Source organism: Watersipora subatra, chromosome 8 (assembly GCF_963576615.1).
Source record: "Watersipora subatra chromosome 8, tzWatSuba1.1, whole genome shotgun sequence".
Lineage (NCBI taxonomy): Eukaryota > Metazoa > Bryozoa > Gymnolaemata > Cheilostomatida > Watersiporidae > Watersipora > Watersipora subatra.
This window is the reverse complement of record NC_088715.1, coordinates 18008814-18152992: the sequence shown is the minus strand read 5'-3', so window position 1 is coordinate 18152992 and position 144179 is coordinate 18008814. Positions and strand designations below refer to the sequence as shown.

General features: G+C 37.4%; 2 protein-coding genes, 2 long non-coding RNA genes and 1 pseudogene across 5 annotated transcripts; 3 read left to right on the top strand and 2 right to left on the bottom strand.

Moving 5' to 3' along the window:
* The first annotated feature begins 29171 nt into the window (after positions 1-29171).
* Positions 29172-30815, top strand: LOC137401658 (uncharacterized). Its single transcript, XR_010979367.1, has 4 exons — positions 29172-29673; positions 29949-30037; positions 30421-30518; positions 30682-30815. It is a non-coding gene; the product is annotated as an uncharacterized lncRNA (long non-coding RNA).
* Positions 30816-31093: 278 nt separating this feature from the next.
* Positions 31094-58250, top strand: LOC137401659 (uncharacterized). Its single transcript, XR_010979368.1, has 3 exons — positions 31094-31253; positions 31405-31554; positions 57874-58250. It is a non-coding gene; the product is annotated as an uncharacterized lncRNA (long non-coding RNA).
* Positions 39758-45570, bottom strand: LOC137401844 (uncharacterized; annotated as a pseudogene).
* A 692-nt stretch (positions 58251-58942) lies between the features above and the next one.
* LOC137402874 (histone acetyltransferase p300-like) lies at positions 58943-117609 on the bottom strand. The gene is made up of 32 exons (XM_068089381.1): positions 117326-117609; positions 115499-115788; positions 112151-112378; positions 109012-109111; positions 106889-107167; positions 103856-104452; positions 103338-103493; positions 102259-102343; positions 99158-99275; positions 96121-96229; positions 92794-92975; positions 91727-91969; positions 90025-90195; positions 89384-89547; positions 87617-87731; positions 87188-87356; positions 85444-85575; positions 85192-85313; positions 83220-83340; positions 82499-82659; positions 81639-81773; positions 74781-74933; positions 71812-71886; positions 68579-68793; positions 63771-63882; positions 62967-63106; positions 62676-62781; positions 62037-62295; positions 61589-61746; positions 61238-61334; positions 60648-60898; positions 58943-59698 (listed from the first exon to the last, which is right to left on the bottom strand). Exons 1-32 carry the CDS (start codon positions 117387-117389, stop codon positions 59447-59449), a joined length of 5559 nt encoding a protein of 1852 aa, XP_067945482.1. The 5' UTR covers positions 117390-117609; the 3' UTR covers positions 58943-59446.
* A 208-nt stretch (positions 117610-117817) lies between these two features.
* Positions 117818-141007, top strand: LOC137401582 (mitochondrial import inner membrane translocase subunit Tim16-like). 2 transcript variants are annotated; one of them, XM_068088009.1, is made up of 5 exons: positions 117818-117856; positions 129508-129591; positions 129774-129947; positions 133702-133824; positions 140085-141007. In XM_068088009.1, exons 2-5 carry the CDS (start codon positions 129589-129591, stop codon positions 140178-140180), a joined length of 396 nt encoding a protein of 131 aa, XP_067944110.1. In that variant the 5' UTR covers positions 117818-117856; positions 129508-129588; the 3' UTR covers positions 140181-141007. The 2 variants fall into 2 exon arrangements, with proteins under 2 accessions (XP_067944110.1, XP_067944111.1); XM_068088010.1 differs by lacking the exon at positions 117818-117856 and adding an exon at positions 117875-117983.
* Positions 141008-144179: the final 3172 nt, after the last annotated feature.

The following is a 144179-nucleotide window of genomic DNA, read 5'->3' as shown; positions in this document are numbered from 1 at the left end:
GAGGGCACCCGGCACTTCCTTTTTACCCATACATTGTTCAGCGCGTTGGGACCTTGCCTTTCTTTTTCTGACAAGACGTATTTATCTAGTCAAAATATTAGTCTGGGACACATACGAGCCAAGGGAATTTACAGACAAAAAATATTGTGCCACCCACCGACTCTGTTACTGAGTTCATTCCAATAACAAAAGCATTCACTTATGATAAAGCTGCAAAACACTTTTTGTACAACTGCACATCACAGGCATCACAAAAGTGTTTGTTCTTTTCTCCTTTTGTTGCTTCACAACTTTGGTTGTTAAGACAATATCTACATTTGGTATGTTGAACAGGTAAATAGGTGTGCCATAGTTTTCCCCTCTCAGATCACCTGCTTTTTTCTTTGCACCTTTTTATAAATTTTTGGCTTATCCTTTTTGTACCAAGACTTGTCAGCTCAGTGATAAAAACAGAAAGGTGTCTTGTGTCTGCAAATCATTGTGCAGTACCCAAGCATTTACCATCAATATATAACAAAATACTTCTCTCCACACTTCTGGGATTTCCTATCAAGCCCATATTTCTCAGCCATGAGATCAGCCTAGCTAACTCCTCATTAACTTCTCTTTCACCATGGTCTTCACTGAGATAATTATTAATTACAACCGCTTATTTAATGCCTAGCCATTTTTCCAAGCTTTAATATTTTTATGGTCATTTAATTAGATTTGTGGTTTGTGCACCGCAAAGAATACGAGTTAATATATAATAGCGTCGCAAGTTGTCTCCAACTGTCTGTAAGAAATGTGAAGGCTAATCGGACTGCGGGTTGAAAAATCATAAATGTGGGTATTATGCCAGAAATGAACTTCATGATCAATAAAGTCACAGTTCACACAGGCGCAATCAGTAAATAGTGATTTCATACATAAGAAAGTTAACTCAGTAACTGAATAGCCCAAATATCTTTGTTGAACAAACTTTTGCTGTGATAATTACCAAGTACAACTATATGTACATCTTTTGTGCCTCACCATTTCTCTCCAACAACTCTGTGGTCATTAGTTTGAAACGTTAGTTCATCAAGCTGAAGCTTGTCAGTTGTAAATGTTAGCATGTTTTCGCTGCCCAACTTACAAATGTCTGCAGCAGCAAATTGAATCTCAGATAGCAAGCATACCGAGATGGAAAAATATCAACATTAACCCAGTGTCCCTACTGTCGACATGACCTTTCTTTACATCACTTTCCCCTAACAGATCCCCACCATTTAAACCTCTCTCTCTTCATTGACATATATTCAGGACATACACAGCCAAATTTTGCATCACTTCACATCCAAACATTGATTTTTAATGGGTTTTAAAATAATGTATTGTTCGAGAAATAAAATTACTGTAAACTTGGTCATAGACTTATAAGTAAATTGATATGTGCTACCCTCTGGTTAAGATTTTCACTTGCTGCTAGCACATTGATGCTTATGGAGGAATCTCACTATACCAGAGTATGAGAGAGATTCATGTAATTTGTGTATGTGAGTTTTCGTGTTTAACTTTTTGTAATGTTTTTTTAATTAATTTTCTTTAACTTTTCAACGAACATTTTATGACCGCCCAAGTACTGAAATTGTGAAAGGTGAGTCGTGAAGTAGTAAGGAGTTACTTTATAGTAAGTCGTGTACAAAGTGTACACACAAGTTCAACAAGTAAGAACAGGAAAGAACGGAATTAAGTAGAAATTCAGCATACAGACACACCAAACTACAAAACAATGATGAATAGCTATGAGTGTGCAATGTTAGCTCACAATAGGGCAACAATTCTAATAGAAAAAAATAGCTAAGACTAGTTATAGCACATAATTATGACCATTTTTCAATAGCTAGAAATACTGATTTCTATATTAATGTCCCCTACAAAATATACATAGTTTTGTACCCTGTGGTACTCAGACCTAGAAATAATTCCACAACTTTTTCTGTTTGCTTTCAAGGCTATTCAGATGTCCTTTAACCATATTGCATGTCATTTTAAGAACCGAGTTAATTTTGGTGCATTTTTTGATGTGCCAAGTTTGCCACATTGTGTAATGGATACAACTAACCAGATATGCAAGATAAACTCAATTTATAATTTATAAATATTTTCCATATGAATACTTACTGAAAAAAGTTATATTAATACCATAAAATAATATAATAGCTTTTACAACAGTAATAATAATTTTCAATGCCTGAATACACAACCAAATAAAAGAAAACCAGCTCTCCTGTAAACGAGGATGTACATTACAATAATCACAATAAAGGGATAATCCAATAATAATGCTAAGTAATATATGCACATGTAATAAAAAATTATAGATGACATGCCCGTAAGAAAATCCTGTTTTTGTTTAGACAGACTCGTACGTTGCAGTTCTGGTACTGTACAGTGATCTTGCCGTCTATGCAATGCTTGCACCTTTCGCCAATTGACTCTGGCCAGTGCTCAAAACTCCCTTCGCACGTTAGCAAAAGGCTCAACTCTTGGACGCTTTGGGCTGACTACCTGGCTTGAGAATATGCTGACCATCCACCTCTTTTGACGGCTTTGACTTGCGTTACGTTGCTAGCCAGAATTGTCTGAAATTTCTGTCTAGTTAGCACTTCCTTTGCAGGCAGTTCCAATGCTTGGCACTAGTGATGATACAACAGCAAACGTTGACCTCACCAATCATGATATACTGTTAAAATACATGTAGGTAAGTGTGCCATCTCCCACATGTAGATTGCATTAGAAATCGATACTTGACCAAGTATGAGTTTAGCAGGTCAATCCCGCCCCTGCGACTTACAATTGCTAATCAAAGCTGGCGCGGCAATTGTTACCTGCTGCTTTTGTTTTTTTATCTCAGCGATTGGCCTCTCGAATGGATTCAAAAGCAGCCTTGGTGGATAAAAAAGTGACTGCACTGTTATCGTACCATCTGACCGCTGCCACATTGTGAACGTCTTCAACTCTGTAGTCAAAGGATCCGCTGCCTTTCTTCTTTAAAGCTTTCTTATCACTTGAAGGGCATCCTTTGAGCGGATTCTGTCTCACTGTACCTGTATCCAAAATTGTTCTTTTTTGAGGATTACAATTAGGGGCAGGCTGGTGAAGAAGCTATCTGCCACAACTTGGTAATTCTTTTCAGCTCCTAGTTTCAAAGTGAGTTTGAGAACTACTTCAGCACTTAGTCCAAGCTCAGTCTGTTGTCTGTCGCCTCTTTGATACACATCAAAATCATAAAGATGGTGATTCTCGCTCTGTCCCATAAATTATCTTAATTCCCCAAGGATATGGTTTCCCTTTAACGTACTGTCATATCGGGCTCCTTTTTCCATTATATGAGACCATCATCTCATCAATGGAGCTATCAGGTGAAACAGCTAGACATCATTGTTTGTTGGCCGAATCTTTCAAAGTTTATTCTTCTGCTTTCCTTTTTTTGACATGGCCATGTTATCAACAATGTGTAGTGAACAGAGTAAAGCTTCAAACCGATTTTGACTTATTATGTCACTGACTGCCACAGTATTGACGAATGCTGCTCATTTGCACCAGTTCGATGTGCAGCAACATTCCAACCACTTGCTCAGTCTCCTTGCTACTGATGTTGATTGACTTCCCATTTTCTGCACACTACAAGTTCTTGTATTCAGCAATAAATCTTTTTTCGATTTTCAAAGAACATTTTTTAAGTCAAGTACTGAAACCGTGAAAGGTGAATCGTGAAGTAGTGAGGGATTACTAGATAGCAATTTGCACAAAGTTCACAGAATCAAGTAAGAACAGGAAAGAGCATAATTAAGTTAGAAATTGAGCATACTGACACACCAAACTACAAAACAAGGATTAATAGCTATGAGCATGCAGTGTTAGCTCATAATAGTGTAGCAATTATAACAGAAAGAAATAGCTAAGAATGGCTATTTAAAATAACTATGGCCAGATACTAACGGCTAAAAATACCTAATTTAAATATTATTATCTACAAAATATATGTTGGCAAATATATATTAGCAAATGCTGTGCTAATTTGCTGTATGCTATGTTATTATTATACTAATAACTATGTAATACTATTACAATGCTATTCTTTATATATATATATCAATATTAGCATGTGCCTCTTAAAGTATGTTCTTATGACATTTTGCTAGTTGCTCAAACGACCAAACTTGAACGAGCGGTTGGCGTTTTCATTGTGATACATCACAGCTAGCCAAAGTCAGTTGAACAACAATTCAAACTGCTCTTAGGAAGACTTTACCATAGACCATTTTTGTTTATAAAATCTGAACTCACCTAGAATTCATTCCATCATAAGAGAACCCAACCATCTTAGGAGTAAAGTGGTTCAGCTGTTTGTGAAATGATTCCAGCTCTGCATTGTTCTGCATGTCTGCTTTCCAGAGGTCAGTAATCAGCCGCTTGGATAACTGTTCCCGACTGAGCCAGGCATACGCTTCGTTCCTCTAATATCTGTAACTCAACAGACAAATCTATACAAATTTTTTGTTCACGAATATTAGGTTACATGCCTGGTTTAATCCATAGCTTCTTCACTGGGAGGCTGGTCACACATGCATTGTTCATTTCTCATGTCGGGGAGTAGCTGACGCCATCGTGGTTCAAGGTCATCTGTATAGTTTATCGAATACCATAAATCGCTCAGGACGGCTTTCATCCAGCTGTAACATGGTCCTTAATTGCTTTGTTCAGCCAGAAGTTTAAAGGCAGCAGTTTTTACCTGGTTGTAGAGATTCTTTTTTAGCCCCGCAACAGTTGAGACAATATTTTATTTTGCAGTGCATAATTGCTGTTTCTGTCATAATTAAGTAGTTTTTATGCTCTATTATTAATCATTATTATTACCTTTCACGATGTGCCGTTCATCAAATAGTGACAAACAGCAGCCTACTCCTCTCGTGTGTTTTCCCACACTCAGGTGCCAGTCAGTTGTAATTGACTTTACTCTTAGGTCATGGGAAATTAGATCTGACTGACATCACTTAAAGCCTTCTAGCTCTTTTTACCAACTTTCAAACTACATATCATGAAAAAGGTGTTTTGTGTAATTGAAATAAATTAAAAGAAAGAATAAAAACAATTGTCTAGGTTTTCAAACTTTGTCAAACAACTTTTAAACTCATATTTCCTCATATCATGAGGAAAATGTTTTGTGCAGGTCTAATAAAAAATAAATAAAAGCTATGAAAGGGTTTAGTTGTAAATGTGAAATTCCATCTTTAACGAGTTGATGAATCTCTCTTTTAATTGCAATAGTATGGTATTGATCTGGTAATCAGAATTTCGAACGCATGCATGAGCTTTGAAACTAACTGAAGCAACAGTTAAACAAGGGTTTATTTGAACAGCCAAATTGTGATACAAAAAAACAATTATAAAATACGGGCTATTACAGGTCATTTTCACACGAGGTAGTTTGCAAATAAATTACTCTTTATCGCTTCGCGAATAGGCCAAGTTTCCTTGTCCGTAGTTAGGTCAGCGATTGTAGCTGGTTGCTGAAAGTGTTTCTGAGCCGCAGCAGATACAGGAGTTTTTAAATTTTCACAAATGTTGTAAAGCATGCAGTATGTTGTAATGAGCAGGGAACTACATTGTATGCATCATCTAACTGCTTGCTTAAGTATCTTCAACGCTTTTCAGTCTCCCAAATGCTATCTCAACACGCATGGACACTGCTGAGGTACACGTTAAAGCTTTTCTGCGCCATGCGTGAGATTTCTACCTGGGTAGCCTTTCACAATGTGTGCAGACACGGGCTAAGCCGCATCTCCTAAAATGTGTAACGGCATTTTTCAATATTTTAACGAACATTTTTTAACAGCCAAGTACTGAAACCATGAAAGGTGAGCCGTGAAGTAGCGAGGGATTAGGGAAAAGAGTAAAGCTTCAAACGGATTTCGACTCATTATGTCACTGACTGCCCTATACGATGACTCATTTTCCCAGTGAGAAGTAAGAAAATATAAGAAGATGTAAGAAGTCTGCATACCGATGAATGGGACATAATCTTCTGTGAAACGTTAAGTTTTTTTTCTATATTTGATGTTTGAACAACCTAATCCACTGCTTAGTATTTTTGGTTGTCCATATATGCACCTTGATTTTTCGTTTTTCCTACAAATCTCATGTTTTACCATGTCTCATCTAATGCCACCTTCATCAGAATCCTTCGCAGCAGTCATTTACCTCCCTTCTGAATATTCAACTTTAAACATAAATACCAGCTTTGTTTTATTTTAGTTGAAAATACAATAATTAAATTTAAAAGATAGTTTTTTCTGTTATTTAATTAAAACTTCCTACTACAACTATTTACATATTCCACTGGCCAGCTCAAGCTACCTTCCTCACTGCTGAAATAACTGTTGAATTGCTCTTTTACAGATTTTGTATCATGTGTATAATTAGGGCTAGATAAGCGAGTTAGATCTCCTAGCGCTGTCTGCTTAACTGTTCTCCAATCACCTGGGGCTAAATCGCCAGTGCTGTCGAAACTGTCTGCAAACCCTGCCAGTATGTATTTGACATTTTTAGTTGAGCTTAATTGTACAAACAAATGCAACCCTGCACAATATTGTCAACTGTCTTTTCAATTGGCCTGCGGAAAATTCGCCACCGAGCTGACATTATTCCAAGTTTTCAGTTGTTCATCACAGTGTAGAAAGACAGCTATTATAGACCTGTTCTTGGGTGAGATTCTGACCTGGATACGGTTTCATCACCCAGGGTTTCAGCGGGAATATAACATCACCTACTAGCGTGTAGGGTGGCACCGTTCCTATTCCCTGGCTTTGCTGGAGAGAAGGTTATGTTTTCCATCATTGAAAAGGATTACTGGCTGAAAATATTTGGATCCTTGTCTCTTCCGAAGCTGCCAATGTTCACATACGTGAAAAGATAGTTGGCATCACACATTGCCAGTAGAACAGTGCTGTGAAACTGTTTGTAATTGAAATATTGCAAACAACCAAATTTAAGACAGTCCTTCATTATAGGTTTCCCATCTATTGCTCTCAGGTCATTAGGAAAGTGCCATTTTTATGTAAACTGTTCTCCTATTGCTGCCCAGTCTTATTTGGTTTGGGAGTGAAAGTATTCTGTAAATGCCAGATATTGTTTATTGTCTATGCCATAATTAAATTTTGTGATTGCAGCTGAAATCAAACTGAAACTCAAAAAATGACTGCAAGTCATTTTCTCAGTTACCCTTTTTCTCAGTAGATAGGTAAGCGATGATAGCTGGCTGCTGAAAGTGTTTCAGAGTCGCAGCAGATACAGATGTTTTTAAACCCTCGCAAATGCTATCAAGAATGCAGCATGTTGTAATGAACAGGAAACTAGAGTGTACGCATCATCTAACCGCTTGCTTAAGCATCTCCAACGGCTTGTCAGTCTCCCAATTGCTATTTCAACACACATACGGGCACTGCTGAGGTACATATTAAAACTTTTCTGTGGCAGTGCGAGATTTCTACCTGGGTAGCCTTTCGCGATGTGTGCAGATATGGGTCAAAAGTTCCAATGATATGGTATAGCAGTGAAAGGCTTTTCACAAGGGGTAGTATGCGAACAAATGATTCTTTACTGCTTCGCTAATAGCCGTGCTTCTTTATCAGTAGTTAGGTCAGTAATGGTAGGTGGCTGTTGGAAGTGTTCCTGAGCTGCAGGAGATACAGGAGTTTTTTAACCCTCGCAAATGTTGGGAAGAACGCAGCATGTTTTAATGATCAGGGGAACTGCCGTGTAAACAACATCTAACTTACGCTTAAGCATCTCCAACGGCTTTTCAGTCTTCCATAAGCTATCTCAACACACATGCAGGCACTGCTGAGATACAGATTGAAGCTTTCCTGCGCTGGTGTAAGATTTCTATTTGAATAGTTTTTCATGATGTGTGCAGATATTAGGTAAGCTGGATCCCCTAAAGTGTGTAAAGGCACGGCAACATTTATCATAGAGTCATGTTTTGGGAGTCTAGCATCTAGAAAGCTTGCTAGAGCTGACTGGTGGAAAACAACCGCATCATGCGCTGAACCAGGCGTGTTGCAGTAGATATTCCTAAATTTAAAGTGTGGATCTACTTATTATGCCTGCAAAACTATCGATGGATACCGGTTGCAGCATGTGAAGTCTGAGTATCTGTCAAAAGGAGGAGTGCTGGCAATATGGGTCCTGTCAATGGCCCCAATATCTTGTGGGCAGCAATACTTCACCCTGTTATGAGCTAGTTGCAATGCTTCTTCATACACATACCACTTGATGCACTTCAACTTTTGCTTGGCCATTGCTTCACAGAAGCCGTAGGCCCTACATACATTTATGCACGTTAGCGTCGCTTTCTCCAAATGCTTCAGCTACAACTCGATACACTGTGCAAGATTCCAGTTTGTACAGGGCGATGCAAACTCTAAAATGAACAAAGACTTTTATGATTTTCAAAATATAATTGCATAATATTTTAGAAATGCGTATGTCCATAGTCTATAATGTAAAAATGGAAGATGCAACCCAGCCCTAAAGTAGCTTGCCTGTTTCTTTCCATTTTGCCTGTTGCTACACTAAATATCTAATACAGGATAAATTTTCAAAAGTTTGACAAGGCACAATTTTTAAAATAATCATTGTCATCTATCTATTTACATGTTAACTTACAACAACAAAGCTTATTACAACAACTGTGGTAACTTGATTGCGGTAATTTTAGTTTTGGTAATGCTATTAGCTACTTGGTAATGGTTTTGGTAATGGTTTAGCGGTAATGCTATTAGCTAAAGCTAATAGTTAAGGAAACTAGTAAATCAAACAGCATGAGATAGATCTGTATAAGTAACTATGCCAAAAATGAAACAAAACAATAGATTAATTAATGTTATCCCACGACCAAAAGAGCGGGAGCGAAGTTTGAGAGTTTATGATAAATGCATGTGCACATAACTTACGAAAATTATTCATCAACAATGAGACGAACCCTTGTTTTGAAATCTCATCAACAAATTTAACCATCGTTTTGTAGAGTCGTTAAAGTATAATAACGATACAAAACACATTTAAGCCTATTTAAATATGTTACCAAGTCTTTGTAAACCGTCGGCATTATCTTAAAACTTACCCATCTGATCGGATTATACACAAATAGACAGATTAATTTGGACGAAAATCGCCACAAATCTCCTTGTTATTTGGCCATCATTTTCATATAATCTTTCATCTGCTTAGATCGCTCCTCACGGAAGCGCTTCATGAAGTTTTTTTAAGTCACTACGGTCTTTTTTTATGTGAGGTGAATGGCTCACTATCACTTGTGTTAACAAATAGTGTCCTTGGTGGTCTGGCTCTGTTTGCTGGCCTGTTCCTATTCGCGTCTCCACTTGCTGATCTCTCTGGCTGTTCCTGATCATCTTGTTCACTAAAAAACACAATACCATGATAAAAAAGTAAAAAAGTTTTTAAGATCACAGTATTTTATTTCACAGGCTTTGTAGTCCAAGAGAACCATTTTGCTTTTCATGATTACAATGACTTTCAATGACTTACAATGATTTCCAGTAACGCTAAAAAGATCTAATGCATACAATGGTATACAAGCATTCTTCCAATTTTCTATACATTTATATGCGAGTTTTAAAACATTTTGTATTTATCAAAGCTGTCCACGATCATTTTAATACTTGACTAGTATTAACTAGTATATTAACTAGTATCTTGACTAGTATGAACCCTCACCTCCTTTCTATTGTCCATGGCTGTCAACTCTTTAGATACATCGTTCACTATCGGTCTATGTCCCATCACCTCAGGCAACTTGGTCAGGTATAATGGCAGTGGAGGTTTTAAGCCACTACCAATGTTTAATTGGTGAGAAATTAAGTTTGTAATCTTTTTGTCTTGTTGAACAAAATTAAGCATAAACATCTTTTTAGGCAAATCTTCAATTAAAAATACGAGATTTTTTATCGAAATAACATAGCATATTTACATAGCTGTTTATCGTAGTTTTTCGTGTTGAGATGAAATAGTAACATGCTCACAAAACAGAAAATTTTTTTTTCAAAAATATATCATTAATTGTATTCGTTTATACAGTGTATATGAAAAAATATCTTACATACATTGTAATATAATTGCACTCACATGTATGTAACGCGGTATTACATAAATTATTGAATATTTGCAATTATGTTCCAGCCAAATAAAATGCACATTAAAACAACTGCCTACTTTGCTACCATTCTGAGAGCTTGAGAAGATTCTATTTCATTTCACTGTAACTATTTATGTTAGCGTATCGTGAGACGAAGATTGTAAAAAGGCAACAGAAGACATTAGTCTATCTTATCTTTACTGCAAGCACCAACTTTTCCAACAACTAACTTTATTTAGATTTTGAACATGGCTGCATTCTGTAGGTATTCCTTTGTCACTTTGCATACATATTTATTATTTAAGCACAACAACAATGTGTGACCAAGAAAATTTTCTTGGGTTGTTGGCCAAAAAATATTTTCTTGCTGTTGGCATGATGATGTATTTTCTTGCTTCGATATAAATAATGCACGTGGCAATTGTTGTGCATCATTGTTAGCAGCTCTACCTCGACAAGCTTAGTGTAGCCAATTCTGAAAAATCAGAGGGCAGCACACACAAAACCTTCAGCAGGATGTATGTCTATTGGCATTGCTAACGTTATACAGCATACATTGTTTGAAAAGTCAATCTGCAATGACAAATTGTCTGGTGATTGACCGCTGGAACAATGATAGAAAGTAGGTTGTTTCAGTCATCGGACGAGTGTATCATGATAAATTGTGAAGTTGAATAATTTACTTTATTTGATATAAAAAGAAAATATTGCGCATAACTTAATTACTACCACGTCAGCACCAAAGCCATAGAAAGCTTTCAACTAGCACAAATGAGAACAGAATAACACAGTAGAAAGGGCCACATATACTGGAACATATAAGGAACAAAATTTTGTTATGCCTATTTAGATATTGCATGTATTATAAAGCCTCAGGAAGCATTTTTGCTGTCATTTCTTACTCCCTGTAAACTCCTCTTGGAGATCATGGATCTAAAATAAAAACAATCATAGCGTGTGTATTTACATCTCCTTGAACTTGTAAAGTACTGTGAATGCAGTATCCAAGTGGCATTATTTGTGACATTTTTTGACTTTGACATGAATATTATTTGTTAACTCATTTGAACCCGACTATTTTCCAGACGAATAGCCCTAAATACCGCTCATTTTTTTTAGAAAGTAGCCATAATTCAAATTACTACTACAAGAAACAGGCCTGAGATGATTTACCCATTAATCATATCCCTTTCATGTAGATCTGTGTCTCAAAGAAGGTAGTTTCAAAAAATTTCCGATTCTGAAAAAATTGTTATTTGCTGAAACAAAGTTGAACTTGCACCATAAAAGTTGCAAAATATAGAAAGTTTGACTAAAGTAACATATTTATTACATGCAATACACCGTAATGAATATTATTTATACATATACAGTTAGTCATAGTCAGTTAGTTACAAAACCAGGGCTGTGATGTATAGTGAATGGGTAGCTTCCTGTTGAAGTTTCGACACACCGCCAACATATGTTTGCAGGGAAAATTATTGTTTAGCCAGAAAAAATACTCACAACCATTTGCTTTTTGTATGCTTCATGCGACTGAAAAACTGCTCACACAAGTAGGTAGAGCCGAGGAGGCTGACCATTCAAAGAGCATGTTTATGTAGAGCTGGATGTGTGCCAGTTGAAAAGAAATCATGAAACAGCTCATGGCTTCATGAAACAGTTCATGGCTGAGATGATGCTGTTTGAGACATTCGTTAGCCTGCAAGTCAATGATCTCCATCTGTAACTCGGCTGCGATCCTGCTAGGGTTGACAGAAAATGGATCGGCAAATATCTTGATTTTTTTTTCAGTTTTTGCAAGCTGAAAAAATCTTTTGCAAATTCAGCTGATAGATCTTAGACGATGTTGGCCTATTGCTCATAATTGACCTCTATGCATTGGCCATTCTGCTGAGGCTCTGACAGAGTTTTGAAGTGAGCATAATTCTCTCAGAGTTGCTCTCACAGCTCAGGCTTTGTCCCGAATGCAGTGATGTATCTTCAGAGTTGATGTACAGTGGTGTGCATAAACTTGGAATCACCAGTTAAATCTTCAAATATGTATGTTTATATGCTGTTGTCTAAGAAATTCTTTGGAGTTAAGTGCCTCAACCCCATCAATATATATATCATTTGAAAGGGAAAATTCTGAAGAACAAGATGATGCCAAATATTCGAAAATATTCTCAGATTTTTATCGCTGGGGGTGGATCTACCGAAAGGCAGACTTATTGCAGGCTATGAATGTTGTTAGTGAAAATTGATAAAATAGGATACAAACAAACTCTTTTATACAAATTGGTGGCCCTGAAAAGGGCCGTTGGGTTATTGTTGGTCTTCAGAAGGACTGGTAAGGTGTCTTGAGCTGAGCATTAGTATTTTATTGGCCAGCCCTTGTTCTTGATCACCATCTGACACCGTCGAGGCATGCTGTTTACCAACTTTCTGAGCTCTTCAGGAGTGATGATTAATATAAATCACTCAGAAATGATTGTGTTAAATCAATCAATGCATTGTTTGAAAGCACATCTTCTGCTGATCAGATTGATATATAATATCTGGCATGGCATCATAATTGGCGGGAAAATAGAAAGCAAATGGAAGATCCATTCGATATAGAGTGAACAAAACAATGTGATTCCAAGTTTATGCACACCACTGTATGTCCTGTTTCTTTCTCTGTAGCTGAAGGCTCACTTCGGACATACGCTCTGTGATATCAGCTCGAAATGCCAAATCATTGATCCAGAATTGGTATCTGGTAGCAGACTGTAAAACCTTTACAGTGTTTTAGCGCTGCTGAGCCACCTGACTCCTCAATTTCCTCAAGCATAATTTCAAATTGTCAATTGTTGCATGCTCATGATCGAATAAGGTCAACAGTGGATACATCCAGACCCATAACATGTCTTGTCAGAGTTTGCGCTGCTAGGCTTTGCTGATGTATGAGACAATGTTACACCACAAGAGGAACATCCCAGCAGTGAGAGCTGACCAAAGAACTTGTTAGTCCAGTGTTTTTCCCTGCCATTGCAGGTGCTTCATCAGTACAAATGCCAGACATCTTTTCTAGTGGTAGGCTGAACTCGACAAGTTCTTTTAACTCATTCGCACCCAACTAATTTCTAGGCGATTATCCCCAGATACCGCTAATTTTTCAGGAAGTTGCCGTAATTCAAATTACTACTACAGGAGGCAGACTTGAGATAATTTACTCATTCAAATTTCACAAGAACCAGCCAAGTCTCTTCTTTCAAATTATATTATATTAATATAGACAACTCATATCTCTTTTATGTAAATTCGTGCCTCAAAGAACGTAGTTTCAGGAAATCTCCAATTTTGAAAAAATTGTCATTTGCTCAAACAAAGTTAGATTTGCACCATAGAAGTTGCAAAATATACAAAGTTTGACTGAAATTACTTATTTATTACACACAATTCATAGTTATGAGTATTATTGATACATATGCAGTTAGTCATGAACATGAAAATCATGAAACTCTAACTTTTCCTCACGAGTATCATCCTTCAAACAAAAGCATAGCAAATCTATATGCCATTATAACTCAAATAAAACGTCATGAAAATGTTTCAAATAATAAAAATATGTTCAACAACTCTGTTCTTGACTTTTCAGAATTCATAGACAGCTCTAAGAATCAATGTGATCCTATCGAAACTGAAGGATAACGTTAGTCTGACTGCGGCTGGCAGCCTGAAGATTGCATTTTTATTTGAGCATAACGATTCAATTTGGCAAAATTAAATGTTGATAAAAACTTTGAAACATTAAAAATGTTTTAATTTAATTTATGCAGTCTTTCAATGTCTTACCACTTCTGAATCTGCATATTTACTTCTGGAGTTGAAAAAAAATTATCGCGAGCGATAGAATTTCAAGTCCGCACAGTGATTTCCAGTTTTGGTAGATATTGAGATGGGTGTACTAATTTGGTTATAACTTTTGCCAGGGACGTCATAGAGGCATAATTTAAAGTTTCTCTGATTGGCCAGAAATTTTTCTTTCTAACTAATCAGAAACTATTTTTGATAATGCAAGGAGTCCATAGATTTCAGACGCGAGTTAACTCGCGTTGGGTTTTTAGCAACGTTATAAATAGGCGAGTTAACTCGCGCCTGGGTGCGAATGAGTTAATAGATTCTCATCGACATCTTTTCCAATTGTGCCATGAAGACTACTGATTGTTAGGAAGTCCTCAGTAACGTAGAACTCACTATCATCGCCTCGTATCATAATTGCAAGCTGAGTAGTGTCAGACAGATCTGTGCTCTCATCTAATGCTATGCTGAAATATACCAACCTCTTAATCTGGGCTCTCATTGTACTCTCAATGTCCTTACTCAGATTTTCACTTTTGTTGCAATGGTGTTTCTTGACAGAGAAACACTTTCTAGATTGCTCTTTTCATCAGGGCAGAATTCATCCACAAACACTGCCGGTGCCTTACAATAATGAAGCAAGGTTAAAATTAATGTAATTGATAGTTACTAAAATGTAATAGTTTTTATTTAATATTATAACATGCCTCTGTCTCTCAAGGTCTACAACTGTACGTCTATAGTTGTTTTATGCAACTGTTGTCTGCCATAAATTAAAAAAAATGCTTGCTTCTTTAGCAAATTCTCCATGTTGAAATGGTAGTTGTCGTTGACCAATTAGTTGAGCAATAGCGAGACTGCATTTTGTTGCTTTTTTTCGCTAATATCTGCAAATCTTGTAAAATGCTGCTGAGTATAATATTGTATAAGACCTGACTATAAGACCCGTACAAGAGCTGAGTTGTTTAATGCCGCCTTATGTTGTACTCTTTCAGCACAGCCGTTACTTGATTGCATATGACGCAGATTGCTTGGCTTTCCCCGTGATATTTGATAAAGTATTGCAATTTCCAACTGCTATTAAATACTCTTCCCTCGCGGTCAATCTTTCTGCGTGTGGCCATAATTGTAACTAAGCAATACTAAGCATTCCTTTGAACAAAACTCCATTGCATCCGCAACACTTGAGCTGATTGTCTGAGCCACAAAATTTATTCTTATCTTCTGCCTTTGCCACTGTATTTGTAAAGCTCTCAGTTTGTTCCTGAAGCGACGTCCTTGTTCTTCTTGCAACTTATTGAGCTCCGCGATAGGTTCCATAAAATTTTCTGTCCTCCCGGAGATGTGATCACTTAATCTGATGCCAGAGTATTTCTTTTAAGTTTTAGCAAATGACAAATGTCTAACAGAACATATACATGATGATTGTTGTCAACTAGGCGTGGGGACGAAGGTTGAGAGGAGCCATAGATGCTCCGAGTTCTTCGAGCGTGGTGAAATGGCAAGGTGGACCATCGCAAGTAAGCGAAACACAGTGTTCACCAACATTTAAAAAAAATCAGGCTTTGCTCCACAAAATTTGCCCATGCCATCAATTAGGAAGTACGCAATAGACAGTTTTCAGTTACTGTTCAGCGCCACAACCATGAAGACAAGAGCATCTCGAGCATTTGGTGTGTTATCATCCTCAACCCCCACTCCGATATCTACATCTCCATAGTATTTGTGTTCATCCCAATCAATGTGCTGCTTAATAGCCATTTTGTCAAGCCTCAAGTCACATGCATACTTCACTCTCTCCTCGTTTATTTGCTTCTTTCATTTCTAGAGCAGCAAAAGCTTCTTGTGTAAAACCTGGCTCTCCATTGATCCCGGTTTACCATTTTCTGATGACTAATGGATGTGGCAACGACAAGTCAAATGACTTTCTCACGTATCTATATGCTTTCGTACTGTAAAAATGCAAGGTCAGGGCCAATGCTCGCAATTCAGGTGAATAGGCATCACACCTAATCTTTCCGGTCAGTTTGGTTTTCACCATTCTTTCCATCAGGTCTGCTGGAACAGCTGAAAATGTCTTGGACAGCATATCTACGCCGTTCCAAGACAATAGGTTATTTTTCTCAAAAGTTGCCACAATCTCTTGAAGGGGCGACATCTTTTTCTTCACGCGGCAAGACTTCTGTTGTGTGGTTTTCAACCTTTTATCAAAGTTTGCAATACGGTTCATTGCTGCTGTCAACTTCCGCTTTACACCTCTTGGACTATGTTTTTTTGAGTAAGAGTGGTCTTCAAGTAAAAAAGCTGGTGGAGACTTTGGTGCAGGTCTGTCAGCGGTATCTGGGAAGCTGTTTGCTGAATCATCAAAGCTTTCTCTCGGTGTTTCCTTGGTTTGCATAAGTTATCAGTCATCGTAATCAGTCATGAGCGAAGGGTTGGCCCTAACAACCCGTTTATACTTGGCATAAGCCGCGCCTGTAAATCTATCTGGCAGAGTAAGTGCCAGTTGCTCGCTCGAGAAGCGATATGGTCTGATCTTTATTTCCCACCTCAATAAAACTATCCCAACTTTCCCCTGGACCATTAGAAAAATTGTCCATATCTTGGAAATTAGGAAGTACTATCGGTGCCAAAGGTGGCTGTACACGGACTATTGAAGGTGGCTGTGTAGGGACTACTGAAGGTGGTTGTAGTGGAGTTGCACTGGTTGGCAGCTGTGTACTGGCCATAGGAGGAAGAGAAGAAACACTTGCTTTACTGAGGGTTATGAACGGATTGCTCGGTGATGGAGAAACGGATTGCATCCTTGGTGTTCTGAACGCAGATGCTGTGCTTAGGTTTGGTGCACCCGACCTTAGTTCATGGTCCATCACCTCCATTTTTAAGTCTTCGGGACGAGTTTTCCAGAATTCAAGCATCTCCTTTCTCATGTTAGCTCTTGTTGTATCCTGCTTAAGTGTACTTGATTTAGTTTGAACATTGCGTTTACTTTGTGAGTTAAGTTTTTGTTGATCCATAACTGTCATGGGGTCAAAGTCATCATCAAACCCTTCTGCCATAATGCAAGAATAAAAATTGCTGTCTCAAAGAAAAGAATGTATTGATGTATTACTATAAAAATATGACGCTCTTAATACGGTGTAATAGTGATAACTTCACTATAGTTCTCCCAAAGTTTTAAACAGTGAGCCCACGAACACCAGGCAACACTAACAAACCCTAATGAAAACAGCGCAACGCAATAAGCGGATTCATTTTTCTTCTTCAGAAGTGCTTTCGAGTGTCGACTAAGAGGATTCCGGGATTCATCAAATCAAAAAGTCGATCGATAATTTTTACGAATTCCACTGTGGCATCTGATCCTCTACACTGGGAAAGCCTCAATTCCTTTGAACAAAACTCCATTGCATCCGCAACACTTGAGCTGATTGTCTGAGCCACAAAATTTATTCTTATCTTCTGCCTTTGCCATTGTATGTATAAAGCTCTCAGTTTGTTCCCGAAGCGACGTCCTTGTTCTTCTTGCAACTTATTGAGCTCTGCGATAGGTTCCATAAAATTTTCTGTCCTCCCGGAGATGTGATCACTTGACCTGATGCCAGAGTATTTCTTTTAAGTTTTAGCAAATGACAAATGTCTAACAGAACATATACATGATGATTGTTGTCAACTAGGCGTGGGGACGAAGGTTGAGAGGAGCCATAGATGCTCCGAGTTCTTCGAGCGTGGTGAAATGGTAGTTTTGGTAGATATTGAGATGGGTGTACTATTTTGGTTATAACTTTTGCCAGGGACGTCATAGAGGCATAATTTAAAGTTTTTCTGATTGGCCAGAAATTTTTCTTTCTAACTAATCAGAAACTATTTTTGATAATTTGAAAATAACGATGCAAGGAGTCCGTAGATTTCAGACGCGAGTTAACTCGCGTTGGGTTTTTAGCAACGTTATAAATAGGCGAGTTAACTCGCGCCTGGGTGCGAATGAGTTAATAGATTCTCATCGACATCTTTTCCAATTGTGCCATGAAGACTACTGATTGTTAGGAAGTCCTCAGTAACGTAGAACTCACTATCATCGCCTCGTATCATAATTGCAAACTGAGTAGTGTCAGACAGATCTGTGCTCTCATCTAATGCTATGCTGAAATATACAAACCTCTTAATCTGGGCTCTCATTGTACTCTCAATGTCCTTACTCAGATTTTCACTTTTGTTGCAATGGTGTTTCTTGACAGAGAAACACTCTAGATTGCTCTTTTCATCAGGGCAGAATTCATCCACAAACACTGCCGGTGCCTTACAATAATGAAGCAAGGTTAAAATTAATGTAATTGATAGTTACTAAAATGTAATAGTTTTTATTTAATATTATAACATGCCTCTGTCTCTCAAGGTCTACAACTGTACGTCTATAGTTGTTTTATGCAACTGTTGTCTGCCATAAATTAAAAAAAATGCTTGCTTCTTTAGCAAATTCTCCATGTTGAAATGGTAGTTGTCGTTGACCAATTAGTTGAGCAATAGCGAGACTGCATTTTGTTGCTTTTTTCGCTAATCTCTGCATATCTTGTAAAATGCTGCTGAGTATAAGTATTGTATAAGACCTGACTATAAGACCCGTACAAGAGCTGAGTTGTTTAATGCCGCCTTATGTTGTACTCTTTCAGCACAGCCGTTACTTGATTGCATATGACGCAGATTGCTTGGCTTTCCCCGTGATATTTGATAAAGTATTGCAATTTCCAACTGCTATTAAATACTCTTCCCTCGCGGTCAATCTTTCTGCGTGTGGCCATAATTGTAACTAAGCAATACTAAGCATTCCTTTGAACAAAACTCCATTGCATCCGCAACACTTGAGCTGATTGTCTGAGCCACAAAATTTATTCTTATCTTCTGCCTTTGCCACTGTATTTGTAAAGCTCTCAGTTTGTTCCCGAAGCGACGTCCTTGTTCTTCTTGCAACTTATTGAGCTCTGCGATAGGTTCCATAAAATTTTCTGTCCTCCCGGAGATGTGATCACTTGACCTGATGCCAGAGTATTTCTTTTAAGTTTTAGCAAATGACAAATGTCTAACAGAACATATACATGATGATTGTTGTCAACTAGGCGTGGGGACGAAGGTTGAGAGGAGCCATAGATGCTCCGAGTTCTTCGAGCGTGGTGAAATGGCAAGGTGGACCATCGCAAGTAAGCGAAGCACAGTGTTCACCAACATTTAAAAAAAAATCAGGCTTTGCTCCACCAAATTTGCCCATGCCATCAATTAGGAAGTACGCAATAGACAGTTTCCAGTTACTGTTCAGTGCCACAACCATGAAGACAAGAGCATCTCGAGCATTTGGTGTGTTATCATCCTCAACCCCCACTCCGATATCTACATCTCCATAGTATTTGTGTTCATCCCAATCAATGTGCTGCTTAATAGCCATTTTGTCAAGCCTCAAGTCACATGCATACTTCACTCTCTCCTCGTTCATTTGCTTCTTTCACTTCTAGAGCAGCAAAAGCTTCTTGTGTAAAACCTGGCTCTCCATTGATCCCGGTTTACCATTTTCTGATGACTAATGGATGTGGCAACGACAAGTCAAATGACTTTCTCACGTATCTATATGCTTTCGCACTGTAAAAATGCAAGGTCAGGGCCAATGCTCGCAATTCAGGTGAATAGGCATCACACCTAATCTTTCCGGTCAGTTTGGTTTTCACCATTCTTTCCATCAGGTCTGCTGGAACAGCTGAAAATGTCTTGGACAGCATATCTACGCCGTTCCAAGACAATAGGTTATTTTTCTCAAAAGTTGCCACAATCTCTTGAAGGGGCGACATCTTTTTCTTCAAGCGGCAAGACTTCTGTTGTGTGGTTTTCAACCTTTTATCAAAGTTTGCAATACGGTTCATTGCTGCTGTCAACTTCCGCTTTACACCTCTTGGACTATGTTTTTTTGAGTAAAAGTGGTCTTCAAGTAAAAAAGCTGGTGGAGACTTTGGTGCAGGTCTGTCAGCAGTATCTGGGAGGCTGTTTGCTGAATCATCAAAGCTTTCTCTCGGTGTTTCCTTGGTTTGCATAAGTTATCAGTCATCGTAATCAGTCATGAGCGAAGGGTTGGCCCTAACAACCCGTTTATACTTGGCATAAGCCGCACCTGTAAATCTATCTGGCAGAGTAAGTGCCAGTTGCTCGCTCGAGAAGCGATATGGTCTGATCTTGATTTTCCACCTCAATAAAACTATCCCAACTTTCCCCTGGACCATTAGAAAAATTGTCCATATCTTGGATATTAGGAAGTACTATCAGTGCCAAAGGTGGCTGTACACGGACTATTGAAGGTGGCTGTGTAGGGACTACTGAAGGTGGCTGTGTAGGGACTACTGAAGGTGGTTGTAGTGGAGTTGCACTGGTTGGCAGCTGTGTACTGGCCATAGGAGGAAGAGAAGAAACACTTGCTTTACTGAGGGTTATGAACGGATTGCTCGGTGATGGAGAAACGGATTGCATCCTTAGTGTTCTGAACGCAGATGCTGTGCTTAGGTTTGGTGCACCCGACCTTAGTTCATGGTCCATCACCTCCATTTTTAAGTCTTCGGGACGAGTTTTCCAGAATTCAAGCATCTCCTTTCTCATGTTAGCTCTTGTTGTATCCTGCTTAAGTGTACTTGATTTAGTTTGAACATTGCGTTTACTTTGTGAGTTAAGTTTTTGTTGATCCATAACTGTCATGGGGTCAAAGTCGTCATCAAACCCTTCTGCCATAATGCAAGAATAAAAATTGCTATCTCAAAGAAAAGAATGTATTGATGTATTACTATGAAAATATGACGCTCTTAATACGGTGTAATAGTGATAACTTCACTATAGTTCTCCCAAAGTTTTAAACAGTGAGCCCACGAACACCGGGCAACACTAACAAACCCTAATGAAAACAGCGCAACGCAATAAGCGGATTCATTTTTCTTCTTCAGAAGTGCTTTCGAGTGTCGACTAAGAGGATTCCGGGATTCATCAAATCAAAAAGTCGATCGATAATTTTTACGAATTCCACTGTGGCATCTGATCCTCTACACTGGGAAAGCTTCAATTCCTTTGAACAAAACTCCATTGCATCCGCAACACTTGAGCTGATTGTCTGAGCCGCAAAATTTATTCTTATCTTCTGCCTTTGCCACTGTATTTGTAAAGCTCTCAGTTTGTTCCCGAAGCGACGTCCTTGTTCTTCTTGCAACTTATTGAGCTCTGCGATAGGTTCCATAAAATTTTCTGTCCTCCCGGAGATGTGATCACTTGACCTGATGTCAGAGAATTTCTTTCAAGTTTTAGCAAATGACAAATGTCTAACAGAACATATACACGATGATTGTTGTCAACTAGGCGTGGGGACGAAGGTTGAGAGGAGCCATAGATGCTCCGAGTTCCTCGAGCGTGGTGAAATGGCAAGGTGGACCATCGCAAGTAAGCGAAACACGGTGTTCACCAACATTTAAAAAAAAATCAGGCTTTGCTCCACCAAATTGGCCCATGCCATCAATTAGGAAGTACGCAATAGACAGTTTCCAGTTACTGTTCAGCGCCACAACCATGAAGACAAGAGCATCTCGAGCATTTGGTGTGTTATCATCCTCAACCCCCACTCTGATATCTACATCTCCATAGTATTTGTGTTCATCCCAATCAATGTGCTGCTTAATAGCCATTTTGTCAAGCCTCAAGTCACATGCATACTTCACTCTCCTCGTTTATTTGCTTCTTTCACTTCTAGAGCAGCAAAAGCTTCTTGTGTAAGACCTGGCTCTCCATTGATCCCGGTTTACCATCTTCTGATGACTAATGGATGTGGCAACGACAAGTCAAATGACTTTCTCACGTATCTATATGCTTTCGCACTGTAAAAATGCAAGGTCAGGGCAAATGCTCGCAATTCAGGTTAATAGGCATCACACCTAATCTTTTCGGTCATTTTGGTTTTCACCATTCTTTCCATTAGGTCTGCTGGAACAGCAGAAAATGTCTTGGACAGCATATCTACGCCGTTCCAAGACAATAGGTTATTTTTCTCAAAAGTTGCCACAATCTTTTGAAGGGGCGACATCTTTTTCTTCAAGCGGCAAGACTTCTGTTGTGTGGTTTTCAACCTTTTATCAAAGTTTGCAATACGGTTCATTGCTGCTGTCAACTTCCGCTTTACACCTCTTGGACTATGTTTTTTTGAGTAAAAGTGGTCTTCAAGTAAAAAAGCTGGTGGAGACTTTGGTGCAGGTCTGTCAGCGGTATCTGGGAGGCTGTTTGCTGAATCATCAAAGCTTTCTCTCGGCGTTTCCTTGGTTTGCATAAGTTATGTATAAAAGGGTTAAATTTAAAAACAAACTTGAAAATATAGTTATTTAACATAGATCTGACCCTTCAGAGTGTGGTTGCGAATCAGGCGATTGCCAACAATATAATGTACAAAATGGTATAATTAGTTTCGCAACAATTGTTTAAATTTGTTTTTAATCAATTTATTTTTAATCGATCAATTTTTATACAATTGATTGATAAAGAATCAGTCGATTTTTAGTCAATTGATGTATACAATTAGAATTTGGGTGTAAATTTTTAAACAAAGCTCTAAAGCTCCGCAACTTGTGTAGAAACTCTTTTCAGGATTATTAACAAGTATAAATTAAGTCATTTTACCTTTACACATAAGTCCCTTTTTAATGGATTCTCGAAGTCCTTGAATAAAAATGTCTACGACAAACGTGTCGCGGTATGCTTCTGGTACATTGCCATACGCTGTATCAGCAAGTGAGGATAGTTCGGCATAATATTCACCAACGGTTCGACGACCTTGTTGGATAGAGTATAGACCACGTCCCTGGAGATTAATATGAACAGTGAAATAGTTGTCTAATCTAGCTCTAAGCTGTGTGTAATCAGTCATGAGCGAAGGGTTGGCCCTAACAACCCGTTTATACTTGGCATAAGCCGCACCTGTAAATCTATCTGGCAGAGTAAGTGCCAGTTGCTCGCTTGAGAAGCGATATGGTCTGATCTTTATTTCCCACCTCTCAATAAAACTATCCCAACTTTCCCCTGGACCATTAGAAAAATTGTCCATATCTTGGAAATTAGGAAGTACTATCGGTGCCAAAGGTGGCTGTGTAGGGACTACTGAAGGCGGCTGTGTAGGGACTACTGAAGGTGGTTGTAGTTGAGTTGCACTGGTTGGCAGCTGTGTACTGGCCATAGGAGGAAGAGAAGAAACACTTGCTTTACTGAGGGTTATGAACGAATTGCTCGGTGATGGAGAAACGGATTGCATCCTTGGTGTTCTGAACGCAGATGCTGTGCTTAGGTTTGGTGCACCCGACCTTAGTTCATGGTCCATCACCTCCATTTTTAAGTCTTCGGGAAGAGTTTTCCAGAATTCAAGCATCTCCTTTCTCATGTTAGCTCTTGTTGTATCCTGCTTAAGTGTACTTGATTTAGTTTGAACATTGCGTTTCCTTTGTGAGTTAAGTTTTTGTTGATCCATAACTGCCATGGGGTCAAAGTCATCATCAAACCCTTCTGCCATAATGCAAGAATAAAAATTGCTATCTCAAAGAAAAGAATGTATTGATGTATTACTATAAAAAAATGACGCTCTTAATACGGTGTAATAGTGATAACTTCACTATACATGTAGTTCTCCCAAAATTTTAAACAGTGAGCCCACGAACAACGGGCAACACTAACAAACCCTAATGAAAACAGCGCAACGCAATAAGCGGCACTACAAACACAGCTGGAACGACGCCAGCAAAGGGTGCTCCGATACACATAACACCAACGCGAGGTGATCAGCCAAGCGATTACAGGTGTGGGTAAAGAAAGTAGGGTTTACGGCAAGACTGCCACTAACGAGACCGATAACAATCAGTCAAAGAACATTACAGAGAGGAAACACCGCGTGTAAGAAAGTGAAAGAACAAGGAGCAATATTATAATAAGTGTAAAAAAAAAATTCAATAACCTCACAAAAAGAACAGGGCAAAATTATGTTTAATATCAGATTAGAAATCACATACTTAGTAAAACAAGCCAAACAGCGGTTAGCTGTAAAAAAACTTCATGACAAGTTCGAGTCCATGAATTAATAGTTTTCATTAATATTCATTATGAAGCTTTTTTTTGCCAACAGCCTTTCAATTATATTATAACCTGTACCGCGTTGAAGGAACAGGCACCTCCACCAAAATGATATGTTAGAATTCAGGAGTTTTCAATTATCCGTAACTGAAATCATTGTGTCTAAATTCTCTTCATACCACAATTAGTTGATAACTCGCTAAGCATGCGAGAGAAATAGCTGTTGGCTGTTATTATTATTATTACATAATATTATTAAGCAAAGCTTAATAATATTACGGCATGAATTCCGTAGCTATTACATTATGGCGTAATCGTGAATTGACAAAATATAGAATTAATTATGAAAGTATGTTATAATAGTAATTCACCTTTCTATTAGTGATCGTCCACTGCAGACTGGTCACTCCTTCTTGGACGTACGCAGCCTGCCGTGACAAGCACGGATTTTGGTAATAAAAGTAGGACAATCACTGTCTCGTTGAAGTAGTCTTCGCCGGTCGAGGGCTCATCCCAAAAAGAAAGAGGAATAGTTCAAAATCTCCCGGTCAGATGTAACATCTGAAGACCAACGAGTGTAAGAACTGTGACGTAGGGAGGTTATCAGTACTGCCCTTATTAAGAGAAATAACTCACGCTATACCAATGTGACGTAGGCCAGCTACGTAATATTATTGGTCGTACTAATCATGCCTAATACACTATTGCGAATGCCAACGTGGAACTACAAGATGGTGGATCCAAACCACACTGCAATTTCTTACGCAGTTCCCACTTAGATAATATAAAGGTCGAATTTCCCAGCAATGAGGATACAACTCCTTTTGGGTAGGCAAAAGCTGGCAAAACGAGATATAACACATTTACAAATTTTTGTTACATTTTGGGATTATGGCGTTAGGGGCAAACGGTGAAGTAGCGTTGTAACCCCCACCTAACATTCCCAAACCTGTCTACGATATTGTACCAGCAAAAGGTGCGAAACGACCGAGCGGTGAAATTTTTTGCTTTTTCAACCCATGAAATCGCCATTTCTTGCACATTTTCCAACGGAAATTCTGCAATTAACCACTGAAATCGAGCGATAGAGGAGTGGGAATAGCATACATGCCATGTTGATAAATTGTTAAATGATTTCTTCCTTTAGCCGTTGGGAATAAGATTACCTAATCAGGGAATTTTCCTAGCTAGGTGATCAAAGTTTGAGAATTTTTTTCAAATGTTAAACCTTGGCAAGTGCTGTATTATACGCGTAATCCTACATGGCCGCAATATTTAGCATGAGTTAGATGAAACTTACATAATAGCCAGCAAAGTAACAACAATTATATCACTATTTTTAAATAAAAATATTACGAGATCATGTAAAGAAATAGTTAATGCAAAGCGACCGAGCTTTAGAACATTTTGCATTTTAAACCCTCGAAAACTGTATTTTTAATTCCTCTATCCTGCCTAGTTGGGCACATAATCCTTATGAATTATGTGCCATTAGGCCCACCATCCTGAATAAGGCGAATCGTTTGCCCAGTCCTGTCAAAGCAAGTCTCTTCAAAATGATCAGAACAGAGTACAGAGCTGTTGATGGTAGTTCACAAATCTCGCTTCACTTTGACCATCCATAATGCAAGTCCAGACCAGCGGCTGAATGGGAATCTGCAACAAATGTACCCGGTAAATACATAGAGCCAGTTTAACTCTAGCGTAACAAGGCAAAATGTACTTTGCAGTCTAATAGTACAGCTACCCTCAACATCAGCCTGATGTTGAGGGTAGACTGCAGAGTAGATTTTGATTATCAGATTTGTTTCCAGGAAGAGTTTATTGTGAAAATGAAAGCAAGTTGCGATCACGAAAAAATGGCGATGTCTTTGGTTTTCCACATGATTTTGACTTTGGATTTGCTGAAAATATATCAGAAGTTTTTCCTAAATAACTGCCATGTAAACTAAACTGAAAGAAATTTTTAAGCACTGAATTTAAACATGATAAAGCGAAGTAAAAAGTATTTAAATATTTATTTTATTTTTTTTCCCATATTTTTTATGATAAATACACATTATTTAGAACTACTATAGTTGATACCACTACCGTGGCCATAATAACCTCGCACAAGTGTGATTGGCCATTGACTGATATTGACAGCAATGTGACTGATGTCGATCATGACAAACATAACAAGTAACATTAGAATCATAGAGTTCCTTGAAAGAAGTTTTCAAAGAAATAAGTAAACTTGAAAATCGTTTCACAACTGTGAGATGTAGATATATGGCAATGCGTGGACATTCGCTAAAACCAAGAAGTATTTCTGGTTGTTCAACTGGAAACATTTTACAAAATGGTGAACTAAACTATACATAATCGTACATAAAATATAATACATTGGACTACACAAAGGGTTACACGCGGGCATTTGGGATGTCCCATCATTTACGCATGTTCCACTTCATAACTCCGGAACTACTATTTTGCAAGCAGTAAATTTTATATTGTCTGGAAGCCAAGAAAGTATTGTATCAATTAATTCAAAGAATTTTATAATGGGAGCAAATGTGCATGTTTAGTGGCATCAAATAACTCTAATAAATGTAAAATTGTTATTTCTGGACACACCCATGTTGAACATAATCTTTGAGCATGAAATCTGCATTATTGAATTATTTAAATTATCTTGAGCACAGAGCATAAACTGGCATATTCTGGCGTTGTGTCGTTGGTGTCTTGTGTAAGCCAACGCGTGAGCCAAATCGAGCTTTGAACAAGATTTCTCTAATGTCTTTTATCACAAGCTGCCTTTCAAATTCATCTTTGATGGCTCTGCATTGCTCAGCTACCTCCTTTCCAAAATGACTACAGTCATCGTTGACTTCTGTGATTCTTGGAGCTTGTAACTGGTCCCACCTGTAATTCCACAGAGCTGCATGTAGACGCTGTACGATGTAATTATACAGGGTAGTATTTTATAAATATGCTGCAAGCACACATATGTCGTACTGCGTTATAGGCGTACTCATCTAGAAAAAAATTCAGTCTCAAACTTTTCTTTGACTTTCTCTTTCTTTGCTTTTTTCTTTGGTGGTAGTGTACAGACACACGATTCAGCATCACTGATGTGGCTCATTGACGTTGAGGGAGTAGATGGAGGCTCTACATGCCCTATGCTTTCTGTATGAAAGACTTCCAGTGTTGCAGATGGGAATAGTATCCACAGCTTCTAATGAGCTTTCTGATCTGAAATTATATAACATGATTCATTGCATATTTATATCTTGTCAATATGTCAGGAAATTTTAGTTGATATTAGATAGACTAATACTTTGGCTTTTAGTAAATGAATTTCTTTTTGCATCATCTCCATCGATGCAAAAAAATTAGTGTAAGACAGTAGGCTCTAGAGTACACAAGAGTGTGCACACAGTGTAGAGTGTGCGCACACCTTTAGCCCTCAGACTTCAAATGTGTACAGTTGCTAGCGCCCACTAACCAACACCTGGATAATGGGCACCTGCAACTCGCCGGCACAGCAACATAATTATGCGCATTACTTATTCGTGAGTATTTTTGAAATTTGCATGTATCACATTTTTATGTAAAAGCACATTAGATGTAGTCATTAAACAGCAATCCCAAACAGCAGTGTTTACTTACATCTCCTTGTTCCTTGAGAGTCTGCTGTCATGTGTCAGGTGTCTCATGTGTCACTAGAATGTGTAAGCACAAGTCAGAAAAATTTAGGCCAAGGAACCTGAAGCACCTGATTCTCAGCATGTCACCATCTTATTAACTCTATAATTTGCAGCTCAGCAGATCTATGACATACTTCTTTCATAATATCTATGACATACCAATATTTACTCTTTCGTTGGTAAAGTATTGCAGTGTTTCCACACAAGTGTTTTCACCCGTAACATTAATGGAAGAAATGGAAGTGGTGGTCAGGTTTGGCTCACCAATGGAGACAGGTAGGTCGGTCGTAGTGGAATGAGACTCGGATGCCGCAGTGGTAGGGTGAGTAGTCAAAGTAAAGGTAGGTGGAGAAGTTGAGGTGGTGGGTGGCGACGTTCGACAGTCCCACACCTCATGGAAACACCTGCAGTGGTGGGGGCAACCCTGTTTGGAATCGTGTTAGTAAATTTTTAGTAGTATATGTTAACTTTAATGAAATTTCACGATAGAAAAACGGCAGATTAATTAGGTTGCAGAAGTTCAAAACGTGGAAATTCTTTCTCCAATCTTATTTCTAGTCCGAGCCCATAATATTCTGATTCTATGGTGCAGTTGAGAACTTTTTGTTTTTTTATTATGATTTAACCTCACGTTTTAGCTAGGCTCATTAACTATCAAACTCCATTTTATCACCAGGTTACATGCATATATAATCGAAAAAAAAATACAAGTTCCAAACCATACTAATTGGAAAAAAGTATATATATATGTATACATATAGGCTGATATACACTGGTACTTGTATATATGCCCATTTCTGAGATTAGCACGTGTTGTTCTAACGCAATGTTTCCTAAATTATTATATCTTGACTATATTCATTGTAAACCATAAAATTAGAATTACTTAATGGGGCTCCAACCACGCGTTCTTAACATATTCATAACTTTATTATGTATTTTAATGGATAAGAAGTCTTACGATCTAAAACTCGAATAAGACGTTTCATACTTTTATAGAGTAACCCGTATGACTCATTTATCTGTTATATTGCTTTTTCCATTTCATTTTACTTTTGGTTTATAGGTTTCTAGTGCAGATTATTTATATATGTATATCATCGGTATATGGATTTGGGAAATTCAGTACTTAGATACTCATGAACCGCGACCACACCAGCAAGAAGGACACAGAAGAACAGTAGGACGTTTGACATGTTGAAATATTATACGGACAGGTATTAGCAAATGATATCGTAAAGCCGCGAAAAGATATCGCAAAACCACTCCCCTATAGTAGCCTACGACGATTTCCTCGAACACATTCGGTTTTACTAATACATGATATCCGGCTTGGATTTAGTTAAATGTCAGGAACTGACAATCTTAACTCTGGGTGAACTGTTATAGCTGGAATTGAATGTAAGATGAATTCTATATATATATATTGAACAATGGGTAGTTGCTGATTCTGACTCACACTATTCGTAGGAAGAGGAACCGTCAAAGTAAGTGATATATTGGTACTCAATTGTGCCTTAAAGGTATCAATTGCAGTCAGACACGAACAGGGATTTATGTCAGCAACAACGTCAATCTTAACCGTGTAATCTAGCTAAGATTAGAAAGCGGAGGGCAGTCTAGTATATCAATATTCTACAAACGACTTCATCAGTGTTATTGATCATCTTATCTACTGTTTCGTCTCAGGCTAGAACTTCCAGGTTTCAAGAAAGATCCAATAGGATTGATACACGCAGGCAGAGCGTCACTAACCAACCTGAGGTGGGAGATCTGGAGGACAGAAAGGTATTTCTTTGGAGTCCGGATTTCCAACCTGGTGGACGCACTGGGATCGAGATCAACTCAAGAACGCTACAACAGGTATTTGGAATTATTACATTGATTGCATTTATCAATAATCTTGATTGATTGAAATAGCTACGCTGGGTTTGATATAGTGTTGTTATAGTATTGTCTCAGTAGTTAAAAGCAGTAAAAGAAGCTATAACAGGGCTACTGAAGTCACCACTTCTCATCTTAATGGAACACACAACAACGACATACAAATACAATGGTTAGGGGTTGCAAGCCCCAAGAATGTTGCTTTGAACAGTTAGCAAATAGTGAATACTTACATTATTGGCTTCTGTCTTCAGGTCTGCTCAAAGAAGTTCAACAATGTTACGGAAACAGGAAACAATATGAAATTGATTGTGGGGAACAAGGCCATTGATGGAAAAGTATGGTAGGTGGATCAAGGACAAGGACATCCTTGAGTAGATCAATCCAATGGATTTTTATAAATTATTTATTATGAATGATATATTATATTAGTTACTTCAAATAAATACATCAGCATGTGTTAAAGTAACTAAATAGAAAAGTAAGAAAGTAAGTACATAGAAAAATATTATTTATTTTGTTTAAAAATATTAGCCCCATACGGATTCAAACTTACTGCAGACAATACAGACGACAAAACTGCTGGAAGTAATAGTCTAATGAAATGGCATAAAAATGAAATGATGAAATAATTATAAATTTGGATAATTTTATTGAGTTTGATGGATTTGATTATAATAATATTTCAATGTTATAAATAATATTTGTTACGCAATTATTTTCCAGGTATTGCCAGTAATGCACAAAGGAGAGATCAATCAGACATGGCTCAGTCCTTGCCAGCGTGAAGAGAGTTCCACAGTGTAAAAGCCAGAAGTTTAAAGGTACGCCCGATCGAAAATATACGACACAGGGAACAGGCTAAGTATTGACTTTCAAACTGATTTTCATGTTGAGAAGCTTCAATCTTAATCTTGCTGGAGAGGCATTATTTTTGTGTAATACCTGGTGAATATGTGGTTAAATTAACGATTGCTTGAATTTTAGATGTTGCTTCTGAGCACACAAGCAAGAAACTTTCCCTTATTTGTGAAAAAGTTGTTCTAAGTGTGTTACTAAGAGAGCCGCTGAAGTTTCCACATACGTGGAAACATACGCCATTGATGAGTCTTTTCAAAAAGCGCAAGGTGAGCTTTCATTCTGCTATGAGTTTATCCAAACTACTTTAGAAACAAACAATGATTGAAATGTATGAGACTGCAACAAAATCCCATTATCCTGAGTCTGTAACATCCCACGCTCAGAATTAGAACAATTACCTGTTTGAATTTTCATGAAGACCCATACAGACTTGCACTTTGGAGGAGGCTGTAACCCAACCACCCAGGGATCATAGCAAATATATGTTATCATTATGTATGTTATCATTTTGGTATAATGTTGGCAGACTTATGTTCCAAGAAGAAATACCGAAACGCTCCAAGGAATCATCAAGCATTTTATTCCACGAGGTAGCACTATCGTCTCTGATTTGTGGAGGGCCTATGATGGCCTCACCAGAGTGGGATACTAGCATCTAACAGTTAATCACTCTAGACATTTTGTAGAACCACGCACAGGTATTTAATTGATTATGGCATGGACCATTATTTTGAACTCTTTAATTGAATGGCATACAACATGCCTTCAAGGTTGACATAAGGCATCATGCATCAACATAAATGCCTCATTCAAATTTGTTGATGGTTTAAATTTGAGACCTTTTTTCAGGTACCCATACAAATCATATTGAGGTGGCATGAACACATGCAAAGAACTATGTTGACACCAAGAAACCAGCAACAACAAAAGATTTGCAGAAACAGTTGTACATCTACATGTGGAGGAAGGAGTGCTGGGACGATATTGAAAATTCGTTCGGTACGATATGATGGCGTAGCCAACTAATATGTCGAAATATTGGGTATGTTATTTGGAGTTTTCTTTTCTGCCAGAAAAAGCTGCCATGGGAGAACAACTCCATAATGAATCTATGTACCAGTATAATTCGTTGAAGAATCGGGTATTAAATCGAGTAGAGGGCTATCTATCGACAATCATTCACCAGCAGGCCTGTATTCACTGGTTGCAAGATGGGGCCGCTAGTGTTAGGCAACTAGTTATGAACACCTGGGGGTGTGGAGGGGGCTGTGTAAGCCCCCAACTGGTTTTTCTCATGTAGGGCCTCAGCCGGACCTCTCATGTGAAGTTTTAAAATGTTTTATCGGAAAGTATCAGCATTTTTCTATTTTTTGAGATTTGTTTTGTTTTAGGTGATGTGACTGCTTTTAGATTAAAATAAGCAAAACTTGACTGCGGTTAAAACGCTCAGAAAAAAGACATCTTTTTCTTTTGAGCGTTGTAACGAAGATCAATTTTGCCGATTTTATTTTAGGTTCATCCGGAAGTTTCCACGCTTTCGATGGGACATGGCCAAGCGGATGTTTGGTAAAACTTGACCTTTTGCAAATCTTTATAAATAAAAGTCATTAACAAGAATATTTTGCCGCTGATGATAATAATGACGCCTAATAACTACTAAAAGTTGATGTTAGTCTCTATGGCTTGGAATAAAGTGATATTCTACAGCGATAAAACCGTCTCCATAGCCGTTAGGCAAATAACTGTTCGAGTAAATGATGTTGAGGTCGAGTTATCTGAAGCAAGTTATCATTGCGTGGGAACAGACCAAACAAATCCGTTCGAGTTATCCTCGTGTTCGAGATGAACTGTTACATTTTATCCGAGGGTGGGTTATCCGAGTTTGACTGTACTTAGTCACGGAAAATTCCTAAAAAGTTGGGGCCGGCCAGCCGCTCCAGGGAATATGGGTCTGTTCACCATGGTATTATATTGAATTGAATGCCATTCATCAGAATTATATTCTATTGGACTCTGTAAGCGAAGACTGTGATACTAAAGCATTTAAATGGGTGGTTTTATTGACAACTGGTTAGATAATTGGAATGACTGGATTAAAGATGTGATGACGTCAAATTTGAGTTGATTTTAAAAGAAAGCATTTTTCTTCGTCTTTCAGTTGATATGTTGTGTTGGGCGATCTCATTGCCAAGATATTTGAAAATTAAAATCGGAATAATTAGATCGCGGTAAAAACGCTCAGGCCAAAAAACATGCCCAGACTTGCCCAAAGTGATGTAACGCGTGATACAACCTGTCTCTATCTGTCGTAATCACATCGGCTATTGCGATAAAAGTCTAGTGAAAGTTTATAGCAAAAGCTATAATAGTAAAAAAGCTTTTTACTATTAGCTTTTAGCTATAATAGCAAAAAGCTCTCGCTTGTGTATTTTACACGAAATTTTCCACGCGGACATGAGAGAAGTCGATCACCGTGTCTCTTCTAAACGTTCTAAGAATGTTTTCGGCAAACTATATTTCGGTGTCTTTTTTATTTCGACGTGTGCTATGAGCACACCGACGACCAAATTTTAACTCGGGCGAAACTTTTCTCAAATTCGTATGGTGAAATAAAATTCGTATAGCGAGGTGAAGATATCACAATGTTTGACTTCGTAAGGTGAAAAAATCGTATATCAGGGTAATCGTATCTCGAGGGTGCACTGTACAGTACATTGTATAGTCGACTGTCAACGTTATCGAGTCTTTATTGGTATCAATTAGTAGAAAGAAATTCACTGATCACATTTGATTAGCTGATTCAAGTACTAAACATATGGTCGAGCTATGCAAAAACGCCTGTCCATGCAGCTCTGATTGCAGTTCATAAATCGATCTATCAGACATGATTTCTGCACAGGTATCAACATGGCTATGATGCATTCAATGTTCTGCAAATCATATTTTGCATTATCTTCAAATGTATTATTTTATTATATAATTTTTACAAGCAAAACATTTTCATCTCATCATAAAGCTCTTATCAAAAATATCCACGCAAGTCGTGGCCACTCACATAGCTACAGCTCATACAATAAGACAAATTCATCTACTGCAGCAAACTCAAACAAAACATCATGGTTTATGCAGCACACATTCAAGTCTCTCTTTACCATTTATGGCAGTTTCCACACTGACAAAGTTTCTTCGGCTGGTGGGACCAATAAACATCATGCAATCAATAAAACAAATGCAATAAATATATGTCATTCATAGATATTTCATTCTAACTTGTATCTATTGAAAGCTTTCGTATTGGAAGTTAGATTGTGAGTGTAATTTCAAAAATGACTAAATGTTTAACAAAACCATAAGTATGCCAAGCCAACGATTCGAAGCTTTGGTTCTGGAAGTTGAAGATGTGCGTTGATCAATTGATTTTCTTCACTTTCTACAAGTGAGAAGTGAACATCTAAAGTCAAATCATACATCTAATTTACTAGCTAAAACTACCAAAGAAAATTTGAAGCAAATATAGATAGGTTAAACAATAAAAAATTATAAAACGATGATTGATGATAGCAAAAAGTTATTATTCTATTAATTAGTAAATGTATTCGTGAGTACTTAAAGTGTTACCTTTATTATACTCATCAATCTAAGCCATTGTATTGCTAGATGCTATGGACTAAAAAGAAGCCGTCAAGAACTCATTGTGCGTCCTTATCTCGCACGCGCACACAGGAAATTACATTATAACCTCAAACAGAGAAATATAATCTGAATTTAAACGCAACAGTATATCTATAGGAGACTCAAAGTAAAAGATAAATTTAACTCTATTTCCTATCTTCCTCTAGCACTTTAACCACCTGATGCTCAGAAAACTCGGACACCCCTTCGCAGTAACTTTACAGTAATTTTTACAATTGTGTTGTTCACCAATAAATCGTGTCGATCGAGTAATTCATTAAAGATGTGGTTGCGTCAAATTTGAGTTGATTTTAAAAGAAAGGATTTTTTCTCTATCAGTTGATATGTGAATTGTTGTGTTAGGCGATATCATTGCCAAGATATTTGAAGATTAAAATCGAAAAAATCTGATCGCCGTAAAAACGCTCAGGCCAAAAGAACATGCCCAGACTTGCCCAAAATGATGTCACGCGGTATTTATTTGTCAATATATCTCGTATTCACATCAGCTATTTGCGATAAAAGTCTAGTCCTACGTGGCTCTATTGGCATATATCTTATTTTGTATTTGCTCATGTTGGCTAAAATAAAATTTTAAATCCAGCTACAGATGCATTATTATGAATGTTTCAAATGCCTCAAATAACGAAAATTGAAAATTTGTCTTACTCACTTTCTCCAAATGCTGTGTAAACATTTGAGTACCGACTACCAATTCTAACGGTCTACGGTAATTCTGTCAAGCAAACTATGTAGTATAAGGTCTTTGTATCAGCACAGTTCCGCCGCTACCCACACTAACGATATACAGCCTCCCAAAAGCCCCGCCCACATTATGTTCGTCGCCTATCCTTGGGGCGGGGCTGTATACCATTGCCCACACCGAAAACTAGTTTCTTACTAGCCTAAGTAAAATAAGCAGCTGCGTCTTTGAAAAGAATATACACGGGGATAGAGAAGTCTGGGATGAGAAGTCTGCTGCAAACTGGATTTGAACTCACATTCTCCAGTTCTGTGGACATCCATATACCATATCCAATTCACTACAATATTCTGCAAATCATGTTTTGCATCATCTTCAACAATATAATTTTATTATGTAATTTTTACAAGCAAAAAGATTTTCATCTCGGCATAAAGCTTTTATTAAAAATATTCATCAAGTCGTGGCCACTCACATAGTTTTAGCTGATACAATAAGACAAATTCATCTAATGCAACAAACTCAAACAAAACCTCATGGTTTAGGCAGCACACATTCAAGTCTCTCTTTCCCCTTTATGGCAGTTTCCACACTGACAAAGCTGCTTCTGCTGGTGGGGCAACATAAACATCCTGTAATCAGTAAAACAAATGCAATAAATATATGACATTCATAGATATGTCATTCTAAAGCGTATCTACTAAAAGCTTTCAAATTGGGAGATTGATAGATTGCAAGTGTAATTTTAAAAACGAATAAACGTTTAACAAAGGCACATGTACGCCAAGCCAACGATTCGAAGCTTTGGTTCTGGAAGTTAAAGATTTGCATTGATCAACCGATTTTCTTCACTTTCTATAAGTGAAAAGTAAACATCTAAAGTCAAATCATAAATATAATTTACTAGATGAAACTGCCAGAGAAAATTTTAAGCAAATGTAGCTAGGTGAACCGATAAAAAAATATAAAACGATGATTAGTGATAGCAAAAGTTATAATTTTATTAATTAGTACATGTATTAATGAGTACTAAAATATTACCTTTAGTATATTCATCAATGTAAGCCATTGTATTGCTAGATGCTAAAGATTAAAAAGAAGCTGTCAAGAACTCACTGTACATACGTATCCCGAACTCGCAGAAAATTACATTTTAGCCTTAAACAGGGAAATATAATCTGAATGTAAACTCAACAGGAAACTCTATAGGAGACTCAAAGTAAAAGATAAATTTACTTCCATTCTCCGATCTTCCTCCGTAGAACTTTAATTACCTGATGCCAAGAAAACTCAGAGTCACCTTTGCAGCAATTTTTACAATTATGTTGTTCGCCCATAAAACGTGTCGATCGAATAATTCATTAAAATAACGATGTTAATTAATTTAGTAAAATATCGATGTCCATGCGATTTAATAATAGAGTAAAATCCCTAAAATTGAGATCACAGACAACACGTTTTACGAGTGATAACATTTATTACGGCCTATATAAAAATTTCGCGCTGATGATTGTCTAAGGAAGCGACCTCATATTTATTGCTCGTGGTTTCTTTTCAGATGTATTGCTTGTGACGTCATGAAAGAAGCACCCGCTGGAAAGTGAGCTTTTTAAAAGAGGGCCTCATTCAAACGCTTATCTCTGGACAGGGTTGGTCTACAAAGACAAAAATGGCATCAAATTGTAGCTAATGTTTTAGCCTTTTATGGGTCTTAATTTCATTAAATTGAATTTTTTGACGCAACCACATCTTTAAAGTACCGATGTTAATTAATTTAGTAAATATCGATGTCGATGCAATTTAATAATAGAGTAAAATCTCTAAATTTGAGATCACAGACAACGCGTTTTACGAGTGATAACATTTATTACGACCTATATAAAGATTTCGTGCTGATGATTGGCTAATGAAGCGATCCTATATTTATCGCTCGTTGACTCTTTTCAGATGTATCACTAGTTACGTCACGAATCAAGCTTCCGCTGGGATGTGAGCTTTTTAAAAGATGACCTCATTCAATTGCATATATTTCTGGACAGGGTTAGTCTACAAAGACAAAAATGACACCAAATTGTAGCTGATGTTTTAGCCTTTTATTGGTCTTAATTTCATTAAATCGAACTTTGTGACGCAACCACATCTTTAAGTAATTGTCAAGACTCAAGGTTTCACAGGTTGCAGGCAAGGAATACAGACTAGTCGACTTTCTGTGGCTTCAAACAACTTCAACGTTTGTTCACAATATTTCCCGAGCAACTGAACAGTCTTTCTGAAGAGCATGACGTGGCACACATGGACAGATACTTCTTTGCGAGTGTAGACAGATGTGGTAGTGACAGATTATGTGTTCTCCACCAATGCAATGGATTCATTTTTGCTGAGCATACTAGATACTACTTTGCCAGGTAGCAGGCCAGTTCACATGCACACTCAACACTTCCTTTTCTCTTTCCTCAGGGTGTAGTCGCCTCAACTGGCTACCCATCAGCAAACCATGGAGTGATTTCTTTGCTGGTGGCTCTGTTTGTTGATGTTCTGCTTGATCATCAGCACGGTCTTGCACCACCAGAATCTCCACTGGAATTCACACTGGCAAATGCCTCAGCACAAAGTTGTTCAGGAATTGCCTGAATAAAGTATAGAACAATCAATCAATTGGTGGAATCATTAATCTGAAATGGCTGGTTGACACTTTACACTTGTCTTAGGAACGAAGGAGCTCAACTATCAGTTATGTGCAGTACTTTACCTCTCTCAATCCATCTAGCAAATGACCATCCTGATATCTGGGGTTTGGAATGGTGGCCTTCCCCAGCAGCTGCATAACTTCCATGGTGGGATCCTGCCCATCATCCTCATAATCAAACTCTGTTACGACGTACGCTTTTACATTATCTCTGATGTTATTTGTGAGGGGAGTTGAAGTTTCAACTGGCTTTGCAATGGCGATCAAATGTTCCACAAGAGGAATCACTGCATATACTGTAGCGTCCTAGTCCCCACTCAGAGCGTCAGTCAGAGTCTCAAACGGTTTCAAAGCAGAGGCAAGAGACTCTAATACCAAAAACTGGTCTGCTACTGAAATACTGAAAAGTTTCTGGACATGTTGTCTTGATGCTCCTAACACCCGTCTGATTGGTCTTTCATTTTCTAGCACTTTCATTTTCCAGGCTCACCATCTTTAGTTTGGATCCCCATCAGGTCTTGCATTAGGTTATCAGATATTTTATAGGAACACCAAGCTCTTTCTGCGCTTCGGACAGTTCACGCTTCTTCTGGAAACTGCTACCAAAAACTGCAAAAAGGCCATGGCAGGCTTTTACAGCTTCATTGATTTCTTGCTACCCTGGATCAATGACTGCATTTTCGCTTCTTTTCGGAGGTTGGCAGACTTGATAGCATTGTCCAAGATGTGACCAGTGCAACCAATTGGAGGCTTCGCCAGTATTTTTGCTGCTACAACCATATTAGAAGCATTGTTTGTAGTAAGGCTGACCAGCTTGCTCTTGTCTAGGTTCCATTGTGTCAGCAGCTCTTCAGGTGTCTCTGCTATCTTTTGGCCAGTATGGCTCTCTGGTAGGTAGACAGTATTCAGGTTTTTAGTTACAAGGTCCCATTCAGGGGTTACATAGTGTACGGTGAGCGATAGATATGGTGTAAGTCCAATGCTTGACCATCCATCAGTTGTTAATGAAAAGTGGGTGATGTTAGCAAGCTGGTTACAAACACCAGTCTTTGTCTCAGAGTACAGACTCGGGATGAGTTTATCAGAGAACAGCTTTCTGCTTGGCATTTTAAACCTTCAAGACACGAATATAATTCATTATCAGTGAATGATTTTTCCACAAAAGTATGACAAAGGTTCTGTCAAATGTTAGACTGAAAGGCAACAAACAAGGTATATATTACTAACCTTGGATCCAAACACTCAATAAGATCCTTAAACCCCTGCTTCTCAACAGTGTACAGTGGCATACTGTCTATAAAATTCTTTGAACTTCAGAAGTTGTTTATCATGCGTGCGTGTATATTCGTATTTAGAGTACTTCCCAAAGTACAACGGTGGTTAGATCTTTGTTGACTGATTTTATTTCCAACCGACCGTGAAACCTGAAATGTTTTTAAAGACAAATTGATTCACAATCTTTAAGGCAAAATTGCTGTCTGAATCAGAAAATGTTACGTAAATTACATGATGTCAAATGTTATAACCAGAAATATTAGATAAAAGACAAGTAAACACAAAACATACCTCTGCCATACTCCAGAATAATTATTTAAGTTTCTTGTCCCTAATATCGTTAGAATAATGTTAGTTCGTCAATGGCACACACGCAACTGACTTGATCGAGCCAGGTGTCAGACAGTCTTTTGTGTAGTTGTTTCGAAATAATGTCTGATGACAGTTTATAGGTAAAATGAGTAAAAGATGATTATTGAACGACCACCATGGCAAGTTTAAAGGCCTGGAAAACTCATTAAATGTTTGGTGACTCGTGAGAAAAGGCAGCCGTTTTATTGTCTTTGTAAACAGGTCAATCAAGCTGTTCTACCGTCATTTTTTATTGCAAGCGATAATAAGTGCTGTACGTATAGATCCTATGAACTGGTTTATTTTTGTTGATTTCGCATTTTGCAAACTTCACACTCTCCCACCTAAATTTTTTTTAAAAATTTACTAGTTCTATCTGAAGTTAACAAATCTAAATCTAGTATAATGTAATTGTACTAAGTGTATTCGTGTATGCCTAAATTGATGTTTGATACTACTATGATAATATTTATGCAGGAAGAGAATAACCTACGTTTAGTTAAGAACACTGCAAGTTAGTACTTGGGGTTTACGCTGACCAATAGCAGTAGTTTCTGTATGGGTCTGTAAAGCATGTTAGGTTCCCCTTTCCGCTTGCCGGAACTCGTTATCTGTTCTGGGTTTGAGATTCTGACAGTAGCTGATCTGACCAACCCATCTCTACCTGTGTTCACGGAGTCGATGGCTCCCACCTTCCACTGACTACGTCAAGTGTTTTTATCAACAACTGCGACAACGTCTCCCACCTTAAGGTTTTGGCATGGATTTCTCCATTTCTGTCGGGTCTCTACCTTGGTCAGGTAGTCCTGCCAGTGGCGCCAGAATCCATCGGCGAAACGTTGCGTCTTTTTAAACATGTTTTTTTTTGCATACCTCGCCGTCTGGCACTTCACCTATCTCCGGATGTGTAGGTTCTGACACAGGCTTCATGTGATGATCAGATGATGCGAGGTTATAACTCCTTCATCGGGATTGTTCAGATTTGAACAGGTCAGTGGTTTCCCGTTGATTTTGCTGCAGATTTCGTACATGGTAGACCGTAGTCTGGCGGTGTCTATCCTTGCGGAAAACTTGCCTTTTATTTGGTTGAATACATTCCTAATCATTCTTATTCCCCGTTCCCATACGCCGCCCTGGTGGCTAGCACCGGGAGTGTTTGTCTTGAAGGTTATTCTCGATTGGAGCATAGTCTTAGAACCCATGAAATTGGTTCCGTTATCGGAAAATTTCTAACTACAGGCCCTCGTATGCTTTCAAGACACCTTAGCGCTTGTAGGAAACTCTCTGTGGATAAGTCACTTATGACTTCGATGTGGATCGCTCTGGAATACATACAGGTGAAGATGATACACCAGCGTTTCATCTCAATCCTGCCTTCTTTGACGAGGAAGTTTCCAAATGTATCTACCCCTACATGGGTGAATGGAGGGCTATGTTCCACTCTTTCTTTGGGTAAGGACCCCATCTGTTGATGCAAGGGGGCACCTCTTAGGCGTTTGCAGCCTACGCAGGATCTGAGTAATAATTTGATAAGGCCTTGTGCACCTATAATGTAGAAACCCGATTGTCTGATTGCAGACTGTGTAAAGATCCTCCCTTGATGGCGGACCTTCTCATGGAAGTTTCTGATCAGTACTGTGGTTAGGTGACTGCTCTTACGTATGATTGCGGGTCGAAGATCTTTGTCTGTGAGAATAGTTGAGCATTTTGCTCCGCTGCCTATCCTTAGGATTCCTAGGTCGTCTAAGTAGGGCGACAGCTGTCTGAGACAACTTCCCTTGCTTACCTTTCCGTGTGCTTGAATGTCCAGTATTTCTGAATGGAAGTACTTATGTTGATCAAGTCTGATGAGAAGAGCCTCTGCATCTTGGAAATGTTCTCTAGACATTTTTTCAAGTTTCCAGATTGGCTTCAGCTTGTCCTTGGATCGTTTAGCGACTGCGCGTAGTTGTGCTGTTGCCCTGATGAGATTGTCCCACTTTGAAAAGTTTTCGACTTTGATGGGGTAGGTAACCTGGTTCATATCCACCCTAATAGTTTTCCTCAGTTCTGGATCTGATTTAGGAACATTGAAGCGCGTAGGTTGATTGAGCAAGATGTCGTCAAGATTTTCTTTCCATAAGAAGTCTGGGCCTGAAAACCAGTGAGAGTTTGTCAGTTGATGTATGGTTGCGCCTCTGGAGGCCATATCAGCTGGATTGACTATTCCAGGAACGTGGTTCCATAATGCCGGCTTTGTTCTGGGCCTAATTTGGGTTGCTCGGTTTGCTACAAATGGAGAAAATCTTGATGTTTCATTTCTGATATAGCTCAGTATGATCATGCTGTCTGTCCAGAAGACCACTCCGTCTATTGGCATCCTCAGTCCCTCGTGCAGTTTCTCTTGGAGCTTGGTAGCTAGCACCGCACCTTGAAGCTCCATACGAGGTATGGTCGTTCGGTCCAGGGGGCCACTCTAACCTTTGAGAGGACAAGTGCGCAGTGGATGCGATCTGTGGTATCGATAAGACGGATGTATGAGCATGCGCCATAACCATCTTCACTCGCGTCCGCAAAGTGGTGAAGTTTGGCTCGTTTGATAGTTCCAATATCCTTTGGCTTTATGCAGCGATCAACTCTAACATCCTGAATAGTGGCGAGTTGTCGCATCCAGGCGTCCCATGACGAAGTAGTATCTAGATTGATCTGTTCATCCAAGTCGAGTCCTTTGCGACAGACATCTTGTAGCACATTCTTTCCCATTAGGGTAAAGGGTGAAACCAGACCAATTGGATCATATACCTGGGCTACGGTTGAGAGAATACCGCGTCTTGAGAGTGGTCTTGCATCGATATTGCTGGTGAAGCAGAGCTGGTCACTCTGTGGACACCAACTAACTCCAAGTGTTCTTTGTGTCGGCATGATGCTGTTAAATGAGATGGCTTCCGTCTCTTTCTCGGATTCTGGCAAATCGGCAAGAGCTGCGGGCTCATTACTGACGTACTTGTGTAGGCGAAGGTTGCCTTTAGAGCAAATTTCCCTCTCTGAATTCCCCAGGTCTTTGGCAGTTCTGATGTCATCCACGCTGAATATTCTTTCGTCCACGTAGAAGTTGTCCTTGAAGAATTCTGCTGCACTCTTAGATATTTCTACGTTGTATTCAGCCAGACTCCTCAGACCAAAGGTGGCTACTCCTGGCGAAGAGGTTGCGCCAAATATATGAACTCTCATGCGAAAGGCTTTCACCGTCGATAAGTCATCGCTATACCATACAAATCTTAGAAAGTTCCTATGGTTTTGACTTACCCGGAAATTATAAAACATGGATTCTACGTCACGCGTTACTGTGACCTTCCCTGTGTGAAATCTGCATAAGATACCAAGTAAGTCATTGAGCTGATCTGGGCCAGTGAGAAGGTGATGGTTGAGGCATGTGTTGGCGTATTTTGCACTCCCGTCGAAGACCACACGTAATTTCCTCTTCTTTGGATGAAGCACTCCAAAGTGTGGTATATATCAGCACTTACCATCTTCTCTTGCCATCTCCGAGACTGGGATTTCCTCCGCAAATCCCTTTTCGAATAGTGTGTTCATAAATTTTCGGTAGTCTGCTTCATATGCTGAGTCCTTCAAGAATTTTTTTTTAGCAGTCCGAGTCTCTGCTCTGGTTGATGCCTGTTGTTTGGCAGTATTGGCGTTGATAATGACTTGAATGGCAGAGGCATCACGTAGCTCCCGTCCGGATCTTGGTGAATTCCTTCGTCAAGGAATTTGAGAAATTGCATGTCTTGTTGTGACAGGGGCTTACCTCCAGGGTCTTCAAAGTCTTGTTCCACTATGGGAAAGAGTGTGGCATCCGTCTTAAAACTTGTTGCCAGTTTGGTTTTGAGTTTACCCCCGCATAGTGTCCATCCAAACATCGTCTTACAAGCTGATGTCTCCCCAGCTTCTCTTTTTGTCAGGAGTGGTGTGATGATTTCTGGACTGTCTTTACCTATCATCAGTCCGATCGGGATGTCCAGCTTTGGTGGGAGATGCCTTGCAAGGGACCTTAAATGTGGTATCTTGCGGCATTTCTCGTCTGTCGGTATGTTGTCGGGGGGGGGGGGGGGGGGGGGGGTGGGGGGGCACTTTATTTCTGGTCATTCAACTGCGTCAATTGTTGAAATTTCATCGGTTAGGTATCCTCTGGTTTGCAGTTTTTCATACCTCAATGTGGATGATCGGCTTATGGCGTTCATGGTTTCTAGGTTTAGGGTGTCGCGGATGCCACTTGCTCCAATCTCCGTTGTGGTTTGCTTGTCAATGAAGGTGATGTCAGACAGTGTATCGAGGAGAGCATACACTAGATTTTCATTGTTTCCAGTGGATACGTATACTGGTACCATCATACTGAAGCTAGATTGTCCGTAGACTTCAGTTGAATTACATGTCTTAGTCCTTGTTGGTTATTTGCCTTGGTTGCTGGTAGTAGGTTGTTGGCTGGCATTTCGTTGTGAGGCCGATTTTTCTGTAGGCTTCCAGTTGGGATCATGTAACATAGTCGGGTGCATTCTCTGGCATTTAGAACATGTCTGCTTGCGGTTACAGACGCTTGATCTGTTTACCATTCAGACAAGAGAAGCACAATCCCTTCTTGTGTACAAAGTCTTTTCTTTCCTTTAGTGATTTCTCGGCCAGTTTTCTGCAATCCCTTGTGTAGTGTTCTTTGTCGTTGCCATTGCAGAAGTAGCAAAATGGTTCTCTTCTTGTTCGTTTTGTTTTGTATGATGCAGCCCTTCTGTTTGTCCTCTCTTCATATCTGCCCTTACTTTTAGGCTGATCTTGCTTTTGATCCTTACTCTGTGATTGCATGATGTTGCTCATGTAGCAGTCCGCTTGCTCGAGAACAAACTCTGTGAAATCAGAAAATGACAAGTTTCCTGTCCTCGTTCGCTTAGCTCTACATACTCCTTGCCTCCAAGAGAACTTGGCACTGTCAGGTAGCTTTTGGCAAATGCGTTCATTGTATAGCTCAGTGTTGAGGATCTGTAGGCCTACTGTGGAGCTCATGCTTTTTCTGAATTGATCCAAAAAGTCGCCGAACTCTCTCATCTTCTTTCCGTCTCCGGAGTGTATGCTTGGCCAGTTTTCCAGTTTTTTCAACAGTATCCTTGCGATGCCGCCTTCCATACTGTATCGGTATCAGTTTTTCACGAGCTTCCTGATATGAGTTATCGCTACTGTATGTCAATAAACCGATTATGGCCTTTTTAGCCTGGCCTGCAACAAATTTCTTCAGGTATCGCAGGGCCTCCCTGTCTGTTAGTCTTTCCTCGGAAACGAAGGCATCCATATCCACCTCCAACTCTGCAAATTCGAGGGTATCGCCAGAAAAGATGCTCGGTTCAATGGACTTCGGTTTTGGCTTCGACACACTAGCTGTCAATGAGTTCATTTTGGTATTGAACGATTCTGCTAGGTTGTCGGTGAAGGCTTTGAGGATGTGGCGGGTGCCAATTCCAACTTGCGGTTCCTCAGTTTGTGGTTGCTCGGCTTGTGGTTGTTGAGCTTGTGATTGCTCGGCTTGTGGTTGTTGAGCTTGTGATTGCTCGACTTGTTGTTGAGCTTGTGATTGCTCGGCTTGTGGTTGTTGAGCTTGTGATTGTTCGGCTTGTGCTACCCTCAGGTTGATGCTATCGATTGCGCTTGGTGCTGATGATAATTCGTATCTGTCTGTGTTTGGAGTTCAAGATGCTGTAGCCCTGATACTTGGACTGCTCAAATGACTTACCCTTACTGATGATGATTCCATCCTTCTCAGGAGATTTTGTCTTTTCACTGTGTAAGCTCACATTTCTTCTTCCATTCTCCTTTTAGCATATTCGAGTGCCTTCTCTTCAGCTAGGATTTCCCTCTTTTCTTGGCACTGTTCCTAGATCTGGGTATTGAATGACTTGACATCCGCTAGAAATTCATTTAAGAGTTGTTTATGGGTGGGGTTTTTCTCATTTTTATTTGTTTCAATAATTTTATTATATAAATTGCCTATATCTTTGACTTTCAAGTCAAGGTTCCGAACAAAGGCATCAACAGCAGGTATATCAATGACATGGGTGGCATTTTCAACAGCTTGTGTGAACTTGTCTAGGAAGTCTATCATATTCTCAGACTGTCTACCTATTTCATTGATAAAATCACTGCCTAGTTGTAAAATAGTGCGCTCAGTCAGTTTTTGACTCCTTGTGAGCGCTCGTTGTGTTCTAGGGTTGTTTGATTCAGTTACCTCATCTAACTGTAGCTGCTCTTCCTCTACTCTACTTTCGCTCAAATCGGAATTTGAATTTACCTCAAGGCTTTCGCTTTCCATGGTGACCTATTTAAATCACCGATAATTGCTATTAATCTTGTTTAGGCCTTTTTGCCCGTATTGTTGCTACAATCTTAATATGAGTACAATGATGTAAACCACTAAAGCTGTTTGGCTAAATTGGCTCGATCGCGGTTCAGTTTTACGACACAGTTTGATTTTTAAACAAAATTATGATAACAACTGTTTGCCAAAAAAAAATCCAAAATGTGTGACAACTCTAAATTTGCTTTACTATAATAGTGTTTAACTATAGCGCACACTAGGTTCGAGCAAGGAAATGTCAGTTAGATTGAGTAAGCAAACCTTTCAACACAGTACGTATACTTAGCTGACTGATGCAATGTGGTGACTTCCTCGTTGCTGACTATCTGATATGCGGCTTGATGGCTAATGGGTATCGCTCTTGCTTGGCTTGTTATTTGCGAACAGTGACGAGCAATATTTGTTGTGTGGGTTAGTCTTTTTAAGCGACAGGCTTTCGACCTCGAAGTGTTATGATGTCTTGCGGTGCTGATGATTAACGTGAGTGAAGTATTGCGTAACCAAATCTATATCAACTGTCTGTTCCTTATCCTTGATTTGTTGACAGATGATGTCCGTATTTATAACGCAAACTCGGTTCGTCGATTGCCACCAGTTGTGTAGCAAGACTCAATCTTCAGACTTTGAGGCGTTTTGTTTGAGGCTCAGTATTGAATTCAATAACTTCCGTGGCTTTAGATGAGGGTTATCGTCCATAAATAGCACTTAAGCTCCGTACTTCGATAATTTCCGTGATAAGTTTCGATAAAGGTTATCATCCATAGAATAGTGCTTAGGCTCCGTAGAATTGTATGATGTGAACACCTCAGTATGTTGTTGTATGCTTAAGGTTTCACTATAAAGTTCTTTGAACTTTAGAAGTTATTTATTATGCGTGCGTGTATATTTGTATTTAGAGTACTTCCCAAAGTACAACGGTGGTTAGATCTTTGTTGACTGTGACTTTATTTCCAACCGACCGTGAAACCTGAAATGTTTTTAAAGACAAATTGATTCACAATCTTTAAGGCAAAATTGCTGTCTGAATCAGAAAATGTTACGTAAATTACATGATGTTAAATGTTATAACCAGAAATATTAGATAAAAGACAAGTAAACACAAAACATACCTCTGCCATACTCCAAAATATGTATTTAAGTTTTTTGTCCGTAATATCGTTAGAATAATGTTAGTTCGTCAATGGCACACACGCAACTGACTTGATCGAGCCAGGTGTCAGACAGTCTTTTGTGTAGTTGTTTCGAAATAATTTCTGATGACAGTTTAAAGAAGAAATGAGTAGATGATTATTGAACGACCACCATGGCAAGTGTAAAGGCCTGGAAAACCCATTAAATGTTTGGTGACTCATGAGAAAAGGCAGCCATTTTATTGTCTTTGTAAACAGGTCAATCAAGTTGTTCTACAGTCATTTTTATTGCAAGCGATAATAAGTGCTGTACGTATAGATCCTATGAACTGGTTTATTTTTGTTGATTTCGTATTTTGCAAACTTCAACCGTAACTGTTACGTACAACTTTTATCGTATTTCTTAGGTAAATCAGACACGCTGATTCCGATTTTGTACTCAAAATAAAGATTAGTCCACTAACTTTCATTCAGAGTAATGAAGGCTTTTTTACAGTGTTTTAATATCGGTCTCGAAAACAACACGATCGGCACAACAATCTCCGCCCATAAATACGTGACGCAACCTAGCTTTTTAGAAACAGAAGTTATGTAGGGATGTTTTGACCGATTTAGAATAATAGAGATGGGTGTTTTAAAATCCTTTAACATCTAAATTCAGCCTTAAAAATAATCTCAGTCGTTTCTGAAAGGTAGATAAGCTATTTAACATTGCATATTTAAAAAAAGCGCGACAACAACGCTAGCTTGTGATAAAACCGCGCTTTTTGAGCTCACTTTTCTCGGCGTCCAGCCCATTTAAACATCATGTAACAATATACGAGCAATTTTACATAGTTTATTTACCTTTCATCAAAGACTGAGATTATTTTACAGGCTGGATTTAGATAAAAATGAGTTTTAAGGCACCCATCTTTATTATTCTAAATCGGACTAACCATTCCCAACTTCCGCTCCTGAAAAAGCTAGGTTTCGTCACATATTTATGGGCGGAGCTTGTAATGCCAATTGTGTTGTTTTCGAAACAGATAGTGAAACGCTTTAAAAAAGCCTAAATGACTTTGAAGGTTAGTGGCCCAATCTTTATTTTGGGTACAAAATCAGAATCAGCGTGGCTGATTTACCTAGAAAATACAAAAAAAGTTGTTCGTGACAGTTATGGTTTCACACTGTCCTTATCGATACATCTGGTGATAGCATTTGTGATCCTCGCTTGAGTTTTATCTTCTGGCGCATATTGACACTTTTATCCCATGCCTACGAAAATAAATTGGAAAGGTCAATCAACTGGAAAACCTAGTAGCAAATACTTCAGCAAAATCATATGCAACTGACACAGCAAAGGAGAAAGAATTAGTGATCTCCTGTAGTTTTGTTTGTTGTGGTGCCTGTTTGTCAACGTGTGGGCTTTTACCAGCAGGTTGTTTTTAACCTGGTCATATTTCAGAGGGTGATGGTTCTTCAGGTGAGCGAATAAATTAGTTGTGTTGCAGTCGGAGCGCTTGATCTTTAATCCACAGTCATCACATGTTACCTGCATAAACAGTTAATAATGATCATCAATTAATTGAATTGTATATAAAACATATAGCCTATATATTGCAACAGTACATAAATAATAGTATATATACTATATATATACACACACACACATCATCAATTAATTGAATTGTATATAAAACATATAGCCTATATATTGCAACAGTACATAAATAGTACAATATATACTATGTATTTATATACACACACACACACATCATCATCAATTAATTGAATTGTGTATAAAACATATAGCCTATGTTATGTTTTTTAGTAGAGAAGCTTTCTTTGGTAATTGCTCTAAAGGTGTATTGTGTATAAAGACATGTTAGCAATAATAGCTCAACGTGACAAGAGAAAGTATGCAGCAAATCGTGCAGGTGTTAAAAGTAGGGCAAATGATGAGTCAGCAATTACTACTAGAAGAAAAACAGCAATTGACTTAATAGCAAACTAATTAACTAAATAGGAATATATGGCACTCCTCCCACACAAGTTATGAGTTTAAGATTGGTATCGCTCAGGCGCTTTCCTAACACGAAGAGGGTATCGTCTATTAGGTATTAAGGTACTGTCAGGCTGACAAGAAGACTTCGTATCCAGGTCAACTGGTGCAGGAGTAGCACTAGATATGCTAGTTTCTAAAAGGCGAATTTGAAGTTGGTTTGAATGTCTTTTCCAAAGTCCTTTATCAGTAGAAATCATAAAGATTGTAGAGCCCACTTTAGAAACGACTTGACCTGGAATCCATTTAGGGCCAGATGAATAGTTGCGAGCATACACCAAAGAATCTACTGCAAATTGTGATGCGTTTAAGGTGGTTGTGTTCTTAGATACATGAGCAGCCTTATTTTTTGGATTTAGTAGGGAGAGTAGGCATCTTGGTTGTCGCCCGTGTAACATTTCGGAAGGAGTTTTCCAGTTAAGGCTTGGGTGAGGGAGCATTCTGTAGGTGGCAAGCGCAAGGCGTACACTGTCCTTTTGTTGAATTCCTCCCACACAGTTTTTTTTCTACTGCTTTCTTAAATGTCTGTACAAAGCGTTCGGCTTCACCATTAGATGATGTATGGTAAGCAGGGGAGGTGATATGTTGAATAAAATGTTGGCTACAGAACTCCTCAAACTCTTTAGATGCAAATTGTGGGCCGTTGTCTGTGACAATTGTTTTTGGTAAGCCCTCCAAGCTAAATATATCTTTGAGAACATGAGTTGTTTGCTGAGTTGTAGTCTGCCCAATGTCCATCATGCCGACATAGGGAAACTTCGAGAATGCGTCAATGCACAAAAGCCACATCTTGCCTCTAAACGGCCCGGCGAAATCTAAGTGAATGCGACTCCAAGGCTCTTCTGATGCAGGCCATTAAGTGTAGTGTTGTGGAGGCGCAGGGGCCTGCTGTCTACAGATGTCACACGCGCCTGTCATTGCCTCAATTTCAGAATTAATTGACTCCCACCATACGTAACGCCTAGCCAGCTGCTTTATTTTCATCACTCCCCAGTGGGATGTGTGTAGAGTCTCTAGTGTTGCAGATTGTAGTGCCTTGGGTACAACAACTCTGCAATTGGCATCTCTCTGAATAAGCATCACGTCGTCTTGTATGGTGAGGGAGTCTCTGTGCTCCCAAAATTTGTGAAATTCTTTCCCTTTGGGATTGTTTATAGGCCATCCTTCGGAAATCCATTTGGAGACAGTTTGAAGTGTAGGATCCTGTTTAGTGTACTGCTGGATCAGCATAGGGTCTATCGGATGGGTTTCTACTTCTTCTCTCAGTACGTGTGATACTTCTTGACTTTCCAGCTCTTCAGCAGAATCAAACTGGCTGTCAGGACCAAGTGGTAGTCGAGACAATGCATCAGCATTAGAATGTCTAGGCGTGTGTTTGTACTTTATGTCATACTGGAAACCCATAAGAGTCAGGGCCCATCTTTGAAGACGTTGGGCAGTCATGGTGGGTATGTTCTTGCTTGGAGAGAAGATGCTTACTAAAGGCTCATGATCTGTTAGCAGAATAAACTTCCTTCCGTAGAGAAATTGACGGAACTTTGTGATACCATATATAATGGAGAGTGCTTCCCGCTCTATCTGGGAGTATCTTTTCTGAGAATCAGTGAGAGTCTTGGAAGCGTAGGCTATTGGTGTTTCATCATCACCATTAGTGTCCTGCATTGAGAGTACAGCACCCACTCCATAAGAAGATGCATCAGTTGCAAGCACTAATGTTCTAGTCTGGTCATAATGTGATAGGTGAGTGGCGCTAACAACATCATTCTTAAGTTGGATGAAGGCCTGCTGGCAAGAGTCACTCCAGACATATGGTACACTGTCTCTGAGTAAATAGTACAATGGTGCCGCTTTGTCTGCCATATTAGGAATAAATCGACTGTAGTAGGTTATTTTTTCAATGAATGCTTTCAACTGCTGGACATCTTGGGGCACAGGCAGCTGTTTAAGGGCAGCAATAGATGAAGCAGAAGGGCGTTTACCTTGCTTGTCAATAACATGGCCTAAGTACTCCACGGAGTTTTGGAAAAATTGACATTTGTCAAGCCTTACACGAAAACCATGTTCCTGCAGTTTTGCTAATACCCGTTTTAGGTTATCCCAATGTTCTTTCTCTGTGCTTCCAGCTATGATGAGATCATCGAGATAGGCAGCCACACCAGGAAGTTCTTGAGTCAGAGCATCCATACATCTCTGAAATTGTGCTGGGCTTGAGGCAACTCCAAAGCACATGGTCTCATATCTGTAGAGACCAAATGGTGTGTTTATGACACACAAGTTCTTGGAAGCATCATCTAGCTCTAGTTGTAGATATGCATCTGCAAGATCTAACTTTGAAAAATACACACCCCCTCGAAGTTTTTCCATTAGGTCATCGAGCTGTGGCAAAGGATGCTGATCTACAGATATACTTTGATTGAGTTGTTTGAAATCACCACAGATTCTTACTTTACCAGATGGTTTAGATACAACGACTATGGGGGCAGCCCAGTCACTGAAGTCGACACGCTTTAGAACACCTTTTGAGACTAAGCGGTCTAACTCATCTTTTGTCGCTTGTTGTTTTGAGTAAGGTATGACACGTGGTTTAGAAAAGGCAGGCTTAGCTCCTTTCAGATGAATGGAAACTTTATGTGATTTACAACGGCCTATACCTGATTTGAAAACGTCAGGAAACTGTTTTGAGATTGAGTTTATATTCGATTTGAGAGCTTGGTCAGTGTCAGTGTTTGAAATAGCGTGGGCAACAGAGGAAAGACCTTGCTGAGATAACCCAAACTCATCACTCCAGTCCAAGAAGGTTTGTGCCTTGGTCCGAGTCAACGACAAGTAAGCGCAAGTTTTTTTTTAGAGTTTGACCAACATGTACATCAACAAAGCATTGTCCTTTTACCTTGAGAGCGGTGTTGCCATAGGCACGAAGTGACGTTTCTGAGGGTTGGTAGGGCGAAAAACCTAGCTGTTGATACCCTTTTAGACCTACCATTGAACAAGTAGCGCCTGTGTCCCATTGAAACTTAGCCTGTCTGCCATTTACAGTGGCATTTATCCAAATTTGTTTGCCTTTGCGCTCGTAGGTGTCCGAGATTTGGAAAACACTGCTTGTTTCATCAACTACATTATTAGAGTTGTAGCCATTACTTGTATTAGTCTTGGATGATTTCATGCACACAGAACTGATATGTCCAAGGCCTTGGCAGAAGTTGCATTGCTTGTTGCGATGCGGACACTGTTTTCGGTCATGCTGTATGAAACACTGTGGGCAAGATTTGAGTTTAGACGTCTTACCTATTTCTGGCGTAGTCTTATCACTACTATGTCGTTGTGTATATTGCGCTTTGGGGTTAAGGTGTCTATGCTTGTATGACGATGCCATTTGATGAGTGGTTGGTTCCACTACTGTCTCACCTTTCAAGACTCTGTCAGTCTCTGATGTAGTAATAAAAGTGGAAGCTTTTTTAAGCACATCCTCAAGACTTGGATCCGTATCTAACAGGCATTGGCGTCTTATGTCAGCGTGAGGCGTCTCTTTTATTATGACGTCTCTAATCTGATCGTTGACATAACTTTCGCCACACCCTGTGTTTTTGCAAATAAAATTGCAGTTGCGGGCAATGCCTCGCAGATCAGCTGCCCAATCTGAGTACGACTGATTTGGCTTCATTCTGCAGTTATAAAATTCATATCTAGCTGCTTGTACGTGTTTCTTATCAGCAAAGTGTTCACTGAGCTTTATGGTAAGCTCATCAAACCCTTTTGTTGTTATGTCATCCTGCCCATACAGCTTTGTTAGTAACTCATAGGTTTCTGCACCAACCCATGACAACAAACATGCACGTTGCTGAGTACTGTCTGTTATGTTGTATACTGTAAAGTGTTGTCTAAGGCGTTGTAAATACTGTACCCAAGATTCTTTTTCTCTGCAGTAGTCATCAAACCTCGGTACGTTTACGGATGATGGCGCTGCAGTTGATTGCGCTGTTTGGTTCGTAGCAAGTTGTCCAAGAATCGCTGTAAACTGCTCCATCTGTGCCTTTTGTTGTGCTTGCATTGCTGCTATCAATTCTGTAATATTCTCTGCCATGGTTGTGCCTTTAATAACTTCAATAATCCCAGTTCCGACACCAACTGTTATGTTTTTTAGTAGAGAAGCTTTCTTTGGTAATTGCTCTAAAGGTGTATTGTGTATAAAGACATGTTAGCAATAATATCTCAACGTGACAAGAGAAAGTATGCAGCAAATCGTGCAGGTGTTAAAAGTAGGGCAAATGATGAGTCAGCAATTACTACTAGAAGAAAAACAGCAATTGACTTAATAGCAAACTAATTAACTAAATAGGAATATATGACAGCCTATATATTGCAACAGTACATAAATAATAGGATATATACTATATATATATATACACACACATCATCAATTAATTGAATTGTATATAAAACATATAGCCTATATATTGCAACAGTACATAAATAGTAGAATATATACTATGTATTTATATACACACACACACACACATCATCAATTAATTGAATTGTGTATAAAACATATAGCCTATATATTGCAACAGTACATAAAAAATAGGATATATACTATATATATATATATATATATATATACACACACACATCATCAATTAATTGAATTGTATATAAAACATATAGCCTATATATTGCAACAGTACATAGATAATAGGATATATGCTATGTATTTATATGCACACACACACATCATCATCAATTAATTGAATTGTGTATAAAACATATAGCCTATATATTGCAACAGTACATAAATAATAGGATATATACTATATATATATATATATATATATATATATATATATAGTATATATCTGTAAACACCCACCTGGTGAGGCCCAGACTTGGATATTGTACCCCCCCAATCACCTGGTTGGTTAATTTGAAACACACCCCCTAAACACTGGGAGCCCCCTAGGGGGTGCCCAGGTTCCACGTCTCACCAAACATCCAATAGGATTCAGAAGCTATAAAAATAATTTCCACTAGGCTTATAACATATGTATACACTATGTATCTAGGGGAACGCCTAATCAGGCCAATCAATGAAATAAATTGTTCAGCAAAATTTAGTAAATTTATTTTGGTCCCCCCTAAAGTAGCAAACTCACTGACACTGCCCCATGGTAAAATGTTATTTTGGGCCGGGCCTTTTGGGGGAGTATCAACCCTGGGTTCTATAATGGGCTTACACTGTAAGATATGAAGATATCTCATAGAAGATCAATTTATTCTCAATGGATCATCAGCTCAATGACTACCTGATTATGTCAGTGCTAGTGATTGATAGCCATTTAATTGACAATCATCTCCATATAGTAACATTGTGATAACATTTCCTGGAAAGCCACTCATTAACACAAGCTATGCAATGTTTAGGGATTTATTTATATTGTCAGTCATTGCTGACACGCATTGCTAAGAACTGTCTAAAATGAGCAATCTCTTCCTGTGTCTGCCTTCCAGGTTTATCCTCAAAACCAATGTTATGATACATCTGTCCATGAACTGGGGTCGTGTCATTTGTGTCTGAAAGATAAAACGCATATTTTGGCTATTGTTGGCGTCATATATACCAAGTTGAGTTTGGCAATGTCTATGTTTTGACATCAATTGTGCCATCAAAGTTTTAATATAAAACTAATATTTAAACGTAATAAATTTAATATTAATATAATTAATATATATATATATACACACATCATCAATTAATTGAATTGTGTATAAAACATATAGCCTATATATTGCAACAGTACATAAATAATAGGATATATACTATATATATATACACACACATCATCATCAATTAATTGAATTGTATATAAAACATAGCCTATATATTGCATCAGTACATAAATAATAGGATATACACTATATATACACACACACACATCATCAATTAATTGAATTGTATATAAAACATATAGCCTATATATTGCATCAGTACATAAATAATAGGATATATACTATATATATATATATACATCACCACAATAATTAATTAATATTAAAAATATGTTGTTGTAGTATGTATGATGATGTATATATATATAATATATATATGTAGTAATCTTAATTATTAAATTATTTATTGTGAGTGTATGTAGTATTAGGTAGTATATATGATGAGCAAACCAGACGGTGAGTAGCAATAGTTATTATTTACATAATGATGAGGAATCAATCCATCGAGGAAATAAAGAAAAGTCTATAATAATAAAATTTAATAATAATAAATAATAATAATGACGCCCTCTTTTTTGCTTACGACGAATACTAAACTATTGCTTATTCACCATGCAAAGCATTGATAGATTCAATCGAACCAGCAAATAGGGAACTCGCTCACCTAGTCGGTTGACATCATAAATATATAAACCTATATATAGGTGTATATATAGGTATATATATCTATGATTGACATAGACACACCCTCAATCTTGTTTTCTACTTTGGAGAAATGAGCCCAGACTGGGCTCTTCGTCTTCTTTGCTGTCGCCATGCTTGCAAGATGTCGGATTCAGTTGAAGTCCCGTGATATCTCGCCCATGAGAGGGACATGCATTTGGAAATTTTATTTGGAGTTTGGAAAGTGAGCCACACACATATACGCACCACCACACACACAAATTTGTGTATACTGAAATAAATATTTATATATCGACGATATCCGATATTTCGATATGGGCAGAAAACATTTGGTACGGTCGGTATCAGAAAGTGGTATCGACGGTATACCGAAATATCACAATATCGTCCCAGCACTAGGAGGAAGTGGGTAGCAGAGCCATGGCCAGGGGGGGCGTATTTGCCAGACTCCCAACAGATGTAAAGCATTATATATAGCATTATGCACATTGTATCCACAATGTTTGTGCTTTGCAAGTGCCTTGTATGTCCGTTGCGCATGCCTTGTATGCACGTTGTACCGACCTAAGATGCGCTATTACCCTATAGTTACCTACAATAACTGTACATATTGCATTCAGTGTATTTTAATGGCTATGATCTGCAATACAATGCAACATTATAATGTGTGTACCCAATGCAGTACGTACGGTAAAAAGTTCTTACCTTCAAGATGTATGTATAACATAAACTTTTAGTTCACTTCAAATAAGTTTAGCTTACTAAACCCACACTTGAAACTAAGTTTTAGTATGTCTTTTAACTATTTTACTGAATTTCAACTTTAAATCACGAAAATTTTATTCTTCACCAGTTTCTGTTTTCATTTTCTTATTTAGCATGTCTGGTTAGAACCTAATTCAACAAGAAAGGCCAAGCAATGCAGGGATTTAAAGCGGCCTCTCGCACACTTGACCATTTAATGGCCATCGAAAAAAAAGAAATTTTATTTATTATACAGGGCGTACATATCTTTGGAGTAATATAACTTGAGCTGGTACATGTAGCGAGCAGATAGGAGGCAAAGACGTATCAATGGTAATTATGTTACTGTAGACTTAAAAATAAATTTAATCAGGGTTGGCTTGGTTTAAACCAGCCCGAAAAAACGGTTTTTATGGTTTTTTCATTATTTTTTGTGTGAAAAACAATATTTTAAACTCCTAGTGGTTCATGTGCGGTAGAAATGCAATTATATGTAATTATCAGCTGTGGAAGTTTATTTAGGACACGTAGTACATTGATGGCAGAGCTCAAGTTGAAACTACATGAAATCCTAGCACAACAATGAATTAGTGAATTTCATTTTCAATTGCTTTTATCAAGTGATATGATGAGCTCTTTACTGATGAAATATAAAAGCCATGTGAAATATACTAGTCCAATCATCGTCTCTAATAATAAATGAATACTTTCTCAAGTCTAGCCAGTGAGAAAGGATTACTTATAATTAGAAATTAAAACAATAAAATCCTTTTGGGCAAAAGCTTTAAGTTTGCAAACTAATATTTCATTTATTGGTCACAAGCCAAAGTCGTTGGATTGTTAGAATTCAGTTTATCAAGTTTGTTGTGTTTTGAAAAGTTTTGAAAGGCAAAGGTTTTAAGGCAAAACGTAATAAGTGTGCTGTCGTAACGCGAGGTAACGTAGACAGGCTTAAAGCTCACATAACCAAATATCAAGCTGAAAACACCAATTTTGACAGTGATGCTAATATTCAGGTGATAGAAGTTGAGTCATCTACACTGCTCCAATCGCTAGCAATGCATCTGTATTATGCTCTGCTCTACACTACCACACGACTAATCACTGGGATTAAAGTTCCTACTTATACATAGAGCTGTATGTAAAATATTCCCTTTATGTGATAAGATTTCTGCTCTGTATTTCATGGACCATGTTTGATTTAAGACTCATACTGAAATTTCCATGTCTTCTCTCTTTTTCCCATAAAAACTCCCACAGTACCATCTTTAACAGATGATTCCACATATGTATGTTCAATACTCAATCATGCAGCTATAGTAAGTGATATTAATTAGACTTAAAATTGCAAAAACCTTGGTAAAATTATAAAAACCGGTTTAAACCATAAAAACCGGTTTAAACCAAAAAACCTGGTTTTTTTCAGTTTTTTTTTTATAAAAACCGTAGTTTTTCCCAACCCTGAATTTAATACGTAGGGGAGTGTGAGGTAAGATGGGACAATTTTTGGTTTTTTCACCTCTAGTTCATAGACCGTTCTGAAGAAACAACTAAATTTATAGGAACTCATGTGGATATATATTACCCACCAATTTTGTGAAATTGAAGATTGTAGACTTTTTTGAATTTTGTATACGACTGATATTTTAATGGGCTGTCTATTGTCCTAACATGTCCTGCGTGCAGGGTATGTGGGGACAGTAGACAAATCTTGTGAAAATAAGACTCACTTTAAATTTTGAGCAAGATAATATCTTTGAGTAATGTACACTGTGTATATAGCAATCACATGTGAAAGACTGACTCTATAGCTAAGAGTGCTTCTTTTATATTAAAACTTTGATGGCACAATTGATGTCAAAACATAGACATTGCCAAACTCAACTTGGTATATATGACGCCAACAATAGCCAAAATATGCGTTTTATCTTTCAGACACAAATGACACGACCCCAGTTCATGGACAGATGTATCATAACATTGGTTTTGAGGATAAACCTGGAAGGCAGACACAGGAAGAGATTGCTCATTTTAGACAGTTCTTAGCAATGCGTGTCAGCAATGACTGACAATATAAATAAATCCCTAAACATTGCATAGCTTGTGTTAATGAGTGGCTTTCCAGGAAATGTTATCACAATGTTACTATATGGAGATGATTGTCAATTAAATGGCTATCAATCACTAGCACTGACATAATCAGGTAGTCATTGAGCTGATGATCCATTGAGAATAAATTGATCTTCTATGAGATATCTTCATATCTTACAGTGTAAGCCCATTATAGAACCCAGGGTTGATACTCCCCCAAAAGGCCCGGCCCAAAATAACATTTTACCATGGGGCAGTGTCAGTGAGTTTGCTACTTTAGGGGGGACCAAAATAAATTTACTAAATTTTGCTGAACAATTTATTTCATTGATTGGCCTGATTAGGCGTTCCCCTAGATACATAGTGTATACATATGTTATAAGCCTAGTGGAAATTATTTTTATAGCTTCTGAATCCTATTGGATGTTTGGTGAGACGTGGAACCTGGGCACCCCCTAGGGGGCTCCCAGTGTTTAGGGGGTGTGTTTCAAATTAACCAACCAGGTGATTGGGGGGGTACAATATCCAAGTCTGGGCCTCACCAGGTGGGTGTTTTTTCAGAGTATCAACCCTGGGTTATAGAATTTCCAATAATTTACTAAGATGTAGTTAGTTTCGTGAATGCATTGTGGTTACTCATGAATGGTATTGATAGCTTTCAAAAACCAGTCAATAGTTCTTGTAGGCAATAAAACACTTGAAAAGACTATACACGGTACTTGTGATGAGAATGATGAGATCATCTTTTTAACAAAGGGAATTTCTGCAGGTACTCCTACATTTTTGACAGCTCTCTACAGGTAGATAGGAGCACTATGGCACCTACTAGCCACCAACATTAGTGGCTAGAGCTATGTAAGATTAAACAACATTAGAGCTATGTAAGTATTAAGATATGACAAGTGCAGACAAGTAAATCCAGCAGATGGTATATTTGGCGGGATTCTCAAATGAAAGAGAACATAACATTGAGCGAATTTAAGAAGGAGTTACTACTCCAAATGACACGCGCCAGTCTATGGTAAATGTTCGAATGACAAAATACAGAATAGAGAGCATTGGTTTGAGAAAATTAACAAAATATATAGAAACATTTAACAGAGCATTGCTATATTTAAATAGGTGGGCAGACCCAGAAGTCCACTAATAACTACTTTTCTAATATGACACTAATATACACCATGTCAAAGTCAGCGGTGCACGAATCAAAATAGCACACCTAAACTGTGAAAGGTAGTTATAATTACATAAGAAAAAGGTCATTTGTTTCAATTGCTATACAAAGGGTAGCTGCTTAGCTGTTGTCCATTGGTCAAATGTTGGCGTTCAAATAGGTGCAAGAGATAATTACAAAGAAGACGAATGGTAGTCATCCAATAATCAGCCATCTACATCTCTGCAATATCTTCAGAACCAACTACAAGTTGTCCACAAATCTTGACAGCTCCTCCTGAGCGTTCGGATCAGTATCGTGAGACGAGATGAATGCGCTGTCGCTAGGCCCGCTATTGTGCGGTGACAGTAACTGTTGCTGCATCAGGCTTGAAGCGGAAGGTGACTGGGAAGGCACCCTTGTAAGGAGACTCGTACTAGGAACAGTGTGTGGAGACAGGCCAGGAGCCGCTGCTTTCTTTTGTCTTTGAAACATCTGCATTAGAGCTGGGTTTTTCTAAAGATGTAAAAACATGTAATTAATTTTGTTGCAGAGGGTGAACTATAAAGGATGCCTTATATGCTGTGACATTCGTTTTGACAGTAATAGCTTTTTCAATTGCTCTGGGTTCAGCGCCAACTTACCTCATCTGGTATACGACACGAGACACAGTAGGGCACACAGTACACGAGGCTGAGTAAATGAAACGGGAGTAAGAGTTGGTACAAATACAGCGGGACAGATACACCGGTACAAATACAGCGGTACAGATACACCGGTACAAATACAGCGGTACAGATACACCGGTACAAATACAGCGGTACAAATGCAGCGGTACAGATACACTGGTACAAATACAGCGGTACAATTACAGCGGTACAATTACAGCGGTACAGATACACCAGTACGGAACAGTAAATTCCTCACCCTAGCCTATCAATAGGAGTTTTATGAGATGACCAACGTATTTAACATGCTACCTGATACTACATGTGTACACAGTTTATGGTGAAAATAGTGAAAAACACTTCAACAAGTTGTTTTTTAAACTTTAAATGGATCAAAATTATTTCCATTATTTCAAGGTGAAAAATAGTTACAATTTTCAAACAAATCACTTTTTGAACATCTTTTTTGGAATGGTCAAATACGGAGGTTCGAGTATAGCTGATAGAATGAAAAAAAGTCCTTTTTCGCAAATGTAGTTATCCTGATAGGATGCAAACCTTGATAGGATTCAAGTATAAATAAACGAAACTGTTATGTTATCAGTATTTAAATCAAATAGGTGTGACATTTAAAGACTATCTTTCAAACTTTTGTTAAACTCTGAAAAACACAAGATATAGAATAGAATTTGTTACTATTCCTCAGGGACGCAGTCATCTCACCGTCTGTGAAATGTACATTACATAGTGGGTCAACTAAAATTCCTATAGGAAAGGAAATGCTAGAGAACACCTACTTTAAGCAGCATAATTAGCTTCTGCTTTTCCTCAGGAGTTCGGTTCCCATTCTTCAGAGCTGCAATGATCTGCTGCACTTTTATTTTTGTAGCGTGTTTCGCTTCCTCTGATTGGGCTGTGGCGGTAGTTTGCGGCATCTGCGGCTGCATCAGTTGAGGCTGACTCTCAGCCTGTGGCTGCTGCCGTTTTTGAGGGTGAACAACCTGCACATTCTGCGTGCCTTGGTTCAGTATGATAGGCTGAGGCAAAACTAAAATGACAGAGGCGATATTTCTAGTCATGTCAACTAAGCAAAACTATGATGGGTGACAAAAGAAGCGGCAAATCATAGCAACTATTACAATTGTCGTCAACAGCTGTATTCATTGGTGGAAGTATGCTTTGGTCAGTGGGTCAGAGCTCAGAAAAATAGTAATATTTCGTGTATGGTTGTTGCAAATGTAGAAACTGTTTAGCTTTTGCCATATTCGATTGAGAAGATAATAGGCCTGTATGGAATGAAATTAAGGAACAGGAAGATCAAGAGACAAGGACAAAACAGCTTTGCCTAAAAGAACATGGAATAAGAAATCACCATCAGCATACTCACCAGAGTCTCCCATTGGCTGTTGTCGTTGGAGTGGATGCATCAATTGCTGTGATTGGTTGTGTGGCTGCATCTGCTGAACTCGCTGCTGATTAGTCAGCTACAAAACATACATTCCACTAATAAACGAGGAGCCAGTGTATCCTATCTAAAACATTTCAACTAATAATGAAACTGCAATAGTTATGGCAATAGAGAAAAATGCGTGTTAAGAGATGAGGAATTGAGAACGCTCCGCAGCGTGAACTCAGAAAATGTCACGTGAAAACCTATATTGACATACGACTAAGTTGCAGGACACAGGGTTGAGATGGTGATATTATCACTATTATTAGCAAAGGGTAGACAACTCACCACAACTCTCTGTTGCACGTTGAGCCTTTGGTGGAGAGGCTGAGAAAGCTGAGAGGCAGCACGCGGATAGGAACCTGCCACCTGTGGCGCCTGTGCTAGAAGACTCGTCGCAGCCGTGCTGTATGGCTGGACAGATTGAGATGCGGATCTTGCTATGGCTAGAAAAAACAAACAAAAACAAAACATTACAATCATTATCATATACCAAACTTATCAAATCTCTGAAAGCCTTTAGACACATACAACCATGAGCAAACAGTTTTCCTAGTTCAGCATTTTTACAAATCAACAAAGTTAGCCATTTCCAAACTAAGTCTGCAGATGTGAGTATGATACGCATGACAATATGGCTGCCAGACAAAAGCCTTGTAATAAAACATAGCAAACTCTAGCAAAAACATGGCAGCCATAAGTGGAGAGAAAGGTAGTGATAAACTGGCAAACGTACTGTTGTGAGCCGCGATTCCTTGTCCAACTATGCGTGTGGCAGGTGTGACAGTCATGCCGATGCCTCCAAGCTGCTGAGCGACGCGCCGCTTCAACTGTCGTTCCCCTTGAATTCGCTGATTTGCTTTCTGTAGCTCCAGCCTTGACTTGATGTTGGAACAGAATGGTACAGAGCACATGGCCTCCTTGCAGATTTTGGCGTGATAACAGCAGAGGGCAATCAACTGCTTGCATATTGGACAGCCACCAGTTGTCTTTCGCTGCAACCAAAAGATTTATCAATTAATAAATTGCAGCCAAGAGTATTGTTTCAGTAAATGTCGAAAAGATGGTTGAATACCAACATAAGCTCACTCCTTGTTAATCATTTGGTTTTATCAATAAGATTTTTCATATTAAATTGTATCAGTTTTAAGGTTGCTAATCATTTAATCAAGCATTTTAAGAAGAGTGACTCTATAAAACTTTGAGACTAGTTGATCTTAGTTTTTGTTCAGAAGATATGAGGGTAAACGACATTCCTATCAAAGGCTGTTTGTTTACATATATAGAAAATTGAACTCTCTACTAAGCAAATATTTTAGCTGTAATCGTGCGATAAGAAAACAAGCGTGAGAGTCTGGAAACTTGAAGGACATACCTTACACATCTTGGTGTGTGACACAACACGTTTCATCTTTTCACACACTGACTGCTTGCAATTGGCATCCTTACATTGTGATGCGTGCTGTAAGGAATCTATGCACCTACAAAGAGCGTTCACCGACATAAAATATTTTAAGCATGTCACATTTTCATATAAAGAAAGATTAGACTACAGATCGGCAGTTAGTACGATGCTATAAACAATGAAATAGACGACCTAAGCATATGACAATTTCAGTTTAACCACTGTAAATAGAAATATGGAATTGTTTATCCAAATACATACCTCTGTAGACTGAGCTTTCTTGCCTCATCGGGTGATAGCTTGGAATCAACTGACTCTCCACCCTCTATATCTAAGCCTAGCTTCTCCATCCTGTGGTCGTGGCCCAACTTATTATAACATGGCACGCAGAGGTCGTAGTCCTAGAGTAAAAATATAAATGTTTAGACAGAAATAAACACTTCGTTATTTTGTCAGCTTATAGTTGAATGGAAGCACTTTTGGAAATTAATAATGATTTAAACATCCTTGAGGCTGCCTGTTGATATGCATTACAAAAATAAGACAACTTCAATAAATGTTTGCAGTAGAGATTGCTTGATGATTGACCATGCTAGGAACCCCATGCTCAGATATCACTCAAGTCAAGCCTTTTCAATGGAAAAATATATTGTAAATGAAGGTAACTGAGCTAATCGTTATCAAAAAGCAAAAAAATTATGCTGTCTTGAGTTTTTGGTTAAACCTTTCGCACAGTATTTAGTGCCTATCGTTATGAATCTGAAAATATTTTGCATCTATAGATTAGCAAAACAGCGGTTTGAAGGCTTAGAAATTACACGATAAACAGCTGGTACTAGAAGTTTCTGGACAACCTTTATTTTGGTTATTTTGCTAAAAAGTTTTCAGTACCAAGAGACTCTTTCCTGTGCAGAATTAAAAATGGTCACTCCTTTGCTGTGCAGGATTAAAAGCATTGAATACAAAATAGACTTTCAAGATGAAAAAATTATAAATAGAGCAGTGAACAAATATCAAAGAGATCAAAATGTATAACTGAGCAAATTCGACAATGGTCATACTCACATCACAAGTAACGCAATGGAAACGGGTTTCAACTTGATTTTTACAGGAATTGCAAGTGTAGACAAATCCATCTTTGCTCGTCGTGTGTATCTCATGAAGGAATGCCATAGTACTACAACAGATGGTATTCAATACAACACAAAGGTATGATCATAATCCTTACAGTGATTGTATCTCCAGCATGGAGAACATCGTCAAAGTAATCAAAATAAACACAAGGATATTTTCAATTCTTCGTAATCGCCATTGAGAAATACTAGTGAAATTAGCAAGAAAACAATCGTATGTTTTTGACGTCGAAATTTTAAAAAATTTAGTAAAATTTATTCTAGAAATAATTATTTATAAAAAATTACAGAGCCTTAACTATGAACCGAAAATACTTTCGAGATCATGATTCATGATCGATTCATGATTAGCAATGAAGACTGCATAGTTGGGAAAAAGGCTACAAAGATTTATCAGAGGCAGTGAATATAAGCTACCGCTCATTAAAAATCTCCTCCAAGCACTCGGGGATGTCCTCCATGTTGCTCAGCTGATAGTAGAAGTCCTATGAGGAAATAATCTATGTAGCTTTTATAGTAAACCAACAAGGAACTTAGACACAGTGATGCATAGCAATAAGGACACAGAATTGAAAATCCTTTAAAATACACTCGCTCTAATAAGCTAGAAAATTGCACACAAAACAAAATGAAAAAAAAGACAAAGAAACTTCACAAACTCAGCAATGGGCTATTTCACAGCAACATATATTAAAAAACCATAAATTGTTGACTGTTCAGAAAACAAAAATTTTCTTCCAGTATTTTCATGTTTGGATTTTCCAGATTTTCAGAGCTGGAATTTCCATGTAAATACAACAGGAAGCATTCAAGCAAAAAGTTTCAGCTTATCAAATCACAACATAGCGTCGGAGCTGACCAATAAGCGTGCAAAAAGGAGACCTTTGGATAAGTGAGCTAAAAAGTTCACATTACTTCCTCGTCAATGGGATGAGAATCACACAAAATGAAAAGACTAGCATTACCGGCATTTGCAAAGGGCTCTCTAGAACAGCGCAGTAATGCTTCTAGAGTCTAAAGGTAAGCAACTCGCTAACTAGGGATTCATGAGAAGGCCTTACTATTTTTAAAGAAAGAACAGCAACGTTAAAACGATGCTTCAATATATTTGCGTTGAGCTAAGCATGGCCATTTTTATCATACCTAACTGCAATAGCTTTCAATAGGAAATTGCTTCAGGAATGCATTGCACTCCTCAATCAATTTCGGCATGTAAGATTCGAGACTGGTGATAATAAGACAATTCGACTTTTTCCAAGCTGTAGATAAAAAGGTGACCCACTTGGGACAACAAACGCTCTAGCAGCCTTTCATGTTACGACTCAATAATCTCATAATCACTGAAATATTTGTATTGACTCAAATACATGATTAAAAAATATTTTTTCAAAACATTTAATGTAAGAATGTCTTTGTGCCATGTCTTCAGTAAATTTTCTGCTGTAACAAGGCTTGTTAAATGATGTAGTAATCTGATTGCTGTTACAGATAAGAAATGGTTAACTAGTAGTGCAGAAGTGAACTAGTGAAGTGAACTAGTGCAGAAGTGATCTATTGCAAAATTTTTTTAGCTTTGCGTTGCTAGACTAAAATGCTTTGCATAGTTTCCACTGTCAATGCCCATCTATGAGACGTTATTTAAATACTAGACATCTTGCGTTTATATAGGAAAAGGAGATTAGGAGACAAGCTATTAATTCTGGCCACCTGAACAAAAAAAACATTCAAATTTTAATAAGAAAAAGTTTTCAATAGAAATGTTGATTATAACAACCCAATAGCAAAAGATAAAGACATATATTTACAGGATTGAACACACTGTTTAGTAAAGTCATAGTGCGACCCCTACACGACCCCTACACCGTATTCAGTAAAGAGAAAATAAAATCTTGTCTCACAATCATCTAAACAATTCAATTGAATTTGCAATGCAATGATTCCGAGTTTTATAGACCTTTTCAAGATTAATGATGTTTCCCTCAAAACAATACAAGGGAAGTTATTTTGTCATCCTCGTACTTACAACCCATCCTTGACCCGTAAATGTTCATGCAAAAGCAACAAGTTTAGCAGAAACAGCTGTAAGTAGAAGTAGAATGTTTGTGTAGCAACAACCCTACTGCTACAAGAGTGGTTCTGGGCTGGAACGCGCTGAACCTTTTTTACCTTTACGGGGGAGAGCTTAGCTGAGTATTAGGCCTATCAATTCGGACCCATCAACAGTGAGCATTTCTATCGACACGTTCCAATTTTACTGTTTCTATGATTTGAAAAGGAAGACACTCCAAACCCATTCGAAGCAAAAAACATAGTAATTGCTATGACAGCTGTGTAAAAGGAGACTACATTTGTGTGTGCATGTGCGCGCGTATCATCATGAATGCAGGCAATACACAACTACAGTAATAAAACTGACACAGATACTTCCACGCCTGATAAACACTTCAAGCACATCCTTTGATCAAAGCAAAATCAGAGATTCAAATGAAACCATTAACTCCACACAGGGCACTCAACATTTTGAAGCACCCTCAGAATGTCACACTTGACAGCTTGCCAAAGTTGCAAAACTTCCTCATCGCTATCAGCCTGAGGAAAACTGAGTTCCTTGTTTAGTGCACATGCACCTGACAACCAGCAGCGTGTGTGAATGTTAATGCTGCAACCACTATCAATACTTATATAATGTGGTCTATGTCAACTGGAGGTTACGAGTTTCCATCAGGCAGGCCCATGCTATTTGGCAAACAGAAAACATTCTATCTATCAGTGATGGTTATATAATAGCGCCTTGAGGCAGACTGCCAGTTTTTGCATAAGCACCTGGCTCAACAATGTGGCTTATCGAGGGTCAAAATTGATGTTTTTGCAAAGAGATGATTGGAAGGTGGTGTATGCCATGCACGAATGGTAGCACAAGCGAATATGTTAGTATTATCTTCAAAGGACTTCACACAAACTTGCAGTAATTTTGGACGATACCAGCATTGGCTGCATACTGGCCAAAGTGGCCACGCACCGACAATTATTTTCAATAATCCTTAAATTTGTTTTACTTTTACCCAAAAAAGAATCTTCTAAACTCTAAAGCTTAAGCAACCTACCAATGTTCAATACCAACAGAATCGGTGAACATGATAAGAAAGTAGTACAAACAAACAGCAACCTGCTGCATCCAACTATGTGAGAATCGATGCCACACTCAGGTGTACCAAACATACCACGGTACCTGTATATCTACCCCTTACTGGTATTTGTTTATTCCTATGCATACCTACAAACCTAGAGTGACCCTCTTTGTCAGTTTCAACCATATACAATCAACACGATAACAACACTAATTAGAGGATGACCCATGAGTGTACCAAATGCATTTGGTGTGCTGCAAACAATATGATATAGCAGCATATATACCTAAAGCCAGTTGCTGCAATGAAGCATTAACAGGCGCATGCTTATCCACTGTGAAAAAGCTTGTGTCATTTTAAGAGGCCCATGATTGAGTACTCCACACTGTGTAAGCCAACCACATACCCCCTCATTTACCACATACCCTGCACAGCCGCATTCACTTCAAATTAGTGCTGGGCACGAGTACTTCTTGGCCAACAGGTTTTGCGAGTACCAAGTTTGTTAATACGGGTTATATGTCTAAAATTTTTAAACATCAAATATATCTTAAAAGTATAAGTCTATTCAATTTATTTATTATTTTTTACTATTTTCTATCGACCGATATTCGCGCTCGCAGCGTTAACAGGCGGGATTGTTAATCAGTGCTTAGAGCGCAGAACAAGCAATAGACTGAGTTTTTGTCCACTCTACTCGACCGATTCGTGTACGAAAACCCGAACTCGCAAGTCAAAACCCGAACCGGCAAGATCGAAATGCTCAAAATTTTTATTACCCGAGACTCAAGAGAAGATAAACCCGCGAGTTCAACAAGTTTTACTACTTGTGCCCAGCACTACTTCAAATGCTGTTGAATGCAATACCAACAGGAAACAAGTGAGACTTAAGCCATGCACAAATATAATAGGTACCTCTATGAATAGGTATATCTATGTAATAGGTATCTCTATGAATAGGCATCTCTATGCTTGTCAAGCGATATGATCTAGAAGATTAGTGAGTCAACATTTTTGACTAACTTAAATTTTGATAGCGACAGACAGCGTCTACGCAGACAGCGTCTACGCAGACAGAGTCTACGCAGACAGAGTCTACGCAGACAGAGTCTACGCAGACAGAGTCTACGCAGACAGAGTCTACGCAGACAGAGTCTACGCAGACAGAGTCTACGCAGACAGAGTCTACGCAGACAGAGTCTACGCAGACAGAGTCTACGCAGACAGAGTCTACGCAGACAGAGTTTGGTATATTTTCTGAATTAAAATGACTGCCAAATAATTCCAATACATAACCGATGATGTAGACATTTTATTGAGGAAATACTTACTAAAGGAATGTCCCTGCCCAATCAACATTCTTGAAGATGCCAAAAATATAGTGAGATCTCCTTATGAACAAAAACCACTATGAATAGCCAAATGTTATTACAGCCTTCACCTGTGTGAATCTTGTTAGTGATGGAGTATAGATTAGATAATCATATGAGAAATCCCACATAAGAGTATTTGAACACAACTTCCAGAAGGCATCAATGAGAACACATATTAAGTGAGATTAAAGAACTTTGAGCGTGAACCAGGATTAGAACTATACACACAGCGTACACACCTGTAGGCAGCTCGTCGGAGACTGGAGAACTCCCAATGCTTCTCCCGACACATAGTCAAGAAGCTGTCACGAGCATCCATAAGGTCGGAACTGACAAGAGGATCTGGATCGACTATTTTATTCTCTTGCGTGAGCTCATTTCCTGTTGTGTATGGCTCATTCTTGAGTCGTATCACAAAGAACATTTCTCGCTGCTTTTCCAGGTTGCTCAAAAACTGTAAAAATACACATTACGTCAGCTGGACTAAAAGGAAGGGACAACTTCTTCTTCACTAAGAACTGGCTAGCGACGACGAGAGGCTAGAGCAGATGTGCGCTCTGTCCCTTCTAGTTCGCCATAAATTTGTTAACGAAATGCTTTAGTTTTAAAACTCTCAAAACGATAACTTTATTTACCTAATTATCTGTCTGGCAATATCATTAACGTTATTTTAATTTTATCATCTCGCAGGTGAAATCAAAACTGCTGCCAATCAGTAACCCGCAATTCACTCAAAAACTTGTTACCTTCAAACGCCTGCATTGGACACCATCAACTTATCAAGTTATAGTTAAATAACCATTCACTTGATTTTCATTGCTAGTCTAAAAATTAGTTCTCAGCATCTCGACCTAGTCAAGTATTCCACACACAGTATGGAGTTGCAGGTTTGATGGAAAACTGATTAGCCAGTTACATTATAGTAATTTTATTCAATCGATAATGTAATTCATAGAAATGTAGTTGTATGCCTGTATTAGCTAGCAGCCGTCAAACTGCTTAAACTTGTCTCAAAACAAATTTGATACGAGATGTTAAATTGTGTATTATGCTGTTACGCAGTACCACAAGTGGCCACTTTTCCTATTCTGAATAGTAATTGTCAAATTGCCACAAATACCAAAGTTATACCGCAGGAGCCACCATTTACAAGGAAAGTGTAAATTTTAAAAAGTATTCCATGACTTGTCCATTCCTGTGTAGCCACAACTTCACAACCATCCGTTTGACTTATCTAAGAATTTGATAAATGATTAGCCTGCTATGCAAATATAAAAACATTAACAACCCGGGCTGATCTGTAACCTAAGGAGGAAGCTAAAACAACTAATGGCAACGCTGTGAATTACCCACCGGAAAGTGTGCTCATTGGTATTATAAAGTAGTTTTCCTTTACAGATTGCTACAGATTAATCGGATAGCAGCAATGCGTGAATTTGGTTGTGTGAAGGAATTTGAAAAACAGATTACAATAGCATACAGAATTTGTCAGAGAGAAGACTATACACAACCTTCCTTTCTATTTGTAAAACAAGGGTACAGGACTATCATTCTTTGTTGCAATAATTTAATCAATGCTTCCAAGGTATGCGCACTGCGCAATTGCTTCTTGAAACAGAAATGAAGAGAAAAGGACTTATTGTTTGTTATCCAATACTTCATTCATGGTCATGCCTTGGTCTTTTTAGAACACCTCAGAATTAGTCAATTAAAAAGCAACGAGATGTTGGAAATCTAAATTGAATCTAAATCATTGAATGAAAGTTACCAAACATTAGAAATCTAGAATTCTAAAAAACTTAAGATTTTGCAAAGAAAGACACTGTTTCTCCAAATGTCACCAAATTTAATAGATCATCTTTTAATACCAAATACAATTTTCTACCATTATTAGATATTTATATAATCCTTGAAAGGTTCTGAAAACTTATGAAAACCTTCTAGACTAGGACTCTTGTGTCAGCCAGAGATGGATAACTAAAAATTAATCAACAAGATCTAACTTATGGATCAGAAACACCTTCACCTGATAGCTCATTTGGTACAACAATTTATATTCATATATAAACTTTATCTTAACAAATCGCAAAATGACCTGAAACTTGGTCTTCTGACAAAAATGCCTCTACACTCCTTCATGCATTCTCTAACAATCCATCGTTGTTTTTTGACGTCATCAAGCCGTTTGCACATGCGCTCGTTCACGAAAAAGCCGCCATATTTGTAGAAAACGATCTTAATTCTCTTATTTAATAGTATTTTTGTTGTTGTTTTAATACTATAACAAAAAATTGCAAACAAAAGCGTTGTTTTCAAAAATTGATTGCAGAAGCTTCGTGTTTTAATGATAAAAGTTGTCTATAAAGATGGCCGACAACGACAGAATGACGTATCGAAAAAATGAGGATAGTTATGTACTGTAGTTCTGGGTACTGAATATGTCATCTCATAGATATAGCAAGCCAAACCAAATTAGCTTGCTAAATGAAATAGGTGATGACAACACAGGATCAACCAATTTGTTATCCAGTCATACTGGTGGAAATTCAGGAATAAAAGAACACAGACCACACAGACCACACAGAACAACCACAAAGCTATTCATGTATTCTCAGCCTCTATTCATCCCCTATTCAAACTTGTAAAGCAATTAGGCACTCAAGCAATGGTAGGGCTGTGGCCATCTCGCTTACTCACACTGATGAATATAACCTATAAGGAACATTTATCTTTTCACAGAGCCAACACATTCATTCTGCAGGATGCTTGATCATTGTTTCTGTGTCAATAAAATGGTTCGATAAGTATTGATAGTCTGCTATCAGAGAATAAGATAAAACTTGATTGATTTTTATCAGGAGGAATACACCGTGGAAGAATCCCAGCGATGTCACAAGGAGGTACACACCGTGGAAGAATCCCAGCGATGTCACAAGGAGGTACACACCATGGAAGAATCCCAGCGATGTCACAAGGAGGTACACACCGTGGAAGAATCCCAGCGATGTCACAAGGAGGTACACACCGTGGAAGAATCCCAGCGACGTGACAAGGAAGCGTGTGTGTGTATATATGTACATAAATAACTGCTGTGTGTATCCAATAAACATCTGAGTAACTTGAAACAGTAAAGAGAATAAAGACTAAACCAACAACTCAACCATTGGGGCACCTTAGAATTTACTCCAAAAACTTCTGTTAAACAATCCACATTGCAAAGTCCCCGCACTTGCTTCCTGGTAACCATGTGCGCAATGATCTCAAGCAAACACGCGGAATGCAAACGACCAAGAGCAAAGTGGAATTTCCAGTTAAAGAGTCACAAACACACATCCTTGACAACTGATATGACCCCTTATCAGTGAGTCATATAGAACTTTGTTCCTCATACTTAGATATCAAAGATGAAACACCGGGTTATCGCAATTCTATTGCATTAACAACTACAACAATGAGCTTAGCAACAACTCACCCTGCTTTGTAGGTCGGTAAATCCTTGAGCGCCCCGCTTACCGGCGTTCTTTTTCAAGTTTTTATTCTTATTGCCCTAAAATATGATAGCAAAATGGTTGACAGAAGAGCAGCTTTGCCTGCAAGATCAGGGCTATAATAACACATGAATTCACTAAAACGCAAACATTAAAACCCAGTGAACTATGAGCTGCCAAAAAGTAAGGCAATAATGGTAAGATAAGCAGTGCGTTAGATATTATTGTCTCTTTCGAACCTTATTACACCAACGAGCATCTGCCAGCACTAGCAATTTTCCTAGCCAGTGCTAATATATCCTAAGATGCTGTAGACATGATCTGCTTTGTTGCATGATAAAAAATATTCTACTGTTGTTAAAGCTTTTGAAGAGAATAATTAGGTTTTGCCATTAATCTCCTTTGTATCACAAAATCTTAGTGTCAACTTAGTACAAAATTACAAGCATATGGCTAAGTTCGCTTGACTCATTGGTTTGATAATTTATGAAAAGAGCATTGTGACTATCAACTCTGATATGGGAGTAAAAACCTTTTCTGCCTATGTAAACGGTGTACAATAATGCACGCATCTAGGATACAAAGGTATCAAGGAATTGTCAGAGAATTCCAGATTTAACTGATTAAATCAACAAGGAGCTGGTAATATACGTGTGACAACTACTGTAACAGAAGGATGTTATTGATGAATGAGTAAAATATAAATTAGCGCTTCAGAGACTGTGCATTGCTATATACAAAGGTAAATTGGCTGGAATATCGTCAAGATATTGCTTAAAGCAAACCCATAAAAACCTTCGCGTAACTGATATTTGTTTCCAAAGTTAAATGGGAAATGACTTGAGCTAACTTAGTGAAATTATTTATATGAAACTTATCCTAACATACTTAATATTACGGGTAAATCCATGTTTGTTAACTTTATTAAAAGAGAAGATAATCTGGATATTTCTAAAAATTCAAGCAGTAGAGTAGAAATTTGTATGCAAATATAGAAATATTCTAGATTCCATTACTAGTAGACATCACGATAAGATCAGATATTACTCTATTTTAAGACAGGTTTGAAAAATGTAGTTTGCGAAATAAAAACTCAACGGGTGATGAAAGTACTAATAGACACACAATGAAACTTCAACACCAGCCAATAAGATTCATTAAACAGCCGCTGACAGTAATAGTGAATTGATGGTCAGCATATCTATTTTCCTTTAGACTTATCAACTAGCCATCATACAAGCATGCCAAATGATTACATGATAACTGTTTCCATGATGCGCAGTACTTCGGAGTTGCGCTCTCTCCGAATCATGGAAACGGCGTCTTCGCACTGAAATCACTGCGCACTGATCAGTGCGAAACCAGTGCAAATTCGCAGCAAGGAAACAGCAATTGCGCAGTGACTGCACATAGCTCTCATGCCGCGGAGACAGATTATTCGAGCGCCATAAACTAGTACAAAAGTTATCCACCTTATCTTGTTTTTGCTATTCTTCCGGTATTTTTTCACTTAAATTTAATTATGGTTTGCTCCTACGAGGATGATGAAGTGATTACTTTTCCCGACTTTGTTATCGATACCAACACTTTTTGAAAAATAGGTGGCAAGTCCTAAAGTAACGTTCAAATAATCTATTACTTGAATAAATATTTATTAAAAATAAATTATTTGTAAAAATTGTGTTAAGGTTTGTAAATCATTGTGAATGTGTATTGTAAATAAAAGCATAATGATTACAAAAGCATAAAAAGACCGTTTCTGACGTTCGGTATCCATAATCGATACTATGTATCCATCCAGCGATTCGATTTATACAATTTCTCTTCTCTGGCTAATTTGCTGAAAACCACTGCGAAGCATGTAAACGTACAATCCCCTAAACTTCGGAGGGGGCTGCATCGAAGCACTGCGCATCATGGAAACATAGTGTATATAATGCTAGTCAATCATACATATATTCACTATGTTTCCATGGTGCGCAGTACTGCGAAGCAGCCCCCCTCCGAAGTCGAGGGGATTGTACGTTTCCATGCTGCGCAGTGGTTTTCAGAATTTCAGCAAATTAGCCAGAGAAGAGAAATTGTATAAATCGAATCGCCTGATGGAGAAATAGAATCGATCACGGATACCGAACGTCATAAACGGTCTTTTTATGATTCTGTCGTCATTATACTTTTATTTACAATACACATTCACAAGGTTTTACAAACCTTAACACACTTTTTACAAAGTAATATATTTTTAATAAGTATTTTTAAGTAATATATTATTTATACGTTAATTTAGGACTTGCCACCTATTTTTCGAAATGTGTTGGCATCGATAACAAAGTCCAGGAAAGTAATCACCTCATCATCCTCGTGAATGCAGACCATAATTAAATTTAAGTGAAAGAAGATCGGAAGAATAAAAAAAACAAGATTAGCGGGACAACCTTTGTACTAGTTTATGGCCTTCGAAGAATCCGTATCCACGGCATGAGAGCTATGCGCAGCCACTGCGCAGTCGCTGTTTCTTTGCTTCGAATTTGCACTGGCTTCGCACTGATCAGTGCGCAGTGATTTCAGTGCGAAGACGCCGTTTCCATGATTCGGAGATAGCGCAACTCCGAAGCACTGCGCATCATGGAAACATAGTGATTATAGTCACTGCGCAGCAACTGGATGATTGATCACTGGACCACAGAGGCAGTTAATGGATTTACAACAGGAGGCAAATTATAGGGCTTCCGACCCTTTGGTTCACAGCGCAGATCTGACAGCTGATTAAGCTCTTGTCAGCTTGACTAGTCAATCTACTTAAAGCACAATAACTTTAATCCTGTTTACATTAGCTGAAAGGGTTACCAGTGTTTATCACTACTAACATAGATGTTGACTCAAGCGCATCAATAATAACTTTTCCACACTTCAAATACTTCCTTGAACAAAATTACACTGGCATCCAACTCACCTTTGGTTTTTTTGCTTTGACTATGGATGAAGTGATGGGGTCATGAGGTTCATTTGCTGCCATTGCTGCCTCTAGAGCGCTTGCTGCCACATCAACTTCTACATCAACATCTGCCTCTGCGGCAACAGCAGCCTCCTCTTCATCCTGACACTCCTAAATGAACAGATAATATGTACTACCGGAGTGTTGTATCACATGGTCACTTGCTAGCGAGTGCACTGGTAAGCCGCGCTGCCAGCACGAGTGGCAATATCGCAGGGCAATGGCGGTGAAATGGGAGCCCATGCGCCGAGTACCGCTGTTAGTTGCTGGCAGTCAACTTAGAAGTTCAGCCCTGTTCCGATTTCACAAGGAGCCACAGAAAAAACCTTCCCAAAATGAACTGTACAAGTGAAGGTCAGCGCTTACAAAATGACATGGGGAGCGGCCGTTTTTATGCGATCATCAACGATGCGGCTTTATGTGAATATAAACCGCCTGTATAAACAGTGTTTTGCAGCGTGAGATTACTGCTGGGGTCTCGGAGCCGATATCTGAATCATGCTTTAGGTATCAGACTAAATCATGGCATATTAACAGTTCCTGCTACTAACCCCTAATCCGCAATAAAACCTTAAAACTAAATAGGCCTAATATGACCATGACCTGGTAACAAGGTTGTTTAATCATAAAAATTTAGGTAGAAACCAAAACTTGGTGCATTTTTTTCAGGTAGATTTGTTCTGAATGTGTCACTCTATCCGAGTTACTAGCCCGCGTATAAATGCTGCTAAAACTTTAAAGTGATATTGTAACATCCTAGAAAGCTCAACAAATCAACATTATTAGCCATAGAAAAAGAAAAAATACAACAATATCTAATTAATAAGATGGCTGTATTTTGTGATCTTCATCTGATATTACTCTGGGTGAAGGAACTCAGAAAGTTCAAGAATTGGTTTGACTGCACTTCATATCAAACCAAAGAGCAAATCTTGAAAAATTTCAATTACTGAATTTCATATAAACAGGATTTTCATTGCTGAAATAGTACTCAAAATCCAGGAACTGTTATTAAATAAATATATCAACCCTTTAGTAAAACTAGCTTTCAAAGCTTTTCTGCAAGTAGTCACATGTTTGGAATTTTAATGGATTTTTAATAAACCACCCATATCCTATTTGCAGCAGAGCATGGGGGAGCAGTTGCTGGGAGTATTTGCTTGATTCACGAATCAATAACAAAAACTGCCAAGTTTGCAACAACAGAAGGTAATAAGGAAAATGCTACGCTGTATCATTCTAATTCTTTCAGTCTGAATGCATCAAAGCCCATCATAGTTACACATTTCAAAAACCAGCCAAAATAATCATTTTACTAAAGCTTCTAGTATAAAAAAGGATTGAATATTTATAAAGGAAAGCATTTTAAATATAAATCAAACATGTATTTTGTTAGTCTCAATGCTACATGCTTAACTCTGTTAAAACTCACACATTGAATAACTATTTTGAGTTCGATTTTTAATAAAACTCACAGACACCTATTAGTATAACCGTAAACCCATGGTTTCCATTTCTAATTACTTGATCAACTTGCTAAGATAATTTTGAAGAGGGTTTAGCTACAAAATGCTAGAAGCAGAAACTTTAGCAAACACAAAGTCTAAAGTACAAACAGATGATAGATTTATATATACCGTATTTTCCGGACTATTAACCGCACCCCTATATAAGCCATGTCTGCTCTATTTTTAAAAGACCAATAATAAAACAATACATAGGCCGCACCTTTTTATAGGCCGCAGAACTCGTAACAGTGCTTTTTAACGTGGCAGCAAGTTTGCTGGTTAAAATGGAAGTGTCGTTAGGCACTGTTTCGGTTTTTTCCACCATTAGAGGCGCGCTAAGCGGAGACTTCAGTTAGTGCGACCCTAGCGGTGAAAGAAAAAAACACAGAATAGCCGCAGCCTCTAAATAAGCCGCATAGTTCAAAACTTTAAAAAAAAGTAGCGGCTATTAGTCCGAAAAATACGGTATGAATTTTAGTCAAATTTTAAAACTTCGGATTTATGAAGAACTGTGTGCAGTAGAATGTGCTCTTTTAGAAGATATGCATTTTTTGACAGCAACCAATGCAAACTCTACACAAAGCCTTTTTATCGGTGACCCTGGAATAAACAATTAGTTAGAAAACCGAAAAAATGCAACCCTTACGACCTCTATATTTGCATAACGAATTCCTCGATATCTTGCGGCTAGCTAGTCAGTCCATATACCGAGCGAAAAGCTCGTCATGCTGTCTCTTCAATGGTATCGTTGACTTTCGCGTTCAATCAACCAATAAAAGTGAGAGTCTTTTTAAAGCTGCCAAAAAGGCAACCTTTGATAGGCTGAAGCTTTTGCTTCGAGCCTGTTTTTTGCTTATCCAATGAAATCGACGTACAGTCAAACTTGGATAACTCAAACTTAACGAGACCGAGCGCAAGTGTGTGAGTTATCAGAGCGTTCAAGATATCAGAGCACTGTCACAAGCGCATGTATTTATCAGTAGATATGTGTACATATACAAACTATATATATATCAAAAACAGATTGTTGCAAGTTAAAGGGCCTCTCAAGTGAAATTTTAAAATTTTTTATCAGGAAGTATAGATATTTTTCTATCACATTAGATTTGTTTGTTGTTTCAGGGGATGTGACTGCCAGGATGTTCTCAGGTTAAAATTGACAAAACTTGATCGTGGTTAAAACGCTAAGAAAAAAAGACATCTTTTTCTCCTATGCGTTTTAAACAAAATAAATTTGGCTGATTTTACTTGTAAGTTTATCCGAAGGTTACCTCACTTTTCCTTGCTTTCGAAGGGCTATCGCAAAACGAACGTTTGATAAAATTTGATTTTTTGCCAACTTTTAAAAAAGTCATGAACGACAATATTTTGTCGATGATGGTAATAACAACACCTAAGAACTACTAAAAGTTGATGTTCACTCTATGGCTTGGAATAAAGTGATCTTCTAAAGTGAAAACAACCGTTTCGGTAGCCATTCAGCAAAAAACTGTTCAAGTTATCGAAAGCAATTCATCATTGCTTGGAAACGGACCAAACAGATCCGTTCGAGTTAACCATGTGTTCGAGCTATCCGAGGGCAAGTTATCAAAGTTTAATCGTATTTTACATACTGATCAATGAAACGCGGAGTGACATGTGTAAATATAGTAGTGATTCATAACATAAGCATTCCTATTGTCTCTGGCAACAGAACAAATAATACGCTCACACGCAATCTCAGCTACTTATATTCACAAAGCTATTTATCTACCTACTGGAGTACTATCTCTACACCGAACGACACGGGGAAATACTTCTACTGTGAAAGTATTTGGCAAGATTAAGAGAAAAAGAGTATTTCCATCTAAAAAGAATGAAGATGAGGTTATTATTATCATTTTGCTACTTTTATTTTCGATTCAACCTTTAGTTACCATGACTAGTTTTAATTAGTTACCCTACAGAATGAAATTATTCACGAAGTTAAATTTCGTGAGAACTGTCTTTTCATGCATATTCGCGGACTAAATAATTTGCGGATGAACACATTTGCGAATAAACTAATCCGCGAAAACAGCTAGCAATAGAGTAAAGCCTTCACGTGCGTATACCACAGGTTTATGTTTCTATCTAGCTAAGAAATTTATGTCGATCATGCTAAGCTATAAATTTTTGACTGAATCCAGAGGTTTTCATGAATATTCATCGATTTGGAGGCCTTTGGTGAACCAACAACTTGTGGTAAGTTATGAGTTTTTTCAACGTAAAGAACTGCAGGATAGATTTTTGCGATGATGAAGCCGTGCCGAATTCCGAATAGCAACCTTGAATAGTTTTGTAAATAAGTGATGCATTTGTAATGGGCTTAACTCAAAGCCCGACGATGATTTTAAAAGAGTTTGGAACTCAGCTACGTTTACTAACTCTGCCTAGCTACTAGTTTTTAGTATGAGGTAGTAGTTATTCTCCCTTGTGTTAGAAATAAAACCAATTATTCGCAGATTTTATCAATTCGCGGAATCGACAGTACCCGAATTATTAAATCCATTGAATAATTTCATCCTGTAGGGTACTAGAAATATTTTCAGCTACATTTTATTAGGCTAAGCCAAGCCATTCAAATGCTATCTATTATAACATATTGGTTATGTATCGATGATACCGAGTTGATGTTACGCTATTTGCTACAAAACATTCGCGTTGAATGGTTTCCTATCAGGCCCTTCTATCAGTGGTAAAGTTAGCTATGGTGTTTCAGTATGCTGTTTTCAATATACATCGCAGAACATGAATTTAATATGAATGTGAAGTCTCAGCAAAAAATAAATTAGTTGCAACCAATTATTCCTAAGCATAAAACCTTTTTAATTGTAAAAAGTTTTTGAAGACGACAGGACTGTTTACATCGACTTTTATTGCTTCTCTCATCACCAGCACCATCAACATCTGCTCTTGTTTCTGCATCCAGACGCAAGCTTCAAAATTTCAGGGAGTATCAGTCTAGCTTACCTATTTCTGCTTGCGGTGACATTGCTTCTGGTGAGAAAGAGCACCAGTGACAGCAAGAAGTCAACAGCACGTCAACGAATGACCGAGCAACCGAGACAGCGGCATTAAAAAAGGGTGGCTTATGTGGCGGAAATGTTTGGTGACAAATTCAGAGATATGGTGAAATACTGCTAAGAGTATTTGGCCAAAGTCAGTGACTGGGGGATAAACTTGAAAAAACTGAACATCCATCTTCAAAATCATTTTTCTCAAACTTGCTTTTTTGTGATTACTTGTAAGTGGAGGTACGACTGTATATATATATATATTATATATTTATATATATGCTGCCAGTACCTTATACAGCTAACAAATCTGCTATATCTGAGTAAGCGTTAAAATAACGGAGCCTTGGAAAACAGTTATTTTGATAGTAAACATACGGCATTCCTGAATGATAGACACCAACTGGTCTATTGAATGGAGGTAGAAAATTTGGTTTTCTCATTTTCTCAATGACAAATTACAGCAGAGTCTGAACTGCAGCCACTCAGCCTTGCTGCATACACCTGTATCCGCTAGTCACCCACACCCTACTTCATACACCTGTATCCGCTAGTCACCCACACCTCACATCATACACATGTATCCACTAGTCACCCACACCCTACATCATACACCTGTATCCGCTAGTCACCCACACCCTACATCATACACCTGTATCCACTAGTCACCCACACCCTACATCATACACCTGTATCCACTAGTCACCCACACCCCACATCATACATCTGTATCCGCTAGTCACCCACACCCTACATCATACACCTGCATCCACTAGTCACCCACACCCCACATCATACATCTGTATCCACTAGTCACCCACACCCTACATCATACACCTGTATCCACTAGTCACCCACACCCTACATCATACACCTGTATCCGCTAGTCACCCACACCCTACATCATACACCTGTATCCGCTAGTCACCCACACCCCACATCATACACCTGTATCCGCTAGTCACCCACACCCTACATCATACACCTGTATCCGCTAGTCACCCACACCTCAAATCATACACCTGTATCCACTAGTCACCCACACCCTACATCATACACCTGTATCCGCTAGTCACCCAAACCCTACATCATACACCTGTATCCGCTAGTCACCCACACCCTACATCATACACATGTATTCACTAGTCACCCACACCCTACATCATACACCTGTATCCGCTAGACACCCACACCTCACATCATACATCTGTATCCACTAGTCACCCACACCCTACATCATACACCTGTATCCACTAGTCACCCACACCCTACATCATACACCTGTATCCGCTAGTCACCCACACCCTACATCATACACCTGTATCCGCTAGTCACCCACACCCCACATCATACACCTGTATCCGCTAGTCACCCACACCCCACATCATACACCTGTATCCACTAGTCACCCACACCGTGTATACACATGTATTCACTAGTCACCCACACCCTACATCATACACCTGTATCCGCTAGACACCCACACCTCACATCATACATCTGTATCCACTAGTCACCCACACCCTACATCATACACCTGTATCCACTAGTCACCTACACCCTACATCATACACCTGTATCCGCTAGTCACCCACACCCTACATCATACACCTGTATCCGCTAGTCACCCACACCCCACATCATACACCTGTATCCGCTAGTCACCCACACCCCACATCATACACCTGTATCCGCTAGTCACCCACACCCTACATCATACACCTGTATCCACTAGTCACCCACACCGTGTATACACATGTATCCGCTAGTCACCCACACCCCACATCATACACATGTATCCACTAGTCACCCACACCCCACATCATACACCTGTATCCACTAGTCACCCACACCCTACATCATACACCTGTATCCACTAGTCACCCACACCGTGTATACACATGTATCCGCTAGTCACCCACACCCCACATCATACACCTGTATCCACTAGTCACCCACACCCTACATCATACACCTGTATCCGCTAGTCACCCACACCGTGTATACACATGTATCCACTAGTCACCCACACCCTACATCATACATCTGGATCCACTAGTCACCCACACCCTACATCATACACCTGTATCCACTAGTCACCCACACCGTGTATACACATGTATCCACTAGTCACCCACACCCTGTATATACATATGTATCCACTAGTCACCCACACCCTGTGTATACACCTGTATCTATCACACCGCTGCTCTCATCCATATGCTAGTGCTTTCAATTCATGGTTAGATATTGGTTACTTATATGATACAGACCTTTATACACTCCTCAAGCACTGTGGTCCAAAAGTCACCGTCAAAGTACGGCAGTTCATAGGGCTGTGTGGTTCCTTTCTCTATTACATCCTTGTAGATGTCCTTGTAGTCCTGCACCACACCTTCGATGATCGACTGTGGATAGATGAAGACCTTGTTAGTATGACGTTCAGTAAGTTCAGATGTAACATATTATTACCTATTATCGACTTACTGCTGAATGCTTTATTATTGGTTGAAAATTTAATAGCTAGGTGTTAAAAATCGAGTGAACTTTAAAAAACCTAAGTACTGGGAGTCCATGAATTACAGACAGTCCCGAGTTACGCAGTTTTGAGATTACAAACATTCCGTTGTTACAAATCATGCGTTGTTACATTTTATTACCGGACAATACAGTACTAAAAGAGAAATTTATTAATGGTACTCTGACTTACACCACGTCTTAAGAAAAGATCAACATCGCAAGTTGAAGAGATCCTGTAATGGTTTGCTATTAATAGTCCAAATGGCTAAACAGCCATTCAGATCAAAAGAAAAAGCAAAGAATTTACAAAGCTTCCAAAAAAATTGCAACAATGTTTAGCAATAATCTTGACATTTAGGCATGCTTTGGTAGGTATGGACATCGGCAAAAAAGATATTTCTTCCGTCACCATTATCCATCATAGCTACTTTATCACAAATGAACAATAACATGAACAAACACAGTCCTATAAACACTTTCCCATACAACCAGGTGTAGGAGAATTTAACATGTAAATATATGCTAAAACCATAAATATGCCATTCAATACTGTCGAGGGTAAATGGATACTGTAAACAGAACAACATTTTCAAAATAGCAACTACATGCCTACCTTATCAAGCATCTTTTTGTACCAATCTTGGAGACGTTTGGGTTTGGGCACTTTCTGCTCTGTTGGATGCGCATGAAATATGTAGTTATCACCCTCAGAAGGCGGACAAGCCCATATGTGCCCCCACTTATATCCTAATATCCTAACGTGGTCAAAATATCCTGTAAGACAAAGATGCTGCAGTTAGCCGGGACAGCCATAAGTGAATCCTAGATATTACTGTGAGAGAGCAAAAGCACAAAGAGTGGGTGATAACCAGACTCTTACAGCTGCCAATGTCTGTATAATAATAATATTAAAGTTCGCAGCAGCGAATCACGAATGATGACCAATTTACTTTGATTATGAAGCATTTCAGAGAAGGTTGCGATGTCTTCTTAAAAAAGAAATACTGCAAATACCATCACAGTTGACGAATGAAATCATTCTCATGTAAATAACAAACAGGCTATTACATTAGGTTATTTTTCCTTGCGTGAATTTTAATTTATAGGTGATTGCACCTTTTGTACCTTTATTTTATCCCAGCCGCTTCAACGAATTCAACTCTAGAGGCAAGGAGAGCAGCGTGAGAATGCATAAAACATTGAAAAAATCTTTCCCTTAGAAAACCTGCATTTAAAATCATTTAAATCTAACAATTGTTATAAGTGTCACTACAACGACGCATTTAGGCAAAGTTAGGGCACTTGAAATTCCACAGGATGATAAGAAAACGAACCAATAAGTATCTCATGGTAGACCGCCGTTCTATAGTCTCTTGGAGTGAAGAAATGCACTGAATCGAGATATGAAATATAAACCCGGCCTGTGTTGGGAGCAGGACAGCTAGAGTCATATTCCTGAAATAATAACATTTGTCATATTCAATAAAAGCTTGTTGATACAGCGCTAGAATTACACGCATAGGTACTGCAGGGCATCGATATATAAATAAAATAATAATGATAAACCATGTCCACACTAGACCTTTATGCCAGCTGAATACTTACTTACATGTTTAAAATAATAAAATGAATTTAAACACAAAGTATAGTGAATGCATACCATACTTTTCGGGCTATAAACCCACACCCCTACCCTAGGACACTTATATTTCGCTAGTATTTAGTTTCGTGAGTAGCATACAGAGTAAAATTTCGCAGCAACTTAATTTCGCAGCTCTGATGAGTGCGAAAATATAGTGATGTGAAAATAAATGCAGTGGAACAAACATAACTAGATTTCTCAGGTTCAGTTCACCGATAAAAAAAATTTCAATTTGCGACTAGTTTGTAATTGTGAACCGCAGGTAGAACGGTGTGGACAAGGTCGATAATGCAATTTGATCGCTTGCTGCCATTTGTTTCTTGACTATCAACAGGCCCGTATTCCCTGGGGCAGCTGGCCGGCTGAGCCGCCCAACTTTTTGGGAATTTTTCACGGCTAAGTACAGTCAAACTCGGATAATTCACCCTCGGATAAAATGTAACATTTCATTTCAAACACAAGGTTAACTCGAACGTATTTGTTTGGTCAGTTCCAACGAGATGATAAATTGCTTCAGATAACTCGACCTCAACATTAGTTATTCGAAAAGTTATTTGCCCAACGGCCATGGACATGGTTTTTATCGCTGTAGAATATCACTTCATTCCAAGCCATAGAGACAAACATCAACTTTTAGTAGTTATTAGGCATCATTATTATCATCACCAGCGGCAAAATATTCTTGTTAACAACTTTTATAAAGGTTTACAAAAGAACAAGTTTTACCAAACACCCGCTTGGCCATGTCCCATCAAAAGCGTACCACCTCCGAATGAACTTAAAATAAAATCGGCAAAATTGATCTTTGTTAAAACGTTCAAAAGAAAAAGATGTCTTTTTTCTGAGCGTTTTAACTGCGGTCAAGTTTTGCCTATTTTAATTTAAAAATGTCCAGTCATTTGCATCACCTAAAACAAAACAAATCTCAAAAAATAGAAAAATGTTGATACTTTCCGATACAATTTTTTAAAACTTCACGCGAGAGGCCTGGCTGAGGCCCTACATGAGAAAAACCTGTTGGGGGCTTACACCGCCCCCTCCACACCCTAGGTGTTCATAACTAGTCGCCTAACATTAGCCGCCCCATCTTGCAACCAGTGAATACAGGCCTGACTATCTATGAACAAAGCTAGTTAATTTCGCGTTTTCGCTCGTTCGTTATGATAGTTTAGTTTCGCACATGAAATTTTTGCGAAAGGGTGACTCCGCGAAAACCCGAAAATTAGATGAGGCGAATACATAAGTGTCCTAGGGAATATAAGCCGCATCTGCTTCATTTAAAAAAAAAACGTTAATAAAACAATACATAGGCCACACCTTTGTATAGGCCGCAGAACTCAGGATGGTGCTTTTAGCAGGGCAGCAACTTTGCTGTTTAAAACGGAACAGCGCCTAACGGCACTGTTTCGTATTAACTGACGCTTTTTAGCCTAGTGCCTAAAGGAACAGTACTGTTAGGCGTTGTTTCATCTTTTTTCTTTTACCGCTAGATGTGCACTAACCGGAGAGTCTAGTTAATGCGCCCTAGCGGTGAAAGAAAAAGCCATAGAATAGCCGCACCCTTATATAAGCCACATGACTCAATTCATCAGAAAAAAAGTAGCGGCTAATAGTCCGAAAAGTACGGTATATGAATGTCATACTTGACTCAAATTCAGACTTACCTGCACTTGCATGGCAAAGAAGCATAACTCCCTATTCTGTTCTTTGCAATACTGAAAAGCAAATATGGCTTTGCATTTGAAAGGCATTACAAAGGCCATCTCCGGGTACCTCTCCCTCATACCTACAGTGCACAGAGGAAGGAACATACTACTAGAATATTCTGGCTGATGACAATACCAGCCGATTATCTAAATGTCAAGGAGATATGAATGGCTGCACACCAGTCACACCAAACAAACAGTAAAACCAACCTTGCTTCAGCTCGCTCTCCTTCTCCGTGTTTGACAAGATTCTTATTAGCACTTCTCCGCCTATGTTCTTTTTAGAAAGATATGCGTTGACTCGTTCCTCTATGTGAGTGGACAGTTTACAAATAGGTAACCCTGGAAACAAGTTCATAAAAAGTTTAGCGTAACTCAAGAGACATAGCCTTTAGTCCATATCAATAGACTAGCTGTACTACCCGAAATTGCCGCGTAATAAAAAAGCCTTCGCACAGAAAATTGATTTGTATTTGATATATAACAACATCTGTCATTCTAACCTTCGAACTAAATAACACGAGAAAAGTGTTTTGTGTAGTTGAAATAATTTTAAAGAAAACAAAAACAACTGTAAAGGGTTACAAACTTTGTCAAACAACTGTAACTTTTAAACTTTATATCATGAGAAAAATGTTTTGTGCAAGACTACTAAATGAAAAACAAATAAAACACCTATAAAAGGGTTTAGATGTAAATGTGAAATAATTAGCGAGTAATAGCTAAACTAAGCCGGTTTTGCTACGATTACAATAAAAGATGATCCGATAATGATACTTCGATATATTGATAAATCTTGAATATGTTGAATTAATAATAACAAATCTTGCATAGAAGTGTGTGTAGAAGTATAAAAAAGTTACTGTTCCACCACAAACTATCCATCAAAACTTTGAATACGACGATACTGGTACCTCTCACTACCGGTACAAATGTAAAAATGAGATATCGTACTGTCTGTGTCTGACCGAATGGAGAGAGAATGTTGAAGCTCTTCCTATAAATGTTCGCGTGAGAAGAATTGGCCTTGACCCTTTACATAGTGATTGAACCTTACGAAAAATATTTCTCAACAGGGGCATCGCAACGCGTGGGTGCAGTGCATCATTAGCATGCGTATACTTTTATAGGATATATGATAACATCTCAAATCATTACTCTGTGTGGCTCAGTGGTAGACTGCACAGATTTTAAACTTGCGGTAGCGATCTTCCCAGTTCAAATCCATCATAACGTGGAATATCAATACCAAGATTTTAATAGCTATAGCTGGACACACATACATACGACAAACTTTGAGAAATATATATAGATTATTTGCTAAAGTATTGAGTGAAAAGACAACTCCAAGAAACAAAGCTTATCAAATACATGTTGAATGTTAATCATAATAACCAGAGCGCTGTAGAATAGATGATTATCCAAAGAATATATATTTTTATAACAAACGTACTATGCATTTCAATGTTTGCGATTTGCGTCAACGCATGTGTTCTTCCCAATAAGAACGATAACGAGAATAATGATAAGAAAGATAACGATTAATAAATGAAGTAGCTAATGACACAAAATCGTTATTTACTTACTAAATAGCGATAGTACTTCATAACTAGTGAATTCTACCCTATTTTTTGCGAATGGGCAAAAGCGTGATGTAAAGTTGTTTCCTACAGAGACCTCTTTAACAGTCATTTTAAAATACTACAATACAGACAACTTCAGCTCACATTGGCTGACAAAAAACAAAAGAAAAAATTGTACATACCCTCGTGAATGATATTAAACTTGCTTTGTCATTGCATAATAAAATTTGTGAAGTCATATGATATGCGATTAAAACACCAAGATACAATTTTATAGGTCAAGTTCTCCCAAATAGCTGATGAAATATTAGCGAGTATCCCAAAAAGCCAAAGTGAACATCAATGAATATTCAAAAAACCCAAACACCTACGTCGAGCCGTGAACTTGTTTTCCTTCCTCTTCTGATTGCGCACTTTAAGACAGGCATCGCAGAGGTAGCCCGTGTCACAGATGGCTTCAAGATACTGAACGCATATTGAATGAAACATCCTTTCACAGTCTTTGCATGTAGTCATCTCCTCTGGATCCAGCACGTCATTCTACAACACCCACAAAAAATAGAAAGAGAACATAAAAGTCATAACTGAGACGGATAAGGTAAATCAACAAAAAATCTTGAATGCATGAAAAGTGTTTGACAAATTTAGTAATATACAACAGATTTCATCTTCACAATAATCTCTAGGTAATGGAATCCTTGTAGCGTTATATCCCGTTATAACTTTCTGGAATGTATAAAGGATGGTAACTTCTATGGAACACATACAAGTTTGTCCTAACATGACTATTAAAAACATACTTTAGTTAGTTCAAATTTTTCTCGAGGGACAACAAGCGGCTGCCCTGTAAGTTCATCAGTAAGTTCAACTTCATCTGTCGTGATGTCAGCAAAGCACTTATCACAGAATGTATACCTACAACAATACCAATCAGCAAGTCAATTGATTAATACTTTGAACCCTGGCCGTCCTTGTCAATATGTGTCAGCATATTGTCATACAGCGTCTGGCAATTTGTCCAACAAACGTTTTGATATTTTTATTAAATATATCTAAATATGCTCACAATCCGATATTTTTTTCTGAAACACTGTTAAAAAAGTCCAGCAACACACAGCGAATGTCACCAAATATAAAAAAATTTGTTTCACAGTTCTTCAGGCTAAAACCTTCTAAAATCGTTCTCTGACTGAAAATAATCAGCAAAACTACAGTTAGCATCACATGAGTCGTCATCTACATCACATGAGTCTTCATCTACATCACATGAGTCTTCATCTACATCACATGAGTCTTCATCTACATCACATGAGTCGTCATCTACATCACATGAGTCGTCATCTACATCACATGAGTCGTCATCTACATCACATGAGTCGTCATCTACATCACATGAGTCTTCATCTACATCACATGAGTCGTCATCTACATCACATGAGTCGTCATCTACATCACATGAGTCGTCATCTACATCACATGAGTCGTCATCTACATCACATGAGTCGTCATCTACATCACATGAGTCGTCATCTACATCACATGAGTCGTCATCTACATCACATGAGTCGTCATCTACATCACATGAGTCGTCATCTACATCACATGAGTCTTCATCTACATCACATGAGTCGTCATCTACATCACATGAGTCGTCATCTACATCACATGAGTCGTCATCTACATCACATGAGTCGTCATCTACATCACATGAGTCGTCATCTACATCACATGAGTCGTCATCTACATCACATGAGTCGTCATCTACATCACATGAGTCGTCATCTACATCACATGAGTCGTCATCTACATCACATGAGTCGTCATCTACATCACATGAGTCGTCATCTACATCACATGAGTCGTCATCTACATCACATGAGTCGTCATCTACATCACATGAGTCGTCATCTACATCACATGAGTCGTCATCTACATCACATGAGTCGTCATCTACATCACATGAGTCGTCATCTACATCACATGAGTCGTCATCTACATCACATGAGTCGTCATCTACATCACATGAGTCGTCATCTACATCACATGAGTCGTCATCTACATCACATGAGTCGTCATCTACATCACATGAGTCGTCATCTACATCACATGAGTCTTCATCTACATCACAATCATCTCTCACGTGCCAACAAATGATTCGTATCAAATTTTTTCGCAATACCCTGCCAGTAAAATTGTTATAATAACGAAGGAAGTAGATAAAAATATTTGAAAATGGTAAAAAAATGGAAGTAATATGTCCGGCCTAATGCTCAAGAATTAATTTGAATGGTGTCTACTGTTACTTAGAAACAACATTTGCAAACAGACCCGTGCGAATGCTGGTATACCAGCCATCAGAGTTCAAAGGGTTAGCTAGTGCTGTGATGCCTTGTTGCCACAAGGCAAGACAAAATGACCGAGAACTGAACTAAGCCCTACCCTACATGCAACAGGCAAGAGAAGGTTAACCATCGACCTCCAAACTTAAGATTATAGGAAAAAGACAGCAGTTCTCATCAAAGTAATGCACATTTTTGGGACAAAAAACAATAGCGAAAAGTACTGACCTGTTTTCATAAACATAGTAAGCTTGATACTGAGCGATGGTACAGGTCAAGGACTGTTTTCCGTAGCAGACGAGGACATTGGGATAGAAAACATACTTTTTGCCACAGCAGTAGCCGAGCTTTTTCATCAGTACATTTATTTCTGACTCAAACATCTCAGAAAGCTGAAGAGAAACAAATGAATGCCATGTTATTCCAGCCTGTGGAACTCATTGAAGTTGCCAAAGCGGTCTCTATAAATATAACTAACACCATAGCTGCATAATTACACAGACATTTAATCTTGAGCTCTAACAAAGAAGATGGACACTGATAATTTACATCTCTGCTAGTACTGTTAGGGCAAAACAAAACCATTACATGACTTGCTCGGGCTACGCGGAAGGCGACACAAAATTGCGACTAATAGCCAACAGAAATGAACTAGGTAAGTTAACGTGACGAGATGTACCAGATTAATGTTATCAAGCATCTTCAAAAGTGTTGACTGTATACAAAGCTGGAACTGAATTAAACAAAAGCTAATGAGCTGTAACATTGGTACACTTATCTAAGGAAACTATCATTTTCTACTGATCCTATGAGCAGTACAGCCTACTATTGAGACACCCTAACAACAAGCGATGAAGACATAAAAATACCTTGGTGCAGACTTTGTGAACTTTGGAGCTCTTTTTGTTGTACATCCAGGCATTCTCAAACATGAGCCAAACATCGTTGACAAAGTCCCATGGGCACTTGTAGATACCATCGTCTAGTTTATTGCGTATAGTCGACAGGTCCATCGGCTTCTTTATGATATCAAAATAGTCCTACAATTTTGAAAGAAAAATTGCGTATGATCATGTAATAACTATGTCTAGGCCATATCAAGGGTGTTTGTATAATAGTCAAGGACTTCCGATCAAATGATCGCTAGCCTTGAAACAACAGAAAAACTGTCACAACAGTCATTAGAGTTTTTAATGAAAGTGATGACAAAGAAAGCAATGCTCATTTCACCCCTCCACTCCTTCTGCAAAACCCACTTCTACAGTCATATATACATGTGTTATCACAAAATACCTGTTATAAACATCATACATCAATATAAACATACAAACAACATATGCAGGTACATTGCGTCGCAAGATAAATCACATTGTTGTACTATATTTGAGCACCTTTTTAATAATAGACAAAGTTTTCCATCATTAATCAAAAGCGACATATGTTGAAAAGTGTCAGAAGCTGATTCGCTATATTAAAAGTTGTATTCAATGAATAGCTAAAAGAAATCCAAATATATTTTATTATTTGTAGCTAGCAAAAGAGACATTTCACCATATATACTTTGATAGCATGGCCGTACTGACAGAAAGACATGAGACATTATAAAGACATATTATATTTAAACTATGACATAAGGAGAAGAGTGATGGAGAGATTGATCAAGGAAACTAATGAAACCAGCATATGGCCAATGAGGAGGCAACTCCCTGAAATTCATCCATAAAGAAAAGGACAAGACAAATGGTTAAAAGGATGGTGTCGATGCATGGAATAACAAGGTGCATCAATAGAAGTTCCTGCAGTAAATGCAATTTTTAGTAATTTTGGTTCAACTGTCTGCGTGCAAATGCTTACCCGCTTTAGTACTTTGCTATTTTTATTTTCTCTCTATAGAAATAAAAGGACATCGTGAAAGATTAAAGTTCCTAGGACTGAAAAATATTCCCAACGTTACTGAAGGGCCAATCTGGTGTTTCACCAATACTTCAACTTTTTACCATTGCTCCTAGACCTCATGATACATTGTAACCAGGTGTGCTTCCATGGATATTATATTATCTAGACACCAGCCAAATGCCCTGCGTTGCGCGGGTAATCAAAACAGCTTTTAAACATGGCCTTGCCTTACCTACTACATTACCCTTACACTACACTACCTGCAACTGTTTATAAGCTGTTTTTTATGACTTCAATGCGAGAGTGTTGCAGGACATACAGTTCTGTTATTACGAGCGAATAGATGGATTCACTTTTAAAGGATTCAGTCATAGACCTATTAAGTATACTTTAATATACTTGAGTATATACTTTATAGATACTTTATATATTAAGTATAGTTAATAGGTCTATGGATTCAGTGCTGAAGCCTCTGATACGCAGAGAAATTCAGTAACAAACGTGTTAAACCTCAACTACAACCCCCCTACTGCTGGAAAAAAGCTGATTGGGCTTATTGACTAGCAACTATGAGTAGGGATAATTCCAAAAGCTTTGTACGTAGAAAGTGCAGACAAATCCGAATTGGCTAAAACATGTAAATACAATATCTTGACAGGTATAACCTACACTCACCGGAATATTCAGCGCTGCTGGGTCAACAGGAACTCGAAGGAAAATGGAATCATCCTGCACCGTCATCTTAGTAACAAGAGGCATCAGGTGTAACTTAAGCTCCGAGCAACTCCAGACTTTCTTAGCAACAACCTTTTTGTGTTCACCAGTGGGTGTGGGTGTGGATGGTGTAGGAGTAGCCTCATTGGTAGCAGACGCCGCCAAATTTGAAATGGCTGGCTTCACATCGAACACTTCAGGTTCCTAAAGCAATGTTAATCTTTATTGAAACTATGATTATTCCTAAACTCGGCGAGACAAACAGTCCATGACTTAATAGCTGAGTTTAAAAGGCAAAATCCTTGATAAATTATTTATTAATGCATTTCTGATGTTGAAAAATGCTGATGCTCTCAAAGCAGGTGTTCCTGCCATAAAGCTTTAATCTAAAGTTTGTTAAAATCAGCAAAAAATACTGCACACGAATCAATGCAATTGACAAATCAACGCCATGCTTGATATTATTTAATTTAGTGGAGCCAGTTGCAAAAGAAAAATAAGGATGTTTTCAAAACATGGACGCCAATTCTCTGATATGAAAATATATCAGAAATATCTGACGCCTAATGTTCAAGAAGTTCCCTAGGAGAAGTACATTTCAGTTGCTGTTCACAATTGTTTTTTAATCCATCCTAACCCAAAATTTAAAAAAATGGAAACGGTGATATTATGCTCTGACTTCTGAATCCAAAGAAAACCAGTTGGGTGTTTTTTGGGAAAATAATAACCCAATATCTTAAACTTTTTGAGACAAAATTTTGGATGAATCTTTCAATTCTGTGATCTGTGATCAATGTTTTCATATATGCCTAAGACGAGTCGTTATAAAGGATTTCTGGCAGAACGAATGATATATACGAGCTGGTATAAAAGCGTTCCATGGCGTAAGAATTGAGTTTATAATTAAGAATGAGAGTCATCATGCCATCCAAGAAGACAACCCCTACCACTACAGATGCTTGCATAGCGGAACCCGAGAAGACTGTGGAGTTGCATAACCTTGAAAATTAAAAGATGACACCGCTTACCTTTTTTGGTACTTTAACTGATGGCAGCTTCAAGAGATTTCTGGTGACAGAGAATGACTGGTTGTTAGCGGTAGGAGAAGAGGCCCCTGCACTAGGAAGGGGATATGCTGGCTCCAGCTTTATGTTTAGAGGGTCTGGCTTTGTACTGACTAGCATGGGGTCTTCAGAGGAGCTCAGCATGGCTGCAAGATGCATAGTATTAACAGCATGAAAGGCAACTCAAGCAAACAGATATTCACACACCGCAAGATATAAAAATCGCAGGAAATGCAAAAGGTGAGACACTCCCAGTCTTGTTCACCCTTATATATAGGAGGTAAGTTGCAGCGTAACACCTAAATATAGCTCCCAGACAGCCAGCAAACCTTTCACCGTAAAACTTCAATTTAAACGCCTCTTTATTTGAACGCCACCTTTAATAAAAATCCACCACAGAGAGGAAGGGTTGAAAAATACAGCGCCGCCTCTTTAATTGAACATCACCTCTGTTAGACCGCCACTTTGAAATTCACCGTGTTTGATCTTTACGAACCCATGATAGAAATGGATTAGAAGAAAAGTGCCCGCGAAATGGTACTAATGATTCTTCCGCTGTTGCTATAGTGGCTGCCATGGCTATAGTGACGGCATACATGAGAAAATCGATCAACACAATCATCAGAACTTCACTCTGATTTGAAGTTACTAAGGACTAAATCTGATCCATTGCTTTCAAATTTGTTCATAATGTGGTTTCAAATCTGATCCGATGACCTTGAAGCATTTTGAAGAACAATGAGGATACTCAACAGGAACACCGTACGACGTAGTAGCAGTCATTGTTATGGCGTATCAAAGTCCGTTTTCTAACTCCCAAAGCTTAACGGTTTTTTCTTTAAAACTTTGAAAGCGACACCACCGAAATAATTAGTAACTGTATATGGCTAATGTTTTTTTAAGTAGTTCCTCGTTTAAAGGTTGACTTGCAACAAAATTCACATTACAGTTATATTCAATATACAAAATTCGCATTAGTTATTTGGTATAAAAAAAATTCACCATGTCTTACTCTGCTGTGTTGTACGTACAAAATATGTGGAAATGTGATTACAAGCTCTTAAAAGCTAAAAAAACGAACACTTAAAGATGTAGTTGCGTCAAAAATGAAATTAGGACCCATAAAAGGCTAAAACATCAGCTACAATTTGATGCCATTTTTGTCTTTGTAGACCAACCCTGTCCAGAGATATATGCGTTTGAATGAGGCCCTCTTTTAAAAAGCTCACGTTCCAGCGGGTGCCCATTTCGTGACGTAACAAGCTTGTTATCTGAAACGAAACCACGAGCGATAAATATGAGGTCGATTCGTTAGCCAATCATGCGTGCGAAATTTTTATATAGGCCGTAATAAATGCTATCACTCGTAAAACGCGTTGTCTGTGATCTCGAAGATTCTCTTCATAGAGAATTCATTCCCCTCGTTACTGATTCAACGCGTTTCAACAATTACTAAGTTATACATAGTTTTAAAATGGCTTCAAGTTCGAGCGACCGCTACTCAGAGTTTTCTGAGCAACTTTAAGTAAAATATTAGAGTAGACAGCCTATGGCCAAAGCTGACAGGCGTCAGCAGCGTTTTGCTGCAGAAGAAGACAGAATAGAGGTAAATTAACTTAGAGTCTTCTATACTTTAGTAAATGTAATAATTTTTTATAGTCATAAATACATATACTAATTAATAAAATGATAATTTTTTGCTATCTCCAATCATCGTTTCATAGCTTATCTGCCGTTTTACCTAGCTATAATATTTTTTCGAATTTTCTTTGGTAAATTAGAGTCATGATTACAAATTATTTTCACTCGTAGGAAGTGGGTAAAATCGATTGATCATTGCAAATCTTTAATTTCCAGAACCAAAGCTTCGAATCGTTGGCTTGGCGTACTTGGGCCTTTATTAAATGTTTATTCGTTTTTAAAATTACACTCGCAATCTATTCAACTCCCAATTTGGAAGCTGTCAATAGATACGCTTTAGAATGACATATCTATGAATGACATATTTATTGCATCTACTTTGTTTACATTTACTTGTTTTACTGATTACAGAATGTTTATGTCGTCCCACCAGCCGAAGAAGCTTTGTCAGTGTGGAAACTGCCATAAAGGAGAAAGCCAGACTTGAATGCGTGCTGGATGATGTTTTGTTTGAGTTTGTTGCAGTAGATGAATTTGTCTTATTGTATCAGCTAATACTATGTGAGTGGCCACGACTTGATGAATATTTTTAATAAAAGCTTTATGCCGAGATGAAAATATTTTTGCTTGTAAAAATTATATAATAAAATAATATTGTTGAAGATAATGCAAAACATGATTTGCAGAATATTGTAGTGAATCGGATATGGTATATGGGTGTCCGCAGAACTGGAGAATGTGAGTTCAAATCCAGTTTGCAGCAGACTTCTCATCCTTAAAACTCTATCCCTGTCTATATTCTTTTCAAAGAGGTGCCTTGCTTATTTCCCTTTTTTTGTATTCGGTAAGAATACTACTAGCAATGATACACAGCAATGTATACAGCTGTATATCATTGCTACTAGTAAAAAACTAGTACGTAGGTAATAGGCGACATAATGTGGGCGGGGCTTATGGGAGGCTGTATATCGTTTGCATGGGTAGCTGCAGAACTGCTGATACAAAGACCGCGTTCTACATAAAGTGACTGACAGAATTACCGTAGACCGGTAGAATTGGTAGTCGGTACCCAAATGTTTACACAACATTTGGGTACCCAAATGTTTACACAACATTTGGAGAAAGTGAGTAGAACAAATTTTCAATTTTCGTTATTTGAGGCCTTTGAAACATTCATAATAATGCATCTGTAGCAGGATTTAAAATTTTATTCTAGCCAACATGAGCAAATACAAAATAAGATATATGCCAATAGAGCCGCGTTAGACTAGACTTTTATCGCAAATAGCCGATGTGAATACGAGAGATAGAGACAGGTTGCCAAACGCGTGACATCATTTTTGGCGAGGCTGGGCACGTTTTTGTGGCCTGAGCGTTTTTACGGCGATCAGATTTTTTCGGTTTTAATCTTCAAATATCTTGGCAATGCGATCGCGTAACACAACAAACAACATATCAACTGATAGAGAAAGAAAAATTCTTTCTTTTAAGATCAACTTAAATTTTGACGCAACTACATCTTTAATCGCAGCCATCGCGAGAACGCCGTAGTTAGGAATCCCTTCATTTCGACGACTTACTCAACGTGGTTATAGTATTGACAGGGTGATGTTATCACGTAAAATCCACAGCCACTGATCCACAGCCTACCTCTTGCAGCCTGCTTCTGCATCTCTTGCACCTGTCTTTGCTTCCTTTTCTCCTTTAACTCCTGTCGGATCTTGTAGATCTTTTCGGCAAGTCGCTGATAGTATTCCTCCTGAGATACAGAACATTTACCAAATGATCCAAACATAGATAGACAACTCCAACGATCTCCACTAACCTCATCTATCGTACTGGTCCGGAAATATAAGAATCTCATACACCTTAACAGGTTTAAACCTATTGACGGTGATCCAGAATTATAACTTCAGTGTATTCGAAATTTAAGAGGTAGTTTCACATAATATTAAATATAAGAATGTAATTAAAAAGTGAAATTATAGATATAGTACAAGAATGTGTGTTACATAGCTTTGGCGATTTTATAATAGATGAATAAAACCTGTGATTGCCTTGCAATGGCAACAGCTACTTTTTGACTGGTTTTAAACTGAAATGTTACAATTTTGCTGTCATATATAATACGAACATTGGCTCAACATAGGAAGTTTTATGTAAACCATAAAATATAACGGAAAAATGTGTGGACACAAAATTTTTTGCACATAATGCACAATGGAGTAGAGAGTAGCAGCTGGGTACTACTGGGCAACTGTTTGATGCCCTAAATAAGTACGTGGGGGATATCTGAGTTTACGATTATAAGAGTTTAGACAATGATGTCATAGCTGGTTAGCCGTGGCGGAGGAAATTCCACGCCTCCAATTGATGACATATTACTGAGACACCAACTTTCAGCTTCCAAAAACCCACTTTAAAAAATAGCTAGGGTTACTTAACCACAACAATTCTATTTTTCCATGCTTTACTTTGTTGATGATTCCCATATATTAGAAGTTTTCCTTTTCTATATACAGTGAAACTCGGATAACTCAAACTTCAAGGGACCGAGCAAAAGTGTTCGAATTATCAGAGTGTTCAAGTTATCAGAGCTTTGTCACAAGTCCATGTATTTACTTATTTATTAGTAGATACATGAACATATACAAACTATAATATAAATCAAAAGCACAAATGGCTTGTTTCAAATTAAATGCTTCTAATGTAAAGTTTAAAACGTTTTTATCAAAAAGTATAGAGATTTTTCTATCACTTGAGATTGGTTTGTTGTTTGAGGTGATGTTATTGCCAGGAGGTTTTTTTAGATTGACATTGGCAAAACTTGATCGTTGCTGAAATGCTCAAAGAAAAGACATCTTTTGCTTTTGAGCGTTTTACCCACGATCAATTTTGCCGATCTTTCTTGAAGTTTATGGAAAGATTACCTTACTTTACCTGGGATTCGTTAAGAGCAACACTCCGAGGCAGTTCAATTAAAAGTTTTACGAGGTTTTACGGTACATTGTATATCACTCACGCTTTTTGAATGGATACTTATTGAATGTACACACGTATTTTGTGTTTAGGGCAAACGATGAATAGTTTTTTTTTAGCTAAGACAACGTATACGTTTGACTACCACAATTCTTAAGACGTTTTAAACATTCAACATTCCGACGTTAATTCAACACGGAAAACTATTCATCACGGGCTAGCCGGGTCACGCACTCAAGGATTTTCGCCACGCAAATACAAAACAAAAACAACATGCTGTTTTTGTTTTGTATGTGCGTGGCGAAAATCCTTGCGCCCGTGACCCGGCTAGCCCGTTCTATTCATCGTATAGCATTATAAATCAAATTGCACCAAACCTTTAGAACAGTCGTTGACAAAAATATTTTGCCGATGGAGGTAATAACGACGCTTATGAATTACGAAAAGTTGAGGTTTACCTCTATGGCTAGGAATAAAGTGATTTTCTAAAGCGATAGCAACAGTTTCGGTAGCCGTTGGGCAAAAAACAGTTCGTTATAACAGTGTTGAATTCGAGTTATATAGAGCCATTTATCATTGCGTGGGAACGGACCAAGCAAATCCAGTCGAGTTAACCATGTGTTCGCTATATCCGAGGGCGAGTTATCCATGTTTCACTGTATGTTTAAAAAAACTCAAAAATTATATATCAAATTGGTAAAATCTGTTTTTTGAATAATAATTATTTTTTTAATTGTTATTAGAATTCAAACTTCTTTGTTAGTTTAGATTAATATAAAAGTACTCCAGTCAATCTTTATTTTTAGTACTGGTTCTAAGCTTCAAAAAGTGTAAAAAAAAATTCAGCTCAATGCAAGTGTATGTAAATTTTCTGAATGTACTCCGCCACCTGAAGTGAGGCTTTATATAAAACGATGTTTACATGATTTTATACTACAGAATAATGTAAAAATCATGATTTCGTCATGTAAAATCGTGTTATTGAGTCTATACTCTTCTACGTTCTACTCAGAGTGATATCTCGTTCCTATATTGGGTGGTCACAACAACAGACATTCATTTAGGGATTAGACTAAGTATGACAGTTTCCACAGTTACAAAAGTGGCGGATTTAAAAGTTGTGCTTCCTACATTGATATAACCATTAATGACTAGTAGTAAAGCGGATCAAGGTATTAATGGTATATTAATGATAATTAACTGCACTATCACCGTTGACTACTTAGTGAAAATTGAGCGAAGAAAGAGGATGCTTGTTGCTTAAACTTTCAACTGTGAGTAATGTCGTTAATATTTATCCTCAAGAGTAGACGAGTTGCAACTTAACACAATACTGTTTTCTAAAGCTAAATTGAAAAAAAGCTGATTTTTAAAAATAGGATAGTATCAAGTGCCATCTTTTCGAATAAGTTATTCGCTTTACTTTATTGCTTTACGTGTGTCAAAGGGTAATTCAAAGCTTTGATTTTGCAAATGGCAACCTCTGTTAGGAAAAACAAAACTCAGACGGGTGATAAAACTAACAATAGAGGAGAGGACAACTCTTTAGACAACATGAACACGAGGATGTGATATTCCTGTCTTAGGTCCTCAAACAAGCAGTTGTATTCCCTGGCAAGCTAGGAGATCGCAAGCCTAAATACTAACACAAGCTAATAGAAGCATACAGTAAACTAGACATTTATGGTACTGAATGATGTGTACGCACCCTGCTATTGGCAAGCCTGAACATCTCTCCTTCTACCTTCTTGGCGTATGATAACAGATTGTGCATACGCGGGTCATTTACAACCATAGGATCAGGCTTTGGAAAGATTGCCAACACTCTGTAATAGGAGCTCATGTACTAGTTTTGTAAATGCCTAGCTACAAGGGCAACAACATTAATACCAAGATTAAACATTAATCTACTTTATGTACAAAGATACCACATATACTCTATCTTATTCCCACATCCTCGAAATTATTAAAGAGACAAAAATCTTATTGAATCCGCAAACATGCTAGAACATTTTCATTATTGTCTAAGCTTTCATTTCGTGAAAACTTTAGCGAATATTGTCTTACAACAAGCAATCCCTTCAAATGATTTAAACTCTTCTCGATGGGGGAGAAGACGAAACAGACACATGTCTCGGGGTTGAAAAATGCCCTAGCTATCAACATTTATTGGTTTTTTAACGGATAAGGTGTAATTCTGTTCACGGGAACTCAATACTGTTTAGAGAGGAAATGTAAGGATAGACCAATATATTTTATGTTTTCATTGCATAAGCCAACTTCTTTTAGTTTTGGTGCTCCGAGCGCAGAGTAATCCTCTCAAAGTTAGAGAAAGTGTCTACGATTTTGCTTAAGTCTAACAGCGCATAATTATGTATAGGAGTTGAGTGATTTCGAAATGGAAAGCTCAAATTCTCATTCTGAAGAATCCATGTGCAATGGCTAGATATGTTAATGTTAGATCCCAATCGGTACAACGAAAAGCGAAATCATTCGTCAAAAGATTTTTGTTGCAGGGGAAATGCTTTTATGCTTCGACAATATGCTACAGATCTAAATCTGTTGCAAGATTTGACAACAAATCATAACTGCCACCAACAGCGTTCATCGTTTTTTCTAGGTAAATCTGATACGCTGATTCTGATTTTGTACTCAAAATAAAGATTGGTCCACAAACTTTCGAAGTCATGAATGCTTTTTACAGCGTTTTAATATCGGTCTCACAAACGACACAATCTGCAGCAGTAATTTTATCAAGGTGTCTTGTCGAGAAGGTACAACAAAGATACACGCCTTATATATAAATCTTAAATCTATATATATGTGAAATTATGCGTGTCCCTCCAGCTATAGATCTTAAAATCTTGATATTTAAATTTTGTTTTCTGTTGGATTTGAACTCACGACCAATGCATCGAAAAAGTTCTTATCCGGACGCTCTGTCACTGAGCCAGCACGACAGAGTGAACAGTTACATCATCATATACCGCATACATAACGCATACGTGTGCTAATTATTTTAGCCTTGCAATTATGCGGTACGATGCCTCTGGGGAACATTTTGGAACCTAAGCTTATGTGACACAATGCTTCTTCATTTTTTTTCCGTTAGGGCAAATCTATTCAGCCCCAAAATGTCGACAATAATTTATCGCGAACCTAAAACTTGGCGAATTGTGTGCTGATTATATACGTTATTAAAAGATATACGTCGTTGAACTTGCCATGGCGAGTTATCCGTATCGGTTATATGGTAAATCCGGTATCCATGAAAATAAAAACTTTTCGCAATGGTAAAATTAATGGTAAAAGTTTAAGGTTTACTAAAATATTTACTAAAACTTCTTTCAAGTATGTGTTTAGTAAACTGAATTCATTTAAGTTAGATTCAGCATCTGTCTTGAAGGTAAAAACTCTCCACGTAGTACATCGTAATGTTATATTATCTTGGGCCCGCAGATTGTAACCACAAAATTCACTCAAGTCATTGTAGGTACCGATAGTTACTAAGGTTAACATAATGCTTTGGCACTATTTTTAATGATGATGATGATTTGTACCTATGGCCTACGATATTAGCCTACATGCCGATTTTTTCATGCCAACACTGGAACGAACTAAAATTATATAATTGTATACCAAATAATTTTTGATTGTAATCATAGCAAAATAGACTATATTTTACCATTACTTGCTAATGATTTCACATTTACATTTAAATGCCTTTAATTTTTCCTTCCATCAAGTTATGATCTTTTAAACTTACAGTTTGAAAATCTTTAGTTGTTTTATTTCTTTTTAATGTAATTGTCCTGCACAAAACTTTGTCCTCATGATATGAAGTTTGAAAGTTACAGTTGTTTCACAAAATTTCAAACCCTTGACAGTTGTTTTTATTTCCTTTCTTAATTTATTTCATCTACACAAAACACTTCTCATGATATGTAGTTTGAAAGTTAGAATGGGAAATGTTGTTATATGTTAAATACAAATCAATTTTCTGTCCAAAGACTTTTTTTATTACCCGAGCAACGCCGGGTAGCACAGCGAGTAGATATATAAAAATGCATAAGATTTTTTACACAGTATAATAAATTTAGTTTAAGTTTGTATATAGCATTTAATATATAAACGGATAAGTAAGTTCTGTAACGATCTTTTTATGATCTGTAAAGATTTTTTATGATGCAAAACATTTGTTCTTCGAATACCATAAACATACGTACCTTGCTTTTAGCAAGATATTAATTGTAAAAACGAGAGTTAGACCCTGTAGTATCCATACACATTTTATCTGGCTTGACACACATTACGCAGGATACTGTACGCCTTGGCTTCAGGGCGCTTTTCTATGTTAGTAATCTAATGCGAATCTCTTTGACGATAGCTTGTACTTGTTGTTTCAGTTGTCTGTTGCTTTGGCAATGTTCGATCTAAGATGGTTTACTGGATTTTCTTAATAATCCTAAGTGCTTTGCTCATTTGAATACATCAAATACGCTCATCTCTTCTCTACCTACCCTGCCACTCAATTTCATGCAAATGTCTTCTAAACATTTGCATGAAATTTTACCCTTAGGGCCACAACCCTGCCTGGTGGTTCACCAACCGACAGCGCCGACTCATGCTTTCACCATATTGAGTGAAACGTGTACTGACAGACCAACTATTAGAGCAGCATCGACAAAATACTGATGATTTTTTGTCAGTGAGACGCATGGCTAGTCGTTCAGATGATTTCTAACTGCAAGCTACCCTCAAAATTACCGACTGTAAACACGAAAGGACTAGAGATAGAAAAGAACTTACAGTTTATCGATAAGGTATTTCCTGAGTCGTACGTCAACGGTCACCTGCCACTCTTTTCGCATCGTGGATTGTGCTGCGTTAGAGCCTGTAAAATAGACATTGATGTGAACATGTAACCGTTTGTCTACGCAATGACTGACAACATCAGCAAATCTTTCAACCATACACCAGCAAATATGAGTATTTGCTAGTATAGTTTTTGTAATCATTGTAGACAGGGAACATGACTACAGTTACTACACCGAGACGCACACAATTCACGTGTCTCATAAACTTTAGATAAATCCTGTTAAAACAATGTGCAGTAAAGTTTAATGAGTGATCTTTAACACTTTAGAGCCTCCTCATCTTGTATATATATACAAGCGGGCTCCCTGATCCTAGTCTATACTAATAACTTTCTATCGACTATTAAAAGCACTTAAAATAGCAAAACTTTCTTTCAACTGTGTAGTACATCGACGCTCCAAGCTTTTAGAACTTCGACGAAAAAAATCACATAAAGTAAAAAGTTTTGTTTTACACTCTTTCAACGAAAGTGACATTCTGGAGATAATTGAAGAAACGTGAATGCAATACACCGGGTTATAAATAGAAAAACAAATCATAGTGTAAAGATCTCGGTGATGAGGAGAAGACGATTTCTAGCTTTGTTTAATTTGGACCCTTTGCTACCAAAAATGTCAATCAGCGTCATTAGAAACTAATGCTCCGTTGGCAGCCATTTTTTCCTCTTTAGTTAATTAGAAACATCGTCAGTTTTTCGGCAATATCTCAAGAGCTAATAATTCAATCGGCTTGAAAATTCAGAATTGAACTCAGAACCTATCCTCCGCAAAGTGAAAAGTATTCCACAATCCTATGTAAACCTGAAGTGCGAAAAAGCAAAACATAACTAGGCAGCCGAGTATACTCGGGTGTAGAACCAGGTAAAAAAATCCCTGAATTATCTGGAGCCCGGGTTTCCAAGTGTTAGAACGGACAAATGACATTAAATTACCAATGAGCCGATTATGAAAGAGAACGTCTTATGAATGAAGTAGTCACAAAAAGCTACAGGAAAATCTTTAAGAACACACCTTGTTGTTGAAGAGGTTGTTGAAGAAACTGGCCAATGGCCTTGCCATTAGGATTGAATCGCAAACCGAGAGCGGAGTAAGCCTCCTTCATGTCTTCTACGTTGATTGGTCCAGGTTCTGCCACATTGGCTTGCTGGGCCATTAGTGAACTGGAAGCTAAAAAATAAAAACCAGTATGAACAAAAACACAATTAGATTTAAAAAAAGATACTTAGGAAGGAGAAGCCAGCACTAACCTTACAAATCCTATCAATATTTTATGAGCAAGAACAAGTGCTAGCAAGTAGGTAGACGCTGTCCGGTATCAACACATGGAGAACAAGAACAAGCAGGTAAATGCTGACAAACTATTTTATATAGGACCGAGTATATAGGGCATGAAAAATAAAAATTACAAATTGTTAAAACATACATGTATATTTAGAATGAGGCCAAGAGGAGACAATACCTTAGGGGCATATAGACTTGGTGAAGTTGAAGCCATAGCTATCAGAATTAGAATAATACAACAAACTAACTTGGACTCAAAAGAGAGTTGAGGTTGGTAGAGGAAGACTGCGCCTGCAACATGTTTGGCTGACCGGCCTGAATTACTCTGTTAGCTATCGGGCTGGCTAGCTGCTGATTTGTTAACTGTTGTGGTCCAGTCAGCTGGTTGGACAGCTGCTGAGAATTAGCAAGTTGATTACTCAATTGTTGAGGACTAGTTAGCGGTTGGTTCACTTGTTGAGTGCTAGCCATCTGATTGGATATCAGCTGAGAATTTTGCATCTGATTGGATATTGGTTGAGAGCTCGCAATCTGATTGGCAAGTTGTTGAGACCCGGTCAGCTGATTGGTCATTTGTTGTGAATTTGACATCTGATTGGTCATTTGCTGTGAGTTAGCCATTTGATTGACCAGTTGCGGAGAACTGACCATCTGAGTCATTTGTTGTGCGTTAACATGCGGATTAGTCATTTGAGAACTAGAAAGCTGGGTGGTCATATGTGGTTGAAGTGTTGGTTGCTGTAGTGAGGATGGACGTTGAATATGATTTAGCTGTTGTGGCATTGTTAATTGCATGTTTGCCGACGGTTGCTGAGGATTTGCATGTTGTGTTAGAGAGCCCAAGCCTGTGCAACGAAAACCTAACACAATGACAAAAACGACAATAGACACTGCAGCACTCGTATAGAGATTGTGTGGAATGATTTGCAACACACTAATGGGAAAACGCGTTGGAAATAAGATTATCCCCACTCACAACTACTGGTTTTTAAAGATAAACTAGTAAGCCCAATGACGCTAGAGATGTCTTTCATTTTAAATCGGATAGCCCGATGTTCGGTGCTTACGATGCCGATTCTCAAAAACTAAACAGAGTTTAGAAAGCAAATATGTTCAGCGAACTGTTGGGAGGTATGGAGCATATGCATGTGAAGTTTGGATGACATCAGCTAATAAAATGTGGAAACGCGTAGCGAACAGAGACTAGCAAAGACACGCACACACAGTGGGATTTATTAATATATATACACAACTTTTTTAAACCACACTCTGAAACAAAGTGACTTAAAGATTGTTTAAAATAAGTTTATAATATTATAAACCTAAATATTCATGTTTTAAGGGTCTCAGAACACAACCATATAAGAAAGCCAAAGCAACAAAGGTTTCATATAAATGTTTCATCTACATGTAAGTACTATTGATAAGGTGCTAACAGCGATGCAAGTGCTACTTATTATTACTGTTTTGCTATTTTCTGTTTTCCTCTCCTGAATGTCACAACTATTATACATCATCCTTATTGGTAGCAAAGTGACAAAATAAATTTATTGTAGTTAAAAGGAAAAGAATGATGATAATTGCACAGGTATATGATGCAGTTGCATGGAGCAATAGATATGAATGCGGTGTGAGTAGTTGTTGCTAAATATTTTATGAGGTTTTAAATTTTTGCTGCCATTCGTTTACATTTATAAAACTAACCAATATAATTGCTTAAGGAATTTCAATGGCAGCATAATCAGAAGCTCATAAGTAGGTGTTTCTATCAACAACACTTTTTCAATAGAAAAAAAACTACAACCGAGTAATAAAGAATTTCTTTTTAATTAATTTGAGGTCAAAGTAAACACATAAATTGCATCATACAAACTCAATAATCGGATTATAATAAGTATTATATATATACAAACTTTAAACTGAATTTATTTTGCTGTGTACAAAATTAAGGTTACGATCTTTGTGGTACCTTCTCCGGAAGACTCAATGATAAAACCGATAGTTATTTGTAAAAAAAACTGAACCCACGACTGAGCAGTGCCGAGTCTTTTCTTGAGAGATTACTATAAAGGAATAATTGTCTAAAAACTGGACACAATTCAATTGCTTGATCAATTTCGAAACAGTCAACGATAAATAATTTTTCTGAAATATTTACTGATACAACTTCAACAAAATCTGCTCGACTATCAGCTAGTGTACACACAGGCTACCGGCGAACATTTTTGGGAACAACCTACCATAATTTATCTCCTGTCACCTCGTCCGTATTACATACACTTTTGCTAGTTAAAAAAACTGCAGATGAAAATGTTTTAATTGTTCAAACACTTGATTTATATTGTTTTATTGTAATGTAAATGTTATTCATGATATTCATACTGAAGGTCATATTTACAAAACTAATCATTGTACCTGATTGATGACATGACACACAGAAAGCTTATTAGCTTGGTTATTGTAACGACACGGCCCTTTACAAATTGAACTTGAGAACCTTTGAAAACAAATTGAAGTGGTCCAATTTTGTTCGGCTGATTAATTTTATAAAAATCTGCCTGATTATTGGCTCATGGAATCTAAACAGTGCCAAAGGGTATATTATACAGAAAAACCAACAAGTTGCTGAACCAAAAAAGACAAAAGAACTACTTAGTTAGTCTCCTCCAATGAAACTTGGCTACTTTACATTGCCAACTCGATGTAAGCTTTGAGCAAATGTTATGAGAGTTGATAATGCGACAAGAGCTGCTGGTGAATTTGTGAGCATTGCAAGTCTATTTTTGAACCTAACCCATGAAGAGTTATTTAAACTGAACGCGAACAAACACTTTCTAAAAAAACATGTTTATAAAACAAATTTTGCTACGGTAATCTATATCTGAACATCAGAAAATTTACATGGACCAACAACATCATTTCTGGTATATAACCCAAATAATGAATAACATGAGCTGATCATGGACTAAAAAACGCAACCTTTTAATACAGCAGCATTATCTCTTAAACAAACAATGCTCCTTGCACTGAAAAAAATATTGAAAAGGGATGTCGCCAATCTTTGGTCCCATGAGATATAAGCAATGCACCAAAAATCGGATAATGGACAATTTGTGAACATGTAGGAAATATTAGTGAAAATTTCTAATTGCTAACACGATACGCTAACTTGTTCGCGACAGTTATTTATAGTGACCACACCATATCTATCACAGTGAAAGCCCCAGAAAACATGAATGCCCTTTTGTGACTGGAAGTATCAACCTAGCTTCTAGACTCACCGTTGCTATTTGTGGTCCGGATGAGACTCGGGCCTACTGCGCTACCCATGCCCTTGCTGTCCATTAGACTGCCCGTGACATTGCCTCCAATGCTGCCATTGTTAACAGCCATATTTCCCAATGAGCTTGGAAAGGCGGTGGCACTGAGGCCTTGAAGGCCATTCTGTTGGAGACGGGCCTTGCGCGAGACAGTACGAAGAGGAAGACAGACTTGACACGAAGGATTCTGACAGTTGCGCCAATGGGCGATAATTTGTCTGGATGAAACGCAGTGCGACTCTACAATGGAAAAACCAGCATACAGTGAATAGGCAGATATCTCTTCTGACGAACACAACAGTGCCTATCAAACAACCGTACAGTAGACATTCTATAACGCAAATTCCACATAGCGTAAAGAATTTATGTAAGTTTTTGCTTCGAACTATGTAGTAGAAAATCTATAAAAGGGAAGGTGTGAAGTCAATGCAAGCTCTCAAATTCAAGTTGGAGAAAGCACATCTCGTGATTAGCCTTAAAAATATCGCTTTCTCTCTTGCGGCCTTGGAGAAAGACAACGACACTTTGTTCATTTATGTTATCTTTTATCCTAATCTTAAACCTTTGATGAATAGTCAGACGGACAGATACACAGCAAAGTTATATTCTTGTTGTACTATATTTTAGACATATAAAACATTTCTATTGTTTTTCTTTTACGAAATGGACCTAGCTGTCTAAGATAAAAGAAAAACTTGAGGCAAATCGACGTTTGCATTCTCTCCCGAACTTATTTTAAAATTATGGCATTCTGAACCGAGTGAAAGTGATAAGAAAAAGCAAAAAGTTATCAAACAAAAGCCAATAGTTCGCTATCAGTCTTTGTCTAAATTCTAAGCCAAATTTATATGCCGAGTAACAAATTCTACTCGTAACACAACTGATACCAAATAACTGCATTACTTTTTCCTAATTGTTATTATTGTTATTAGTATTATTGGTGATAAATGTACACAACTGGCAATAGTCTTCATCATCTACTGCAGAGATCAACCATGTACAGCCCATTGCATGTTGACAGTTTTTCCTTTAAAAAAATTATAAATAATTTACCCTAGGACACTTATACTTCGCTAGTATTTGGTTTCGTGAGTAGCATACAGAGTAAAATTTCGCAACTTAATTGCAATTTTTGCAACTTAATTTCGCAGCTCTGATGAGTGTGAAAATATAGTGATGTGAAAATAAATGCAGTGGAACAAACTTAATTAGATTCCTCAGGTTCAGTTCACCGATAAGAAAAAAAATTCAATTTGGGACAAGTTTGTAATTGTGAACCGCAGGTAGAATAGTGTGGGCGAGATCGATAATGCAATTTGATCGCTTGCTGCCATTTGTTTCTTGGATTATCAATGAACATAACTATTTATTTTCACATTTTCGCTCGTTCGTTACGATAGTTTAGTTTCGCACATGAAATTTTCACGAGAGGATGACTCAGCGAAAACGCGAAAGTTAGATGAGGCGAATACATAAGTGTCCTGAGTATAAACAAGCTCAGTGAAAATTGCATTTTTATACATGTATTTTCTAATCAACGTGTGCTTACTAAGCTCAAAAATGTCTCAAAACAACTAAATAAAGCGAAAACGACCATAAAGTTTGATTAACTTCCTACAGCATTTGCTGCCTTGACCGCACTCTAACATGCATAGAATTAGGAGTACTTGCGATCAAGTGTGTATTCGTATTCAACAAATTGGAATCACAACAGTTAATTTATTAGCGTAGCGAATGTGTTGTGATCTTTCTGAAAAAAAAAACAACTTTGATTTACAAAATCAACTAAACGGACATTTGTTGAGTGTTGGAGTTGGCTATTGTAACGGAATAATCGCCAGAAAACCAAACACCCACCAGCAAGAGTGACAAAACTGTGACAAATTTCTGATTGACAATCGAAAACTATTCAAATGATCAGCCATGCTGACTTGCTCTAACTGAATTGCTCTAACGATTATCAGCTGGTACACGAGCAGCTTCGGAAATTTGTATGTATTTTAAAACATTTTCACGCAAAAATCTAATTTTACCATTTCTAACTAGGGGGAGGGGATTTACTAACAGCCAATGGCATAGCTTACCTTGGCATTGCCGGCCATTTTGACAGTTCTGCATATGTTGAAGCGTATTTTTCATTATTTTACAGTGGTGCAAGCGACAGACGTCTGGATCATTTTGTAACTGAAATAAGAATTTGGAAGGATTTATGACACAACACAACTAAAACACAAGTGAGACTGCATCAAAATAGAAAACTGTCAATACACATGAAATGCGCTTCCAGAATGACAAAATCACAGCAAAAAGGAACAGATATTTCAAGGACTGTCTAAATAAATCCGCATTGGCTTACAGAATACTTTATAATACTACAGGGAAAGCTATAAATACCACATAATCCATAAACCAATTTATTGACTCCCAGAACTGTCACACTCCATAAAATTATTTCACAATTCACACCCATGAGAAAAACTGCGTATAACGTATAACGAGACAGGCCTGGTGAAAACTGCTATGAGCAGTAAATTACTAATGACACTGAAACCACGAGACTGCAATGGTACTCTTACAGTGGGTTCCAGGTCAACATCTAGACCTATAAACACAAGACTGCTGAAAACTATGTAACTGGGGGATAATTTAACCGGACTCAAATATAAACCGAAGGAGATTATTCTAACAACATTTCTAACAGATTCTGAGTTTGACTTTGTGTTCTCAGAATGTAGACATGTTTTTGAATTAAAATTAGACAATGATAGCCAAAGCATAGGTAAGAGTAAATAGATAAAAAAAATTTTGTAATTATTTGTTTATACATGTATAATAACTTATAAAAACACAAATTAGAATTATGAACAACCTTCAGATAATAAAAACCTTGGCTGGCACCAAACTCGGTGTTTGCTATGTTAACTTTTAAACTCCATATACCACAGAGCTCCTCATACAGCAATCAATATTTTCATCAGTCTTTATCATCCGTCAATGTTTTTATATGACATTGACTGAACATTAAACACCAAACGTTAACAACCGTGCCTTTAACAAACTGGAATCACTGTTAGTATATTAACCGATCATTTCAATTCAGCTATAAATCTGGCAATTGAGGAGAACGGGCATATATTTTTACATAGGACTACAAGTTGTTCATAATCTCTGCATAACATGAGGCTATTCCCATTTGGCATATGAGATTGCATACACTATAATTATCTATAGCATCAGCAGAGGTTTTATCAATTAATTATCCACTTGCTAACATTAATGCGCAGTTGAATATCATCAGGCAGTACATTGACACTGACTGACAAGTCAACTACAGGTCAGTATGTACCGCAAGAGCAACCTCAAATGAGCGCATGAAATACAGATGGGCTTTTTGAGTTCTTTATTATTCAAAAACTATTTATTTCTGAACCATTTATTTTATGTACCATTCACGATTATTCAAAAATACGCATAAGTTGTCTGTCGACCAGTGCAGGTGTCAGTCTACCAAGCTGAATGTCACGAGTTGGAGTCCCATTGAAGACAGTGTTCTATTCCAAACTTTAACCCTGGCTTCTAACCGATGGACAGACAGACACTGCTCTTGTTATAGTAAAGATATATTTTTGTTTTACTTTATTTTATATAATTTATTTTGCAGCATAGACCTACCAGCAGAGCAAAAAGCGTTTTAAATTGACATTAAAGGTGTGCTTTCCCTTGAGGTAGAATAACAGCAGTCATGAACCCTAAACCAAGTGAAAGCGATAAGAAAAAGAAGGAAAAGTTGACAATACAAACCGATAATACCACAGTTACTGCACAATAATTAAATTAATAAGCAAGTTTTTCCTTTTTGAAAGAACCTGAAGAAGGGATGTCAAACTCAATTGTAAAAGGGGGCAAAAATCAAAACACAATCTAGGTCGCGGGCCAAACAAGATGAACGTTTAACCCACTAAAACTAAATGTTTTGGAACATTATTATGGATAAAAACAGACAGGAATATCATTCTGAAACAAACTTCCGGTTAAATTGATGTGACCAGAAAAGCAGCTGGAATGGGATCCGTAGTTCTGTGCAGTATTATGTCATCAGGGCTCCATATCAATGGGCCACAAATAACAATAATGTAAAATGATCTTGTGGGCCAGATTTGATTACGAAGTGGGCCGGATGTGGCCCGCAGGCTGTGAGTTTGACACATGTGACCTAAAGAATGTTTGGATAGATCTTGGAACGGATTAAGCAATTTACTTGTATTTTACTGTTCTTATAAAGTAAAATACTATAATGTTAATGTTCTCGAAACGATTACATTGTAGGAGTATCTACTGTACAAAAATGACAGTGCAGACTGTAAAAAAGAACCTAATGCTTCTAGACATGAAGAGCGTTCAAAAACTTATATCACTGTTAGATGAGCTGCCTAGAAACATGCGCCAACCCAACAGCCATCTAGGATCCACAACTACACCAATTCTAAAGACCTTCCAGTTGCCTGTACAGGGACAGTGCAACAAAACGCAATACCATGCCAAATCACTATACCATGCTTTCAGATAGGATTCCTAGAACTTTTATATTGACCAATGAAAAACCATCCGATCACAAGACCCCACTACGAGTGGATAAACAGCAAACCCAGTAGGTTGCTACAAATACGGACTGGTTATTTTGGTTTGAGTCAGCCAAAGTGAAAGTCAAGCATTCCATGCGACTCAAACATGGTTTGTTTAAAATCAACCTCAGGACTGGTCATGGTAAAAGGATTATGACATGTAAACAATACTGCTCACCAATGACTAACAACGATCAAGCTAGGTTTTCCACAAACCAACATGAATTGTATAAAAACTATTAATAGCAAGCAAATGATGACAGCTGACTAATTTTCCTATGCCATCCCAATACACGTGTCTAAAGCAACTACAAAAACAATTGAGACCAATTAGCAAAGTGTAAATTATTACTACTAATACCCTGGCAGCCTCGAGTGCAGTGAGAGGTTGTCAGGTGTGTCAGTAAGGCGCAAAAAATAAGTACTTGCACCATAATTCTACAGCAGACAGTAATGTGTCGGGTAGCAAGGTCGATCATTGTGGGTTCAAGTCCCATTTGGCAAAATAATTTTCCTAATCTCCATCAAGTCTTCAGACAAACGGACAATGCATATATTGTGGTAAAGATCGACAGCGAGTGGCAAATGAACAGAAACTCACATCTTCAGGACTGGTCATGTTCCTCTTGGTGCATTTGTGAGCGTGCAATAGTAATACCAGCTGCTGTGTGATGAGTTTTCTTCTTTGAGGATCACTGGTGATGGAAGCTTGAGTGAGACCAGATGGAGATGTTTGTGCTGTCCCTTGCACAGTGGGAGTATGAGGAAGTTTTTGTTGTGTCTGTACCCGCATCTGAGGACGTACTGCTGAAACGAGTGGCTGCCTCTGCTAAAACATAATAAGAGAACACATAATAACCACAGTGTGACACGCCCTATGTTTGTATGATGTAAATTTGGAATTGTGCGCACATTGAATTACTGCGTGATAAGTGCTGCTCTGTACATTGGCATGTTGCGAATTATTGTGAGCGCTGAGTTACAAAGATTTCTACACCAGAAGTCAAAGGGGCTCGTTTGAAAATGCTCAAATCGAAATCACAATCGGTCAAGTATGGAAAATATGAAAAATGGAATAGCTTGTGCAGCATTTTTTTGCACATCTTCTGCAAGTGCTGTTTCCATCTTTCGCAAGCTTGAAACATTCGATCAAACTTTGGGTGTAACAAAGATCGCACAATTGGATTGGTGCATTTTCATCATTTCCATCTTGCGGATTAACCACGCCATGGAAACATGATGACGGTTAGGAGCTAATTGATGACAATACCTTTTGGAGAAATGCTTTAAGCATACAGTTTGGTTTTATCAACAGGTACTGCAATACACAACCAAACCTTTACTCACCAACAGCCTTGTAATACAAATAACAAATACAAACTGAAACACAAAGTAAAACGTTTAAGTAAATATTTGACTCAACTCTCGAATTGCTCTCCAATGTAGTTTATTGATTTTTATTATGACATTAGGTTGGGTTTTTCATTTAGTAATAGTTGCACATTTCTCTTTTTATATACTTCTATGTGAGAAATCTATTTTAATGTAATGCCTATTTACCCAAAATATTACTGATGAAGTTTTTGAGCTGTAGAACAAACCAGATGACAAACGATGTACTTTATTGTATAGGGAGAGGTTGGGTAAGTTGGGTAAGGCCGCATATGTAGAGTTGCATGCTTTGTAGGTTTTTAGTTAAGTGGCTAAGAACATTTTAGGACAAGGTTATTTTCTACCATTACTTAGTAAGGAGCATTTATCAGGTGAGAGCTTTATTCTACACTTACTACTATTTTATATCAGATAAAAAACTTCAGCCTTATTATACTATGTTTCAGGTAAAAACAGCAGTATATTTATTGAATTTAGAATGACTGATAACAAAAATATCACCTCGTATTTTGTAGATAACCCAATTTACCTCCCAAGTGGAGTAAGTTGGGTCATACGACAACAAGTATTCTCTGAGTTTGCTCAAGGAGTAACCACTGTACATTTTCATTAGAATAGAACACACACTAAATTATTTATAAGAAAAGTTTTATAACCCTAAAGCTTCCGCTTTGGTCATATTTTGCAAAAACGCCATTTTTGACCAAACTTGCCCAACCTCCCCCTATAGTTATTTACTCTTGCATGCAATGGTTTAAACGTAAAAACAATCTTAGAACGAATGACCTTCAGACAGAGGTTTGTCCATATTTTGAAACAGCGTCTGTTAGTCTTCAATTGGCAAGTGAATGAATTAAATGAATTAGCTTAGCGATTGCCTATATAAATTATCTAAAACACATATTTTGAACTAGCTTATCTGCATGTCCTTAACGGTTTAACCATGCTACAAAATAATGGGATCGACGGCGTGTCTCGCTGTTAACTAAAAAAAACTAACTATTAAACACTTGGGCCTGAAGGGCCAACACAAATATGAGAGATGAAAAACATTGCTACCTGATCAACACAAATTTGGCAACTCATTTTTTTCAGACAGTAATAACACATCACAGAACACTGTGATGACTCTCTCGCAGATAATATTTGTATAGAAAATGATTCAGACGAAGCAGGGTTGAGCCGCATTAGAACTGCACTGCGACACCGAGTGAAATAAGCAGTAATTTTGCTGTACATTGCAATTTTCTAATGCACAGTAGACCGCTACTGCACTCCTACTGCAAATTGCCCATTGTAATGCACCACGCATTCACTTCCTGATGCATCCTATGAAACACAGCAATTCATGTATACTGCGAATGCGCATTCTTCAAAACTTCAAACCGCGTGTTTACTGCAGATGGCATTAACCAGGGTCAGAAAAAACCATGATTTTTTTTAAACCAAAAAAATCGGACTTTTTTAAACTTGAATCAGTTTTTTTATTTAATCGGATTTTTTTAGAAAACATCAATTACCAGCTTTTTTCATAACCGTTACCATAATACTATTCTATTTTGGTGAAGTGTGCCACATGAAAACAACAAAACAACTGTGCATCACATTAAATTATTTAAAGTTGTTTTTTATTTTTATTTTGACCAGCAGTTCATATTCACAGAAGACCCTGCATCAGTCCCATTTTTTGACATGGAAAAAATCATCAAACATGATTTTTTTAGGATGAATTAAATCAACCAAAATTCAACCACATACAGCATGCTAATTGCGATCAATTTGTTTGTCCACTAATATTCAAGTTTGAGCAGCATTCACAACTTGCAATTGTGTTGTGGTTGCAGTCAAGTCCACTCAATTCTGTGAGGAGTTTTCACGGAAAAGTGCTGGGCATGTATGACTATGTTATTATTTTTTGCATCTCTGTTATAGAATGCAATCGCTTCATTGCTATGTGATATGACCTACAGTGTTTATTAAGGAATTGTCAAAGATTTTGGGTTGTGTAACAGTATAAATGAGTTACAGGGTATACTAACGAAAAAAATTGTCCCAACAAACAGGTTCAATGTATAAAGCATGTGCTGGAATAAATTTAAGTGATCCCAAACTCGAGAGTTAACAGGAACAAGCAATGACTGCCGCAAGAAACTCCCTAGAGTATTGGAAACCCTTCATTTATGTTAAATACATTAGATCCACTGTATTCTTTATGTTGCCAACCAACTTATGCGAAAAATAACTTTAGGATATTATTAAAAGATTTTGTTAAATGAATTGTTGTACCCGGAAACAATTGTAGAGAATGGCGTACTTGGTCATCTTATTAATAAGATGGAACGGGCAACAAGAGAATTTTGTAGGCTTATATTGCCTACACAAGCTCATTCTGTGTCATGAATAATGTCACTGCAGCTATTAAAATATCCGCAGCTATTAAAATATCCGCAATGAAAATTGCGGCATCAAGTAGCGGGGGGGGGGGGAAGATGAATTGAGTTTGTATGTTGTTTGAGTACTCTGCTAAAATGTCGTCTGGGTAGCACACTAAACATACCTGCAGCTGTGATGGTGAATTACTAATGGTTGCAGAAATAGTCTGCTGCATGGTAGAGGAGACTGGCTGCTGCTGACTAGCGAAGACGTTGACAACTGATGGTTCGGCACCCTGCATCTGGTAGGATGAAGGTATAAGTCCACCATTACGCATCGGAGGACTCTTGGCCGAAGTGAGCAGGTTTGAGAGATATGATGCATTTGATGAAGCAGCAGCTACTCTGTTTTGCGGAGATGTGTGACTTGTCAGTAAGGAATCTGGCAATTCACTGAGTGCCGAGAGATCAATATCTGTAGGACCACATAAATGTGCATAAAAAATTTTATAACAAGAAGCTAGGACACACTCTAGCGAAGAATTAATAGTTGCAGTTATATTTCAAAGTTTCATTAGCACAATAGACGCAGCAAAGGCGACACGCTAAGCCAACATGTTAATACAACTTTAAAGGTTGACTTGCAACAAAATTCACATTACCGTTATTTGAAATGAAAAGATTCGCCATGTCTTACTCTGTGGTGTTGTAGGTGCAAAATATGTGGAAAGGTGATTACAAGCTCTTAAAAGCTCAAAAACGAACAGAAAATCGCAGCCACACGAGACCGCCGTAGTTTGGATTCCTTTTCCAAAACGGCTCAAATGTGACGTAGTTGTGAGAGATGGTTTCTGTTTACACTTTCTTGCAACCTTATTCGTCGAAATATTTTCACAAATATACTTCACGCATTCAATAAAACTATGTCTATTATTCTTACGCGTCTGTTTTATCGTCATTGTAATGCTGTCACTTTTAGCAGTGATATCTTATAACTTACCGTAAAAAATCGTTAAACTTTTTAATCTTAGCTCGAATGAGTACATATCATTGTCTGATAATCATGATGAGCCTGTTGGTCACCTGTGAGAATCGAAAAGTGCTGCAAAAATTATTTGCGATGTATTGGGTCACATGAACAGACTACGACTTGCCGATTAGACCAGGCCGAAACAAAACTGTGAAGTAGCGAGCATCTATATTTGATACGGGTCTTCGGTAAAACCCGAAGTGTTTGTCATAAACTAGTACTACGATAAGTTTTATATTGAGCTTTGTATTGGCCTTTCAATTCACATGAGAAACATAGGTGACAAGACGATAAACAAATTTCGTGGCTACTTCATCGAAATGAAGAGATTCCAATCTACGGCGGCTTTTCATTTTTGAGCTTTTAAGAGCTTGTAATCACATTTCCACATATTTGGCACTTACAACACAACAGAGTAAGACATGGTGAATCTTTTGATACCAAATAACTGTAATGTGAATTTTGTTACATGTCAACCTTTAACAATTGCTTGAAATTGGTGCACACACTTGTACACAGCAATAATAAAAATAATCAAAAGCCTAGGATATTGCAATTGCGTGTTCAAAAATAGTAATTGTAAGTGTTCGTATCGTTTTAGGCCAAAAAACAAATGCCACTAAACCTTAGAGTATCCCTTAGCTAGGAGACGCAAATAAGTTACATACTCATGTCTGTTGACATAAACGATGTTAAATACTACACTTAATATGCATTAGAACTTATATAAGCCGATAATGTGTTGCAGCTACCTACCTATAAGAATTCATAATCAAATACATTACACGCTTTTCTATAAAATATCGCAGTAGAACAAACTTATTATGATTCCATGTGTGATATGAAAAATATGCGTTACAGAATTCCTCAAATAGAATACTCATTGAAACTTCAAATAAAAAACAACGATCTTTTAAAATCATTATGAACTGCAAGATATGCGCATAGTGCATCATTGCGAATGAATTATGTGTTTACTCACCATAGGAAGTTTCGGTCTTTAATCGTTTGTTAGCAGGACCTTCGCCATCATCTGACATCTGCATATTGCTGCCAATATCTAGTTATAAGAAGCAAACTTAATTTACAAAACTTGCCTCATTACTCGAGCGTGTATATAACCTCATACTAATATAAAATTCCCGACCATTTTGGAGCGTAGATCCCGCACAATCTCGCGATATACCACAGTTCAAGGATTCTGTAAATTTTTTAACAATGTATAAATAGTGTCAGTTTGACCAACTTGTGTAAACCAAATAAAAGCTCAGCAAAACTTTTACCATTTGGCCGAACTAATTACTAGAAATATTCTTATCCTAGCGGAATGCTTTAGCTTTCCAGACGACAAAATTTTACGATCCTTTACCAAGATGGCGATGAATATTTAAGTCGGAATTACCGACCGTATAGTGTCGGTAAACAGAGGCGATCATCCGACGCTGTTCGTAGACCAATGTAAAGTTCTGTTTCCGTTCTAACCGGCTCTGATAAGGCGTGAGAAACGAGTGCGGTAAGTTATGGATGTATTTCATCATCAGCTTCAGTTAGTGTGCGGTTTCGTGGAGTACCACTCACGTAACGGTGCGTTGAAGTTTAATTCACAGACAGAAGTGGTCGTTGTTGCAAGTTTTGTTAGGGTAGGAATACGCAAGAATGTTAGGAAAAGTTCCAGACCTGCCAACCCAAGAGTGGGGCAATGCGTGAGATTTGGTTTTGGGACAGTTGATGTATCAATGATAGTATATATAAAGTTGTGGAAATTGGGGCAAAAATCTCACGCATTTCTCACGCATTTTCATTTTCTCTTTGGGGTGATTGCGTGAGTCTCACGCCCAATGCGTGATAGTTGGCAGGTATGAAAAGTTCATACATCGTGCGTTGCTAAAGCCAATTCATGTATAACGTATTTTTATTTTTAGCCAATGTAAATGTGACCAATGCTTGACTGCCATTCGGTCTTTATTAGTTTACGGCTTTGCATGTTTTTTAGATAGAGTTACTACTTTGCAAGCTTTAAAGGAATGCCTGCATTTTTATATTCTTAGCATAAGTAATTTACTACAAAACCAATCGATTACTGGGAATATTTTGTATTAAATATTGTAAGTATCAAATCGTGTTGAGCCGTGTTAGAATCAGGCATGTGCTATGAAATGTTGTGTAAGTAAAGATCGTTGCTTACGCTTTGGTTGCATTTAATGTTTTTATTAAATCGAGTAAACAAAAATAACGAAATCTGTTTTGCTAAATAATTTTTAGGCCTACGTATTCTCGTTACGTATGCACTGTTTTATTTTGCCTGCCTGATAGAAACCTTGAATAACTCACTATTTTAAAACTTACCATTGTAAAGAGGTTCATGTATTGGGACACTCAAACTCAATTGGAGTCGTGATTGATCTTCTTTTAGAACCTTCTCAAAAGGATATTAGCGAATCTGCTAGTTAGTTAATTTGCTTTAATCTTTTTGTAAATTTGGCTTAGATCATACCTCATTTAACTTTTATATTATGACTTACTAGCTACATCAAATTAAAGATTCGACATTGAAGATTCAGATGCTAACATTGCATAGTGACATCTTGTTTTACATTGAAGTTTTCTGAAAATAAGTTTATATATTGTTGTAGGCTACTAAAATACCGACCAATGAGTTCACCAAATTAATTTCTGTCATAATCGCTGCCTTATGATTCTCTATATGGTATAATGCAGTTGAATGATATAGGGCCTAGGGATTGCATAGATCGTGGCACATAATGAATCCATTACAAAAAGTGTAATTTTATCTTGATTACCAAAAATATTTAATAAGTGCTTCTATAGCTCTATGGTACAACTGTAGAATCCTTAGAATAATTTTCACCAAGAATGTCATAGATTGTAGATTTTTTGGTCTCTCAGCAATCACTTCATACTAGTCTCTAGATCTCAATGAGTGGCCTACAGGAACAGTTTTTACTTTGAAAATATTATGTACTATATAATACCAATCATAGTTATAGGAATTATGTACTATATAATACCAATCATAGTTATAAGAGTTGTTATGAGGTGTGTTAGGAGTGTTGTAGAAGGCTGGCATAGAATATATTTTTTGTCTAAATGGGTAGTAGTTGTTTGGAATACGAACTCCAATCTCTAACAGATAAACCTCGTATCTCTAAGCACCTTTGTATTTTAGAGATATTGTGGTGTATCTCTATCACCTACCTACTGCCAAACCTTTACTTATGCTCAGTGTTGCTAAGATAGTAGTTGCTATAGAAACCTCTTTTGATCAAGTGTTACTTCATTTAGTTGTTCGCATGCATTTTGTAAGTAATTATCCAAATTGCCTTTTTAATGCTATAATGCAGTTTTATTAAAAAATTGTTGTAGGTTTAGGTCTGGAAAGCAATTTAAACGGGATAGTGTATTTTATAAAAAGTGGTTGCATAAACATCAGATGCAAATGCCATAATGCATTATAAACTAGAGTTTTGACTGCATATATTAAAACAAATTGTAGCACCTATGTGTTTGAAACATGATTTGTTTAGTACATGGTCATTAGCAAATATTTGTCGCTAATCTATGCATGACCTATCTAAAATTGTGGCAGAATTTTGCAAGATAGAAGCTGAAAGGGGAAATAATTCACACAGGATTAAACGCAAAGTTCCCAAGTTTATTTTTCAATGCAGTTGAAAAATATGAGATGTTAGCACTTGTCAAAAGGCTCATAACCTGAGGATTGCAAAGCCCTCGATATTATTGTTCAAAAATAATTGATTGAAAACAAAGTAAAATGGAGATGGTTTACACCTCTGTTTCGCGTTCACTTCCTAAGTGAGTTTTACCCAAGAGGCATCACGCTGGTTTGCCATATACAGTCAAACATGGATAACTCGAACTTCACGGGACCGAGCGAAAGTGTTCGAATTATCAGAGCGTTCAAGTTATCAGAGCACTGTCATAAGTCCATGTATTTACTTATTTATTAGTAGATACATGTTCATATACAAACTATAATATAAATCAAAAGCACAAATGGCTTGTTTCAAATTAAATGCTTCAAATGTAAAGTTTAAAACGTTTTTATCAAAAAGCATAGAGATTTTTCTATCACTTGAGATTGGTTTGTTGTTTGAGGTGATGTTATTGCCAGGACGTTTTTTAGATTAAACTTGGCAAAACTTGATCGTTGTTGAAATGCTCAAAAGAAAAGACATCTTTTTCTTTTGAGCGTTTTACCCATGATCAATTTTGCCGATTTTTCATGAAATTTATGCAAAGATTACCGCACTTTACCTTGCTTCCGAAGGGCGATCGCTAAGCGGATGTTTGGTATAAATCAAATTTGACCAAACCTTTAGAAAAGTCGTTGACAAAAATATTTTGCCAATGGTGGTAATAACGACGCTTATGAATTACGAAAAGTTGAGGTTTACCTCTATGGCTTGGAATAAAGTGATTTTCTAAAGCGATAACAACCATTTCGGTAGCCGTTGGGCAAAAAACTGTTCGAGTTAACAGAGTTGAGTTAGAGTTATCTATAGCAATTTATCATTATGTGGGAACGGACCAAAGAAACCGTTCGAGTTAGCCATGTGTTCGAGCTATCCATGGGCGAGTTATCCATGTTTGACTGTATGTAAGTTTTGATATATATATACAGTAGATGCCTGTATAACCTAAACCTCCCATTTAATAAATTTAACATAAAATGAAAAATTACATAAAGTTTTTGCTTTGTATTGCTTGAGCAAATCCACATAACATAGTTTGAGGTCCGCATAAGTTCTCTAATTTGAATAACGATGGTCCCATAGTTGCCCTACAGTTTTTTCTCTTGTTGCACTTGAGAGGGTAGCCTAAACGGTGCATAGGGGTATCTCTATTATATGTATACTAGTATCCTGACAGTCTACCTGCAGTGTGCCATGAGAGATCGTCAGGAGTGGCGATAAAACATTAATTATTCAGAAATATGTACCAAAAGGTGGTTGATTGGGAAGTGTTAGTGTCAGTCTACTAAGCTGAACGTTACAAGTTGGAGTTGGTTGGACGCCACCTTAACCTAATCTCTAACCCTGGCGGTGGACAGACAGACATTGCTCTCATTATAGTAAAGATGTTCTTTTGTTTTACTTTTTTTCGAACACAGTGCAAATTTTTTTTATTATTTTCTCTTTACAGCGTAAAAAAATAATTAAAAAAAATTAGGAAATTTACCTAATTGACATTAAATGTGTGAGCTCTTTATAACTTATAAAACTTATAAAATTACCGTTATCATGGACGCTAAACCAAGTGGAACTGAGAAGAATAAAGAGAAAAGGTCATTAAAAAGTTCAACTTTTCTTTTTTTGAAGGCCAAAAGAAAATCTGGGGAACGGGCAATGGAACGAACTTAGAACGTATTAGACAATTTACGTGTATTTTATGGTTCATGTTACCTAAATTCCCTGTACCGTAAATATTCCTGGCATGGACTATTTATGTTGTAAGAACGTATACTGTAATTAGGCTTCTATCTCGTCAAGCCAATTTTTAGATTGACAGTTAGCAATGGTGCCACAGATCTCTGTGTTTTACGATATGGCGTTAATTGAAAGGTAAGGCGCAAATGTCCACAGTTTGAACATTTCAGATAGAATATCAAAAAAATGTGTTACAAACCACTCTTAAACCATAACTGTCACGAACAACTTTTATTGTATTTACTAGGTAAATCAGACACGCTGATTCCGATTTTGTACTCAAAATAAAGATTAGTCCACTAACCTTCAAAGTCATTTAGGCTTTTTTAAAGCGTTTCAATATCCGTTTCGAAAACAACACAATCGGCATTACAAGCTCCGCCCATAAATATGTGACGAAACCTAGCTTTTTCAGAAACGGAAGTTAGGAAAGTTTAGTCCGATTTAGAATAATAGAGATGGGTGTCTTAAAACCCATTATTATCTAAATCCAGCCTGTAAAATAATTTCAGTTTTTTATGAAAGGGATATAAACTATTTAAAATTGCTCACGGTTTGTTACATGACGTTTAAATGGGCTGGACGCCGAGAAAAACGAGCTCAAAAAGCGCGGTTTTATCACGAGCTAGCGTTGTTATCCCGCTTTTTAAATATGCAATGCTAAATAGCTCATCTACCTTTCAGAAAAGACTGATATTATTTTTAAAGCTGGATTTAGATATTAATAGATTTTAAAACACCCATCTCTATTATTCTAAATCGGTCTAAACATCTCTACGTAATTTCTGTTCCTAAAAAGCTAGGTTACGTCAAGTATTTATGGGCGGAGCTTGTTATGCCGATCGTGTTGTTTTCGAGACCGATATTAAAACACTATAAAAAATCCTTTATTACTCTGAAAGTTAGTGGCATAATCTTTATTTTGATTACAAAATCGGAATCAGCATGTATGATTTACCTTGTAAATACGATAAAAGTTGTTCGTGGCAGTTATGGTTTAAAACAGCATATCATATCCACAGTAGCCTGTGTATGTCACTCTATAACTAAAAGTGTCCAACGTCATTCATGCAATGTCAGGCTATTTGAGTGAAAAGGTTCAAAACAGTAAGGTCAAGGTTCATTAACCGCAACAAACCCGAGATATGTACTTAACAAAAACCTTTCAGTAGCTGTGTGTAATAATAACAAGATAGATTACCTGTTTATCACGCTGAGACCACAGAAACTCATAGCTTGTCAGTCATCTATGAAGCAATTATTGTCAAATTGATTTTGGCAAGCTTTTTCTTCAAAGCACTCATTCTGATCTCGCAGCTATCTAACTGAAAGCCACATTTTAAGAATAATGCTTGCTTCTGGTTCCACAAAGCTTACGGCTGATGAGAGAAGGTTGCCATAACTACACCAGCTGTCATCTTATGTAGCTAGTTAGGCGAGTTGATCTAGTTAGAGTTGTCATCTCGTGTTTGAAGAATAATTTCGAAGATTTAAGAATTAACTTATCTGTACCTACTCTAGATCTTGGCGCTGACCTTTTTGTTGATAAATGTGGAATGTAAATATTATTCTGCGGTGACCTCAGACTCGTACTGTTCTTCATTCCTCATCTTCCCATTGTTATCTACTCATTATAATCTTATCATTGCTTTCAGCTTGTAAATTATCCTCCGGCACACTAGCAGACGTAATCCAAGAATCACTTTCAACACTGTATGCTCAAACAATTTTCCTGTACTTATTTTGCTTTTTAATAGCAAATCCTTCCAAATATTAAAATAACTACTGAGTTCAAGTCTTTTCTGTGTACGTAACAACCATTGTGGAGATTCCTTGAGATACGAGTAATCTTTGAGATACAATCATACGAGCCGGTTCTCGATGGCCACTGCACCATATGCGAGAGTGTGCTAATATGCCAAGTATGCGAGAGTCCTCTTTTAAGTACAGTTATGCTTCGACATACGAGCTTAATGCGTTCCGCGACTGAGCTCGTATTTGAAATTACTCGCTTCTCAAGGCGCCATTTTCTATATAAAATCATTAAGTACAAACTATTCCGTTACTATACTATGAAAACATCATCTCAAAAAGATATTACAGTGAAAAAAACATAATTTAATTGTTGTAATTCAGTACCTAAAATACTTATTTAGTTGCTATTATCTGTAATAAAGTGTAATGTCGCTATGCACACTGCTGTTTGTTTTTTTGCCTTCGAGACAGACATTGTGGATAACGGCTGTCTGAGAGAGACTTGAGAGCAACAGGTTTGTTACACCAAACTTTTCTGACCCTAAGTAATATATAAACTTTACATTTAACTCAAATTAATTTAGCTTACTAAACACATACCTAAAGCTAAGTTTTGAGATTTTACTCAACCTACTCCATATGTCATCGTATTTTTTAGTATCTGTTTCCGGTTAAGCGGTCTTTGCCTCGCGTTCACTAACTTTTAGCCAACATTTTAAAAACTTTGTTCAAACAGATTTGAAGCAAAAAAGCTAGCGATGTAGTTTTCGAAAGTGGCCTCTCGCATACCTGGCCGTGTAATGGCCATTGAGAACCGGCTTGTATGATTGTATCTCAAATATTACTTCTATCTCAAGAAAGAAGCTGGCTAGAAATTCAGCTCATATCTTGAGTTTGTCGTATGTTGAGTCACTCGTATGTAGAGGTATGACTACTTCATAACATATTAAATGCTGTGGTTAATTACGACACGACACGCATTATAGTGTTTGACAGGCATTATAGCAAACGCGTGTCATAAATTATATAGGAAATTAAATTATAAGCAAAAATGTAATTGCTAAAATAATTGACAATTATAGGCTTTTGTTACATGACTTGCAGGAAGTGCGATTGCAAGTTCAGGCCTGTTGATGTGTAGGCTCAGAGTTGAGGTGGTGATAGAAATGCATCGCGTAACTTCACAAAAGCGTACGAGATTGAGTTTTTTAAAATTAGTGTTCTTAACTATTCAAGCTTACTTTTATTTTTCACCAGTCTCTTCACTTTCACTGACAAATCTGCAATGTACCAGGAAACCTTTTGCAGCTGTTGTAAAAGCGAAAAAGGATGTTGAACACTATTTAACCATTTAAAATCATTAATATGTTGCAGCGTTGGTTTGATATATATCGCTTGATATATATCATCAATATATATGGCCGATAGATAAAAAAATTCGGTGTTTTTTAAAAACATCCATTTTATCGTTCGTTTTCACCTCACAACTATTGCTAACAGTCTAAAAATGCTAAATAACACCTAAAATCATCAAATACTTGCATAGGGGCCTATTAGACTTACCCAACACTAACCAACAAAGACAGCCAGACCAAGGCAGTGACATTGGCTAGGCCAATTAATTAGTGTTCGAGTTGGGAAGAGTTTTTCAGATCTAAATTTCCTTCATCCCAGTGCTATCTCTCTAACTTGATTATCTCATCTCATGTTAAACTGTTATTTTATTGCCTTATTGGAAGACCAGCCTGCTGAAAACCCTTTGAACTTGATAATCCATTATTTTGAATTGAACAATCTGACATCCAGAAACAAAATTGTAAACACACTACACCTACTCACTGAGATCAGTGAGATGACAGAGTAGCTCATCTCATCATTTTCCACTAAAGATCTTTCAATGAATAACTTCAAAGGATTCTGGCTCAGTATAAAATCTATAAATATGATGATATAACTCTGACTGCTAGTGTTGAGTGTGTGTTTTTATCATGTGGACTGGTTCACAGCAAGTTGAGAGTTCGTCTCGGTGTGGTGAAGGCTGGCAAGCTGGTGTTTGTTTACGAATACCTAAACTAGACAAGAGTAGGACATTATAGCATGTTTGGACTATCATAGTGTGTATTTACTACTTGCACTATTTTGTTTGCACTTTGCATTCATGTCATGATTTCCGATGTTTGACAAACATTTTCATATTTATAAATATTATTATTGTACTAGGCTTACAATAAATCAGGTTTTTAGTATTAAACATTGCTGACTGGTCCCATACAACCTATAAAATACATCAATCACAATGTAAACACCATACAAATTCAACAAAGCTTCAAATTTTTTTCAAAAATGTAATTTGTTTCAAAAATATCAATAAATATCATGATATACATGTAGCCTATATCAGTGATATGATATTTTTTAAAATATCGATGTTTTGGCCAACTCTGATATGTTGAGTGGTTTTTAAATAAAAGCTTGACTGCATATATAGAGAAATATTTGATTATCAAAAAATATTTCAATTCACTCATTTGACGGGTCTAGATGGAAGTGTTTTTCGGTTGACATTAGTGAGACTACCAGTAGCTCTAGATAAGTGCTAGTTTTACCCGAGTGCTTTTGGAGTACCCATGTCGGCATGCGGTGGTGTGCAGAGAGTTCACTGGCGTATTTCACAATTGTAGGAGAAATTAGTCAATTTTACCCTGCTTGGATTTCACCTCTGAATAATCATCTCTGGTTGGAATCATTAAAAATGAACTTGCACAAAATTTTAACAAATTTTACCAGAAATTATCAACATTTTTATATCATTTTCAATTGTTCTTGATGTACTGTATGAGGTAATCTGACTGTCAGGATGTTTCAAGATTAAAATCGATAAAACGTGATTGGGTTTACATCTATCAGATCAAATGAAAGTGTGATTATGACATTTATAGTTGCAAAGAGACTGACATACACAAGAGACGCATGATGCTGCGAGTTGAACGCAATAGCTGATATCAACTATGGCTACGATTACAACTAGTGACGTCCTTTTGGCACATATTTTTCATTTGAGTATTTTAACCGTAATCAAGTTTTGTAATTTTTAATCTTGAAACATCCTGGCAGTTGTATCACCTCAAACATCAACAACAATTGAAAATGTTAGAAAAATGTCGATAATTTCTGATAAAATTTTGTGTAGGCTCGTCTTTAACAGCAGACAGCCTTATGTTTGTCTGTGCATAATTAAGAGACATGACTCGTAATCTTCATGAATATTGTAACATTTTTAGCCTACATAAGCCGATCTACAGCGTTTTCGTGATGGCTGCGGTGAACTGCTCGTTCTTGAGCTTTTAAGAGCTTGTAATCACATTTCCACGTATTTTACACCTACAACACAGCAGAGTAAGACATGGCGAGTCTTTTGGTACCAAATAACTGTAATGAGAATTTTGTTGTAAGTCAACCTTTAAGGTCTCACAATAGAGTGATCGCAATGTCAGTCATATATTGTTGAGTGCGGCATATAGAGGATAACTCCCAAGTTTATGGATATGGGTTAGGTCAAACAAATGGTCATTACCTACTCAAGTCTATGATAGACATGTTTCGATATATTATCATATATTCCCCTTCAGGGTACTCATTCGGTGTGGTATCCTTTGAAAAGCACGTTTACCTTGTTGAAGTTGGTACATTGAGAATCTGAAAACCTCGGTCTGTGCCAAGTCTTTGAAAACCTATGAAAAGATACTGGATATGTACTAAATCAAGACTATCATTGATCTTGGATGATAGTTTGTATACTTTCAATACTACTTTCGAGCACATATTTGAAGCTAAGTCAATGCTCTCTTATGACAGCTGTCAATCAGCTCTGTAATGAGTTCACATACATGTTGTTAAGGCTAAAACACACTAGGAGATATGTAACGCAATGTCGATATGTAACACAATGTCATGCCAATCGACACTGGAACTCCCCAGCGAGTTGATGCTGAGTGATAATGCTAGGCTTTCTCTATCAAAACTTTATCGCGCGTTTGTTGCATTTCGATTGGTTGTTTTTTCCCAGAATGCATTGCTCTGGCCGTTAATTCTTTCATGTCAATGTTTACCATTGTACAGCAACAAGATTTTGCAATTTTGCTATGATTGAAACATCATCAAAATGAACACTGAATAGTTCATAGATTTAATAAGAACACACCCAGTCCTGTACGACACAGAAGAATTACAAAGGTACCCAGTTGAAAATCAACATTTGGGAGTCGATCGTTGTGCAGGTTGAAGATTTTGAGAATGATAAATATTTGTTATATTGAAAATTAAAAACTACTATAAAGTGTATAGTTTTTGTATATTATATAAAAATCGTAAAATATTACTGTTAAAAATACAAGAATCTTTTTTTTTATGTTTTGTAGTGTTTTTCGTGAAAGTGAGATAACCCTAGTAACAAAGCAAAAGTTGTTTACATCTTTGTCTAGAAGCCACTATCTTTGCTTCAATTTATTAATGACTGGAAGAAACTGGTTATACGGAATGTTATTGGCTGTTTGTGAGAATGCCGGTGAATTGCCCAAGTGCGTTATCTTATCTTATCAGGCCAGCGATATCTCCACTCACCTCATGACTCACGCTGTAAAATCACTTAGTGTGTTTGCACCTTTAAGCATCTGGTTTTTAAGAGATAAGCTAGTAAAAGTGTCAAGTTTCTGTCTGCTTATTTTGAATTGAAGTATGACTACCGGCAGTAGTTATGAAGACCTTTTTCTCCAAACAGTCTGTTTTCACAGAGCTGTAGTGAGGGCTGATAAGGTGTCAGTCAAGCTCAGTGTCTCAACTCATGTTTTCCTGTTCATTGGTGTAGGGTACTTATTTACTGTTTCAATATTAAAATTTAGTTCATTGACTTTTTACAATGTGCTTGTCTTTTCTTAAGCAATTGCGACTCAGAAATGTTATTGAGTGACCACAGTCATGCACACCCCATTGACCTGTCTATTCATCTTAATAAACTAAACTTTTTGAGAAATTTCAAAGCTCACTTTGCGGTTGTTTGCTAGCATCCATGATATTGCGCTGTTCTGGTTGTTCAACCTACTGAGCTTGTTCCTTCTCGACATTTAAACAATAAGCATAGACAGTTCAATCGTTATTGTCTTCAGCATTTTATTTCAACTATTGATTGTTAAGTTGCCTAGATATTACAGTACTATAACATCACTGTCACCATCTTTATTGGCATAGATTTTCTCTGCTCACATTTGTATATGGTGTCATGCTTTGAATTTATCCTTTGTAAGAACCCTTAAAAGAACACTCATTGGTGCCTTTCCTTGTAGTCCTAGAATATCATGTGGTACCCAATTGTATAACATTGGGTATTGCTATAACAGCATCTCTTTTATGCTCACATGCGAAGTAATTCTCAAGCCTGTCTCAACTGGCTTATTAATCACCAGTAGCTGTATAATTGCTGAGGCTCGTTCTTTTGAAGTCATTTGCTTCAAACCTTTTATTAACTGTTGCGTCACATGCATTTTTTGATTCAAACTAAAAATCTCTTTTAGCGTAAAACGCATTCAAGTAAAGGTTATCATACCCAACTTTTGCGAATGTCAACTATAGAAACTATTATATGTGACTTCGAATACAAATAATCCCAATATTGCTCATAGCAGGTGGAATCTTTGAAGGCTACCGCATTCATTGGTGGAAAAATCTGTCATAGAATTGATTCAATGAATAATTAGCAGCTTTTTTAATTTATATCATATTTTGTGCCTTTTTTAATCAAATAAAATTACAAAATACCACAATCTTCCATAGATAGTTGAGACGTGGTTGGAGGCGAGTTTTTTCAATTTCCTCTCAATCATTAAGGAAGCAAAAGTTAGTGTCTCCCACAACTCGTCTCCATCATTAGTTTTCCTTTCCATTGCAGACCTTCGCTAGAGGGAAGTTGGCTCAGTCTTACGCTTGAAACAGCTGCAAAAGTTGTCTGATCTGCAGCTCTAGCTTTAGTATGGTAAGATAACTCCTGTTCTCAAGCTATAACACACTGCAACAGACCGCAGTCGCTTAGGAGATGAGAAGCAACCTGAGCGAAGTTGACAATTAACTATTTGCTGTCAAATGAAAGGTTAAATATTTTTGACTGTTTTTGCCCCTTTGGCGTAGTAACTGAGATATGTTTGTCTCTCTACGTAGGCGAAACAGTTAATACAGATATTGGTACAGGGAGCAACTGTAGTTGGCAGAGCCTTCACACAAGCCCTCAGGCAGGAAATCAAATACAGCCAAGAGGCAGCTAAAAGGTCGGGTGGAGGAGAGCAAGGCCGAAAATCTGCACAATCTGACCTCTATCATGGCATGTCCTTGCAGGTTGGTGTTGGTGGGGAGCATGGGAATACACTAGTTGTCAATAAATGTGACTCTCTCAAGTCATAGGAAGTTGCAGCTTTGTCACCTGCCATTGCTGTAATGTTTACCTATTGGCCATTATTGTATCTACTAGCTGTGCTACCCGGCATTGCCCGGGTAATAAAAAGTCTTTGGACTGAAAATTTATTTATATTTGACATACAACAACATTTCTCATTCAAACTTTCAAACTGCATATCATGAGAGAAGTGTTTTGTGTAGTTGAAATAAATTAAGAGAAAATAAAAACGACTGTAAAGGTTTTCAAACTTTGTCAAACAACTGTAACTTAAAACTTAATATCATGAGGAAAAGGTTTTGTGAGGGACAACTAAATTAAAGATAAATAAAACAATTGTAAATGTTTTCACACCACTGTAAATTTAAAATTTCATAACTTTGAGCGGCGTATATCTTTTAATAACGTATAGTGGAACCTCGGTTCGAAAACCGAGTTGTTCGAGATCTGAAACAATTTTTTCCATTAGAATGAATCTAAGTAAATTTAAATCCATTCCAAGGCGAGATATCAACTTCGGTAAAGTATTTTACACCATAAACTGTACTGTATACAGCATACTATAAATAAAAACGGGTTGATATAGATCGTGGTTTTCTAAAAGTTTCCTATTTATGATGATGGAAAAATAAAACAAAAGTATACATTCCGTATGTTTTGCTCTGCCGTATCAAAAACATTAAAGGTAAGATACAATGACCAAAATGGCAGAAATTGATAATGAAACAGCAAAAAAAATTTTTAAAAATTGCAACATATCAGTTGCATCAAAAATCGTAGAAAAATATAGACAGTAATGGCACATTTACTGAACACATCTTTGAAGGATAATCCTCCTCTAAAACAATTTAAGGTAACTTGACTGGAGGGGTTATCTCTCTAGCAAATCTATTCGGTAAATCTCTTCATCCCCGATGGTTCCTTTTATTTTGTAAAAAATTTATGAAGCGTAAACTGCTTCTCCGTTTGTTAACGAATGTTTCCATGCTGTTTCTGGAGCTGTTCGAATTTCAATGCGCATGTTCTCGGATCTATGTTCAAGATCTGAGACGAACAATTCTTAAAATCTTTGGTCGATGACCAAGTTGGTCGAGAACCGCAGCGTCCAAGAGCCGAGGTTCCATTGTATATAATCAGTATACAAATCACCAAATTTTAAGTTCGAGATAAATTATTGTCGATATTGTGGGGCCGAATAAATTATCCCTAATGAAAAAAGACGAATAAGCATCGTGGTAAAAGCATACTTAGGTCCCAAAATATTACTGAACAGAAGCATCATAACTCGTCGACGCAAGGCTAAAATAATTAGTGCGCGCATGGTGTATCCGTTATATGAAAATGTATCTGATCACTATGGCATTCTAGTTCAGTGGTAGAGCGTCCGAATGAGAGACTTGTCGATGCAATCGTCGAGAGTTCAGATCCATCGGAATGCGTAATTTAAATATCAAGATTTTAAGATCTATAGCCGGAATGCAGACAGAAGACAGACGACATACTTTGAGAAATATATATATATATATATAGGTTTGAGATTCTAACTTTCAAACTACATATCATGAGAAAAATGTTTGGTGTAATTGAAATAAGTTGAGAGAGAAAATAAAAACAACTGTAAAGATTTTCAAACATTGTCAAACAATTTTTAAACTTCATATCACGAGGAAAATGTTTCGAGCAAATAAATTGAAAAAAAGAGCATAAAAAGGTTTAGATGAAAAAGTGTAAAAATTAGCAAATAATAGCCAAATTAAGTCTGTTTTGCTACCTTTACTATAAAAGATGATTTGGAAATGATACAATTAATACGAAATGTGAAAACAAAATAAAAGTCCTGAATATGTAGAATTAATAATCACAATTCTTGCATAGAAGTGCGTGTGTATAAAAAGTTACTGTTTCACCAGAAGCTATCCATCATAACTTTGAATACGACGATACTGGTACCTCTCGATACCGGTACAAATGTAAAAATGAGATATCGTACTGTTTTTGTCTGACTGAACGGAGAGATAACGTCGAGGCTCTTCCCACAGAGTCATAATAATTGTCCGCGTGAGATTAATTGGCCTTGACCTCAGATATAGTAATTGAACCTTACGGAAAATATTTCTTAATAAGGGCATCGTAATGGTGGCCGCATAATTGGTAAAATAATCAGCCTGCGCTATAGCCGGAGAGACACACATATCCACACACAAACTTTGAGAAGTATAAATATAGGGTAGAGAAGCTGCTCTTTCTCGGAATGATTTTACAATGTTTTTATAGTTTAGCTACCATTGGTTTAAAATATTGTGCAACAAAAAATAAGATTGTTTTAGAAGCTCTACTGTGGCTTCTGGTGATATCCATATCCGATTTGGCGACATTACAATAAGAGTATTTGTGTGTTATGCATTTCCAACACTTGTAGACATGGACTAATTTCATACCATGAAATTGCTGGTTTGATAGTGTGCTACTCTGTTCATGTGTTGCTCTCAGGGTTAGTATCATGTTTTATTAGCTCCTCACTTTAATTCACTCAGGAATATTTGCTTCACTTGAGCATTGTAAACTTTCACTGCTGCACTATCGTATTGATGGGTCAACTGAGCACTGCCGATAAGGGAGATAATTCTGTAGTTCTAAATCTTGTCTCTGACTTACATACCTTGCATCTTTGGTCACTCATCAGTGTGCGATTGCAATGATGTGCTATGGTTTTACTGCGTTAGTGAGTTGGTGCAATAACGCACTACTGTGTTAATGCTCTTCAGTGCAATTACACATTACTGTGTAATGTGTTATTTCAATGACACAATACTATGTTAATGATTTTGTGTACCAGTACGACAATGCACTACTGTGTTAGTGTACCAGTACAATGATGCACTACTGTATTAGTGTACCAGTACAATAATGCACTACTGTATTAGTGTACCAGTACAATAATGCACTACTGTATTAGTGTACCATTACAGCGATGTACTACTGTATTAGTGTACCAGTACAATGATGCACTACTGTATTAGTGTACCAGTACAATGATGCACTACTGTATTAGTATACCAGTACAATGATGCACTACTGTATTAGTGTACCAGTACGGTGATGCACTACTGTATTAGTGTACCAGTACAATAATGCATTACTGTATTAGTGTACCAGTACAATGATGCACTACTGTATTAGTGTACCAGTACAATAATGCACTACTGTAGTAGTGTACCAGTACAATGATGCACTACCATATTAGTGTACCAGTACGGTGATGCACTACTGTATTAGTGTACCAGTACAGTAATGCACTACTGTATTAGTGTACCAGTACAATAATGCACTACTGTATTAGTGTACCTGTACAATGATGAACTACCGTATTAGTGTACCAGTACGGTGATGCACTACTGTATTAGTGTACCAGTACAATAATGCACTACTGTATTAGTGTACCAGTATAATGATGCACTACCGTATTAGTGTACCAGTACGGTGATGCACTACTGTATTAGTGTACCAGTACAGTGATGCACTACTGTATTAGTGTACCAGTACAATGATGCACTACTGTATTAGTATACCAGTACAATGATGCACTAGTGTACCAGTACAATAATGCATTAATGCATTAATACATTAGTGCACTCTTCTACCATTGTACCATTGCAACTATACTGTATGACCCTGACAATAACTGCTAATATGCAGGAGGCCAAGCAGATATTAAATGTGGAGGATATTACTGACCATGAATTCATACAGAAGAACTATGACCACTTGTTCAAAGTGAATGACCGGAAGGGAGGCGGTAGTTTCTACCTACAATCTAAGGTAGGTCAAACCTCTGGTGAAATTTTTCGTTATTCTTCGTTCATGGTTGATACCGCTTTTTATTTTGGTTGCCATGTTGCTTGTAGTAGCAGTTTTAATATGTGTTGGTGCCTGTCAGGTTACAACGTAGCAGCTGTATTAACTAGTATCCTGGCAGTCTACTGCACCGTGAGAGATTGCCAGGTGTAATAACTATAGATATAACTAGCTGTGCCACCCGGCGTTGCCCGTGTAATAGAAGAACATTTGGACAGAAAATTGATTTGTATTTAACATATCACAACATTTGCCATTCTAACTTTCAAACTACATATCATGAGAAAAGTTTTTTTGTCTTATAAACAATGAGAAGCAGTGAGAGCTTTGCTATTAGGCAGTTTAATACTGTGAGCAAACAGCTTCTCGTGACGTTATGCTATGACCCGCGTCAAACGTAAAGCAGTTAGGTATTGCTCTGATATAATGCCTTATATTCACTATGTTTCCATGATGCGCAGTGCTTCGGAGTTGCGCTATCTTCGCATCATGGAAACGGCGTCTTCGCACTGAAATCAATGCGCACTGATCAGTGCGAAGCCAGTGCAAATTCGCAGCAAGGAAACAGTGACTGCACAGTGGCTGCGCATAGCTCTCATGCCGAGGAGACGGATTCTTCGAGGGCCATAAACTAGTACAAAGGTTGTCCTGCTAATCTTGTTTTTTTTCTATTCTTCCGATCTTCTTCCACCTAAATTTAATTATGGTCTTCATTCACGAGGATGATGAGGTAATTACTTTTCTGGACTTGGTTATCGAGGCCAACACCTTTCGAAAAATAGGTGGCAAGTCCTAAATTAACGTATAAATAATATATTACTTAAAAATACTTATTAAAAATATATTACTTTGTAAAAAGTGTGTTAAGGTTTGTAAAACCTTGTGAATGTGTATTGTAAATAAAAGTATAATGACGACAGAATCATAAAAAGACCGTTTATGACGTTCGGTATCCGTGATCGATTCTACTTCTCCATCAGGCGATTCGATTTACACAATTTCTCTTCTCTGGCTAATTTGCTGAAAACCACTGCGCAGCATGGAAACGTACAATCCCCTCGACTTCTGAGGGGGCTGCTTCGCAGTACTGCACACCATGGAAACATAGTGATTGGTGGCTTAGCAATTCGACTTCCATAGTCCAGTGGGCTAGGTGTAAGACTTGAGAACGGCTTGATCCGAGATCAAATCCTCTTAGGGTACGCAATATTTATTTCAAGATTTTAAAATCTATAGCCGGATTTCCGACGAACACACGGACTTTGAGAAATATATATATAGATTATTATTCCTGAGTGTTTGCTGGCAGTTGATTGGGGCAGTTGTGACGGTTTTGGTCTACCATGCTGAAAGTTGTAAGTTCTAATCCCATGTGCTGCAGTCTTTTTCCCAACCACCAACTGTGGCTTTAGATAGATACGGCTCTTATTATAGTAAAGATTATTATTTATTCCAAGTTTCATCAAAATCATCTCTTTGCATCTTTTCTGTCTGCCTAGAGTTGCACATACACTAGTTGATACTTGAACATGTTTTACTTAAACTGGTTTGGCTGGCTGTTGTTTGAGAGCAATTGTTCATTATTTTCAAATCATGACATAGTTGAATCAATAGTCAATCAATAAATCAAGAGTCAATCAAAAGTTTTTAATGTTTGCGTTTTATTTTTAAGCCGTGGTGTGGTAACCAATGTTATTTCGTTTAACCGGAAGTAATAAACACATTCACTGGCGATATTTTTGTTTTTTATATTTGTGTACAGAGTGTGACAGAGTTCACCAGGTTTCTGTTATTACGAACAGCTATTCTCATTGCAAATCAAGTTTTTTTTAACTCCGAAAAACAGTTTTGTTACAAATAATTCATAATTAAAAAAATATCATTTGGGGCAGAGTGCCCTCAATAGGAATTACACGGAATTTATTTGATCTTAGCAGGTGGTTCCTAAGCTCAACAATGCAATTAAAAGTATAATTTGCTATTTATTTTCAATTATATTTAGTTTTCATTAAAATATTTTGGTAGCTTAATCCTTAAACTTAAATTTAACTGACCTATATATACATAGTAGGTGTTCCTATAACTTTAATAATCCGTTTTAGGGATGTTTAAGTTATAGGAATTTTATATGTATATATATAAACATTTATATATACACGTATATATAAAATGTATGTGTATATTCTATATACACACGTATATTATCCGTCCATATACATATATTTATATAAATGTGAAAGTATGTGCGTCCCTCCAGCTATAGCTATTATTAGAATTATAATAGCTACTGTCCCGCTATTATATAGCATTGTCCCGCTATAGTGTAGCGGGACAATGCTGACGCAACGTCATGGCAATACTGTCTTTAGAAGCTTAGCGCTTATTAACTAGCTTACTGGAATTTTCCATTGGCAATGTGCCAGGCTAATAGCTTGAAAGTTACAGTTTGACAAAGTTTTAAAATCTTTACAGTTGTTTTTATTTTACTCTTAATTTATTTCAGCTACACGACACACTTCTCTCATGATATGTACTTTGAAAGTTAGAATGGGAAATGTTGTTGTGTTAAATACAAATAAGTTTTCTGTTCAAAGACATTTTTATTACCCGGGTAGCACAGCTAGTATTTATATATACATACGTGTATATATATATATATATAGCCGTTGGGAAAAAACAGTTCGAATTAACAGTGTTGAGTTCGAGTTATCTATAGCAATTTATCATTACGTGGGAACGGACCAAAAAAACCGTTCGAATTAACCATGTGTTCGAGCTATCCGTGGGCGAGTTATCCATCTTTGACTGTATATACACTCATGCCACAGACAGTACTGTTTCAGCTATTGAAGCCTCATCAATGCAGCTCAAAGTAGACAATGGAGATTACTCCCTACGAGTGTTAGCGATTAGCAATCCTTAACACCAGTGAGTTTGGTAGTTATCTCCTTAAAGATGTAGTTGCGTCAAAAATGAAATTAGGACCCATAAAAGGCTAAAACATCAGCTACAATTTGATGCCATTTTTGTCTATGTAGACCAACCCTGTCCAGAGATATATGCGTTTGAATGAGGCCCTCTGTTAAAAAGCTCACGTTCCAGCGGGTGCCAATTTCGTGACGTAACAAGCTTGTTATCTGAAACGAAACCACGAGCGATAAAAATGAGGTCGATTCGTTAGCCAATCATGCGTGCGAAATTTTTATATAGGCCGTAATAAAGGTTATCACTCGTAAAACGCGTTGTCTGTGGTCTCGAAGATTCTCACCGTTGTTTCTGATTCAACGCGTTTCAACAATTACTAAGTTATACATAGTTTTAAAATGGCTTCAAGTTCGAGCGACCGCTACTCAGAGTTTTCTGAGCAACTTTAAGTAAAATATTAGAGTAGACAGCCTATGGCCAAAGCTGACAGGCGTCAGCAGCGTTTTGCTGCAGAAGAAGACAGAATGGAGGTAAATTAACTTAGAGTCTTCTATACTTTAGTAAATGTAATATTTTTTATAGTCATAAATACATGTACTAATTAATAAAATGATAATTCTTTGCTATCTCCAATCATCGTTTCATAGCTTATCTGCCGTTTTACCTAGCTATAATATTTTTTTCGAATTTTCTTTGGTAAAGTAGAGTCATGATTACAAATTATTTTCACTCGTAGGAAGTGGGTAAAATCGATTGATCATTGCAAATCTTTAATTTCCAGAACCAAAGCTTCGAATCGTTGGCTTGGCGTACTTGCGCCTTTATTAAATGTTTATTCGTTTTTAAAATTACACTCGCAATCTATTCAACTCCCAATTTGGAAGCTGTCAATAGATACGCTTTAGAATGACATATCTATGAATGACATATTTATTGCATCTACTTTGTTTACATTTACTTGTTTTACTGATTACAGAATGTTTATGTCGTCCCACCAGCCGAAGAAGCTTTGTCAGTGTGGAAACTGCCATAAAGGAGAAAGCGAGAATTGAATGCGTGCTGGATGATGTTTTGTTGAGTTTGTTGCAGTAGATGAATTTGTCTTATTGTATCAGCTAATACTATGTGAGTGGCCACGACTTGATGAATATTTTTAATAAAAGCTTTATGCCGAGATGAAAATATTTTTGCTTGTAAAAATTATATAATAAAATAATATTGTTAAAGATAATGCAAAACATGATTTGCAGAATATTGTAGTGAATCGGATATGGTATATGGGTGTCCGCAGAACTGAAGAATGTGAGTTCAAATCCAGTTTGCAGCAGACTTCTCATCCTTAAAACTCTATCCCTGTCTATATTCTTTTCAAAGAGGTGGCTTGCTTATTTCATTAATTTAGTATTCGGTAAGAATAATACTAGCAATGATATACAGCAATGTATATCATTGCTACTAGCAAGAAACTAGTACGTAGGCAATATGTAATAGGCGACATAATGTGGGCGGGGCTTATGGGAGGCTGTATAGGGTAGCTGCAAAACTGCTGATACAAAGACCGCGTCCTACATAAAGTGACTTGACAGAATTACCGTAGACCGGTAGAATTGGTAGTCGGTACCCAAATGTTTAAACAACATTTGGAGAAAGTGAGTAGAACAAATTTTCAATTTTCGTTATTTGAGACCTTTGAAACATTCATAATAATGCATCTGTAGCAGGATTTAAAATTTTATTCTAGCTAACATGAGCAAATACAAAATAAGATATATGCCAATAGAGCCGCGTAAGACTAGACTTTTATCGCAAATAGCCGATGTGAATACGAGGGATAGAGACAGGTTGCCAAACGCGTGACATCATTTTTGGCGAGGCTGGGCACGTTTTTGTGGCCTGAGCGTTTTTACGGCGATCAGATTTTTTCGGTTTTAATCTTCAAATATCTTGGCAATGCGATCGCGTAACACAACAAACAACATATCAACTGATAGAGAAAAAAAAATGCTTTCTTTTAAGATCAACTTAAATTTTGACGCAACTACATCTTTAAACCCATGATTAGGGAGATAGCTCTCTCAACATTGCTTAAGAAACGTAGTATTGGCAATATTCTACTGGCAACACTAATGGGATGTTATCAAAACTCAATGTGCTGTTATCAAAACTCGTAGGCTTAACTATGTAAAAGCTGAAAAGATTTTTAGCAAGGTTGAAAGAAATCATGATTTTTCAAAGGCATCAGGTTTTTTCAATTTAAATGAAATTGTTTAGTTTTGATGATTTTTTGACAAATTTGATTTTTTCTCTCATGCACATATTCAGTGTATTCCATTTCACATCAGAATGCTTGTGAACTACTATTGACTACTGAATGCACTCTTGACTAGCATGCTTTAGTTTGACAAGTCCTTCTATTTCTTGCATCCAACAGCCATATAAATTTAAGTTAGTGTATTAATTGTCAGTTAGTGGAATAGAGCTTCACACAAACTATAAATTTAAGTTAAAGACATAAAAAGGCTCAATGAAATATTTGAGCAATATTCTTCCTTGGTGTAATCGATGCAGTTCATCATTCAAAATTACAAAAATTACCAGTTTGTTTAATTTTTCATTATTTAATTTGTTGTTTTGAATCGATGAAACCAAAGGCTGAGAATACTCTTCAATACTTGCACTTGAGCCGATTGTAGTAAAGAATTTCATGTCATAATATAATTTATTAATGGTGTTCAAAGGAAACCTACTAAGTAGAGTAACTACCTGGCAATTAATCCTGCTTCAACACTTGCTGAATAAACTCATAGGTCATAACTTCTAAGGCCCTTCTGTAGCATTGCACTACACTGGAGCAGTCAATTATTTCCATTGCATGTGCTAATTTATGCCAGATTAGCGTTTACAGATTTGTTACATACAGATCAAAACAAGATTGTTTGTCAAGAAACACTGATTTTTGAAAAATTATGAAACAATCGAAAATAATTATAAAATACAACTTTCTGAAAAAATCATTATTAGATTTTTTGTGCCAGTTCTCCTTTTTAGGTTTCAGTAAATGCTTTCAGAGCCACTTTGCAAGATGTTTTTTTTCAGTTTATTTCACCACCTCGGCTCTTACATAGCCAGCGCGATAATAAGTGGTATCCCTCCTTATAAGTGGGAGTGTACAACTCCATTTTTATGATCATGATTTTCATGACTTGCTAGTTTAAAACCCTTGCCTATGTACAGAAATAGTAGTTATCTTCTTTCTGTTACATCCAGTAGCAAATGACCATTATTCTCTGTTCATGCAGGTTTATAGAGCTAAAGAGCGCATAGACATGGAGCTGCTCGAGAGACAGGAAACCACAGGCCAGCCTCAGAACAAACAGTCAGACTCAAATGGCTGAGAATAGAAAGAACTTAGCCTATCGAATGTTACCCATTAGGAAATGTTTACGTGATAAGCCTAGACTCTTATAGTACATACATTGTAGCAAGAGAGGCTATTAATATATCAATATCATAACCGCCTGCTAGGTTGCATCTTGCTTCTGAATCATTCATATCTATGTTGGAATGGTACGCTTTCTCATGGATTTCTTTTAGCTTCTTGATCATGACAGGTGTTGCATGTATTTGCAGTAATACCGGTAAACGGTGTGCTAGTTTGTCTCGAAATACAAAATCTACTTCTGCATCCCTTCAGGCTCTGTTGAAATTTTGTCCATTTTATGTATGGATTGATTGTGTTAGAGGACTTGAAATTTTTTAACTGATGTATGTATATAATTGTAAATGTTTGTTTGTCGTCTATCGATCATGTGCCCAGTTAGAGCGATAAATTTTTGGAATGGAAAACTTCTTCACACTGGAATTTAACTCGGAAGCCCCGGTTCTGTAGACAGGCATGCTGTCTACCACGCCACACAGCCTACTTTCTATACTACAGAATGACTTGCACATACTTGTTACACCTGCCCGTATTAATGGCGATTGGTTAAATTTACTACAAGAAAAACTTTACTAGAAGAAAAAGACAGGCTCAGACATCCCCAACATGCTATAAAAATATAGCATAAACTTATAGCATAAAACCATCAACAGCACCTTCACCCAAAAGTTAGATGGTGAATGTTTTACGTATTGATTAACAATATATTTTCTGTGCAAAAACTAATTTATTTGTCCGAAGCTGGGCATTCACCTAGTAATCTGATATGCAAATGTTTAATTGGTGGTATATTTTTCCAGCAGTCATTGGGTAGACACTTGTCAGCATTGATGCCGTGATAACCCACTTCAATTAGACAAAGCACTTGCTATAAAACAGCATTGTTATTGGTATAGTAAAGTTATATAATACAGACTAAGAGGGAACACAAGTGACAAGGCAATAATTGTTTTGAATGGGTTCGAAGTTGCTTCCACTACAAATAGTAGAAATGGCAAAATCCAAACGCATTTGATGCCTTCTTTCTTTTCTAAATTTGTGCGAAGGTGTTTACTGTCAGGAAGTGAGTCTATTTTTAACAAGTTTTGTCACAGACATTGACAGTAAAGTCTATTTGCTCATTGTGCTGGTATGGATGAGAATTAGGAAATGACTGTTAAATGACAATTTGGGTTCTGTATTAAAGGTCCACATCAAATACTATATTGGCAAAAATGTGATGGAGATGCACTAAATAGGAATCCTATATAAATATATATACACAATTATTTGTTCTTCACCCTAGTCATCCTGAATGAGTGAAAATATCTATGTAAGTTTGGGTCTCCTACCAGGCGTCTGGGAGTTTGAGCACTCACCTCAAGATTTTAGCCATTCCCAATAGCGTGCTTTTCTGCAGTTCGATTGTATTGATTGTTGGTATTTTGGCAAGCCGCCCATGATATGCAGGTGTTATGCACCCAGTTATTATTGCACATATGTGTAAGTATATATGTACTGTATGTACTTTCACATACATGTGATGTAGCATATTAAATAATGTAGCAGTGCCCAACACATAGCCAGCAAAAAAAGGAAAAGGAGAAAAAATACATGTACATGTAACTCCCTATCCTTTGAAGAGGAGAGTGAAAGTTGGCAAATAAATATACCAACACTTGTCAATCTCTTATATGTATTTTTGTATGTATATGTATACAAAAATGTTGACATAATATTGAAAGCCGAGTCATTCCTCAGCTTTTAAATGCTCCGGTTATTGACCAAATGGGATCTGGACCTAGCCATTCAAAATTTTTACTACTGAATTTGAGTAAAAATTTACTTTTTCATTATTTCTTATTGTACCAACTTTTCTGTATTTTAATTGGTAAAAGTTGAAGATGGAAAACGTTTTGCGCTGCTTATTTTATGTTACGCAATCTTTGCTACAATAATATGACTATTATAGTAATAATAGTATAGCCAGGACTTTCATAAAAATTTTTTTAGACCGTAACAGTCATGTAGGCTAAACCTCGCTACATCAATGTTTTTATCAAAATCGGCAAAAATAAAACATGAAATCTTTGTTTTTTCATGATCATAGATAAGATATATTTTATTAAAATAATAAAGTCAATTTATACGCTTTATTTATAGTATACAGTATATAAGACTGAGTAAATGAGGCTAAGGTATAAGTTGCTACAGCAGTACAGTATGTTCCCCAATCTAGTCTAATCTATTAATAGATGTTTTATGAAACATTCACCATGTTTTACGTGTTTTACCTGCTCTCTTATTAAATGTGTTTACAATTTATGGGGTAAAGTGGTAAAAAATGCTTTTAAAAATATGTTTTCTAAACTCGGAATGGATTGAAATAATTTATCATGGAAAAAGGTTTTTAATTTTGAACCAATCTTTTTTCGAACATCCTTTTGGAACAGATTTGTTTGAAAACCCAGGTATATATACCCACTGTTTATATAGTTGTGGATAGCTAAAAGCATTAACACCCCTCATCATTTTGTGACATCAATTATGTTTTTGTTATTTTACCGCCACACTGTTCTGCCCAGACCAGGCAACATACATATCAAATGATTCCCAGAGGATTTTATATCTTTGAAAATATTTATCTAAAACAAAAACCATCACAGCAGACTCCGGAAGCATGAAAACTTACGAGCTCTAATTATTGAAAATTGTTAGTTTATCATACTCGTACATTATGACATCAAGTAGTTTAGGTAGGCAGATAGTGCATTATGTTTCACAGAATGGAAAATTTAAAATAGCTAGTGATGGAATTATTTCGTATTAGGAGAGATTTTGAATAGTGTAAACTCATTGCACCTATGATGTGTTTTAACATTACGCTTTTATTTGAAAATGATTGAATCCATGAAGAAAGTGAAAAAGTTGCGATTGTGTGCCTCCACAAGGAATATGTTCTAATTCTATTGCTAAACTGTAAACAGATAGAACAAAGCATCCTTTACTTGCGAAGGTGCACAATCACAATTCACTCATTTTTTTTAGGTGATCAGCCATTTTTGCAGTTACACACCTCAAAAGTGGTTGGTTATGTCTGCTCACTGCAAGACGTAACGAACTATCTGCCTCACTAAATTATCTGATGCCATCATGCATGAATGTAAATAACTAATAAGTTTTAATAATCAGACTTGGCAAGTCTAACATGCCCCAGTGACTGCCTTAATGGGTTTGTTTCGGATAAATATTTTCAAATGGTAGAAAATATATTTATTGGAAAATAAACTGCATCAGTTTGCAGGCTCATTTGTTACAACATGGAGTGAAAATATAATGCGTGTTTATACGGTATGTATAGCTATCTATATACAAACCTCAAAACTTGTGTGAGGGTGTGTGTGGGAGAGGAGTGTGTGGGCGTGTGTGTGGCCGTGCGTGGGTGTGTGGCAGAGGGGTGTGTGGGCGTGTGTGTGTGGCTGTGCACAGGTGTGTGGCAGAGGGATGTGGGGGAGAGGGATGTGTGGCCGTGCGCGGGTGTGTGTCGGTTTTGGCCAGCAATGGCTATTAAAATCTTGGAATGAAGAATCCGCATAGCAGAAGATTTGATCTCGGAATGACCCGTTCCACAAATGATATGCTAATCTATTGAAATACGCGATATTGATAGATTCATCAAGCGATTAATGTCACTATGTGGGTGAAAACATGTGTACCCTCTCCGAGATGGTGAAATGTCATTTATGCTTGCTCTCACGGCTCTTATTAATAAGTTTAGCAATACTATCTTAGTCAAATTACCAGGCTTACTCAAATTTGCTATTGGTAATGTGCCAGGTGATGGCAAGTGACAGGCAACTACATTACATGTTGCTTACCACTTGCCATTTTCTTCCTGAGTGACTTGTATATTTTACAATGGAACGCACTATGTACAGCTTCATCTGCTGACAAACATGAACACATCGAAGAGTGG

Excerpts from the sequence above, each read along its gene's own strand:
- LOC137402874 (XM_068089381.1), bottom strand. The coding sequence starts at position 117,389 with ATGCAGATGTCAGATGATGGCGAAGGTCCTGCTAACAAACGATTAAAG. Across the intron at positions 81,774-82,498 it reads ACAAAAAGATGCTTGATAAG|TCGATCATCGAAGGTGTGGT; the intron begins GTAGGCATGTAG and ends ATCTATCCACAG. Across the intron at positions 68,794-71,811 it reads TTACCGACCTACAAAGCAGG|TTTTTGAGCAACCTGGAAAA; the intron begins GTGAGTTGTTGC and ends GTATTTTTACAG.
- LOC137401582 (XM_068088009.1), top strand. Across the intron at positions 129,948-133,701 it reads ATCATGGCATGTCCTTGCAG|GAGGCCAAGCAGATATTAAA; the intron begins GTTGGTGTTGGT and ends GCTAATATGCAG. Across the intron at positions 133,825-140,084 it reads GTTTCTACCTACAATCTAAG|GTTTATAGAGCTAAAGAGCG; the intron begins GTAGGTCAAACC and ends CTGTTCATGCAG.